The following is a 128,194-nucleotide window of genomic DNA, read 5'->3' on the forward strand; positions in this document are numbered from 1 at the left end:
CCCCAATCCTACACCACTCACAAAAATTAACTTAAAATGGATTACGTATTTAAACATAAAACATAAAATCATTAAGTCCTAAAAGAAATCAGAAGGAAGGCACTCCTTGACATTAGTCTTAGCAATGATTTTTTGGATATGACATCAAAAGCACATGCAACAAAAGCAAAAATCAACAAGCATGACTATATCAAACTAAAAAGCTTCTGCACAACAAAAGAAACAATCAACAGAATGAAGGACAACCAAGTGGGAGAAAATATTTGCAAACTACTTATGTGATAAGAAGTTAATATTAAATATTAGGGGGGACCAAGGAAACCCAGAATTATCTTCTGGAGGGTGGGCCCCTTGGAATACAGGTTTCTCCCACTAGGTAAGTGTTCTAGGAACCCATCTGTATCAGTGTACTAGATGGCATTGTTGTGAGAGGCTGTGTTTGGCTTCAGTAAAATTTTTTTTTAAGATTCTTTCAACACATTTGCCCGTTTCTTAATGGTTGGTTTACAAGTGCACCTGCCCAGACAGCCATTTTTTACCAAAAATGGCATGACCCCCATGCCCCACCCTCCCTATTCCCCCAATCACCCACCCTGAGAATTTTTTTGTTTGTTTCCCCAGATGAAAAAAATCCTCAAAGGGAAACATTCTGCCAATGTAGAAGAGATTAAACAAAAAATGGCAGAAGTTCTAAAGGCATCAGAATCAAAGAGTTCAAAAACTGTTTTGAGTGGTGGAGAAAACATCTCAATAGGTGTATTGCATCAAATGGAGAATACTCTGAAAGTGACTGAAGTTTAAACATGTAAGAATAAATACACAATTTTATACATAAATTCCAGGGGCCTGGGGAGGGGGGTCCCCCTTACATATGTAAAGAACCCATACAACTCAAGAGCAAAAAAAGAAATCCAATTACAAATGGGCAGAGGACTTGAATAGACATTTTTCTAAATGACCAACAAGTAAATGAAAAGGTGCTCAACATCACTAATCAGGGAAATGCAAATTAAAACCACCACAAAATGTTACTTCATACCTGGTAGAATGGCTATTATCAAACAGATAAGAGATAACAAATATTAGGGAGGATATGAAGAAAAGGAAACCCTGATACATTATTGATGGAAATGTAAATGGCTGCAGCCACTATGAAAAACAGTATGTAGTCTTCTCAAAAATTTAAAAATAGGACTACTATATGATCCAGCAAACCCACTTCTGGGTATATATCTAAAGGGAATGAAATCACTATCCTAAAGATATAATCTGCACTCACATTTTCATTGCAGCATTATTCACAATAGTCAAGACATAGAAACAACCTAAGTGTCTACCAATGGATGAATGGATACAGAGATGTGGTATTATATACAATGTAATATTATTCAGCCATAAACAAAGGACATCCTGACATTTGTCACAACATGGATGGACCTTAGCATCATTCTAAGTCAGACAGAGGAAAACAAATAGTGTATGACCTCACTTACGTGTGAAATCTAAAATAAATAAACTCATAGAAACAGAGAATAGAATGTTGGTTGCCAGATGCTAAGGGGTAGGGGAAATAGGGAGATGTTTGTCAAAAAGTACAAGGAATAAGGGACTCTGACCTGCAGCATAGTAACTGTAGTGAATAATACCGTGTGGTATACTTCAAAGTTGCTGTGAGGGTAGTGCTCTAATGTTCTCACCACAGCAACTGAATGGTAATCATGTAAGGTGAGGGGTATGTTAACTAAACTTACTGTGGTAATTTTACAATACACACCAGCATTAAATCATTATATTGTATGCCTTAAATCTACCTATATCATATGTCAATAAAGCTGGACTTAAAAAAAAAGAATTAGTTGAGCAAATAACAGATTCTCCCTTTGAGGATGCAAATAGTAAAAAACAACAACTGTGTAGGATGTAAGAAACAACACAGAGGAAAACATTTACATGGAAATGAGAAAGAGTATTCGATAAGATTAGAGAAAATAATGTGAAACTTGGTTCAAGGAAAGAATCTGTAAAATGACTGGTGATGAGGGAAAGAAGAAGGGAGGGAAAAGAGTAAGGTTGTTATTGGGAAAGAATCGTGGTAGAGCTAATTAACAGAACTGAGTCAAATATGGAATTGAAACCAGAACTGGTTGGGACAAAAGTAGAAGTTTAAAAAGTGAGATCATAAAGCCAATTCTGAATAGGCGCAGTATTTGTACATAAAGGTAGACTAGGTCTTGAAAGACTTCAGAGACCTTTTGTCTATTTTCTAAGTAAGCCACAGTTGTAATACCCAGAAGGCTGTGGACACTGAGAAAGAAGGGTTCCCAGTGGCTAACTGGAGTCAAATTCTAAAAAATAAAAATAAAAAACAAAACAAAACCCAACAACAACAAACACAGAGCCTAGCAACCATTTCTACACAGGGACCTCTCACACAAACTGCACTTTATTGAGAAGCCTGCACTTGACTAACTGCCTCTGCTCTGAACTGCCTACAAGTACTGTGTTTCTGCCAGCAACCCAACCCTTATAAAGGAATTCCTGGAATCCTATTTCAGTCAATAGGACGGAGGCTTTCTTCATCCAGTCAGAGATATGCAGCTATATCCCCATCAACATCTTCACTGTTAGAGCAGCTCATTTCTGACCAATCAAAACAATACCTTTTGGACCAATCAAACTGCAAAGATTTGGAGTCTTTATTTTCATCAGGATGGACCAATTAGGGACTAGGAGCAGGAACTTCTGTCTGTATAAGCCAGCTCCCTTCTGATTCTGAGAGAGCACTTCCCCTTTCCCCTTTCCTCCTAAGACTGAGGTCCCTTTGCTAAGGTGAAAATACTGAAGATGTCTCACTAGAGCAGAGTGGAGCAGAAGAGCACAGGCCAGAGCTCACTGGCACAGAACAGAGCAGAGCAGACCAGCATGGGGCAAAGCAGACCCACACAGAGCACAGCAGAGCAGAGCAGGAGTGGTGTAGCTGAAGGGGAGCCTGGCCCCAGAGCCACCTGACCCTAAGGCCGCCTGACTCCAGGGTTGCCTCACACCTGTGCCATTTTCACATCCATACTGTATCACAATTGAGCTGTTCTGTGCTGAATAAAGTTTCTTTCTTTGCTGCACCCCAAATTGGGGATTCCTGTTAGTGTTGAATTGACACCAAGGACCATTGGTTGACAAGGGACACTTAGAACAATGAGTTAGCCCATTCTCTTTTGAGAGTACTGTTAGGGGGAAAATTCCTGTGTGCTTTTTACATGTTGAAGCTTTCTTTTGAAGTGCAACAATGGAGATGAAATTAAAGTGAGAGACTGAAATTAAAAGTCTTAGAATAGAAACATTAAGTTTGATTTGACTAGGGATTTTGTGTGATTTGTATTTAATTTAAATACTGGTAAAGATGGTCCTCTCATGGACTCGGGGCTTGTCAACTCTTTACAAACTGAACTAAATCTAAATATTCACTGTATTGGTAAATATTCCATTCTTCTTATTCCCTTGACAAATCTTTTTGCCTGCTCGACAGAGTCCACCACTCATTTTAAAGGATACTCTTACTGCTGGTTTTCTAAGTATAATATCATATAAGATGAAAAGAGGAAATAAATTTAAAAATGGTTAAAAAATAAAATTTTAAGACACACATGAAGCGATGTTCAATATCGCTAGCCATCAGAGAGATGCAGATTAAAACCACAATGAGATACCACTTCACACCAGTCAGAATGGCCATCATAAACAAAGCAACAAACAACAAGTGTTGGAGAGGTTGTGGAGAAACGGGGTCCCTAGTGCACTGTTGGTGGGACTGCAGACTGGTACAACCATTATGGAAAGCAGTTTGGAACTTCCTCAGAAAACTAAAAATGGATCTGCCTTTTGACCCAGCAATTCCACTGCTGGGACTCTATCCTAAGAACACTAAAACACCAATACAAAAGAACCTTTGCACCCCGATGTTCATAGCAGCACAATTTACAATAGCTAGGAGCTGGAAGCAACCTAGATGCCCATTAGTAAATGAATGGATCAAAAAACTATGGTACATTTACACAATGGAATTCTATACAGCAGAAAGAAAGAAGGAGCTCATACCCTTTGCAACAGCATGGATGGAGCTGGAAAGCATTATGCTAAGTGAAACAAGCCAGGCAGTGAAAGACAAATACCACATGATATCACCTTTAACAGGAATCTAAACAACAAAACAAAACAAAACAAAAAAACTAGCAAAATATAACCAAAGACACTGAAATAGGGGATAGTCTAACAGTGGCCAGAGGGGAGAGAAGAGGGAATTTCAGGGGGGAATGGGTAGGGATTACAGGAACAAATTTGGAGGACACATGGACAAAAACTAAGGGTGGGGGGTAATGGGGGGAAGGGGGGAGGGTTGGGTGGAGGGGCTGGAACGGGAGTAGGGGGGAGAAAACTGTACTTGAACAATGATTGAAATAAAAAAAAATGTAAATGTTAAAAAAAAAAAATTTTTAACTGAATTTTAAGAATGTAAAATTGGCCCTGGCTGGCATAGCTCAGTGGATTGAGTGTGGGCTGGGAACCAAAGTGTCCCAGGTTCGATTCCCAGCCAGGGTACATTCCTGGGTTGCAGGACATAACCCCCAGCAACCGCACATTGATGTTTCTCTCTATCTCTCTCTCTGTCTCTATCTCTATCTCCCTCCCTTCCCTCCCTAAAAAATAAATAAATAAAATCATAAAAAAAAGAATGTAAAATTGAATAGTCTATGCAAATATTGTGTATTAATTTCTAAAAATACCTTCTGAATATACAGTTTTCAATTATGAATTTCAGGGTCCTTTTCTCTATTTATAGTAACTGAAAAATTAGTATGGTAAATTTAAGTAATTAAATATAAATTAAGAAAATGACCGACTGCCATAATTAGGTCAGAAGGCCTGGTTTTGTTATTTGCTGACCAAAAAATTAATACTCTGTAACACCACTTCCTATCCATATGATTTAACCTCTCTGTTATATCACCTGTAAGATGAAAATAAAAATATCTTTTTTATCTACACACAGGATTTAGGGAAGCACAAGTGAAAGAATATTTGTGAACTGTTCCATGAACTATCAAGTGTGGGTGAACTTTAGGTTTTCAATGCAAGGAAAGCTGCTTTTGGAGCTCAGATCTTCAATTTTTCTTCTTGCTCAGTCCCACTCTAATAATGCCAAGCTCCCCTCTTGCCTTTCGTTAAAGAACAAAATTCAGGTGAAGAAATTTGAAGAGCTAATTGGTTTTATTAAGCAATTCATAAATTGGGCTGCATCCCACCTAGCAACTGGAAGGATGCTTCAAGGGGTTGTACAAATTGAAGGTTTCTGTAGAAAGAAGAATGGGGCAAGGAAAACAAAAGGATTATTTTTATACCAGGACATCATATATTTGTACTTTTATTTCTCAATTACAGTTTATTTTCAAAATTATTTTGTTTTAGTTTCAGGTGTACAGCATAGTGGTTATAGACAATCATACTTTATGAAATGATCCTCCAATATTTCCAGGATCCACCTGGCACCGTATATAGTTGTTACCATACTATTGACTACATGCCCTTATGTCATACTTACTTTACATCCTCATGACTATTTTGTAACTATCAATTTGTACTTTTTAATTTCTTTACCTTTTTTACCTAGTCCCCCAAACCCCCTCCCCTCTGGCAACCATCATTCTGTTCTTTGTATTTATGAATCTGCTTCTGTTATGTTCATTTATATTGTTCTTTAGATTCCACACGTAAGTGAAATCATATGACATTTAGGACATCACCCTTTGGGGGTAAAGTGAACAGAGAAGCATTTGTATCATGAAGATTGCCCCTTTTTTCTATGGGGGGATGGAGAGGGCCCATGTAACAGATTACCTCTTTGGTGCTGACCAGAAAATTCCAGACTGGCTGATTAAGATTTTATTTCTAGGAGAGGCTGAAACAGCAATTAGGTCAAGTATTAAAACTAGGTTTGGTATCACGGGCTTTAGCACAAGTAATACCATTTGGGACCTATGGTTTTCTTTTTAACCTTTCTGAGTCCTTGCATTCTCCCTACCCCTGCTCTCTCTGTGTGAAAAAAAAAATGGGGATTGTATTATATACTTCTTCAAACTGGTATAATGACAACCTGGAAAGCCCCTAGTATAGTACTTAGCACATGATAGATTCAAGAACCCAAGTACAGATGGCCAAGAATCTCTGAGGTCATCTACTTCATTTATTTCTTGTGCACATGAAGAAACTAGAATCCAGAAAAATAAAAAAAAAATTGCCCCAAGTTACTGTTAAGCACTCCTCCCCCAAAAGGTTTCAACTAAATAAAGAATAAAAAGCATTTATTTGAGTTAAAGAGGGATTGCAGTCTGGGGCATAGATTTAGTAGAAACCTCTATTGTACACTGTGCTCCAAAGGGAACAAAGGAAAGCAGGATTCATAAAGGTCAAAACGACAGGAGTTGTTCTCGTTTAGGTTCTCCACGTAAATGGAGGATGTTGGCTAGGTCATTTGGGATTGCTTAGGTCTATTATGTAAATAAAGGATGCTGGTTTTCAAAATGGATTTGTTCCTTTCAAGATGAAGAATGCAGATAATATGATCACTATGATGAGAAGGAAGTAAAGTCCACGTATGTCCATGTAGCAATCATGGATCCAGAATGTTTGATATTCAACCTTGAGCTGAATTGAGCAACCGGCCAGCAACTTAACAGTAGTTCCAAGAAATGGGGCAGGAGGCATGCACAGGCCTCACTTGCTCAACAGGTTCTGAACTCTTTTAAGTGACTCTCTCAGCAATGCTTTTTCCATTTTATTTTCTTCATTACCATCTCGTTGGACTTAGATTCAATCCCAGGTCTAAAGCAGCAAGCACCTGCAGACTGTGGCAGGCTAAAAACAAATAAATGACAAAAGAGCAATCCTCAAGCCAAAGTTTCTGGGAGAGTCTACCAGTAAAACTAGTATGATGATAAATCGGAGTAGGGTAGGAAGGACATAAAATAATCTCCTTTTCCAATGTGTTCAATGAATTATTAAAGCTCCCTCCCACAAAAATCTTCTTTATATTAAGTTTTTATTTTTTGGTAAAATATATTGTAATACCTCCGCACAATAGAATATTATCCAGCCATTAAAAAAAGTGAAGTAGATTGACAAACACTAAGATAGAAAGTTATGTCTGATATATTTAGGGCTCACTCTTGTCTTATGTATATATAAACATAGTCACTACCCTGGAAGGACACCTTATATTATGTCCATATTGTTTAAATTCTCAGGAGTATCTATGCCTTCAATTATTAGGAAAAAATAAAGCTATTTAAAAATTTTTAAATACTATTGAAACAATCAATGGTTTAATAGCATAACAGTAAAACTATCCATGTATACAGGAAGCTAGAATAGAAATGTTTTAAAATGATAAAATGAAAGTACGATGAAAGATTAAGAGTTTTGACAAGAATAATGGAAATATTCAGCCCCTTTCTTTCTTAAAGATGATTACTATCTAATAGCATTTTCTTTAGATGAGCAGAAAAAGTTAAACAACAAATGAAGGCACTTTTAATACTTTTGATGGAACATATTTTTCCTACATCTCTGGCTTAGCAAAACAAGTAAAGCAGCCCTGGCTAGTGTGGCTCAGTGGATTGAGTGCCAGCCTGTGAACCTAAGTGTTGCCTGTTCGATTTCCAGTCAGGGCACCTGCCTGCGTTGCAGGCCAGGTCCCCAGTGTGGGGCATGTGAGAAGCAACCACACATTGATATTTCTCTCCCTTTCTTTCTCCCTCCGTTCCCCTCTGACTAAAAATAAATAAATGAAATCTTTTTTTAAAAAAAGCAAACCAGACTATCGTGGAAGCAGATATGAAAACTCTCCCTGGCTCCAGTCTAAAAAGGAAATAAATCCAAATTATGCCCACAGACAGGCACAAAGTTTTCACTTACTGTTGTTCCATGTTTTAGTGCTAAGGATGCATAGGGGTTCAGAAGAGTCTCCCCAAAAGGTGCCACTTCGGCATGTAAATCATTTTGAACTAAAGGCAACCAAGACCCTACAGGCTCATGAGGAACTTTTACCTCTCCCTTCAAAAAATGTAAATTAGGAACTTTGCCCATAATAGGAGTTATCGCCAGAAATAACTTTTTAAAACTCTCTATATGGCAGGGAAAAATACTAATTACTAAACATCTTTTCTTCTTAGTGTCCTGCAAATGACCTTCCTCCCCTTTGAAGCCCCAAGACATCTTACCTCATCCTTAGCTCAGAATGTTCCATATATCTCATCTTAAGTTTCTGTCTTTGAACCTCTCATGTATGTGGGGGTTTCTGATTCTCTCATGTACATGGAGATCCCATGTATACATTTATAATTAAATTTGGTTATTTTCTCTTATTAGTCTGTCTCATGTCAATTTAATAATTAGACCAGCCAAAAAGACCTAGGATGATAGCAGAAAATTTCTTCCTCCCTCACAGATCTTTAGCTAGTCTGGACATCCCCTGAAGGGATCAACCAAAGACTGTACAAAAGTGTGTGTGTACATTTTTCTGGGGAGAAGAACTGTAACCTTCATGAGACTTGCAAAATGATCTTTATACAAATCTACACCCACAAATATTAAGAACACCTAGCATTCATGTACTCATACATATGCAAATAGAATATATATGCAAATAGTCAACAGACATTTAAGAGTTTTTTTCCTCCATTTCACGGGAATGTTATTGGCCACCTTACAGGCATTATTTCTACAGCAACACTGCAAGTAAAGATTATTCCTATTTTACCAATGAAGAATTTGGAGAATTAATGGTGGTCACAAATTCTTTGACACTCTCCCCATTGAGAGTTGGGAGTCTATGACCCTTCCCCTTGAATCTAAATAGGCTCCGTGACTTCTTTGATTGAAAGTGACACTGTGTCAATTTCCTGACCGGTGCCTTATGACACAGCAGCTTCCGTTTCCTGTCCTTTGAAATATAGTTCTTATAAGCCAGCCCTGATGTTGTGAGGAAGGCACTGCAGCCCCATGGAGATGCCCACAGGGAGAACTGAGCTCCCAATTGACAGTCATTACCAATCTGCCAGCTATGTGAGTGAGCTATCATGGAAGCAGGTCCTTCAGAAACAGTCCATATGCCACAGCCAATGCTGTGTAAACTAGAGATGCTTTACCATCATCTCCATTGAGCTTGTAGTAGGCAGAATAATGTGAAAGGTCCAATCCTAATCCCAGAATCTGTGAATATGGTCGTTTATGTGGCAAAAGAGAATGGAGGTTGCAGATGGAATTAATATTGCTAATCAGCTAGCCTTAAACTAGGGAGATTTATCCTAGATTATCTAGGTAGGTGTAATGTAACCACAAGAATCCTTAAAAATGAGTAAGCAGGCCAACAGGGAAGTTAAGAGTGATTCTGTGACAGAATGACTAGACCTGCTATTGCTGGCTTTGAAGAGGGAGGAAGGGGCCATGAACCAAGGAATGCAGACAGCCTCTAGAAACCTGGAAAAAGCAAGGACACTGATCCTCTCCAAGAGCTTCCAAGAAAGAACAATGCCTCATGACACCTTGATGTCAGCCCATTGAAAATTGTGTTGTTTTTCTAACCTAAAGAGCTGTAGTATGGTAAATCTGTGTTGTTTTAAGCTCCTAAATTTGTTATAATTTGTTAGAACAGCTATAGAAAACTAATACAGAGCCCCCTAAATTATATATTTGTGGGCAAAATAAATTATTTTTGTTTCAAACTACTACATTTTGGACTAATTTGGTCCTCAGCAATAGATCATTGGAACAAGAAAATCAAGGCTAAAGTAATTAAATAATCTCTCCAAGTAACCCAAAAATTGAAATTACCTAGCCCTGTTATTACATTTTTTTGCTATGAAAATTCTCAAACACCTTCACTGCTGAAATTTTACCAGCTATTTCTGCCTCCAGACTCCCTGAACATGACTTCTCTCCTTGCCACTCTCTGAATCTGCTCTCCTTGTGCCAAACCCACTGTGGCCTTTTCATTGGCCCGTTCTTGGAGGTGGCATTGCTGACTACCACTTATCTTTTTTTTTTTCCCCAAGAATCAGTTCTTAAGCCACTACTTCGTGGTCAACATATTTAAATCCAAACATATCATTTCTTCAAAAATGATGACTATTTAAAAGTTAATAGTATGTAAGAGAAAAACTAATGACTTTTTAGTAGACTATTGAACATTTTTATGAATGCCTAGGCTTTTTTTTTTACCTATTTGAAAATTCTTTATAGATTTAATTTTCTATGTTTAAGTATCTTTTTTTTTTCCAGTGGAGCAATAAGTGCCCTTTTAAATTTAAATAGTTATCCTGGAGATAATTATATTTAGTGATTAAGTTTTACAGCTTAAATAACACTCTTTACTGCCTATTATAAGTACCAGCTTGGAAGAGTTACCTTTTCCAGACAGGGATAAGACCACTTAAGTTCTTCAAAATGGAAGTATTAAAAAATAAGATAATTCCCTTCATTTCTCCTCATTTATTGAGGACCATCTCTTGATGTTTTTAAAGATCCCAGACATTTATGGGACAACTGTAATAGCATAATCAAGAAAATATATTTTTTTAAAGATCGCAGTTATTTGTATGATTTAAAGAAAATCAGTTTCTCCAGAGTGAAACTGATGAGGCAGTATCAGATCCTAGAGAAACTCGCTGTGGCCTACCAGTCCAAATACATGACTGGTAGAACATAGACAGCTTCAGGATACAAGGAATCACATCTTCAAATCCCTGTGACACTCCCAAAAGCTTGGCTATGAATCAGAAGGGATAGCAGGTGAAATATAATGTGACACACTGTGCTATTTGTTCAAAAGATAAATTTGGGTTTTAAATGTTTATAATATCACTCAAATATGGAGCAAACATGAACTTATTTCTCTGATCTGAGTCTAGTTGAAGTTTTTTGTTACAATTACAGTTTTCATTGGACAGACATGGTGTCCATTGAAAACCAAACAAAAAGGGAATTTGAAACTAGGTTTCATTAAGAAAGTCAAAAGAAGCCATGACCAGAGTAGCTCAGTTAGTTGGGCATTGTCCCATGAGGCAAAATGTCACTGGTTCAATTCCCAGTCAGGGCACATGCAAGAGGCAACAAATCAATGTTCCTTTCTCACATTGATGTTTCACTCCCTGTCTTTCTCCCTCCCTTCTCCTCTCCCTAAAAATAAATAAATAAAATCTTTTTTTAAAAAAGTCAAAAGAAAAAAGTGCATTTCAAGAACAATTGAATTTATATATTAGGTAGAGCTACTACATCTCCCAGGCTTGATAGAATGGCTTAATATAGTAGGTATCCTATAGAATTAAGGGCACAGCCTCCCCTAATACCCAAGTTGGGTATTCGAGAGGCACCAAATGTGTGAGCTGTGTACTCCTTCCTCTTGTAGTTGAGCCTTGATTGCTGTTGACATGTCCAATGTCAGCCACTGCCTGTGTTCTTCCTGGGGTCACTCAGCATTAGCTACAAAAGTGATCTGCAGATGGCTGCTACTTGTGCTGGGCTTGGAGGTGTCCAGGAGAGGCCAATTTGTAAAGCAAGGCCAGCTATTTCAAGTGCTGAGCCTAGGGCAACTTAGTGAGAGGTACAGGGCTTACTGAAGCCAGATGCAGCTTGTTTGAGAGAATTTAGAAAAATCTGAAACGTGGGCCAAGACAAGCCATTCATATAGAAAAGCCTCTGGAAACTGCATGGGTGGGCATGAAAGTTGTGTGTGGGAGAGCCTCAGGAAATCACTAGGGCAGGGCAAAAGTGTGAGCCAGGTTAATGTAATCTCAGATATGGTGCCTATCTGCTGGCTCTGTTGAGGAGAGAGCTCAGAAAAGGAAAAGTGGCCTTTGTCAGCACTTCTGTTTGGGAGAAAGCTGCCCCCGAGCTCTAACCCTGATGCCAGACAATTCAGCTCCCCACTATGTGTCTCTGATGTCTTTCAATCTACTGCTCTCACACTGGAGCTCAGAGGGAGTGAATCTAAGTAAGTCTGTGCATGGGCCCTTTAAGAGGAACTGCCTGGAATTCCAGAAGTTTCTGTCTTCCACAGCTTCAATCCCCACTGGTTTTTACAGCCAGAAGTTGTGAGGATTTATCTTCCTGGCACTGGAACCTGGGGCTGGAGGGCTGCTGTGGGGCTGGCACCCCTTGTTCCTAAGATATCCCTCCTGATTTTTATCTGCCACATGTGGGTGTGGGAGCAGCTTGTTCCGTGTTACCACCTCTCCTACAAGTCTTAGTATGTTTCTTCTTTAACTCTGTAATTGTAAAACTTCCATTCAGCTCAATTTTTGATGGCTCTGAATGACGGTTGTTCTGTAATCTTGTTGTAGTTTTGACACGGTTGTGAGAGGCAAGCTGTGGTTACCTACACGGCCATTGTGAACAGTGTGGGGATGGCCTGAGGGAATGGGTAGGGGCTGGGTGGAGGGGGACAAAGAGTGAAAACTTGAGACAACTGTAACAGCAAAAACAATAAAATTTAAAAAAAAAAAACAGTTGGAGAAACCTGTTGGAGAAATGTACAAAGATTTAAAAGTCATTGGGTAACAGAATAATTAGTCTCTGTTTCCCTAGAGGCCACCCACCAGGAGTACGTTAATAAAGAAAGAACTTACGGTGAACTCCAAAAAGAACATAAAACCGTGATGATTTAAATTATTCTATAAGTTAGGATTTCTGTTGCTAATGATGGAAAGTCCAAATCAAATTGGTTAATTAATAAAAGGAATTTATTGGTTTATATCGCTACAGGCTCAGGGACTACTTTAGTTTCAGGTACAACTCACTCCAGGGGTTTATGCAATATTCTATGAGCTCAGTTCATCTCCAGATTTCAACCCTCTCCTCTTCTGCTTTGGCTTTATCCAGAGACTATCTCACATTCTGACACCAACATGGCTGCATTAATGTCTAGGTTCACATCCTTACATCACTAAGTTCTGTAAATATGTAAATACCTTTATTCTCATAAACCTAGTCAATGTCTGCATGTCTCTTGGCACTAATTGGGTTAGGTGCCCACCATGACCCAGAGAATTGGAACCTGCTACTTGTTTTCCCCTGGGACAGGGGTAGCCAGTACTCCATTGTAAATGTGTCTGAGCAGAGGTAAGTGCTTTCCCAAAGGAAATTGGGAAATACTCATACTAGAAAGAATCTGTTGGGCAGCAATAACTGTCCACTATGATAGTACTGTTATAATGTTAGTAATAGACATTTTGAGTATTTTTTAAATAAGACATGGAATCACTGAGACTCACAAGAACTGAGGTCTGATATATGTTATATATATAAGATATCAAGCCCAGCCACTTTGATATGTAATGAGATAATGATTTTATTCCTCTTGAAGTCACTTTATGGTCTTTCCAACCTTGTCTCCCACATCCATCTGTGCAGACTTTGCTCCAGCCTCACCTGTTGGCTATTTCTGGGTTGCTTACATCTACACCTTGATCTTCCAGATTGCCATGGCCTAGGGTGTCCCTTGCCCTCCCCAGTCTCTGATGTCTAAATTCTTCTTTTCTAAGGCCTGATTTATAGTTACTTTCTCTATGAAGCAATTGAGAAATGATGATTCTTTCTCCTAAATTTTCTCATCATTTTTCTAGTTAAAATTTGCAATTTTCCCACCAGTTACCACTCTAGACCAAGAAATATATCACTCTGATGGTGGCAGTCTTGCCTGCTGACCTTGAAGGTAGCCCTAGATTTCTTCTCCATGTGGTACTCCCAAGAGTCCCTAATAACAAATCCAAGTTTGTTCATAAAATAGTCATTCACCATTTTGGATGAGCACTGGGCACTATATCCTTATTGTTTCTCATTTGCAACCCTAATAGCTCATATATCATGAGCATAAACTTTGCCTCTAGAAAATACTCAATACATGTTTGGCAAATAGAACTTAACTGAATGGAGGGCAAAACATAAAAATAAGTTAATGACAGAGGTAACTAGTTAAAGCTAATCATGAATCAGGGACACACATTTCTAACATTTAAAATGTGAGAACACAGAGTTTCCTTTCCCCAGAAAATGTGTTCTCACAAAATGTAAAATAAAATCTTACTGTATATAAAAACTTTCCCTGAGGAAATGATTGAAAACTACTTAAAGCAGAATACTGGCATTTGATCCCAAGTAATAAAATATTTTAACAGATACACTTATTTAGAAAACATATGTGGTAGGCGATGTACTTGAAGTGGGAGATGAAATCCATCCTTATAACCTGATCTGGCTAGAGAATAATTTCTGGAATTGCGGACAACTATTATGTATATTTTAAGCCATAATTTTAGATGACCTTATAGCATTGGGAATTATACCATTTTATAACCCAGAAGTGATTACATAAAATCGTGTTAAAGCGATTATAATAAGAAGTACATGGGCAGTAATGTTTGCTGCTTTGCAAACACTTAGCCCAGGAGACTCTTTAAAGCTGAAGAAACAGAGAAGTCTGGTAGTTATATTAGACCTGTCCCTCCAGTAAAAGTCAGCATTCACTGGCAAACACAACCAGCACCATTTGCTCTAAATCTCACATCTCACTCACTACTTGACATCAAAACTGCCAGTTACATCCTTGAAAAACAGAGCAGATTAGTTATTTAGTATCATGTCATAAATGCCCCCTCACCTTACTCTCATGCCATTTTAATTTCAAATGTTCCATTTTCAAGACACTAATTTTTTACTCATTTAGGCCAATCAGTGATGGGGATATAAAAACAGCATAAAAATGGGGACAGACTAATAGGTGGAGAGCAGGATGACAGCTAGTTGTGGGGGAGGTTAGGGGCTGGAGAGATTGAGCAAACAGGAAAAAGGACTCATGGACATTGACAACAGTGTGGGGATTGCTGGGGGTAGGAGGGTCTAAGGGGACTAAATGGTAATGGAAAAAAATATACAATAAAAGAAAAGAAAAAATTAAAAGTGTCTATTCATTTATCTTACATAAAACTTTCAAGCTTTGAGCATATTTTAATATCAAATATTTAGTTCTATGGTAATTTTTCTATATTCATCATTGAGAAAATTTTAAATAGGGTATTTATCATCTTTTCCCTTACAAATGGCATTTCAGTGTATTAAGGCAGTCGATAAGGGAATGTTGTTCTTTATAAAAGAATCCCAATTAACAAATGCAGAAAAAGTTATATATAACCCCCAATAAAAAAATAAACCTAGTCAGTGAACATCAATGGCTATTAATACAATACCATGAGTGAAATGTTCACGGAGAACTTTATGGTGAATAGGTCAGGTTGACCACACCTGACCCCAATGATCAATCTTAATATCATTAAAAGTACATCAGGCAAACAATTTGTAATATACTGGTAATTTTTTCTGCTCTGCCTAACACACTACTCTAAAGCTTAGTGGCTTAAAACAACAGTAAACATTTATCATCTCACAGTTTCTCTGATCAGAAATTGAGTAGTGATTTAGCTGGGGATTTCTAGCTCAAAGAATCTTGAGGTTGCAGTTAAGATGTCGGCTAAGGTAGCAGTCATCTGGGGGCTTGACTGGGACTGGAGGATCCACTGTCAGGATGGCTCACTCATGTGGCTGTGGGCAGGAGGACTCGGTTCTTCTTTGCATGGCTCTCTCCATAGGATAGCTTAGGTTTGCTCCTGCACTGACATCTGGCAGATTTAGTGATCCAAGAAGGAAAGAGAAAGAAGCTGACATAACCTAGCCTCATAAGTCACATCTCATCATTTCTGCTATATCCTGTTGGTTCACAATCAGTCCTTTTATTCATTATGGGAGGGGACTACACCAGGACATGAATATGAGAAAGCAGTAGCCATTGAAGGCTTTCTTGGTGGCCAGCTACCACAAATGGGAAGCAGTCCTACAAAGTTAAAATCATTCCAGAATCTAATCCAACATCTAGATCTAACTATTGATTTATAGGAAACTGTTGAGGGATAAGGACTGGGTAGAGTAATGAACTAAACAACGCAAATGGGAAGCAATCACTCAATTCCAGAATGTAGGACAACTAAAGAACAAGATCTGATTTCTTCAGCCAACAAATGGTATGGGGGAATAGTTACAGAATAAAAGAGATTTAAAAGATGTTAACCAAGTGGTAATGACTCAAACATATCAACTGGAAAAATAATTTTTTCCTACAGTTATGAAAATTTCAAGGACAGAGTACTAGATAATACTAAAGTAATGTTGTTAGGTATATTCAGTAGGATAATGGCATCATGCTTAATCCCCTTATTTCTTGTTTTTAATGATGAAGTATTTACAGTTGAAATGCTTTGGTGTTTGAGATTTGTTTTAAAATAATTTAATGAAAGTAACAAAAAATTGTAGAAAGACATACAACAAGATTGGCAAAAAAAAAAGGTGACAGTTGGTGACACTGGCTGATAAGGGTTGTGGGAGTTCATTTTACCACTTACTCTAGTTATGAATATGTTTGAAAAATCTCCACAGTGTTAAGTCACTGAAAGTTTGGGGTTAGTTACAGCAGCTGGCATTACTTAGAGGAACCCAAAGAGACACTGCAGGATTTTTAGCTGAGTTGGGAGACAAGGGTGGGTATTTATTTGTGGTTCTACACGTCTCTGACCTTGCAGTCTGTGTCAGGACAAGAGATAGATGGGATGCAAGAGAAAGGTCAGGGAGGCTGGGAAGTCAACTTGGAGTCAGTGCAAAAGCCTGCACTTACTGGGGTTAATAATTTCTTCTAGGGAAGTGACGGCAAGACCAGAAAGGAAAGAAGAATCTTGCACTGGTGGCAGGCCACATCCTTTGATAATCTGCAGTTGCTTCCCATCCAATAACCGCTATTTCCTGTGCAGCTTCCCTCCCGGGGTAACCCTTTTTTTTTTTTTTTTTTTTTTTTTTTTTGCCTAGAGTAAATCTCATCATTTACACTCAAATTTCTCTAACCTTTGTAAAAGTTTTTGTTCTGTTTACAGTTTAACACTTGTTTTCAAGGTGAGAAGATATTTGATTTTCCTCCTTCTTTCAACCTATATCTCTCATACAAATATTGTGACACTATTTTAAGTGTTTGATCCATATTGAGAAACTTGGAAAAAACCACTATATAAATATCAAGTGCTAATTATCATGAGGATAAAAAGTGCTAATTATCATGAAGATAAATTGAGTGTCACAAAAGACCAGGAAAGACTTTAATTTCTTATAAGTATTTTTAATGCTCACATTTAAAAAGTATTTGTATTTGACTTGAATGAAAGGGCTTGGTTAGAGCCAGTTTTAGAAAGTTGTTTATATCTTTTCCTGTCTTTCATGGATGAAAACATCAGCAATTAGAACATTCTAAATCCATGAGGAAGAATAAAGCATTGTGCAAGGGAGTGGAAAGCCGCAGACTCAAATAATCAGATATGGTTTTATCAAAACCTTGTTACTAAAAGATGTATTTTTTTAAATCCTACCTTGAGGACATTTTTTTCACTGGTTTCCAAGAGAGAGGAAGGAAGTGGGGGAGAGAAAGAGGGACATCTGTGTGAGAGAGAAACATCGATTGGTGACCTCTCATTAAGCTCCCTGACCAAGGATCAAACCTGCAGCCCAGGTACGTGCCCTGACCAGAATCGAGTTCGTAAGCTTTCAGTGAATGGGACAAAGCTCCAACTGAGCCACACCAACCAGGGCTAAAAGATTGTATTTTATTCCAAAATAGAATGGAGTTCCCTAACTATTTATGGCTCAGAAACAGAATCATCCTGTTGGTGAGTCTCAGATAGGATTTGTCATTGGAAGCGATGGTTAAGAAAGAGGAAAGGTAGCAAGTTTAAATTTCCATAACTGAAATAAAGTTACTTACATGACCAAGTGTTCAGAACATATAAAAGCAGTTCATTGTGTATCAAATGCTTTTGTCTGGGTAATTTGTTTCATTTCTTTCTATACCCCCTACATAGGGATGTCACAATGATTTCAGATAAAGGAGTCAAAACCTGGACCTCTAATACAAAATAAGCACATTAGTTAAGAAATTTAAAACTCCATCAAATGGATCACTTGGGGTTATACAGAATGAAAAAAAAAACCAATTGAACTAAAATATAGTAGTCAATAAAAAAAGTGCAGTGAAAGAACACATTTCCTTACTTAAGGGGCCCTATTTTCTAAGCCATTGGTGAACTTGAATATGTGTTCACGTAAGACCACCATCTTTATCTGAGTTTTCTCCGGGCTCTGGGGTAGAGGCACCGCATGAAACAAATATTGCATCTGCTCTTTTAGTTTCTTGATCCTTCCAGTGTGGTCCCTGGACCAACACCTTTTGTACCAACAGAGCAGCTCGTGAGGTATGCAGACTTTTAGGCCCTATTTCGTATCTACTGAATCAGAAACTATTTTAACAGGATCCCCAGGTGATTCATATGCACAGTATATTTTAAGGATTCTGCTCCAGAATACATAAGAGTGCTTCAGATTTTTATTCTTGCCTTTCACTCCAAATACTACCATTTGTGTTTATTTTTTATTTTTTTTTAATTTATTGTTCAGTTACAGCTGTCCCCATTTTTCCCCCATTGCTATCCCATGCCCTACCCACCCTCCCTCCCACATTCAATCCTGCACCCATCTCCCCATTGTCCTTGCCCATGGGTCCTTTGGTCAAGTCCAGAAATATGTGTTTCTATCTCAGTGTCTAAGATATCTCTTTCCCATGTCTGGTCCAGACTTCCAGGACATCAGATGTAGCATCCTGCCCCAGGCCCTAGCACCACAAGTTGTAAGCTCCTTGAGGATAGGGAACAAGTGATAAGTTATACCTACATCTATTTCAGCTCCTGCTATATAGTAGAAACTCAACTACCATTTAAAGAATGAATAAAATGAATGGCTAACATGGCTCTTGCTGTCAAAAAAAGTTAGGTATGAGGCCTAACGCCTTCACTTACTAGCTATGTTATCTTAAACAGATTACTAATTTATCTGAGCCTCACTGAAATGGAAGGCATGGTGTCACTCAAAGATTTCTTCTGAGGATTAAATGAAACTAAATGTAGCTGACATAATATACACATTCAATTCTAAGGCTAATGAGTGCTTTTTTATATATTAATAAAACAGTACTAGATTTTTTAAAGTTTTTAACTGTTCTGCCCTGTCTTAGTCAGCTTAGGCTGTCATAACAAAATACCTTAGACTGGGTGGCTTAAACAACAGATATTTCATTTCTCACCATTCTGGATGGCTGAAAAGTTCAAGAGCAAGGTTCCAGCAGGGTTTGGTTTCTAATAAGGACTCTCCTCCTGGCTTGCAGACAGCTGCCTTCTCACTGTGTCTTCACATGGTGGAGAGAGAGGGTGCTGTAGTGTCTCTTCCTCCTTTTATAAGAATACCAATCCTATCTGACAAGGTGTCCACCCGTAGGACCTCGTTTAATCTCTCCAAATACAGTCACATTAGGGTTTAGAAATTGAACACGTGAATTTTGGGGTGACACACTTCAGTCTATGGCATCCCTAATACATGGCATTGCATACACACAGTTATAACAAATATTTCCTATTAGACACATCTACATTGATTATAGCAACACTATTTCTACGTATTTGGTCCTGTGATGTCTTAATTTCCCCCTCATTTCAATTTTCGTGTTTCCTTGGTGTTCTCTATCCACCTTACTTATAGAGTCTCCTTTGAATCACTTCTCTAATGCTTTCCATTTTTTTTCTAGGTTCCTCAGAGTTCTAATAACACAATTCAGCTATACTGGTGCTTCTGAAAATTTTAAACCTTGGATAAATAAATAAGCTAGCTAAATACAAGTAATATTTATAAGTACTTACCTATACTACATTAAGATAAAAATAAGTTAAATATATAAATTTAAAAATCTAAAAGTTTACTTTCAAAAAGATTATGCAAATGAGCATCCCTCCTTTACTGTCTGAATTCATCTCTGACTACTGTTCTGCTCCTTACCATTACATACTTTCCACCTGTGACTGATAAGATTTATATTTAAAATGGACAAGCTGTTCTCCTAACCTCTAGATGCTGATGTATATTCTGACTGCTGTGATGATATTGAAAACCATGCCAGCTGAACTCTCCAATATCCCCAAGAACTGTCTAGAAATAGACAAGGCATTTTACTCAGAGAAACACTTAATGAAAGATGGTTATTATTCAATAAACATCTACTTTATGATTGTCCTTGGCAAGAACAGAAAGATGAGAAAAACAAACTCTTCTGCCTAAGAGCTGGTTGGCTAGTTGGTAAGGCACTCACATGAACAAAAATTAAATAAAATGTCATCATTGATTCTGTAATGGGAGTGTCTATAAGATACAAATGATTGGTGGTGTTTTAAGTATACTTTGACTATGGTTATAAATCAATATTGATGACAGAAAAACTCCTCAAGAGCATTGTCTGGGAGCATTTGCTGTCTTCAATTCCTCTTCTCCTATTTTCTCTTGAATATGTGCCAAGCTAAGCTTTGATCTCATGACTTTACTGAAATAGCCCTTGACAGTCACCTGCTCCCTAAGTAATCTCATTTTCCCCATAGTTTAAACTCTGTTGCACATCTCACAGATTTATTTCTTCAGCCTGTATCTTTCCACATTTGAACTCTGAACCATCCACTCGAGTGCAAAATAGATAATTCTAAATTATCATACCTAGAACTGATTCCTCAGTTTTCTCACACTGACTCTCCTCTGTGACCATTCCCTCATCTCACTGTTCGCCTAGTTGCCCAGGCCAACAATACTAAATTATCCTTAATTCTTCTCCTTACTTGACATTCTTTATAAAATTCACCAGCAAATCCTGCTGGCTCCACCTTCAAATAATATCCCACCAATGCTTGCAATGCTACAAACCATTGTTATCTTGTGCCTGAATCCTTCAAAAGCCTTGTAACTGATCTCATTGCTCCCACTCTTTCTCCCTTACAGTTAATTCTCCACACAGTTGCCAGAGACATCCTGCTAAAATTTTAGCCACACCATGTCACCCCTCTGTGCCAAAACCCTCCAACAGTTCCACATCTCACTCAATGCCTTCAATGGCCTGCAAGGTCCTATATAGTATAGCATTGCCTCCCACCTGCAGCTTTAACCTCTCAACTCCTTTCCAATTCCTCTCCCCTACCCTTATTGTGATCCCACCTTACTGGCTTTCTAGCTGTTCCTCAATCACACCAGGCATGTTCCTGCCTTAGTGCCTTGGCCTTTCCTGTTCTCTCTACCCAAAACATTTGGGTAGAGAGAACAGGAAGATAGATACCAAATATCTATCTGCATGGCTTGCTCCCTCACTTCCTTTAGGCGTTTGTTCAGACATCACCTTTTCATTTAAACCTTCTGTTTCAGAGTTCAAGCAAAGGAGAAAAATCACTTGGAACTAGATGGATAGATGGTACACATATTGCATAAAGTCAAATCCTATAACCAACCTATATATAGATATACATCTATACATAGAGATAGATATAAATTGATTTATAAGTAACATAGATTTATATATAATATCTAATTTATATATAAATTTATTTATAAAGAGATATTGAGAGAATACCTCAATATCTCTGATTTTTTACAGAGATGTGACTCTATACCATCATGAGAGCTTATTAAGCAGGCTGTTTCCTTTACACCTTATGCTGGAGCTTGAAGTCCACAGATGAGAAAGTGGGAACGAAAGATGGACATAAAATCAGGGAGAACATGCTGGAATCCAATAGGACAGATGAAAACCCACATCAGTTCTCACTGCCCCCAACCTGTTATTGGGGGAGTCCCACACACGCAGCCTCCCTTGTCATGAGCTAAGCACGCACCTGGCCCAGGAGTCAGAGAAGCTAAAGCAGAATTCCAGGAAAGGTGAAGCAGTTGCAGGCTTGGCCACTGCCCGTGTTAATGAAGCGAGCCAGCAGTTAAACTACAGCGTTCATGAGTTACGATAACATCTGTTCTGATCTTTGAAGCACACACACAAAAAAGCAAACTGATGGCTGCTTTACTTCTTCCCTCCAAATACTACACAAGGAACATACAGGGAAGGGAGACACAATTTAGCCTCATCAAGTTGCACATGACAAATCCACACCCCCTTCCATGATCCCTCAGACTGAAATCATGATCCTGCCTCCAACACTCACTGTCCTCGCCTGAACTGTTTTTCTCCATGGCACTAACATTCTGTATATTCTACTTGGTTGTTTGTTCACTGTCAGTCTTGCCCCACTTAAATATGAGATTCATGACAGGGATTTTTTTTCATTACTCACTATTCTATGTCTAGGGCCCATAAAAGTGTCTGGCACATAGTAGTCCCTGTGTAAATATTCGTTGAATAAATGAACCGAGGAAGCATTCTGATGAACATTTTAGGACAATCACATACAGATTTTTCTAACTGAAGCAAATAGAAGTAGATGTATAGGTGATGAACTCACAGCCTGTGAAATAGTGAGAGAGCTAAAGAACTGATGGGCTGTAATTCACTCATATTCCTTAGGCCTTAGGAACAGGGAACACACATAGAAAAGAGCCAAGGAGCAAGATGTTTTGTAGCATCTTTCAGGTAATACATGCTATAGTGAAGACAGGAGTTTGTTAATGTAAAAGGGAATGTTTATCACCATATTTTGCACATAAATTAGACCTTTGATAAATATACTTGGCTGCTACTGATGACTATCTTTAACCTTTTGTCTTATCTTCCCTCTTTCTTCAAAATGTGCACAGTGGATGGAGACCTGTGCTCAGACATGACGTGAGAAACAGAGGTCAGCGATTTGTTTTCCCTGCACCTTGTTCAAACCCTCCTCCTCCAGGAACACTCCTCCATCACCCCATGGTAGCATGAATTGCTCCCTTTTGTGGAATCTTTTTAGGTGGGTTTACCTGCAATACAATTTATCTCTTTATGAATACCTGCATGTATGTCTTACAAGCCCAATATATTAAAGGTCAGAGTCTCAACACTAAACAGATGTCACATACACGTTGGGAAAACTCACAATGCACTTTTTATATGGGTCTGAGCAAGATGTACAGAAACCATAAGAAAGAGTTTAGAAATCCAGGCTACCTAAGGCACCACCTTAGGCACAAAGGGAGGAAGTGGTTACCAGAAGGAGAGGGAGTTGTGGACAGTGGACCTCCCCGAGAGAAGCTGAGACTTTCAATAACAGCCAAGTAAAGGTGACTTCACAGGGGCGTAGCCAGGGTCATAAATACCCTGTCCTAATTTTCCTCCTTCCTTCTAATTTCTTGTCAAGACATCCCTTTGGTTAACCCCAACCAGAAACCAAGAATCACAGGACCTCACAGATGGAATCCCTACCAGTCAACTTCCTTGGGGCAGATAACAGGTTAGAAAAAAATGTGGAATAAACCTAGAATGACACATGGAAACTATTCTGCTTCCTGTGAAAGCAGGAACTGGGTGCCTCCTTCTCTTTCTATTCTCCAGAGCACCTTTCACAAATTACTTGGTTTGTACATTCTATATTCATAACACATACCTGTGAGGTCTACCAACCTGTCTCAAAACATTGAGGAGAATAACATAAGGTAGATCTCAGTCACATCTGCAGAAGGGATCATTGTTTTACAGTCATGTGCCATTTTATAACAGGGATGTTTTCTGAGGAATGCATTGTTCAGTGATTTTGTCATCATATAAACATCATGGAGTGAGTGCACTTATACAAACCTAGGTGATACAGCCTACTACTACACACCTAGCTATATGGTATAGCCTGTTGCTCATTGGCTACAAGCCTGTACAATATGTTATCATACTGAATACTGTAAGCAATTGTAACACCATGGTAAATATTTATATATATATAAACATATCTAAACAAAGAAAAGGTACAGTAGAATGTGTATAAAAGGTAAAAAGTGGCATACCAGTATGGCAGACTTCCCATGAATGGAGCTTACAGGACTGGGAGTTGATGTGGGTGGTCAGTGTGTGAGTGGTGAGTGACTGTGAAGACCCAGAACTTTAACGTGCACTGCTATAGACTTTATAAACACTGTACACTTCAGCTACACTAAATTTATAAGATGACATGAGATTAAATCAAGCACAAAAGAAAAAGATGCAATCAAGAGATGTAGTAAACAAGAGATGTATGAGGCTGCTGCTGGCAAAACACGGCATACGGCTTTACAGCAATTTTTTTATAAGTAGAAAGAGTACACTCTAAACTAATGATAAAAGTATAGTATAATAAGTACATAAACTAGTTACATAGTTATTTATTATCAAGTATTATGTGCTATACTTTTATATGACTAATAGCACAGTAAGTTTGTTTGCACCAGCATCACCACGAACAGGTGATAATGCATTGCACCACAATGTTACAATGGCTATGAGGTCACTAGGTGATGGGAATTTTTTAATAGATTTTTTAAAAGATTTTATTTATTTATTTCTAGAGAGGGAAGGGAGGGAGAAAGAGAGAGAGAGAGAAACATCAATGTGCGATTGCTGGGGGCTGTGGCCTGCAACCCAGGCATGTGCCCTGACTGGGAATCAAACCTGCAATGCTTTGGTTTGCAGCCTGCGCTCAATCCACTGAGCTATGCCAGCCAGGGCAGTGATGGGAATTTTTCATCTCCATTATAATCTCATGGGACCACTGTCATATGTGTGGTCCACTGTTGACTGCAACATTGTCAGGTAGCATATGACTGTACTGTAATGAATGCAGGGAGTCCTGAGATTATCTCTGAAGGACCAGGAATCAGCTTAAAAAGCAAGAATATTCCATTAAGAGTTATTTGTGACATCATCAGAGGCAGGATTGATGCTTAAGGCCCTGAAAGACCTGAAGTGCTTTTGGTCAGTCCCATAGGAGAGGAGGGACAGGAATGGTGCAATGAACTCCAAGAACAATAAGCCACTCATTCCCTACAACATCATGCATTGTGGGAAAATTCTAGGGGGTGTGAATTCATGGACTGAGCCTCACAGCGTGGCACCGGCCCCTGGAAAACAACTCCCTCCTATAAAAAACATTTTAAGCAGGGTCTTGCAGGTTTATCTTATTACTTGATATATTACTCTTTTAGCCTTATAAATTTATATGTATGATTTATGTGTTGTGTTTAAATGTTGGTCAATGACAGATATAAAGGAAGATCAATAAAGGAGAAAGGTGCCTGAGAACTTTAGAACTTAATTTCTTAGATGTCAAGCTAAGGAAATCAGAGAGGGCAACTAGGAACATGGCATATATCTTAAAAACCAATTAGCATTCTACATGCCTTTTATTAAATAGATACGGCCTTTAACTAGCTTTATTGCTTTCACTCAACATCCTAATAACCTAGAAAGTAGTAAAACTAAATGAACACCTTATTGATTAGCTCTCAAAAATATTATAATATTTCATCTTTCTCATAAAATATGTGCTAAAAATTTATTAGGACATTAATATACAAATTCACCTCTCTAGTGGGATGTGCTATAAATCCAAAACAATATGCTTTCTTTGGTCTTTTCAAAGGTAGCATTCTTGTGCAGAACTGCAGAAAACACACATGGATATAGCAATTTTGAGAAATAAGGGTTTGTCCTTGAGCCTTTCACTTATGTTCTTAGTTCTCTTTACAGAGTTTTAAAATAGCACAATTTCTTTATGTTCACTCTGAAGACCTTGAAAGAAATAAACTATATCAGTATAGACTAAATAAAGCTCATTTCTTCATTCCTGGACACATAATAAAGTACTGGGGAACAAAAAGTACTGGGGAACAACCATGTTTTTCTCTCAAAGAAAAAGGACCTTGTTTTATTTTCCTTTGGGTTCCCAAAGCTGAAGATAATGCCTGGCATATTATAGGACTTTCATAAATGTTTTAACTAACTATATAGCATATATACTAAATATATAGCTGTATTTCTCTATTGTCATTAAAACCCATGCTCTAAGAATTACCAAATGACTGTAAGTACACAACACACATGGCTTACTCCAAAATACTTGGAATGGTGCCTGTGGCATACTTTATTAATTAGAGCACTTTCAGCTTCTGAGAACAAAAAGCCTTGTCTTAATGGTCTGAAACAACAGAAAAAAGGATTCTCATGAGATAAGAAGCCATGGGGAAGGGTAGGCTCATGGCTGGTCAGTCTGGCCGCTCAGGGACCTTCCCAAGGACCCTGATTCTTTCTATCTTCTGTTTTGCCTCTTCAGCACATCAGCCTCATCCCCAGACTGACTCCCCCGATGGATGATTCCAGAAATTAATACAATGTTCAGAGACGGGGAGGGCGTGGTGTGGGGTAGATCATTTTCTTCCTCGAGTCTTCTTTTAAAACAAGAAAAAGTTTCCAAGAATATGTAATGGGTGGTCCTTACATACAGAGACTTCTCCTAGGTCTCATGGGCCAGAAATGTGTGTGTGTGTTTTCAGGAGACTAAATCTTCATTATTTCAGAATAATTGTCCTCCTGCATTCTAATAAAGCAATCAAGAATATTACTAGAAATGTAATTGTAAGTGACCTGTTTATTATAATTCAAGATTTAAGAAAGCCATGTTTTTATTTGTGTAGCAGGCAGTGTTGACTACTTACCCAAGAGCAAGAAGCTATCTCTTTCCCCAAAAGAATACCCTGAAATTGAACAGAATTATACATACAGGAAATAATATATCTTTAAGAAAACTACAGGACAAGATTATTTGCTAGCAATGAAATGTTTAAAATTCTCCATTAAAAAGAGAACAGACAGTTTAAAATTCAAAGTATGTCCAACCAGAAATATGTGCCAAAAAGGATTGCTCAGAAAAATGGAGTTGGCCAATGAGAGACGTCAGCAGTAGGTCAGAGGGCAGGAGGAAAAAGTGGGCATTTTTTCCTTCCCTCCTGCCCAGCTTCAGTGGGTTCCGGAGGAGGCTCTGTGCCTTTACTATTGAGCATCCCCTCTTGCTTGGCTCTAGAACCTTCCAGGCCATTTCCTCTCTTGGGCAGAATACTAGGTGTTCAAGTGGAGTTCTTGCATTTGTGGCCAGTCCCTGAGTACCTTAACATTCTTTGTTGGTTCCTTAGCCCTGCCTACAGCTCTGGAAATCACCCCTCCATTTAATTCTCTTCAAATTCCCAGCTAAGGTTGCCTTCTGTTTCCTGCCAGAATCCTGATGCAAATACACTTGCGGGAGAGTCTTATCTAAAAGTTAATAAGCTACCTCTTTTGTAAGAATAGTATAGGCAAAAAGAATACAGGTAGTGAATTGGCATAGTCTTATAAATAATGAGTTCTATTTGAAATTTATATGAAAAAATGAGGTTGAAGAAAGCATCAAGAGAAAGGTCTTCAGATACAAATCAAAAGTTTGATAGGAATATGAGAAAAAGATAACATTCTACTTATTTTTAAAACTAAAGATATAATTACAAAGCTGGTAAAAATAAATCTAAGAACAGCTTGTATTTATTGGTTTTTATGTTTAACAAATTAACAGGTACTTTTATCCATATAAAGGGCTTCTAAATATGTTCATAGGAAGAAATACAGTGGACCAGCAAAGTTGTTCACTTTAACAAAATGTGTGTTAGCAATTCTCATGTTTGAAATTGTCATGAACAATGATGTCAAGTCGAAATACTATCAGCACAAGTCACTTGATGTACGAACAGCTGATAAATAAATGAGCTTTTAGTAAACACTAGCTATGGCCCAGGCCCAGCACTGACTTGTGCATCTCCATTTATTTTCTTAAAAATTGTGTTGGAATATGTGGTTGTCAACTTGATTTATTTGAGAGTTCTCTTTCTCAGAACCCCCTTCTCTCTATTGTCCGAAGTTAGAATTGAGCAAAGAACCTCATGGAAAGCTGTCAAATACAGTAACAGACAGATGCAAAGGTGCCTGGCGGGTCTCAGCCTGTCCTCACTGTCCTCCATGCTGAGTCCAGAAGTCATGCTGACTCTTGACCAGCTGTGGCCCCAGCATCACAACATGATGCTTGGCTGTGGACTAACATTGCCCATATTTCAGATGAGAAAACAATTCTCCCTTCTTGTACCACCTCACTCCAGAATCAAATTCCCCAGAGGTAGAGGTTGGGGACTCAGCCACTTTGGCTTGGATTACATGCCTATTCACCAAGGCAAGCACCGGGATATTTCTCCCAAGGTTTCTGCACATTGGGAAATAGGTAACTTCTTTTTTTTTTTTGTCATGAATTTACAGGTAACTTCTTGAAAAGGAAATCAAGACTTGGGAAGGGAGAATGGACATTAAACACCCCAAAATAATGAGGACAACAGATGTCCATTCTATGCATTTACCCAAGATGTTCTATCATTGACCAGCTAGTAATAATATGCAACATTGATTCAGCACCTTCTCTGTGCCAATAACTCAGTCTTTTACATGGATTATCTTATTTAATCCTCACAGCAGTCCCAAAAGGCAGATACTTTTCTATATTTTACACTCAAGAAAACATACAAAATTGGCATTTTGCTAGCTTTCACCCTGTAAAGTATAACTGGCTAGAGATGGAGTCAATGAAAGGTTTCAGCTCTAATTTCGGAATTACTAGATTTTCAACCCCGGTTTTGCTGAAATTTTTGTTAATCCATTGCATAGTGATCTCAGTCCTGCTCATTTATATTGTAGTGACTAAATGTATCACATAAATCTCATCCTCTTCATTCCACCAGAGAGTCCTACACATGCACAAGGTATTCTATTTTTACTATTATATAGTTTATTAATATTAAATTTGTAAAACCTACTTTTGCCTTAACCTTCAATTATAAGTTAGAAATATTATTCTATTTAGCAAATTTTAATAATCACTTTTAAGGGAGCTTTTATAATTTAATTACTGTAATGCTTTTAATGATTTATTTATTTATTTATTTTTAGAGAAAGAGTTGGGAAAGGAGGGCGAAAGGAAGAAAAACATCATTTTGAGAGAGAAACATCAATCAGCTGCCACTTGTACTTGCTCAGACCAGGGATCAAGCCCACAATTAGGTATGTGCCTTGACCAAGGATTGAACTCACAATCATTTTGTATGTAGGATGGTGCTCCAACCATCTGAGCCATATGGCTGGGGCATTACTCTAATCCTTACACTGAACTTAAAAGCATACTATATTTTATTTTTTAGTGTCACAATGGACTCATAAACAACCCTTCTCAAGAACTCAAATGATTTTTTACCGGTTTTATTGAAATATGATTTACATTCCATCAATTCACTCATTTAAAGTGTATAATTAAAGTGTACAATTTAACGTGTATATAAATGGTCCCTGACTTACAACTTTTTGAACTTATAATGGTGCAAAAGTGTATATATTCAGTAGAAATTTGACATCAAATTTGGAACTCTGATCTTTTCTGGGGCTAGCAAAATGAAGTACAATACTCTTTTTTTTTTTAAAGATTTTATTTGTTTATTTTTAGAGGGGAAGGGAGGGAGATAGACAGAGAGAGAGAAACATCAATGGGTGGTTGCTGGGGGTTATGGCCTGCAACCCAGGCATGTACCCTGGCTGGGAATGGAACCTGGGGCACTTTGGTTCCCAGTCCGCGCTCAATCCACTGAGCTACGCCACCCAGGGCTATAATACTCCTTTGTGATGCTAGGCAGTGGCAATGAGACAATTTTGTCCAATTGTGGGCTAATGTAAGTGTTCTGAGATGTTTAAAGTAGGCTAGATTAAGCTATGATGTTTGGTAAGTTATGTATATTAAGTGCATTTTTGACTTACAATGTTTTTCAACTTATGAAGGGTTTATTGGGATGTAATCCCATTGTAAATTGAGAAGCATCTGTAATTCAGTGGTTTTAGTATATTCAGAGTTGTGCAGCCATCACCAGAATTAATTTTAGAACATTTGCATTACCCCACAAAGATTCTTATAAATCAAATAAGTTAACTGTATAGATAAGATTAATTTTATGTTTTCTTAATTGTTATAATTGTACTCCTTTTTTAGTTTGTTAGTTTTTTTTAATTTTCAAGGTTTCTAAAAAAGATTTTATTTATTTATTAATAGAGAGAGGGGAAGGGAAGGAGAAAGAGAGGGAGAGAAACATCAATGTGGGGCTGCCTCTCACCGGGCCCTGACTGGGGACCTGGCCTGCAACCCAGACATGTGCTCTGACTATAATTTTACTCTTTATAAACTTAGTAGGATTTTAACTAAAATCACAAATATAAAACAGTTATCCAATTACTCACTTGGATACATGGAATCATGAAGTCCTTCTAACAGGTTACATTATCTGAACATCGTACATATCTAAATCTACATTGTTCCTTAATAAAGAATGCACTAATAATATTTATTATTTACTTCATCATTTCTATATTTAACTCCAAATTTTCCCAGAGCTAAAGAAAAATTTTCATACAAACATATTTTTTCATATTTGCTTTCTAGAACAAGCTTGGGGAAATACTTTTTTCAGCTAGCATAATTTACATATCAGAAGAGACTGGGGTGAGGGTTTGAGATCTAGAAGCAGAGACACCCAAAACAACTTTTCTCATAACCGTGAGTGACAAACAACCTAAGCCTATTTTTATAGACACTTTATGAAAAAAATTGGCTGCTGGCACCTTAGTGGCAGCAGAAGGAGGGGAGTATAGGGTAAGGGCCAGAGAAATATGGTGGCAGGCAGAGGCTGGAGATAAACTAGTCCAAGAAGAGATTTTATGCGGTGAAGGTAGCCGAGGAATTTTAGGACAGAAATGTTTAATATCCTGAGCTGTAATTACTCTCTGCTTCTCCCAGCCTTCAGCAGGAGTCTGACAGACTTATATTGGAAATATTGAAGTGGAGCAATTGGGAAAGCCAAGAGTGATACAAGGAACCAGGAGGCTCTGTAGAAGCAGAGAGCAGTGGGAGCTGCTGTGGAAGCAGCCAGGAGGGCCTATTAGGGGCCTCTGCACTGCAGGGAGTGGGATGGGCTTGGGCCATGTTATTTGGATATTAAAGGAAAAGGTGATTCCAGAAGGACAGAAGGCCAGGGAAGCCTCCGGCAGTAGAGACCTGGGTTAAAGGAGGATATAGCCACATGATTTTGAAGGAAAACTCTACTCAGGAAAAGAGATGATGAGTTATTTCCTATCATTGTTCCTAACAAGGCCAAGTCATGGAGTATCTATCTCATTTGTGCTGATTTAAAGAATTCTGCACAGTTACATTCAGCTACTCAGCACCTCAGCAGCCAGAGAAGACTTCCAACATCCTCTTTTTCAACACATGCTCATGAAAGAAGGTGTCAGCTTCTCACATCATCAAGGAGGAAATGAATCATTTGACTGCTCTGGCACCAAGTGATCTTGAATTATCTCAGTAACTGCAAAAACTTTGAATTTTGGTCTTTCTAAGCAAGTAGAATGTTTGGCAAATTTTTTCATCAAGGTTGCTTATCTTCATAACCCTCTGATTTGACTTTATTTAAAGATGTAAAATTAGGGTTTTATGTGAGACTGGGCTGATTTGTCCCCAAACAACTGATCTGCTTGGTGAAGTTAGTCAAATCATCGGCATATAGAAAAAAAGGAAGCAATTAAACTGGCTACTGTCATCATAAGGCTGAAAAATTGCACCTTATGTCCCACTTTCAATAAGAATTCATTAGCCCTTTGTATTTAAATCAGGCCATTGGTTTTGGCACTTTGAGGCCCCAAGTGTACATAAACAGAGTTTTGAGAATTAGTGTTTCTAAACCACCTTTTGTTTCCTCCTTGCCCAGGTATATAATTAGCAAAGGGATGTGAAGAAAGGGTGTGTCTTGCTTCATGCCATTGTGTCCTGGCTTCTGGGAGCTGTTTCATTCAAACCACCAGGGCCTGTCCTGGCTGTCCCTGGCAAGTGTCCCCACCCAGAAAGGTCCCCACGCCCCCTCACAGAAGTCAGCAAACTGGTAAGGAAGTTGAAAAAAATGTAAATGGCAGCTGGAACTCTTCCATTTAACCTCAGTAAATAGTTAAATTTATCACAACTTAAACTTTCACATTTTATAGCAGGCTCTGTGAGGGGATTCCTATCACTGACAGACTGGACAGCCAATCGAGAGGTGTGGAGCTTCACAACTGGTTAGGGGACAGAGAATGTGGGTGGACAATTACATGAAAGGAAACATTTTTCTGTCTAGGAGAGAAGAGACATTCTCACAAAACTGAGCAGAGCAATAGTAAGTTTACTTATTTCTTTTGTCAAGGTACACAGCATCCTCTCTCTGCATTGCCCCTTCTATTACGAAAAAGCCTTTCCCCACAGAATGGAGAAATCCCTCTGGCCTCAGTGTAGACCATGTCGGGTCAGCTGCACAATGAACACCAAGAACATAGCATTCCTTGCAAAAAAAGAAAATTCATTTTGATGTTGTGTCTTAACTCTCCAGCAAAAAAAATGCCCATTTTTTTCCAAAACAATGGCTACCTTTTTACTTGAAAACATTTGAATTTTTCCTATCTTTATTTCATTGTGAAATGCATGTGAAACCAAGTAATTATAATGTTATGAGTTAAATTTTGTGTGCCCTCAAAATTCATATTGAAATCTTAACTCCCTAGTATCTCAGAATGTGACTTTATTTGGAGATAGGGTCTTTACAGAAATAATCAAGTTAAAGTTGACTCATTAAGACAGGCCCTAATTCAATATGACATGTATCCTTATAAAAGGGAGAAATTTGGTCACAGAGCAACACATACAGGGAAAGCCATGTGAATGTGAAGATGGACATCTACATACCAGGGAGAGGCCTGGAACAGATCTTTCCCTCATAACACTCAGGAGGACCCAGCCCTGCTAACACCTTTGATTCGAGACTTCTAGACTCGTGAACTGTGAGACAATAAACTTCTAAGTCACCCACTTTGAGATGCTTTGTTACAGCAGTGCTAACAAACTAATACATGTGGGCAAAATAATAAGCTTTCCTCCACCCCTGCCAAGACAGGACCTAATTTGGGTTTCTGCTCCAGAATCACAAGCTCAAATGCCAACAAGTAACCCAAAGCAGTGACTCTAGCTGGATAGACTCATTGGGATTGTTAAAAGGGACTGAAGCAAAGTGGAAAGTAGGCAATATCCAGCTTCTGCCAGTTACTACCATACAGAAATAAAGACCCAGCATTGACAGACAATCTGACTTCTGTGAGAGAAACCCAACATGCAGATTTATTTAAATATAAAAGTTCCTCTATTTCTCAATATTGATAATGAATTGAAAAAGATTTAAATATTGTCCTGACCAACACCACATAGGCCAAGTAAACTTCAGCTCATAATCTAATGGCATTTTAAGAGATTCCACAGGATGCTCACAGAATATGAGAGAATCCAGGGACTTCATTTTAGCCATGGGCCTCAGTTCCAAGGCTCCTTATGCATAGGCTCGGTCATGTAACCAGCTCTAACCAGTGGAATGTGACCATTGGAATTGAAGTACGTCATTACTCTACTGAGGTTGGCAAATATCTGAGCTGCCTTTCTTTTATTGTAATCCCCTTCCAGAACCTTGGAGGTAGATACCTACCTTTAAGAGGTCAGATTTAATTTGCCAAGGGTGAGGAATGGGAAGAAAATTACATGTTATCATATATGGGCTACCTCTCTCTAACCCTGACCCTAAAGGAAAGAAAAAAAAGACAGGGAGAAATTTGCTTTGTATTAAGATAGAGAATCAGGGTGCACAGTTTCAACCCTCTTTCCTCAATCTTGAGGTACAAGAAAAAACATAAATTAGGGTCAAATTCCCAGCTCCATCTGTGAATGGTCCCACAGTAAGCAAAGGGTAGGAGGTAGCAATCATCCCTTGCCCAAGAACATCTATGAAGAATTTGCTACCTTTTCTGCATGCATTCCCCACAAGAGGTCCACTCAGAAGCACACAGCACATATATTGATGGCTAAGTATACCTTTGCCTTTTGCCCATTCCTTATCTCCACTAGAGATGGTATGGGACAACAGCTAAGTAAAATAAATATTCAATTCTTTCACTACAAGATTATATCTTCAACATGATGATTGTAAAATTCTGATTGAATAATCTTATCAGATGTAGTTTACTACTAACATCTAGTTGGTTACAGAACTTAACGAAGTGGTGACATTATTAGAAATGTAACATTTTCTAAATACTGAAGAATGCCAAAAAAAAAGGCTGGGTCTCTTCTGTAAGTCTTGCAGTTTGACCTCTAGGTTCTGTCAAAATTCCTATTCTTTCCTAGATATAAACCCTTGAGTCTTGTGACTGGTAGATGAATACATATTAATTTGCTTTTGCCTGCTTATCTAGTAACATTTACTGCTCACATGGGTTTATGTCCGTCATTCATCTCTGTCATCCTAGAGGCTTTTGCTGACTACTCCCTTCCACACCCCACCATTGCTTCCTCCCAAAACCTCCCTGGATAAGTCCTTATCTCATTAAGCGGACTTCCCAGCACTTCCAACCTTTTTATACTTCTGTTTAAGTCTTCACATATTGTAAATTCCTTGAGGGAAGAACCATATATTTTATGTAACTATAATGATTTATGTTACTTTCCACATCTCTACATGTCGTTAGGCAATGCACAAGTTCGTTTAGTTAAGGACTGGCATCTATAAACATAGAAACTGGTTCTACTTTTTGTGTCAGTATCTGTTGGTTGATTTTTATTTTTTTATTGTAACATTTAATAGACCTAATGGCATTAGGGAATTAATATTGTTCAGACCTGTAACTATGTGAATGCTTATCCATGTTTACACTTGAGGATTAGTCTGTTTTAGAGTTAAGTGAATAAGTAATGCAAATGTCATCTACAGAAAGCCTTCACCCAGAGTACAGGTTATAGTAGGAACAGAAGATGAGTACATATTATTGTTGTAGGCTTTCCTCATCTGCTGCAAATTTTCCTTTGTCATTTAAACATTAGCTTGAGTAGACTGAATTTTACATAAATGTAAACATGTTAATTTTCCTCTGATGCAAGTGAAGAACACTGTGTTCCATCATCACTACATTGTTCCCAGTAATTCTGACTAGGTTTGCCGGTCAAAAATTGAACCTGGTAACATGGTAACCTGATGGCTTCTATTTGTTGGGTGATATACTTCACTGATTTTGACATGTCCTGTGTTTTTGCTCTTCTTTGTATTTTTGAGTTTCTAAATAATCCCATTAAGGATTGTTTCCTAATGGTTATTTGTTGGCAGTTTAGGCTCAGTATCTTGATGTATTTAGCAATATATCCTGGAGTGATTTGGGAGTGGTGAGGGAGATCTGAAGGCAAGGAGGTAATGGCGCAGCTATTGAAAGGGTAGGGAGAGGAGTGTCTGATGTAGTATCAGATAAGAGGTACACCTTCAGGGGTTTGCAGTGAGGATGCTGGAAGGTCAAACAGATCCAGGAAAGTCAGTGAAAAAGAATTCACTGAAAGTGAAGCAGATCAATCAAGACTCAGTTCCCAAGAAATGGCTGGCAATAAAGCCGGCTGGCAGGTGCTTCAAGTGAGTTTCCTCTTTGGGGAAGGGAGACGGGGAAACATGAGCCTTAGCATCCTGGGCATTAGGAAGCCAAGCAATCTTCCTTGCCATCTCCCCAGAAGTAATTAAGGGGTCTGACAATGTGGCTGACAGCCAGGAACAGCACGGCCAAAGTGCTCAGGGCTTCAAATCTCTTTTAAGTAGCAACTGGGGCAACTTTTCAAATTCCTTATTAGCAGAGAAAAATGGAATGCCTTATCATTTACTAGAAAGGGACAAAGCAACCCACTAATGACAGTGTACTTAGAGCAAACGGGTAGGATGGAATTAGAAGCAGGAAAGACAACTGGTATTTCTCATACAACTGCTTTCCTGAGTAAAAACGAGTGCTATAGCATGCTTCCCGACTCAGTAAGACTTTAATGCAAATTCCCTGAAATTAGAAAATATTATTTTTAAATGCTACAATGAATACAGCAATAAGAAATTCCTAGATATCATTAAATGCTTCACTTGCTATAACTGTCCTAAGTAAGTGCTTACTTTAAATCTATTTTAATTTCTAGGTTTGAGCAGGACACACTTTAAAACTAAAATGACTCTGAGATTCTTGATTAGGCTTACTCACTAAATGTATTCAAGCTGCTGTCATATTTTTTCTTTTGAACTTCCATCTGGCAAGGGAGATTTGACTATGCTCTGCTTTATAGAAAACTGGTATTAAAATATACTTGGCATATAAATTTAAGATGTACAACATGTTAATTTGATACATTTATATATTGAAATGCCATTGTAACAATAATTAGTACCTCTATCACAGTACATAATTGTCATTTAGAATAATTAAGTTCTAGTCTCTTAGCAAGTTTGATGATTACAATACAATATTGTTGTCTATATTCACTATAGCATGCAATAGCTCTCTAGGGCTTTTTTTTATCTGTTGTAAATTTGTACCCTTAAACAACATCTGCCCTATTCCCATATACCCCCTAATCACCACTTTACTCTTTGTTTTTATGAGCCTGACTTTTTGAGATTCCACATATAAGTGATACATACAGTACTTGTCTTTGTCTGACTTACCTGCCTTAGCATAATGTTCGCAAGGTCCAACCATGTTGTCACAAAAGGGAGGATGTTGAGTGGCAGAATAATATCACACTGTGTGTGTGTATACCATATCTTCTTCATCCATTCATCCACTCCTCAGCACTTAGGTTGCTTCCATAGTTTGGCTGTTGTGATCAATGCTGCAGCACAGGGGAGTGTGGCTCTCTCTCGATAACCCTATTTTCATTTCCTGTGAATATAAACCCAAAGGTAAGATTGCTACATCATATGTTAGGTCTATTTTTTTCTTTTTACTGTTTCTTTTTTTTTTCTATTTTCTATTTTTAATTTTTTGAGGAACCTCTATATTATTTTCCAGTGGCTGGACCAAACTATTTTCTGCTTTCAAGTCACCAAAAGTAGAAAGATCCATTTGCCATATCATATACACTTCTTACCCCATGGAAAAAACAAAATATATATATAATAATGCCATCTGCACATATTCTTTCTTCCTGTTGAAGTGGAAGAAATGTTTCTCCTCCTACATAAATTCAATCCCTTTCCTGTGTATTCCATCCCTCTCCATTTGCTCAGATTTTAAGTAATTGTAGCAGAGCAGTAGGGTGGAAAACTGCATAGGTGATAAATATTTGTTAGTAGAAAACTATTGACCCTGGAAATGTTCATAATATATTTTAATTAAAAACAGCTTTACAACCATATGTATATTTGAATATCTATTTGAATACCATTTAAATTGATAGACAAATGATAGAGAGACTGACAGAAAAGACTGAGAAACCGTATACAGTTGGCCATAAACAACATAAGTTTGAACTACACAGGTCCACTTATAAGTAGATTTTTTCTCAATAAACACTGTCAATATGTCTTATTTCCTTATGATTTTCTTAGTAACATTTTTCCTCTACGTTAATGTATTGTAAGAATACAGTATATATAATACATATAATATACAAAATAGGTATTAATCAATTGTTTCATTATAGATAAGGCTACTGGTCAACAATAGGTTATTAACAGTTAAGCTTTTGAGTCCTGGCTGGTGTGGCTCAGTAGACTGAGTGCCAGCCTGCAAACCAAAGTTTTGCCAGTTGATTCCCAGTCAGGACACATGCCTTGTGGGGCGCATGTGAAAGGCAACCGCACATTGATGTTTCTCTCCCTCCCTACTTCCCTCCCTTCCCTTTTGTCTAAAAAATAAATAAATAAAACCTTTAAAAAATATTTAAGCTTTTGGAGAGTCAAAAGTTTTATGCAAATTTTTAGCTGCATGGGAGTGGGGATGGTGTTACTCAAGTGTCAGCTGTATATTGTAGTGAGTACAACTCCGTGGGTGAGTGGGAGCAATATGTATTCCCTAATTTGTATTCACAAATTTGAATTACATTTATAAATTAATTTTTTAAGTTATTAGTAAGTCTATGGGAAAATGGTACAAAGGAAAATTCAATAATACAGAGAAGATATGCCACAGGATCCAGCACATTTTGTAAAGGGGCCTAGCAATTAATCTCTGAGCTTTCTACAAGCCACCACAGAGGAAACTCAATTGACTACTGATTCATAAAGTCTATAAGATAAAAAGGGCTCAGTTTACTCAAGTATTATTAGTCCCATTTTTCAAGTAGAGAAACAGAGGCATTAATTTGCTCGAAGTTCTATGACTCATGTGTGGCAAAAATGAGAATGATACCCTATCCAAACACATTCATTTCTTCATTGTATGTGACTGTTCAAACAAAGATGAGATGAGAACCAAAAACATGAAGGAAGTGTCACTGAGTGTGAACAGAAGAGAGGTCAGAATTTTAGCTATGCAGGAAAGAAATAGAAAAGGGCCTTAGGCAGAGACAAAAACACAGCAAGATCAAGGAACAATAAACAGGGCACCTACCAGCTTATGTGAAATGTAAACACTCTTTATTTACCCTTTGACATAACACACTGAAATTTTTCATTAAAATGTTATTAAAATCTGGTTCTAATTATGATTCTATATCACTAAAAACATTTTTAATAGTGATAATAGTAGTACCTACTCCAAGGATTTTTATAAAGATTAAATGATATGACATATAAAACATTTAGCAGGTATCTGGCACAAGTAAGCATTCAATAAAAATTAGTCGCTATTAGAATTTTAATTATGATTGAATCAATGCAGTTTTTTCCAGGCATTTTCTAAATGCATCATTTTAAAAACATGCTTTTAAAAGTCATTAAAGCTTTCTTTCCTTCCTCTCTTAGTCTCCCCTTCCTTCCCTCCTTCCTTCCTTCCTTCCTTCCTTCCTTCCTTCCTTCTTTCCTTCCTTCCTTTTCTTCTTTCTTTCTTCCTTTCTTTTTAACCTTATTCTTCTGGAGACAATGCTCTAACATTTATTATTTAAACTAGAAAGTTGCTGTAGAAATTTCAGGTCACACTCCCAGGCAGGCAACCAAATGAGGAACCAATGAAAGAAGAGGTAAATCACGAGGGTGGCTGTGTGCTCTCATGACCCAAAAACTCAAGTCTCTATCCAGAACCATGGGTTTTGAACATTATCAAAGAACACTTATTTGAATAACACAAAGGAATCCATTCGATGTGTATTATGACAACAAACAAAATGATACTTAAATTGCCCCAAATCTGAAAGACATAAAACTGCATATCAGCAGATTAAAGAACTAATTTCTAATTCCAGAGACAGAACCAAAAAAATGGGCTCTTTTTACCTCTGGATCTGTGTTTCTCAAGTGTGATATTCCATCCAATAGCATCAAAATGATGGAAACCTTTCTAGAAAGACAAATTATTAACTCTACCTCAGACCATTTGAATCAGCAATTCTGGGGGTGGGGAGCCCAGAAATCTGAGTTTGGTCAAATCCTCCAGGGGATTCTGGTACACACTGAAGTTAAGAATCACTGTTCACCATAAGTCAATGTTTTCACACTGACACAATCCTGCAGAGTGTGGAAAAAGCATAAACAAATTGATTGTCAACACCACCATGCTTTCATGACCAAATGGGGGAGAGAGGAAAGGATATTTAGCCAAGATGGAGCTAAGGGTTAGTTTCTCTAGCCACTGTAGGCAAGTGAAAGTTGGGTGGGTGGAGGCATACATATAGCTTGAGGCATACATGTAGCCAACAGGTGTTCAGGGAAATTGAGTTTCACCTTGCTCCAAGACTGAGACATTGGCAGCAACAGCTGGGTGTGTGCTCTAATGCATTCTGCTGTTCCAGAAATGTGGTCAGTGATGGGGCCCTCCCTCCCATTGAGCTGGCTGGATGTAGTCCTCTTACTAAAAGGGGAAAGGCTGCGCAGTTATATAAAGGGAAGCCAGGCATTCAGGAAAGTGGCTGCCAGGCAAATGAAACTCTCTGAGATTTAAAAATATATGCAGAAGTCAATCACATGCTAACGTTTTAAACAGAACATTGGTCTCCATACTTAAACTGCTATATTTAATCAAGTTCCATCAGCCTGTTTCATACCTGGAAGGTTTCAAATACTTTGTGAATCTGGCATCAAAGGTAGAAAGCCCGATTGTAATTGGTATTTACCTGGAAGGCTTTGGCTTTATCCAAAGTGATTATCGCAGAGAATTCTCACAAAAAGAAACTGAGGACTACAATCATAAAATGTCCTTACCAACGTGCCTTCACAGAGTTGGAAAATTTGTTGAAAAAATATTATTAGTGTAATCTCTATCAATTACAATATGGGTTCTCAGGTCATTTCTATGGCCATTTTCTGTAATTTACTCCTGAAGCATCATGTCATAATTAAATATAAGGAAGACTTAGGTTTTTTATTTAATTAGGACATTCCTTTAAATCTGAAGGGCAAAAAGGGAATGATATGTAAAGGCTGCCTCTTCATTGGTTAATACATAAAAATACTTCAAATGGCTAACACATAAAAACACTGAAGGATCAAATGTTCTCACTATGGACACTATGAGTAATGAACAAAAAGGTCACAATCGAATTCTATGTAAATAACATTGACTTTATGTATAATATTCTTTTTTCCATATATGCAAATACTTTCCAGTTATACTCTATTTGCCAAGTAAAAACTATTTTTAAATTACTTCCTTAAAATGACACCATCTCCTTTCTTTTTTCTAAGCCCTGTATTTACTTTCAACTAATGATATTTTTAAAGTTTTAGGCTTCACTAAAGATAATTTATAGGAAAGGGTTAGATAGTGACTTCAGGAAGAATTTTTAATGAAAACTACCAAATAATAGAATTTCTTCTGATTCTAATTTGCTGGTACAATCGTTTAAAAAAATATATGGAAGTTATTCTATTACTAGAAGGAGAAATGTCTATATTTTGTAAGTACATTGTCCTTATTTTATGAAAACTATTCTGACTCACTCCAACAGCAGAAATTAAGTTTTTTAATAAACTCAGGGCTCTTTTGAGAATTTATTTGACTAATAATAGTACTTTGAAAGAAAATGTTCAATTGTCATCAGCTTTACTGATTTTAAGGAATGATTTAAGTGTGATATACAAACATTAAGATTTGATATTCCCTTATTAATCTTAACTTTAAATATGACGGCTTGCAGTAATAACACACTGGGCTCTTTCATCTTCTGGTAAAAACTTTTTTCAGCATTACTCCCACACTTTTTTATACTTCTTGATGGGGAAAGAGCAGAAAAATGAAATGAGCCTCTCTTTAATTCCATGGGCCTTCCCACCTCCAGGCCACCATTGTGTCTCATCTGCCTAGAATTTAAGGAATGAGACTTATCTCTGTGGCTACTTGAATTATCTCATCTAAACTTTCCAAGAAGTCATTGAGGAAGTTACTATTTCTGTTATCCTCATCTTACAGATGAGGAAATTGAAGCATAGGGATATTCAGAAACTGTAAAGTGTGCGTGCTTTATTACTGCACAATATTACCAGAGACAGAGGAGGCTCAACCAACTTGTATTCATGGAGTGTACAGCTACCACTGCCAAACTGTGGGATCTACTGCATACATCCTTCTTCCCACAGACTGTGATTTTTCATGGTATTTCCTTTTTAATCATAATAGTCATGATAAACAAGAAAAATGTTGCTTATTAGAGATGATTTGCAGTTTTATTATTTAGCATTATGTTTGGTTCTATGTGACAGAGATTCCCAAACAACAATGGCTTAAACAAGATAGAAATTATTTCTGTCTGATGTAAAAGCCTGGAGTTAGGTATCCCTGGGATGATGTGACAAATTCTCAGAATCAGAGACTCAGGTTCACTCTACTTTATTGCTTTACCAGTTCCAAGTTTACTTTACGGTCCAAGATGGCTGTTGAAGCACCAGCAATTACAGCTGAATTCCAGCCTGCATAAGGAGAAAGTGGGGAAGGGGCATGTCTTCTCCTGTTAAAGACATTCCCCAGAAGTTGAACAGAAAACTAAGTAGGCTGGTAAGTACATAGTCATATAACTACATCTGGTTATATGATAGGAAGAAAAGTTCTCTTTATTCTGATTGCCATGATGTCTGCTAAAACCTGATATTATTTAGGAATAGGGTAGGTGTGGATTTGGAGGACAAATTCACAGTCTTTGCTACAGGGGGTGGAAGTGCATTCATGTGGGGAGGACAACAGTGTAAAGTAGGGACTATGGTGAGCTGGAGACCATATGCTCACATAGTTCTAGACAATATGTAACGAGGCCTTTTAATTTTTTAAAGAGAAGCCAGAAATATGGGTTTTTGTGTGGTATTTACTGATTTTTAGACATTTCCAGGTGATCAAAAATATTTTTTTAAAAAAACAATATGGGGCAAATAAAACCCATCCATGTCAGCCTGCAGACTGACAGTTTACTTCCTTTGATCTAAAATAATTCCTTTTTTAGATTTATTTTCCATCAAACAACTATTGATTGAGGAGTACATGTAAGGTATTGTGTAAAGGGCAATGAAGGCCAAAGAGATGGAATTTCATTGGAACAAGAAAGCCTCTGATGTAAGAGACCGGGTTCATGACTAGAATTTTTTTTTTTAATTTAAATTATTTTATTGTTATTTAATTACAGCTGCCTGCATTTTTTCCCCATCCCAGCCAAAATCACCTCCCTCCCTTGTTTCCACCCTCCCCCTTGATTTTCTCCATGTATCCTTTATAGTGTAGTTCCTGAAAACCCTTCCCCCCACTGTCACCTCGCCACTCCCCTCTGGCTATTGTTAGATTGTTCTTAATTTCAATGACTCTGTCTATATTTTGTTTGCTTTTTTCTTTTGTTGATTATGTTCCAGTTAAAGGTGAGATCATACGGTATTTGTCCCTCACCACCAGGATTATTTCACTTAACATAATGCTCTCCAGTTCCATCCTTGCTGTCACAAAGAGTATAAGCAGCCCTGGCTGGTGTAGCTCAGTGGATTGAGTGTGGGCTGGGACCTAAAGTGTCCCAGGTCCAGCCAGGGTACATTCCTGGGTTGCAGGCCATAACCCCCAGCAACCGCACATTGATGTTTCTCTCTCTCTCTCTCTCCTTCCCTTCCCTCCCTAAAAAATAAATAAATAAATAAAATCTTAAAAAAAAAAAAAAAAAAAGAGTATGAGCACCTTCTTTCTTTCTGCTGCTTAGAATCCTGTTGTGTAAATGTACCATAGGTTTTTGATCCATTCATTTGCTGATGGCCACTTAAGTTGATTCCAGCACTTGGCTATTGTAAATTGTGCTGCTATGAACATTGAGGTGCATAAATTCTTTTGGATTGGTGTTTCAGGGCTCTTAGGGTATAACCCCAGCAGTGGAATTGCTGGGCCAAAAGGCAGTTCCATTTTTAGTTTTCTGAGGAAACTCCATACTGTTTTCCACAGTGACTGCACCGGTCTGAATTCCCACCAACAGTGCACTAGAGTTCCCTTTTCTCCCCATCTTCTCCAATGCTTACTTGTTGATTTTTTTTTTTGATGGTCATTCTGACTGGTGTGAGGTGGTATCTCATTGTGGTTTTAATTTGTATCTCTCTGATGGCTAGTGATGCTGAGCATCTTTTCACTCCAGGAAGACAAAGAACTCAATCATGACTAGAATTTTAAAAAGAGGTTGCTGTAACTTTTTTGTTTTTTTAATTTTGTGTTGGTTTGTGTCCAGTGTTTTTACCTGACCCCTGACACTGCATCTTATTTCCTTAGGTCTTTCCTCAATGTGTAATAGTTTTCACTTCTATCTTCGCCCACCCAAGTGAATAACCCTGTTCCTAGAATTCTGTTTCATAAACATATCTTTTGGAAATATCAAATATTCTTTTCCTTATTTTGTTGCCAATGTTATATTCTGCTAAAAAATTTTCTTTAAGTCTTTCTTTACATGTTCCAGTCCTCATAAAGTTAAGCAAACACACATACATCATAATTTATGTATGAAATTGACCAATTATCCTCTAAAGCATGTATGATAGGACAAAAATTATTAATGTGTAAATGTTGACAACATTCACTACTGCTCCTCTCAGAAGTAGAGAGCTGAGAGCCATGGCGAAGCCACCAAAGCCACTCAGTCCATCCTCTGGGGAAAAGTCTTTCCTCAGAGAGTGGAGCGCAAAGTAGTCTTCCCTGGGGGACATGAGACACATAATCCTCCCACTGTCCTCTGGAGCTATCATAGCTGGCAGACTGGAGTCAGGAGCAGCTACATCATTTGCAGGGACCTTGTTCCAAATTGTTAAGAATTTTAAGACAATGACATCAGAGTATTAAACTAAGCATGGGGCAGGGTCTTATGTTGCTGCACAGGTCTCATGGCCAACCAGCCGGTGGCTGTGGCTATATTAATGGACCCATGGACACTGTGACCAGGGGAATGGGCAGCAGGAAGACAGGGTCCAGAGACAGGGTGAGAGTTTGTGGGGGGGGGCATTTTGGGGTGAGAGGGACACGGGGACAGTTTGCAGTATGAGAAAAAATGGAGGGGAAAGAATAAAGGTTTTTGTTGATTTGTTTAAGTGTTGTGAAGATCTGCACTTCTTCCGTTATGGTCTTTGAGAAATACAAGTGAGGGAACAGTTACATAATTTTTTTTAATTTTTAAAATATATTTTACTGATTATGCTATTACAGTTGTCCCATTCCCCTCCTTTATTCCCCCTAACCCTGCATTCCCCCTTCCATCTGCACCCCCCTCCCTTTAGTTCATGACCATGGGTCATACATATAAGTTCTTGGGCTTCTATATTTCCTATACTATTCTTAACCTCCCCCTGTCTATGTTCTACCTACCATCTATGATACTTATTCCCTTTATCTTCCCCCTCTCTCTCCCTCCCACTCTCCCACTAATAACCCTCCCTGTGATATCCATTTCTGTGATTCTGTTCCTGTTCTAGTTGTTTGCTTAGTTTGTTTGTTTTTCTAGGTTGGGTTGTTAATAGTTTGTGAGTTTGTTGTCATTTTACTGTTCATATATTTGATCTTCTTTTTCTTAGATAAGTCCCTTTAACATTTCATATAATAAGGGCTTGGTGATGATGAACTCCTTTAACCTGACCTTATCTGTGAAGCACTTAATCTGCCCTTCCATTCTAAATGAAAGCTTTGCTGGATAGAGTAATCTTGGATGTAGGTCCTTGCCTTTTCTGACTTTGAATACATCTTTCCAGCCTATAAGGTTTCTTTTGAGAAATCAGCTGATAGTCTTATGGGAAGCCCTTTGTAGGTGACTGTCTCTTTTTCTCTCGCTGCTTTTAGGATTCTCTCCTTATCTTTAATTTTGGGTAATGTAATTATGATGTGCCTTGGTGTGTTCCTCTTTGGGTACAACTTGTTTGGGACTCTCTGAGCTTTCCGGACTTCCTAGAAGTCTATTTCCTTTACCAGATTGGGGAAGCTCTCCATTATTTGTTCAAATAAGTTTTCAATTTCCTGGTCTTCCTCTTCTCCTTCTAGCACCCCTATGATTCAGATGTTGGAATGTTTAAAGTTGTCCTGGAGGTTCCTAAGCCTCTTCTCATTTTTTGAATTCTTGTTTCTTCTTTCTGTTCTGGATGAATGTTTCTTTCTTCCTTCTGCTCCAAACCATTGATTTGAGTCCTGGTTTCCTTCTTGTCACTGTTGGTTCCCTGTACATTTTCCTTTATTTCACTTTTCATAGCCTTCATCTTTTCCTCTGTTTTGCAAACATACCAAACCATTTCTGTGAGCATCCTGACTACCAGTGTTTTGAACTCTGCATCTGATAGATTGGTTATCTTTTTGTTGTTTAGTTGTATTTTTTCTGGAGCTTTGATCTGTTGTTTCATTTGGGCCATTTTCTTTTTCGGTCCAGACGCACCTGTTACATAGTAAGAAATAGAGCCTTAGGTGTTCACCAGGGTGGGGCAACCCACGTTGCTGTGCTGTGATGCTATATGAGGGGGAGGAGTCCAAGACAGACCAGTGCAGCTTGCTCCACTCTCTGCCAGCTTTCAGTCACGTCCCCTGCTACCCATGAGCAAATTGGGCCCTTCTGGTGCTGATTCCTGGTGGGTGGGTTTGTGTATATTCTAGCACCTTGTGGGTCTCTTCAATGAACTCTCCTGTGAGGCTGAGAGTTTCTCCCACTGCCACAACCCCCACAGGTGTTTTCAGTCAAAGGTTTTGAGGCTTTATTTTCCCACGCTGGAATCTTGGGTTGCGCGGTCTGTCTCACTCTCCAGTTGTTCTTCCCAGTTTATCTACACGCAAATGTGGGACAGCCCAGTTTGCAAGCTGCCACCTCGCCTGGTCCTCCATCTGCCACCTTGCCATGAGTCCTCTCCACTCACCTGCCCATCTCCGCCCCTTCTACTGGTCTGGATGAATGTTCCTTCTTTAACTCCTCAGTTGTAGGACTTCCACACAGTTTGATTTTCTGTCATTTCTGGTTGTTTTAGTTTTTAAATTTGTTGTTGTCCTTCTTTTGGTTGTGTGAGGATGCACAGTGTGTCTATGCCTCCATTTTGGCCAGAAGTGTAAGAAATGGTTATTTTAAAAGAACGTAGAACTACAGAATGAAAGTCTGTAGGACTCTGATGCCATTGAAGGGCTGAAGCATGGGAATCATGACTATAAAACCATTTCACAGCTGTTGGTAATGTCACTGTTCTGGGGATCACTGACACTTACAAAGTAGTGGTAGTTTGTTTGCATTTATGACTGACTTCCTTCAACAAATGTTGTCTTTTATTATATTCCAATAACAAGCTTAAATATTTTTACCTAACTATTGTTAAAATTAAGCAAATAAATGATTATTTGGTTAAGCAAATAAGTATTTTCCCAACATAATCGTGAAGAAAATCATCATATGAATCTTTTTTGTTCATAGCTCCTACCCAGTATGTCACTTTATTTGCCAGAAACTACCTTCAGGATTAGGTCTCTTCAGAGCCTTCTTGACCTGTTCCCTTCACCTCCTACATACCCTTTAATTCACAGCTGACTTTCATCTTTGCTGTTTCCACTATGCCTCCTAATGCCCAAATGCCCATGCAAAAAATGTTCTTATATCATAAATTTCCTCCCAGAAAGTCCCTTTGGTCTCTCTGCCTTGTGTAATATGCCACTTCTCACACACACAAAAATATAGCTCCTATTGGATTCTAAATATCACTTTCATACTGTCACTTTTTCATACCTTGGGGGAAAATGTCTCCTTCTTTGAGATATATGCCACCTGCTATCCCTCCCTGTCATTGAAAACCACCTATTTCTGGCCACTCCTCCCTGCTGAGGGGCCTCAAAATCCTTGGCTCCCTTGTCCCTCTAACAATACCATCCTAAAAATGTCTAACCTTGAATCAATCTAACAACACACCTCTTCTTCTACACCTCCAGTGCTAGACTATTGGGGAAAATCACACAAATGTTGAGATTATTGCCACCAGAAACATATGGTCTCCACCTCACTTAGGCTTCCAGTACTATCTGCCAGTTCCTTATATGTCTCTGGTGAATGTTCTCTCCAAACTTTTCATGAGATCTACTGAAAATACTCTTCAGTTTCCTCATGCTACCTGTGCTGACACTGACCTCCTTTTTTTTTCTTGGGAATTAATCTTTGTTACCCCATAGGATAAAAATATATTACTCTTAGCATTGGATTCTTTCCATTTCCTGCCCATATTTATAAAGAAGTCTATAAATGGATCCACCCTTTGGTAAACTGATTGCATTAATGGCTCAAATTAATGGCCTCCAATTTCCATACCTTTTGCTCTGTAATTTTGTAGTATCTTCCCATTCTGCCCCTGGTTTCTGCTGTGAAACTTTCTTTTGTGAAGGCTTGAAAAAGCACTTGTGTGTCTCCACCTTCTTTTTTGGAGCCCTGTTATAGCCTTGGAAAGAATCTCAGTCTAGGAGGATGACGGCACATTCAACAGAGCTGAATTGTGCTAGCCCAGACCAGCCTTGTCTGGCCAGCCCCTAGCCAATCCCTAGCTGACCACAGATAAATGAACAAGCCCTAAGGCAAGATTTGCCTAATCTTGTCCAGGAGAACTGCTTTGCTTACCTGAAGACTCATGAGAGGTAATGTATGGTTGTCATTTTTAACAACTGTTTTGGGATGGTTTATTATGAAAAATAGCTAATACAAACTCTAATCTCCCTCTCTCTATTTTCAGAGGAAGAAATATACCTTTTGTTTTTAAAGGCATTCTCCACTTGCTCTTTATTCCTACTGGTATGCTTTCAGATCTTATCCCTTATGATTACATTTCTGTATATCGTAATTTCAACCTCTCGCTCTCTTTTCACTTCTTGCCCTAAATATACAAACATGTTTAAATCTTTCTAATTAAAATAAAACGAATGTACACACACAAAAATAAACCCATCTCTTCAAGAAATTACTGACCTATTCTAGTGTGTGTGTGTATCAGCAAGGTATATGTAGATGTGTGCACACACACATATGCAGTTTGTCCAGAAAAAGTCCAGCCATTGTAATGAGAACAGTTTGTACAACATATATGTAACCTGGCAGCCAAGGAAAGTAGAATGGAATCACATGAGTGTAAACCACGATGACTTCATTGTACTAGTCAATGGAGGAGTATATGCCATTGAGTCAGTATGTGTACTGTGTGACTGTCACATTCAAAATAACTGAGTAAGTAGAAGAACAAACCTGTGTCAAATTTTGTGTTAGGCTTGAATATTCCTCTGCAGAAATTATTGGGATGATTCAGAAGTCCAAATCTTTGGGCTACTGATGAATGGCAGCTTCATGATGACAATGCACCCACTAATGCATCACATCTTGTGCAGAGATTTTTGACAAACCATCAAATCATTCAGGTGACTTAGACCCCCCAAAGCCCACATTTGGCACCCTGTGACTTCTGGCTTTTCCTAAAATTTAAATCACCTTTGAAAGGGAAGAGATTTCAGACTGTCAATGAGATTCAGGAAAATATGAGAGGGCAACTAATGATAATTGGGAGAACTGTGTGAGGTCCCAAGGTACCTAGTTTGAAGGGGACTGAGGTCTCATAGTCCTATGTACAATATTTCTTTTTTTTTAATTCAGATATTTATACTTTTATTTATAATCACCAAAGGCTAGAAATAATCCAAATGACTATGTACAATATTTCTTGTATCTTCTTCAATAAATGTCTCTATTTTTCATATTAGATGGCTAGATACCTTCTGGACAGACCTTTCTCTGTATATGTAATATATAAATTATATATAATATAAATATATTTTATAATAGACTATAATATTTATCCAAATATTATATATAAATTTTGTACATACAAATTTTATATATAATATATAATATAATTTTTATTTATATTTTACATTATAATGGAATATATCTGTAATAATAGAATATATAACACTTATTTATATAAATTTATATATACATTTTATATATAATATATAAATTATATATATATGAAACAAGTATATATGGAGAGAGAGAGAAAGAGTGATGGAGGTGGGGAGAGAGAAAGTGAGATATTTATTGTGAGAAATTGGCTTACAGAATTGTGGAGGCATGATGAGTCCAAAATCTACTGTAGTAATACCAGCAGGCTGGAGACTCAGACAAAAGTTGCAGTTCAAATCCAAAGGCAGTTTGCTTGCAGAATTTCTTTTTGCTCAGTAGAGAACAGTTTTGGTTCTATTAAGGCCTTCAGTTTATTGGATGAGTTCCTCCCACATTGTGGTGGGTAATCTGCTTTACTAAGAGTCCACTATTTAAATGTTAATCAGATCCCAAGGACACCTTCATGGAAACATCCAGAATAATGTTTGACCCAGTATCTGAGCACCATTATCTAGCCAAGTAGACACACACAAAATTAACCATCACAAGCTGCTGTATACTTTTTTGTACTCAATAATTACTGTAGTCACTGTCTTCAGTTACCATCCTATTAATATACCCAAGGTACTGATAATGCCAAACAGTCTCTTCTTCTTTGTCCTTTTACTTCACTTATAGCCTTTTTTTCTGGATTGCTTCCTATCTCTCTGACTGCTGCTTTTCAGTTTTCTTTCTGGCTCTGCTCCCTTTGCCTACTTCTTAAATGATCCTTAAGGCTGTGCTTCCCAGACTACCTGGATCCTCTCATGTACTAGTGGCTTTAACTACCAAATCTATATCTTCCACTTAGCCTTCTATTCTAAGTGACACACATTCGTTCATTTATTCACTTAAGGCTCTAATAGGATACCTATTTTATGGCATATTAAACACCATGTGGGTTTGTGGTAACATCTAAAGTGGCCCCCAAGATCCCTACTCCTTTTTATTCACACCATTCCCTCCCCTTGAGTATGGCTTTCTAATGAACAGAACACAGCAAAAGTAATGAGATGCCACTTTTGAAATTAGGTTTTGACAAGTCTCTGGCTTTTATCATGCTCACCCTCTGTTGTCTTTTCTTGGTGCTGTCTGATTGCCTTGAGGGTCTTAGAGTCTTCATGTTGAAGTAAGCAAGCTGCCATGTTATGGGACAGCCCAATGGAGAGGCTAATGAGGTAAGGAACTAGTGTCTCCAGTCAACGTTCAGCAAGGACCCGAGGCTCGCCACCAGTCACAGGAGTGAGTTTGGAAGCAAATCTTCCAGTTGAGTCTGGAATTCACGGGAGTTCTGGTAGACACCTTTACTGCAGGCCTTGTAAAGACTCTGAGTCAGGGGCACTGAGGTTGCAGCTGGATTTCTGACCCACAGGAATCATGAAAAAAGAGATATTTGTGTTTTTAAGCTGCTGAATTTCTGGTAACTTGTTTTACAAGAATAGACAACTAATACAGGCTTACTCAGGATCCAAAGCCAAACAGAAAATAGCCCCTGAACACAATAATCCTCTGGACTATTAGGGGTTATAGAAAAATAGCAAAGACTATAGGATGATATAATAAGTATTAAAGAAACATATATAGCAAGTGATAGAAGCACAGAGTGAAGAGAATTTCAATCATACTTGAAGGCTGAAGGATTCATTCAGCAGATTTTATTTTGTCATTGAAAATGAGAGCATGGTGGAATACTTGAGGAGAAAATGACTTTTTAGAACCTCTACTGGAAAAAGTAGTTGCTGGATTTGTAAAAGAAACAATGGTATCTAGGCAGTGTGAATTTGGGTTTGGAAATAATGGACTTATAGGATCTTCAGTTAAAGTTGGGTTTTATTTTTCAAAAGCTCTTTGTAATGTGGGTATAATAGAGAAGTTAATGGTTGAATTTTGAATTTAGAAAACATAAAACAGAAGAGCAAAGGGCCAAGGATATAAAGAACTGAGAAAAAAATATCAAGACATTCTTACAATTCTGGTTCATGGAATTTAGGTTAAATAGGAAAATAAAGACAACGCTGTTGAGAGTCTGGGGAAAATGCAGCTGATTCTGACCTCCCACCAATGAGTAGGGCTGAGTCAGTGCTATGTTTAGCTGAAGCCTGATGGAGGTCATGTACTCTATTCCTGAGTTGGGGGAGACTTCAGGTCAAGTGTGAGAAAGTAATGGTTATTCAGAATAAAATCCAGGTATGCTACTGTGATGAGAATGAATGCTTTAAAACAGAGACTGCTGATTCCCTATAATAGTCTCCATGTCTTCCAGAGTAAGAAACCTCTAATTTTTAGGGGGTGGAATAACAACTGTATTTTTCTAGTCTGCTGTAGCTAGAGATGGCCTTGAAACCAATAAGCTGATCAAGGGGATGTGGACAGAAGTGGTATGTGCAACTTCTGGGCTGTGCCCTTCAAGGAAAGGAGATATCAATCTACTTCTTTTTTATTTCTTTTCTGCCAGCTAGAATGTAGTTGTGGTCCTGAGCCAACTTGGATCATGAAGTAGAGATTACATCCTAGGGATGGCAGAACAACAAAAGGAATCTGTAATCCCTGGATGATCTCACAAAGCCTTTGTGGTACTACATGTGGGATAATTAAACTACATTTTTAAAGCTGCTTTTAATTTGGTTCTCTGTTTTAAGCAGCTGGACCTATATTTTAACTAATTCAAATGTCTACTAAAAAAGATAAGCTAAGAAGAATATAAATGACCATAGCATGAGACAGAAAAATAGAATAAACAAAGGCATGAAAGAAAAAAAAGAAACAAACAAAGGCATGGGTAAAAATTAAGGATACAGAGAGGAATCACCTCAAATCAGGCTACAAGCTTTCAGAAAAGGTTGAAGTTTCTGCTCGGTAATAGACTTCAGACTGTCCATGGTGGTAGAGTGCAGGTCAGGGAATGTGCCTCCGCGGCTCACTTCTCTAGCAGTGGCGCTAGAAAGCAATGGTGATGGTAGCATGGTAGTGACAATTGGCCCATGCATAAAATATACTCAGAGAACATCAGGACCTTGGTATACTTTCTTAAATTAGTTGTGGTTTGGGTTAATGCTTTTTGAAAATTATCATAGAAATTTTAAAATTTAGGAGTAGAAGAAATTTTAGCAACTAGAAAAACTGCTCCAATGCACCTAAAAGAAAAGTAATTCCAGAGATGCTACATCAGTTTTGCACATAGCCAGTGGAAACTAGGGCTACCAGCCCAGTCAGGGCTGAGAGTTTGTACTTTATTTGTAAAGAATCCCTTTTTTTCTCCAGCAAAATTATAAGATCAAGTTGCTGTTTCCAATGTTCCCTTTTATTTTTCCACAAACATACCTTGCGTTGGCAAATCATTGTAGCTTTCAGAATATTTTCACTTGTTTTCTCATTTGATCCCGACAATAAGAATCTTGTGCAATGTGGGGAGTGGAGGATTAAGTAACATTCCCATTTTACTGACAAGGAACTTGAAGTCTCTAAGTGTCTTTCCCATGATGAAGAGCTAGTAATTGGCTGAAGGAATTAAGTATGATGCTTTTACCAATCTCCCACTTATTTCTGTAATTGTCATTTTTCCTGCCTTTCTGACTCTTAATCGAGGAAAAATACAAGGCTGGCAAAAGTAGTGAGTTGTGAGTTCACGAAACAGACTTTATTCTTGTATTATTATTTATTAATTATTGTATTATTTTACATACGAACAACTGTAAATCTACTTTTGCCAAACCCTGTAATGTGTAGTCCATGATGAAATTGTAATAAACTTCAGACAACATATTATTCAGAGTCTTTTTTTTATCTAGAGCTGCATTATTAAGTAGGTAGCCTCTAACCACCTGTGGCTATTTAGATTTAAATTAATTAAAATTAAGTAAAATTAAAGTCACACTAGTCACATTTCAAGTGCTCAGTGGTCACACATGGCCTGTGGCTATTCCATTAGATGGCACTGATACAGAAAATTTCCATGTCATCACAAAGTTCTATAGGACACACTTGAGAGATTTTTGAGATGTCTCTCTTCCATCAATTCTCAATCTTGTCCTCCTTATGGGTATAATAACCCAAGCGGTTCCCCAGCTCTTCCACTTCCTAAAGCAGGTTTTAAAACCAGTAACGCCAACAGAAATCATTTGGCTTACTCCCGCCAAGGAGGTGATGTGGTAACAGAAGTCCCAGTTTCTTCCACGAAACTCAGTACAGCGAGTGGGCGGGAAAAGTGAGCCTAAACCCAGACGCGGAGGTGGGAATAGGCAAACGCTTGGGGAGGTGCATCACGAGGCTGGAGGCGGGGCCACGAGAGGCGGGCAGAAGAGGTGGGGGAGCCAGGCGGCCAGCGCGCCGCCGGCATCCAGCCTTGAGTGCTCACGTGACAGGTCCGCGAGGCCGCTCGCGCAGTCGTCTGGGCCAGCGAAGATGGCGGCTGAGAGGGAACCTCCTCCGCTGGGGGACGGGAAGCCCAGCGACTTCGAAGAGCAGGAGGAGGGAGAAGACCTTTTCACCAGCACTGTTTCCACCCTAGAGGTGAGACCGCGTCACCGTGTGTGCGGCATTCCACCTTGGGTCCTACCTTTTAGGTGGCTTTTCCCTGCCCTGGTTTGCCCCTCCCCATCCCCTTGGGTTTGCAAGGACCTAATCGGGAAGACACCTGTGACACGGACCCCATCTGGGGCACCTGTCAGTGGGCTGGAGTTGACCTGGGTGGCTAGGCCTCCTCAGAGCAGCCGACGGCCTGGGCTCTGACCATATCCCCAGAGGAGCAGGGACCTGACAGAGCTCGCTGTGTCCTTTTCCTGTTACACTGGCCTTCGTAGGTGTCACTTGCACCTCTTGTAGACCAGAGAAGGTCTTGTCCTGGGTCTGAGTAAACCTCATCCCTCTTCCCTGTGCAGCCTGTTTGGAAAGGTGCTTGCTTTTCCCTCCCCTAGGGATGATGTGCCCCTGAAAGGGGAGAGCAGTGAAGTGAGCGCCAAGTGACCCAACGTCTGGAGGGAGTCTGTGGGTGCACTTTCCCCAGTCATGGCCTTTCATGCAGTGCCAGTTCCCCTTGAAGGTGGTGCCTCTTTTTTGAATTATTAAGTAGGTAAATGCATTTGACCGATATTGTTGTCTTCTTTAGTCCTAGATTTTTTTAAAGGATCATAGAATTTGTAAAACATAAAGTTGAAGGGAAGGAGTAGTCCAGGAAACTGTTGTGTGTGTGTGTGTGTGTTTTTAAGTTACCAGGGGAGAAGTAAAAACAGGCCCTCACTCCCTTTTCCTCTTTTCTCGCATGGTCAGCGATCTCTGAAATTGAGAGTTCCTGTTTTTGTCAAAGGAAACACCCTCTATGAACTTAAATGTATTGGGTCTCCTGCATCCAGTTCACGTTTAGTGTCTTTGCATTTGAAGAAAGCACGTACACCTCATTGTCCAGTTTTAAGTGTGTGTGTATGTAGTAAAATGTAAGCATGCTTTCTAGAGGATTGTTTGTTTACCTCAGGCTTTACTTCCTTGTAATTTGCTTGTGAATAAGCTTTCTTGGCTTGTTCAGCTCTGCATCAAATCAGTTGGAAATTACTGTAAAATATCTGTTATTTGAAGTTCAGTTGTCTGCAACTGGGAACTTATGGGAAACATTTTCAGCACTGACCACGTTCTGCTAATTGTATTTGCAGATGTTGGCCAAACCCTGCCTCCCCTCAGATCACGTGCTTGCCTAGGCTGAGGATAGTGCCTTCATCATTGTGTTCTACACAAAACCTTGAACATTTGCATTTAGTAAATGTTTGCTGGGTTGTCAAAACCAGCATCTCCTAAGAATTAGTAAAAATGATCGTACAGAACAAATTACCTTTGGGGGTTAGTATCCTTTTGGCCCTTTATACAACTATTCAGCCACTGTATTGAAAGTTAATGTCTGTGGGATCCTAGGCCCTGTATTGCCTTGGAGGGCAACAGAGGTTTTCCACTATCAAGGTTCAGTAGAAAGTTCAGTGACCTAGTGTAAACTAGAGTACTGTGGACTCATCATTCTGTTTAGTTGACATGGTTTAGAGTTGAGTAAAAGGAATTATAATATGTTTCCATTTGGATGGAACTTTTTAATAAGGTATTTGACTTTTTTCCAGTAAATATCTACAGAATTTGAGTATGAGTACGTTTATCTTAGTGCACTGTGAAAGCTGTAAATAAAATTGGTTTTGATTGTTCATCTAAATCCCTTATTTTGTAGACTGATTCAGGTTATTAATTGTAAGGGAGTATAACTATGAGTTATAGTTATACTATTATAAGGGAGTATAACCGAGTATAAATTCAGATTTTTTTTTTGCGCTCTTCTATTCGGGAAATGCTAGATAACAGTATTTCTTGATATACCAAAATATCCCTAAAGGGATGTTCTTTCAGTACTTCACTTTTCTTGTAAACAGTTCTTATATTTCAGTGTGCAGCAGAAACCATAGGATACTTGTTTGAAATGCACATGCCTTTGCCTCATTGGAATCTGCATGTTTAATAAATGCTCTAAGTCGGTGCTTTTCAAACTTTATACACAAGTTACTTAGGGATCTTATTGAAGTGCAAATTCTGATTCTGTAGGACTGGAATGAGCCCAGTATTCTACATTTTTAACCAACTGTCCTTAATTACATTGCTTCTGGTTTATAGACAACAATGAGTGAGTTAGTGACAAAATTCCTGGTGATTGTGATCCAGATCATCTACTTTGAATAGTTGTTACCTAAGAAAATAGTTATCATCTAGCTGTAAATTGAAAGTAAGACATATAAATTAGTGATTTTCAATTTTAAAAACATAAGTTAGGATTTTTAAAATTATATTCTTCATGTAGAAACTTTTCTGTAAAGGCATTTGAAGGGAAAAAATCAATTGAAATCCATATAAGTGAAAATTAAACTATAGACAACTTTTATGTCATAATTGTTAAATTTGCAGTGACTATACAATTTAGTGTATATGAACCCTATGAGTATATTTTACACCCAATATTAAGCTCCTTTCCTTTCAAAATTTAAGAACAGTCACATAAAGCTGTATTCAGTAAACAAGGCATAATAAAACCCCTAGTGCATGTTTCTGTTGTGGTTATGGAACAAAGTGATAGGAGGCCAACATCGGAGGCATGGAAGGGAATGCGAAGGGTGGGGGACTGACAAAAGCCATTTTCTTCTTTAATACCTGAGAAGCAAAGCTTTACATTGTTTAGAAGTATTCTCTTTTCCTTAAAAGATACAACCCTAAGTTTAAAAGGTACTTATCCTAAGGAGGCATGTAGTGATAAGACAGCACCTGAAAAATAATAAACTCAGGAAATTTATATCAAATGCCTGCACTTTTTTAAAAAAACAGCTTTGTTGATAGCCCTGACCAGTGTGGTTCAGTTGGTTGGGTGTGGTTCTACAAAGTAGAAGGTTGCCAGTTCAATTCCGGTTAGGGTACTTGCCTGGGTTTTGGGTTCATTTCCTGGTCAGGGTATATACAAGTGATCAATGTTTCTCCCTCACATTGATGTTTATTTCCCTCTCTTTCTCCCTCCCTTCCCCTCTCTCTAAATCATAAATAAATATAATCTTTAAAAATAGCTTTGTTGAGATACAATTCACATACCATACAATGTATCCATTTAGTATGTGCAATTTAATGGGTTTTAGTACATTCACAGATATATGCCATCATCATCATAATCGTCTTAGAACATTTTCATCACTAAAGAAAATAAATTTTAAAAACCCATACCCTTAACTATTACCTCCTGCTCCCATTCCTCAAACCCCTCTAATCCCAACCTTAAGCTACCACTAAGTTATTTTCTGTCTCTATAGTCTTCCCTACTCTGGACTTTGTATGAATGAAATCATATAGTATGTGGTCTTTAGTGACTCACTTTTTTCACGGAGCATAATGTTTTCAAAGACTCCTTAATTCTTTTTTATGCCTAAATAATATTCTACTATGTGGCTGTACCACTTTTTGTTTGTTCATTTGTCAGTTGATGGACATTTGGGTTGTTTACACATTTTGGCTATTACAAATAATGCTGCAATAAACATTCATGAACAAAAAGAATTACTGGGTCATGAGGTAACTCCACATTTAATCATTTGAAGAATTGCTGGAGTGGTTTGTCAAAGTGGCCACATCATTTTACATTCCTACCAGCCGTGTGTGAGGGTAGCAGTTTCTCCACATCCTCACCACATTTGTTCTTATGTTTTCGATTCTATTTTAATGAGTATGAAGTGGTTTCTTAGTATGGTTTTGATTACATTTTCCTGATGACTCATGATGTCATACGTCTTTTCATGTGCGTACTGGCCCTATATGTATCTTCTTTGGAGAAATTTCTGTTTAGATCCTTTGCTAATTTTTAACTGGGTTGTTATTGAGTTGTAAGAATTCTTTATATATTCTAGATACACGTTTTTTTTTTAAACAGATAACATGATTTGCAGACATTTTCTCCTATTCTGTGGGTTGTCTTTTATTTATGATGGTCTTTGAAGCACAAAAACTTCGATCAAGTCCACTTTTTTATTTTGTTGCTCATGCTTTCAGTGTCCTATATAAGAATCCTCTGCCAAATCCAAGATCATGTTTTCTTCTAAGAATTTAATAGTTTTGGCTCTTACATTTAGGTCTTTAATCTGTTTTGAGTTAATTTTTATATAAGGTAAGAAGTAAGTATCTAACCTCATTCTTTTGCATGTGGCAATCCAGTTGTCTCAGCACCATTTGTTGAAAAGACTGTTGTTTCCCCATTGAATGGTCCTGGCACCCTTGTCCAAAATCAGTTGACTATAGGTGTTTATACCTGGTTCTTATACTAACACTCAGATCTAAGGGTCAGCTGAAGTTAAGATGAGGACCACGGCTTCCTTTCACATGATAGAGTTTATAGAGCATTTCAAGTGAAATTTACAGTTTGGAGACTCACAGGTCTTAGAATTACCTTCCCATCATGTAACCCCATGCTGTAAATACTCCGAAGATACCATACTTAGTTCACGTCAGTAAATACTTGAGTATTTACTCTCTGCTACTGTTTAGGTGATAATGGGAATGCACATATCAGCAAGATACTTCAAGTCTTTGAGGACAAAAGTCTCCAGTGGAGAAGAAGGAGGCATACATAAGTCTGATATAGATGGACTGGGATTATATGACCTGGAAACACACCAGTTTTCACTGAAAATACCAGTGAAATGCAGAGATTCTTACTGTTACTACCACGGAGTAGGTGAACAGTGAATGTTTTTGTTGGCTGAGAAACACTCAGTGAGGATGTGATATTTAAGAGAGAGCTTGAAGGGTAGAATGAAATTTCAAAGTGGGAGAATGGCAAGGATCACTTAAGGTTTAGTCCATATTCTAGGGAACCATGAATAATTCAGAGTTGCTGACTATAGAATATCACAGGTTTTCTATGTGGTAAGATTTTAAAGGGATTTGGAATTTGTTGTGTGGGTGGGTGAAAGCTGTGTAAGGTTTGTGTGACAGTAACAAAATCACCTGGGAATATTAATATGCCAGAAGTCCAAGGGATAAATTTGAGTGGGAGTTATAATTGTTAGGTTGATTAGATGGAAGATATTTTAGTGTGAGGTTAAAGGCCTCAAGAAGAAAGTAAAAATAAAAAAGAAAAGGAAATTGATGTAATAGCAGAGTAAAAGATAGACATTTTAGGATTTATAGTCCTTCAGGTGATTTTTAGGAGAAGAAATTATGAGTTTATTTCATTTGGGATTATAATACACCATTGAAGATAACATTAGATAGCTAGAAAATGCTGGATGAGCTAGAGAAGTAGATTTGGAGTCTGCCATAAATTTATTGAATAACACTAAACCAGACTCTGTGTGGAAATATAGTCCCTGCCCTCAGTAGGAGCTGATATATAGATGTAGCTGTGTGACCAAAAACCTGCAGTACCAGGTGATACGTGAAGCATGCATAAAGTATGCATAGTATACAGAAATACTAGAGAAGACTGGAGTGACTTAAGTGCATCGAGATGATCTTTGGAACCCTGAAAGTGGATAACATTAAGAGTAAGTAGAGACTCTAGCTTGATAAAGAGGAACTAAAATGTAATATCTGTTGTCCCACTGCAACAGGGTGTAATTTGTTTTCTTTTTTTTTTAAGATTTTATTTATTCATTTTTAGAGAGGGAAGGAAGGGAGAAAGAGAGAGAGAGAGAAACATCAATGTGCGGTTGCTGGGGACCTGGCCTGCAACCCAGACATGTGCCCTGACTGGGAATCGAACCTGTGATGCTTTGATTTGCAGCCCGTGCTCAATCCATTGAGCTACGCTAGCCACATCTGTTTTCTTAATTGTGTTTTCTAATCTTAGATAGGTCTTCAACTTTAAATGTTTTTTTTTTAAATTTTATTGTGAATTACAGATGTTTCAGAGAAAAATAAGCATTTTGTATACAGGTATTTAAAGGCAGCAGCATAGAGATTTATGAAGAGATTTTTTGTTGATCACTTTCTTTTGAAACCATTACATTTAAAAACTTTAGAATGAATTACTTTTAGTGCCTATAAAAATGTTGTTTTGTGAAGTTGCATGAGGCACAGATGTTCAATTCTTTTGCAAATTTTTTTCTTTAAAAGAATAAAATTATTCTTTATTTTTTTAATTGATTTTAAAGAGAGAGGTAAGGAGAGAGAGAAAGAAAAACATTGATTTGTTATTAATTTCTCCATTCATTGGTTGCTTCTTGTATGTGCCCTAACTGGAGAGGAGATCAAACCTGCAACCTTGACGTATCAGAAAGATTCTAACCAACCTGAGCTACCTGGTCAGGGCTGAAATTCTTTAATGTTAATTTTACAAATGCACACATTCCTGTGAAATTGAACTCTTGTGGGTTTTCTCCCCCTGTGATGATAGTTTTTAGCTGAGATGAAATTTACCTTAATTTAGTAAAGTTCACTATCACCTCTGTCAAGATATGGAACACTTCCATATTCCCCCACACCCCCCAAAATTCTCTCATGTAGTTAACCCCTTCCACTCCTAGCATCTGATAACCACTGATCTTTTTTCCCCCTATGGTTTTGACTTTTCCAGAATGTCATGTAAACGGAATAAACATACAGTATGAAACTTCTTGAGTCTAGTTTCTGTAACTTGTCATAAAGCATTTGAGATTTATCAGTGTTATTGCATATATCAATAGTTCATTTATTTTTTTACTGAATAAATTATTGTATATACATATCACAGTTTGTTGTTGAAGGACATTTCTGTTGTTTCCAGTTTTAGGCATTAATGAGTAAAACCAACCAATACGAACATTTATGTACAGGCTTTTTATGAACACAGCTTCCATTTCTTTTGTGTATATACTTAGGGTAGGAGTACTGGGTTGTATGGTTAATATGTATATAACTTATAAAAAACTGCCAATGTTTCTCTCGAAAAGGTTCCATGGAGATAAGGTACAGGGAGGTGAAGTCATTTGCTTTTAGTCCCATGAGTTAATGGCTGTGGTATATTACTCGTATTCAATAGGATAGTGTTTTGAGAATTGATTGTGGTTTCATGAAAAGAAGTGCACGATGCGTTAAGAAAAAAGCATATCACTGTATTTCCTGATGTGATAAAAGTTATTTTTGTATAAGCTACCCCATGAAACCTTGTATGAAGCTAGATATGTCTATTTTAGCCTCTGGTTAGGTTTGCATTCATATGATCTCTGAAATCTTATCATTTTATAATTAAAATTTTATAATTTTTCCACAAACTCTTTTCCACAGCAGCTGTATCATTTTGCAGTCAACAATGAATGAGAAGTCTAATTGTTCCGCATCCTTGTCAGCACTTGTTAGTATAACTTTTTATTTTAAGTAGTGGTGAGCTTGAGGCTAGTTTATACAGACTTAAAAGACGATTGTTTAATTTTCAGTAATTTTGTAAACTGGTTAGTAAATACAGACATTGTTAAAAATTAAAGTATATAAATTTATAATTAAATTACATTAAAAGCAAAGGTAATAAATACTTTAAACTTGTCACTTCCTAATTCCTTTACTACATTTTACTGTTTTCCTGTGCTGTTGAAGATTATGTCTATTGTATCTGGGGGAAAGTATATATTTTCCAAACTTCACAGGTGAGGGGTAATCAGGCACAGTGGACATGTTTACACCACAGAAGTCAGCCAAAGCTAAAAATCAGGATCTTCTCTCCCTGAGACCTGGTTGCTAAACATCTACCAGCACACCACTGATTTTTTAACCATTCTAGTCAGTGTGTAGTGTTTATCTCATTGTAGTTTTAGTATGTGTTCTCTAATGATTAAGCATGCTGAGTATCTTTTTGTGGGATGCCCCATCCCAGCGGAACTCTCCTGGCTGCCAGGGCTGAGAAGTAAGTCATTCTGGACACAATCTGTTGTTCTAGTGGGAAAGGGGGTGGCTGCGATTCCCTCTTGTGGAGAATGCCCTGAGCCCTTCCCTTACCCGGCTTTTATTGGGATCATTATGCCCAGGGGTATACAGTATGTATGCAGAGCTCATCAATCAATGTCTAAAGGCCATAGTTATAGAAAACAGACATTATCTATAGATAACAATTGAGGAAACACAGAGATCTGCCTCAGGTCAGGGTCTGTTAGATATGCTGGCCCCTGAGGGTGGTTAAGAGATTAGGAGTTCACTCCTGCTTTGGATTTAGATACCTGATTAGTGGCAACTAGGATGAGCAAAGCAAGCCTCAAGGGGTATAATGCATTCTTTAGGCCTGAACTCCCATGGGAACCCTCGAGGTTAGTATCAGGTCACGCCTGCCTCCAGCATCCCTGGTGTTCAGGTCAAGACTTACTGGACTTACCTTTACCTTTCAAGGCCTTGCTCATGCAGGGCTACAGTCTTTGATACCACACAGAGTGGTCCCCAACATCTTTTCATGTATATATTCACCCCCTGAAAATTATCTTCTCTGGTGATGTCTTTTCACATCTTTTGCACATTTTAAAAATTGGGTTTCCTCATTGAGTTTTGAGAAATTTTTATGTATTCAAAATACAAATACCATGACAGATATTTTTTCCCCAGCCTGTGGCTTGTCTTTTTATGCTAATAACAGTATCTTTCACAGAACAAAGTTTGTTATTTTGGTGAAGTTCAAGTTATCCTTTCTTTTTGATAGTACTTTATATGTCACATATGAAATCCTCTGCTAACATTAACCCAGGGTCACAAGGGCTTTGCTTATGTTTTCCTCTAGAAGTTTTATAGTTTTAGATTGTACATATAGGCCTGGGATTCATTTTGAGTTAGTTTTCATAAGAGTTGAGATTCATTATTTTTGCAGGTAGATATACAGTTGTTCCACCACCATTTGTTGAGAGGTAATCATGCTTAAGGTTTATTTTATGATTCAGAATATGTTCTGTCATGGAAATACTATATGTGCCTTTGAAAAGAATACATAGTCTGATGTTGGGTGGAATGTTCTATAAATGTCAGATCAAGTTGGTTGATAGTATTTTGGAATACACCCAACAACATTGTTGAATCTCAGGTGCTTTATGCTAAGTTAAAGAAGCACTGAGACTCAGAAAGTTTTTCCTTTGGATTGGTTTTGCCTCTTCATCAAAAATCAATTGAGCATATATGTGTGGGTCTATTTCTGGACTCTATTCTGTGCATTGATCTATTGACCGTCCTTTAGCCAGTTTTAGGCTACCTTGATTACTGTGACTTAGTCTTGAAATCAGGTAGTGTGAATCCACTGACCCTTCTTTTCAAAATTGTCTTGACTATTACAGTTTTTTTGCCTTGCCATATAATTTTATAATCAGTTTATTAATTTCTATCGTTTATTAGTTTAGGGAGAATTAACATTAACAATATCGAGCCTTTAAGCCATAAGAATACTATTTTTCTTCATCTCTATATATCTTACTTGATTTTCATCAGTGTTTATAGTTCTCTGCATACAGATCTAGCACATATGTTCTTAGTTTATACCTCAGTGTTCCATGGGTTTATGGCACTTTTATTTCTTTCTACATTTGCTCATGGGTGGTATATTGACCCCATTTCCTGCAACTGTGCTGAGCACTCATTAGTTCTACTACGTTTTTTATAGAGTCCTTGGGATTTTTCTGGGTAGATAATCATGTTATCCGTGATTAGAGTTTATTCCCTCCCTCCCTCCCTCCCTCCCTTCCTTCCTTCCTTATGCCTTTTTAAAAATCTTGCCTTAAAGCACTAGCTAGGGCCACCAGTATTATATTGAATAGAAGCAGTGAGTCTGGATATCCTTTCACCTTTCTGGTTATAGGAGGAACATATTCATTTTTTCTTGCTTAAATACTAAATTATTCATTAATTGTCTTTGTAGGTGTTAAAGGAGATCCCTTCTATTCCTAGTTTTCTGAAATTTTGTATCCATGAATGGATGTTGATTTTGGCAAATGCTTTTTTGCATCTAGTAAGATGGTCATATACTTTTTTCTTTAGGTATTTTTTTTATCCTCACCCTAGGACATGCATGCTTGCTTTATTTATTTATTTGGGACAGGGATAGAAAAAGAGAGGGAAAGAAACATCAATGTGAGAGAGAAACATCTATCAGTTGCCTCCTGCATGCACACTGACTGGAGACCTAACCTACAGCCTAGGCATGTGCCCTGACTGGGAATTGAACCCACGACCTTTCAGTTTATGGAATGACGTCTAACCAACTGAACCACACTGGAGGACAAGTTTTCTTTAGTTTTTTGATAAAGTGGATTACATCGAATTCAGTTGTTGAATAAACCCACATTCCTAGGATAAACCACGCATAGTCATAATTTTGTTTGTATGTATGTATGTATATATTTATATGTGTGTATATATATATACACACACATCTGGATTCAGTTTGCTGTTTTTTTGTTTAGGCTCTTGTATACATGGTCGTGACAGATATTTGCACTGTTTTCTCCTATTTGTCATGTGTTTTCTTGATATTGGTATCACTAGTGCTGGCCTCATTAAATTAATTCAGTTGTTTTATTCCTCTTATATTCTTGAAGGAGTTGAATGAAGTTAGTTTTATGTCTTCTTTAAATGATAGAGCTCACTAGAGGAGTCATCTTAACATGTAGTTTTGTTTGTTGGAAGACTTTTGATTATAAATTCAGTACCTTTAATAGATAGAGGACTTCTTGGTGAATTTTGGTGTAGTATGTGTCTTTCAAGGAATTTGTCCATTAAAAATTTAGAAATTTGGGGGCATAGATTTTTTCATAATACTCCCTTACCATGTCTGTGGGGTCTGTGGGTGATTCCTGTCCCTTGGCATTACTGGTATTGGTAATTTGTGTCTTTGCTTGCTTCTTTATATATTCATTTATTTTAATCTTGGTAAAGGTTTGTCATTTTATTGGAATCGTTTCAAAGAGTCAGATTTTTTATTTGAGACCATTTTTTTACCACTTTAATTACATCCCAAAATTTTTGATATTTTTCTTTTGATTCAGTTTAAACTATTTTCTAGTTTCCCTGTGACTTCCTATTTGATATATGGTTTAGTTAGAAGTGTATTAACTTCCAAATTTGGAGGGTTTTCTAGGTCACTTTCTGTTACTGATTTTTAGTTGAATTTGATTATGATCATTGTTTTATGATTTCAGTTCTTTTAAATTTATTAAGGCTTGTCTTATGGCCCAGAGTATGGTTTATTATGGTGCCTGTTCTTTGTACACTTGAAAAGAATGTGTATAGTGTGATGTTATTGTTGGAATGTTCTATAACTATTAAGTCAAGTTAGTTGATAGTATTTTACAGGTATCTATCTTTTCTTATTATCTGTTCTGTCATTTACTGAGAGAAGAGAGTTAAAATCTTCAAGTAAAATCATACATTTTAATGTTTTCCTTTTTCTTTTAGTTCAGTTTTAACTTCATGTCTATTGAAGCTCTGTTGTTAAACACATAGACATTTAGCATTGTTACAGTTTTTTGGTAAATTGATCCTTTTATCACATGATGCCCCTTGTTATTGTTGGTAATACCCGTTATTCTGAAGTCTTCTTTACCTGAAGTCAAATGTAGCACTCCAGCTCTCATCTGCATCTGTAAAGTAGGTTATTTATAGGCAGCATATTCTTATGTATTGTTATTTTTTATATCCAGTCTGGCCACATCTAATTGGTATGTTTAGACTGTTTACATTTACTATAATTATTGGTGAGGTGGATGAGATCTACCACTTTATTTGTATATTGTTTTTCTAGTTTCCCTTTTCTCCCTTCTTTTGTATTAGTTTAGTGTTTGTTAGTATTCCATTTTAATGTATCTAGTAGATGTTTTATTTTATCTCCTTTGCCTATCTATAAATATATATTTTAAAGTTATTATTTTAGGCATTACAATATATATCTAACCATTTATAGGCCAATTAGAGTGAATATTGTATTTCTACAAATTAAATGCTGAGCCTTACAATGATATAGGTCCATTTACCTCCCTTCTTTTATGTTATAGTTTGCAGCATTACTAGTAATAGCCAAGTATGGAATCAACCTGTATGCCCATCAATAGATGAATGGATGAAGAAGATGTAATAATATACACACACTGGAATATTATTCAGCAATAAAAAAGAATGCAGTCTTTTCATTTATGACATCATGGATGGACCTAAAGGGTAATTATGCTAAGTAAAATAAGTCAGACAAAGAAAGACAAATACCGTATGGTCTCACTTATATGTGGAATCTAAAAAAAAAACATGAGTGAGTAACAGAACAAAATTGAACAAGCTGATGGTTGCCAAAGGGAAGGGGGTGGTAGTATGAGAATTAAACAAACAAACAAACAAAAAAAGCTCAGCTGAATTGTGATTATGGTAAATGTAAATGACTCCAGGTAGCACCTAAATCCTGTATCTCCTGAAGTGATCTTAAATATCACAAATATATCTCAGAGTTATATGCCTGTCATGTATGATGTTGAAAATGACATCAGTGGGGGAATAAAAATAAAACCCCCAAGAGAACATCTACTATTCTGTCCAACAGAACCAAAAAAAGAAAACCCAGTAGTCTAAAGAATAGATAACAGAAATTCTTATTAGTATTTTTCTCTGCCTTCTTTTATTGCTTTTCTGCAAGGGTGATCCAAGCTGAGCAAAATTGTGTGACAGTACAGGCAGCTAAAACTCTCAAAGAAGCCCGTGTTTCTGGGAAACAGCCTTAGAAGAAAGAACAATGTCTCTTTTCCCAAGCAAGACCAGGTTTGTTTACTATCTAGTATAATAATGTCTCCTTTGGAGCAAAAAATAGGCAGATTTATTGCCTATTATAAGTGATTTGGGTTCTCTAAACTTGGGTTCCTCAGCTGTGACACAACCAAAGCAGTGCAGTATCAGCCTGGGCCCTCCATCTTGCCACCCTGGCAAGTGGCCACCCTGGCAAGGGAAGGGCAAGGGAAATTGTCACAAACATGACACTCATGCTGCTTGTCGTGCTTTGTAGTAAAGTTCTGTATCATGTCTTTTTCCAGCCACCATAAAACAAGTTTTTTTTTTACTAGCTTACAAGAAGGGTGTAATTTTAGGCCCTTTAGGCCTTTAGAACCTTTAGGTTCTTGAGATAAAAGTCAGTGAACTTGAAGATAAATCATTAGAAAATATCCATGTTGCATAACAGAGGCAGAAGAATTGAAGAAAAAGAACAGAATTTAGAGACCTGTGAGGCAATATAAAAAAATTGAACATTCATGTTATTGGTGTCCTAGAAAGAGAGCAGTACAGAAAAATATTTCTAGAAATGATGGCTAAAAGCTTCCCAAATTTAGTGAAAGACAAATTTTAATTCAGGAACAAGCAAATCTAAACAAGACAAGTTCAGAGAGTACCATTTGCAGCCACATCATTAAAAAAAGACTGAAAAACAAAGATTAAAAATTAAGAGACTTGAAGCAGCTAAAGAAAAATAAATTGTATTTAGGGAAACAGAAGGATTGTATATTTCTCACCAGCAATCAGAATTGGTGTTTTTGTTCTGTTTGGATGGAATACCCAGAAGTGGAATTGCTGGGTCATGTGACAGATCTACGAGTACTTCTGATTTTTTGAGGATTCTCCATAGTTGTCCATAGTTGCTTCACAAATTTACAGTCCCATGGACAATTCACAAGTGTTCCCTTTCCTCCACATCCTCACCAGCACTTTTTATTGGTTGATTTATTCTGACAGGTGTGAGATGACATCAAATTGTGGTTTTAATTTGCAATTCCCTGTTAGTAATGTTGAATATCTTTTCATGTCTGTTGGTCATCTGTATGTCCTCTTGGGAGAAATGTCTGTCTAGGTCCTCTGCCGAATTTTTAATTGGACTTTTTGGTTTTTCTTTTCTTTTTTCTTTCCTTTTCTTTCTTTTTTTTTTTTTTTGGTATTTTGTGTGAGTTCCTTATATATTTCAGATATTAACCCTTTATTGGGTATATCATTTATGGATATTTTCCTCCATTCAGTGGGTTGTCTTTTTGTTTTGTTAATGATATCTTTCACTGTGCAAAAACTTCAGTTTGATATAGTCCCATTTGTTTATTTTTTCTTTTGATTCCTTTGCTTGAGGAGATATATCCAAAAAGATATTGCTACGAATTGTGTCAGTTTACTGTCAGTGTTTTCTCTTAGGAGTTTTATAATCTCAGGTCTAACATTCAGATCTTTAATCGGTTTTGAGTTTATTTTTGTACATAGTGTAAGAAAGTGGTCTCATTTTGTTGTTGTTGTTTTATATTGGGTTGGCCAAAAAGTCCATTTAGTTTTTTTTGTAAAAGACACATTTTTCATTTTCACCAGTAACTTGATTGATTTGGATATTTCAGTATGTTGGCTACCTCCCACATGGTATAATGCTGATCATTCTCAATTCATGTCTTGATTGCTTGCTGTCAATCTAACTGGTGTACCTATCCAACCATGGAGCATCATCCAGCAAGAAACCTCCAGCACGAAAGTTCACAAGCCACTTTTGACACATTGGATCACTCACAACACCTTCTCCATACATTGAACAAATCTTTTTTTTTGCATTTCAACAGCGTTTTTACCTTTCTTGAAATAATAATGCATAATATGCTGAAAATGCTGCTTATTTTCTTTCATCTTCAGTATTAAAATGACAACACAAAAATTCACCAATTTTGATAACTTTTTTTAAGTGCACACTCATGACAGCTGTCACAATACAGTCTAACAAATTGTGTTGAATGAAGTTAAAGACAACTAAGCATTACTAGAGCCATTTTGGGAAAAAAACTAAATGAACTTTTTGACCAACCCAATGTGTGTGTGTGTGTATCCCGTTTTGCAACCACCACTTATTGAAGAGGCTTTCTTTACCCTTCACACGTCCTTGCCTCCTTTGTCATAGATTGACTATATAAGTGAGGATTATTTCTGGGCTTTCTACTCTATTTCATTAATCTATGTGTATCTGTTTTTATGCCAGTATCATACTGTAGCTTTGTAGTATAGTTTGATATCAAAGATGATACCTCCCACTTTGTCTTTTCTTATGCTTTCTTTAGCTATTCCGGTTCCTTTGTGGTTCCATATAAATTTGAGGATTAGTAGTTTTAATTCTGATAAGAACGCATTGGTATTTTAATAGGGATTGCATTGAATTTGTATATTGTTTTAGATAGTAAGGACATTTTAACGATATTAGTTCTTCCAATCCATGAGCAAGGTGTATGTTTGACTTATTTGTATCTTGTTCAGTTTCTTTCTTCAGTGTCTTAACAGTTTTCAGAGTACAGATGTTTCACCTCTTTGGTGAAATTTATTCCAAGGTATGTCATAATGTGTGATGCAATTGTAAATTGGATTGCTTTCTTAATTTCTTTTTCTGATTGTTCATTATTGGTGTATAGAAACACTACAGATTTCTGTGTATTTTATGTCTGCAACTTTACTGAGGTCATTTATTCTAATAGTGTTTTGGAGTCTAGAGTGTTCTATGTATACCATCATGTCATCTGCAAATAATGAGTTTTACTTCTTTCTTCCTGATATGACTGCCTTTTGTTTCTTTGCCTTGTCTGAATACTATGGCTAGGACTTGATACCATGTTGAATAGAAGTGTTGTTTAGTGGGCATCTTTGTCTTGTTCCCCATGTTAGAGGAAGGCTTTCAGCTTTTTACTATTGGATATGATATTAGCTGTGGGTTTGTCATAAATGGACTTTATTATGTGTAGATATATTCCTCCTATATTAACTTTGTTGAGAGTTTATGTCATAAAAGGATGTTGAATTTTGTTGTGCTTTTTCTACATAAGTTGAGATGATCATATGGTTTTTATTCTTTGTTTTGTTAATGTATTGCATTAATTGATTTACGGATATTGGACCTTCCTTGCACCCCTGAGATGAATCCCACTTGTTTATAGTATATCATCTATGTAATGTTGATTTAAGTTTGCTAATATTGTTGAGAATTTTTGCATCTATGTTTGCCAAGTGTATTGGCCTGCAATTTTCTTTTTTTTTTTGTAAGGTTTTTATCTAATTTTGGTGTCAAGGTGAAGCTAGCTTTGTAGAATGAGTTTGTAAGTATTCCTTTACAAATTTTTTTTTCACCCTCACCTGAGGACATTTTGTTTTCATTGCTTTTAGGGAGAGAGAAACATTGATGCAAGAAAGAAGCATCAGTTGGTTGCCTCCCATTGGGGATCATGTGCCTGGACTGGGATCATACCTGAAACCTAGATGTATTCCCTGACTGGGAATTGAACCCCCAACCTTTCAGTTAGGGGATAACGTTCCAGCTAACTGAGCCACGCTGTCCAGGAATGCAAATTTTTGAAATAGTTTCAAAAAGGATAGGCATTAGTTGTTTGAATGTTTGGTAGATTTCACTTGTGAAGCCATCTGGTCCTGGAGTTTTATTTGTTGTGCATTTGTTTTTATTACTGCTTCAATTTCATTGCTAGTAATTGGTCCGTTTAGGTTTAGTATTTCTTCTTGGTTCAGTTATATACTTCTAGAAATTTATCCAACTCTTTTAGGTTATTGAATTTGTTCATAGTATTCTTTACTGATGTTTTGTATTTCTGTGGTGTTGGTTGTAAATTCTCTTCCTTTCATTTACAATTTTATGTAACTAGGCACTCTGTTTTTTCCTCAATGAATTTTACTAAAGGTTTATTTTATTTGTCTTTTCAAACAACTAGCTCTTAGTTTTATTGATCTTTTCTATTATTTTTTAAATTTCTACTTTATTTCTGTTTTGATCTTCACTATTTCTCTTTACTTTGAATTTTGTTCGTTTTTTTGCTATAAACTTCTCTTAGAACTAACTGCTCTTGCTGCATCCCATTACTTCTGAAAAGTTGTGTTTTCATTTTTGTTCTTTCAAGATAATTCTTTAAAAATTTGTTTGATTTTTCTCTTTGATCCATTGGTTGCATGCTGTTTAGTCTCCACATGCAGAGTGGGCAAAAGTAGACTTACAGTTCTTTGATGGAAAATAATATAGTAACCAGTAAATAATAATACAAGAATAAACTGTTTTTTGCATACTCATAACTGTAAACCTACTTTTGTCCCACCCTGTACTTGTGTTTTTCCAGTTTTCTTCCTGTAATGATTTCTAGTTTCATGCCATTGTATTTGGAAAAGATGCTTGATACGATTTGTCTTCTTGAATTTATTGAAGCTTGTTTTGTTCTATGCGTACTTGGAAAAAAGTGTATTCTGCAGTTTTAGGATTAAATGTTCTATAAATGTCTACTAAGTCAATCGTGTCTAATGTGATGTTTGAGGCCATTATTTCCTAATTAATTTTCTGAATGATCTGTCCATTGATGTGTGGTATTAAAATCCCTTACTGTTGTATTATTGCGGATTCCTCCTTTTTGTCTATTGCTTTATATATCTCCTATGGGGGTTTTATTAGATGCCAGCTGTCTCAGCACTGCAGCTGTCATGTAGTTAGCACCTACTTCTGGCCTCCGGGCAGGGCCAGGAGAGAGAATTCGGGGGAAGGGGGAAAAATTTCCCTCTACGTTCTGGAGGTTGCAGGGGCCTTGATGTTATAGCCAGAAAGACAGGTTTTTTTGCAGTCATTGTTGCAGAAACACCTAGTGTAGTTCTCAATTGGCACCATCCTCAGACAAAGCTGGAAGAGAAAAGAAGAAAAAAAATTGTAAAATTCACCCTCATAAGGATAATATTTCATATTTTCTACTTTTACTTTCAGATTTTTTTTGTATTCTGTCTAGAGCTTTTAGTATTAATCAGTGGAGAAGCAGGCTCTAGTGGCCTTCATTAATCTTGGTTGGACTCTTAGGCACTACTACTTTTTTATTTAAAAACATTTTTATTGAATTTATTGGGATGACACTGGTTAATAAAATTACATAGGTTTCAAGTATATAATTCTATAATACATCATCTGTATATTGTATTGTGTGTTCATCACTCAAAGTCAAGTCTCCTTCATCATCATTTCCTTGACCCTCTTTTACCTCCCCCCATCCCCTTTTTCCTCTGGTAATTACCATAGTGTTGTAACACTGCTATTTAATTGAAGAGATATTGGCAACGACCCTGGAACTTTTTATAAAAACAATCTCTGGTGTACTACCAGGTGATGATGTAGGGGAAGAAAAGAGCATATATTTTTGAAAAAGTGCAAATATCTCCTCAGTTGCATTTTATCTTGCACAGCTACATAGTTCTGATCATCCAGAGCCTGTGCTCCAGGCAAAGAAGTCAGCAGTGTTCCCTTCTACCATCACTTCTTCATTCAGTGGCCACTGCCTCTATGCTACTTTCTGTCCAGTGGAGAACAGCTCTTGTACTCACTAGTAAACTGAAAGAGACTCAGAGATTCAGGGTCAGAGTCCATGCAGCCTTTAGTGAGTGACTACTCCTTGGTCAGTCTCTGAGCAGTGAGGCAGGGCACTCCAAGCTGCTGGTGGATGGGCACCCAAAGGAAGTATGTGCCTCATAGCCTCCCCATTCATTGTTGGGTGACTATGTTCCCATCATTCCCAGCCTGTCCTCCACCCGTGGGCTTTGAACTATGAGATGAGGGATTGTTTTTCTTTACACAAATACATGCTAGTTTTTCTTTTTTTGATTCTGGTGTCAGAGAACTGTGAATACCTAAGGTATTAGCTAATATGAACATTCAATTATGATAATATAGATTGTAATTTGTATATTATGCTATATGTTGTGTTACAATTTTTACTTTGAACAGTCATATCTATTTCAAAGGATTTAAGACGGAAAAAGTACAGCAGGTCTTCAGATAACATCATTTCATTCATCATCATTTGGTTATGATGTTAGTGAGAAAAAAAATCAGTTCCCAGCTGGGGCCATTGTCTGTGTGGGTTTTCTTCTTCATTCCAAAGATGTGCATCTAAGGTTAATTGGCACATCTATGTTGTCCCAGTCTGCATGAGTGTGGGAGTGTGTGTGAGTTCACCTTGCAATAGAAGGGCTTGCGATAGAAGCCTTGAGGACGGGCTGGTGTCAGTGTAGTTCCCACCTTGAGCCTCGATCTGCTGGGACTGACTCAAGCCATCCACAGTCCTGTTCTGGGTTGGAAAATCAATATCCTCTTTTTAAAATTAATATTTCTTAAATACATATACATAGTTTACATTTACTTCAGTGTTTAATATTAGAAATATTTTGAGTCTTTACCTAGAAGTTTGGTGATGTTTTTACAGCCAGAAATTTGCTGTAGGAACCTAACTCTTGTTTTATCAATTAGCTTTTGCTAAATTTAGTTTCATTATATGTTGCTTCACTTAAAGTTGCAGTTTCCAAGAACTTACTGATTACATTAACTGAGGGCTTAGTGTAGTCTCTTTTAATTATTTAGATATGTACCATTTCTGTTGTTTTTCCTTCATCTAGTGTTCCATCTTGTATCATTTTTCCTTAGCATAAAGAACTTTCTTTAGCATTTTTAAAGAGGTCTGTTGATGATGAATTGTCTTATTTGTACAATGTTTCACCTGCAACTTTATTTCACCTTTATTCTTGAATGATATTTTTGCTGTTTATAGATTTCTAAGTTGATAGTTTTTTCTTTCAGGACTTTGAAAGTTGTTCAGCTGTTTTCTAGACTTAGTGATTTCTGATGAGAAATTTCCAGTCATTTGCATTGGTGTTCCCCCTGTAAAAATGTTGAGTTTTTTTTCCTAAAGATACTTTTATTTTTCCCTGTATCTTTTATTTTCAGCAGTTTGATAATGATATATGTAGGCATATTTTTCTGTTGTTTTATCCTCTTTGGAGTTTGATGAACTTCTTGAATCTGTAAGTTTCTTCACCAGATTAAGGGCTTTTCAGCTGTTATTTCCATAAATATTTCTGTAACAATTTTTCATCTCTCCTTGGACTCCAGTGACATGAATATGAGACTCTTTAATGTTATCCCACAAGCCCCTGAGATTTTGTTCATTTTTTTGAAACCGTGTTTTCATTGTTATTCAGATTCTTTTATCATCTTCATTTTGTTATTGAACTTTTGCTGCAAATTTTTTATTTCAGATCATTTCTTTTTCAGTTCTGAAAATTTTATTTGGTTATTTTTTTGTAGCTTCTGTTTCTTTACTGAGAACCTCTGTCTTTTCATTTCAAATGTTTTTACCCTTACCTTGTGGGGCATGGTCAGAAAAGCTTATTTGTTTTAACTAATACTTCCAGCATCTGGGATATCCTGAGGTTGGCACCTGTTGATTACCTTTTCCTTGAGATTTGATTACAAATTCATTTATATAAGCATGCTAATATAGCAATGAAGTGAGATTTGCTGTTTTTAATATTGCATGTATTTTTTAAAATTTTGCTGTATTGTTTCTCTCAAGATTAATTTCTTTTTCTTTGAAAGTGAATATCAAGTAATGTTGAGAAATACAAAAGGAAATAAAGTTAGGTGACTTTGGATTTGGAAATTATAAAACAATGAAATGGATAGGTTAAAAAAGAGTATGTTGGTATTTATCTGATGTAGTTATGTGTACAAAAAAAAAGTTGTACAAGGGAATTTATTATATAACCATAGACAAGTTAGTATGCAGACAGAACTAGAATTCAGAGCTCCTGATTCCGAGGAAATTTTGAAATTTTACATGTTGAAACCTGTGTTGAAAAGTAAGTTAAGTATACAAGTTATATTTGGTACCTTAGTGCCTGTATTTTATTCAATACAACTATATCTTAATCTCTGAGAGGACAAAGTAAGGGAGCAGGAAATATTTATTTTTAATGAATGTTGTCAAGAAACTGGATCTTACATATAGGTTCCTACTTTTTGTATATCATGTCATATTATAAACAATTCTGTGTCAGTGTATTCCACTCTCCTATATATTTTAAATAGTAGACTCTATTTTTTAGAGCAGTTTCAAGTTCACAACAAAATTGAGTGGAAGGTACAGAACTTTTCCATATACTACCTCTACACATGCATTATTCCTGATTATCAACATCCTGCACTGGAGGGGCACATTTGTTGCAATTTGATGAAACTACAGTAACATATCATAATTACCCAAAGTCCATTGTTTACATTAGGGTTCATTCTTGTTGCACATTCTGTGGGTTTGTACATATGTATTGACAGTTACCCACCATTATAGTATCATGCAGAGTAGTTTCACTCTCCTAAAAATCCCGTGTGCTGTACCTATTCATTTCTATCCTCCCCAACCCACTGATCTTTTTACTGTCTCCATAGTTTTGTTTTTTCCAGAATGTCTTATAGTTGGAATCACACAATGTACAGTGTTTTCATGCTGACTTTATTCACTTAGTGATAGGCATTTAAATTTCTTCTTCGCCCTTTCACAGCTAGATAACTCATTTCCTTTCAGTGCTGAATAATGTTTCACTGCCTGACTGTACCACACTTTACCCATTCACCTACTTACTGAGGGACCTCTTGGTTGCTTCCAAGTTTTGGCAGTTATGAATAAAGCTGCTGTGAACATCATGTACAGGGTTTTTGTATAGACATAAGTTTTCAATTCCCCTGAATAATTAGAAAGCATGACTGCTGGACTATGTGATAAAGAGTATGTTTAGTTTTATATGAAACTGTCAAACTGTCTTCCAAAGTGGCTATATTATTTTGCATTCCCACCAGTGAGTGAAAGTTCCTGTTACTCCATATTCTTGCCAGTATTTGGTGGCCATTCTAATGGGAGTATAGAATATACCACAATGAAATATAGTGGTATCTCGAGGGAAAGACGTAAGACATGTTTCCAGCAGAACAGATCAGACCCCCAGGACTCATCCTTTTGAGTGACCAAGAAATAGCCAATCTATCAGATGCACAGTTCAAAACACTGGTGATCAGGAAGCTCATGGAACTGGTGGATTTTGGATCCAAATTACATGAAAAAATGCAGACTATCATAAAAGGGATGCAGGAAGACACACGGAGGAGAGCCAATTGTGAAAGGAAGGAATCTGAGTCTCAAAACAACACAGTGGACCAGAAGGAAGATAGAATCAACCAAGCAGGAGAGCATGATGAAATAAGAATTAAAAAAATCGAAGAAAAGCTTAAGACCATCGAGGACACCTTTAAACGTTCTAACATCCGAATTATAGGGGTACCAGAAGGGGAAGACCAACAAGTGGAAAAGTTATTTGAACAAATAATAAAGGAGAACTTCCCCAAACTGGCAAAGGGAACAGTCTTCCAAGAAATCCAAGGAGCGCAGAAAGCCCCAAAGAAGTTGGACCCAAGAAGAAACACACCAAGGCACATCATAATTACATTAGCCAAGGTAAAAACGAAGGAGAGAATCCTAGAAGCAGCAAGAGATAAGGGGACAGTAACCTACAAAGGAGTTCCCATCAGACTGTCAGCTGATTTCTCAAAAGAGACCTTACAGGCAAGAAGGGGCTGGAAAGAAATATTCCAAGTCATGAAAGACAAGGACCTACATCCCAGATTGCTCTATCCAGCAAAGCTTTCATTTAGAATGGAAGAGAAGATAAAGTGCTTTTCAGATAAGGTCAAATTAAAGGAGTTCATCATCACCAAGCCCTTACTTTATGAAATGCTAAGGGGACTTATCTAAGAAAAGAAGATAAAGAAAAGACATGTATAGTAAAAGGACAGCAAACTCACAGTTATTAACAACCACACCTAAAGCAAAACCAAAAGAAACTAAGTAAACAACTAGAATAGGAACAGAACCACAGAAATAGAGGGCACAAGGGGGGGCTAGCAGTAGGGGTGGGAGGAGGAGAGAGGGGGAAAAGGTATAGAGAATAAGTAGCATAGAATGTAGGTTGAAAATAGATAGGGGGAGGGCAAGAATAGTATGGGAAATGTAGAAGCTAAAGAACTCATAAGTATGACATATGGACATGGACTAAAGGGGGGAACGTGGGTGGGAGAGGGGGCACAGGGTGGAGGGGAGTGAAGGGGGAAATGGGACAACTGTAATAGCATAATCAATAAAATATATGTAAAAAAAAAAGAAGAAATATAGTGGTATCTCATAGTTGTATAAATTGCATTTTTCTGAGAACAGAGATGTGGGCATCTTTTTATGTGGTTGTTTCCTTGTGTGTATGTTTGATGAGGTGTCTGTTAAGGCCTTTGGCCCATTTTTTGATTAAGCTGTTCATTTTCTTATTGCTGAGTTTTAAGAGTTCTTTGTATATTTTGGATATCAGTGTTTTGTCAGATGTGTCTTTTGTGGATATTTTCTCCTAGTGTATGGCTTATTTTTTTCATTGTCTTGACAGTATCTTTTGCAGAGCAGAATTTTTAATTTTTTAAAAGATTTTATTTATTTTTAGAGAGGGAAGGGAAGGGGGGGGGGAGAGAGAGAAAGAGAGAGATGTGCAGTTGCTGGGGGGCTGTGGCCTGCAACCTAGGCATATGACCTGACTGGGAATCGAACCTGCGATGCCTGGCTCGCAGCCCATGCTCAATCCACTGAGCTACGCCAGCCAGGGCATAATTTTTAATTTTAATGAAGCCTGTCTTACCATTTCTTTATTTTATGGATTGTGCCTTTGTTGTTGTATGTAAAAACTCGTTGCTAAACTGAAGGTGATCTAGATTTTCTCCTGTGTTATCTTCTAAGAATTTTGTACTTTTGTTATTTACATGTAGTCTGATCCATTTTGAGTTGATATACATAAAGAGTATAAAATCTTTGTCCAGGTTTATGTTTTTACGTATGGATGTACAGTTGTTCCAGCACTATTTGTTAAAGAGACACTTTTTTTCCTCCATTGTATTGCCTTTGCTCCTTTGTCAAAGGTAAGTTAGCTATATTAATGTGTGTCAATTTGGGGTGTCTCTATTCTGTTCCATTTATCTATTTACCTAGTCTGAAAAGGCATAGAGGAAACTTAAATGCACATTACTATGTGAAAGAATCCAGTCTGATTACAGTAGCTTTTTAGATAAGTCTTAAAGTCAGTAGCTTCAGTCTTCCACCTTTGTTCTCCTTCAATATTGTGTTGGCTATTCTGGATCTTTTGCCTCTCCATATAAACTTTAGTATAATTTTGTCAATATCTGCAAAATAACTTGCCAGGATTTTGATTGGTATTGCATTGGATCTGGAGATCAAGTTAGGAAGAACTGACATCTTGACCATATTGAGCCTTCCTATTCATGAACGTGGAATATTTCTCCATTTATTTAGCTTTTCTTTGATTTTATTCATCAGAGTTTTGTAGTTTCCCTTATATTAAATTTAAACCTAAGTATTTCATTTTAGGGATGCTAATGTAAATGGTATTGTTTTCTTAATTTCAAGTTCTATTTGCTTATTGATGGTATATAGGAAAGTGATCAACTTTTTTGTATATTAACCTTGTATTATGCAGCTTTGCTTGTTAATTCTGGAGGGTTTTTTTGTCAGTTCTTTTGGATTTTCTACTTGGACGATTATGTCATTTGTGAACAAGGAGTTTTATTCTTCCTTCTCAATCTGTATACATTTAGTTCCTTTCTTATCCTACTACTTTAGGTAGGACTTCCAGTACAGTGTTGAAAAACAGTAGTAAAGGGGACATCTTTCCCTTGTTCGTGATCTTAGTGGGAAAGCTTCAACTTTCTCATCATTAAGTATAATGTTAGCTTTTGTAGCTATTCTTTCTCAGAAAATTGAGGAAGTTCTCCTGTCTTTTTAGTTAACTGAGAATTTCTATCATGAATGAGTGTTGGAGCCATTCTGCTACATTTTTATGTAGCTGTACTATAGGCTGTTTCAAAATTTTCAGTATTATAGGCAATCTGATTGACAAACTTGTAACCAGTTCTTAGGTATATTCATACTTATTTTCTTAGAATTTATTTAACAAGAGTTATTGAGTGTTTGCTGGCAGCAACTGAATAAAAATTATTAAATAACAAAAGATACATATATTTTCCTTTTCTTACAGAGTTTGTAGTCTATGAACAGATGGTAATTATACTATAATGTGGTAAGAGAAATGATGGTGGAAGAAGTAGACAGTCTCTGGGAGTATATAGGCCAGGCCAGTCACCTAGCCAGACTCAGCTAGAGGTGAGGTTGAGGTTGTCAGAACATCTTTCAGAAGTAATGTGTAAGCTTATTTGTTTTTAAATTCCTTCAGTTGAAAGTATTTAGGTAAATGTAGGCCCACCTTTGTGAGAGTTTGGGTGAATGAGCTCAAAGAAAAGAAAGCCTGTCCTTTAAAGTTTCCCATAAAGAACTGATGTTTTTAAAACTACAAAGAAATGTTCTTATGTCATAGAGGAGAAGTTTACTTAAGAAGCTGATGAGAAAAATCGTATGAATTAGGAGTGGGCTCAAAAAATTATTTAGTATATAAAAAGTTTACTAATTACAAGGAAAAAAACCAGATAATTTGCCCTTACTAAAATTAAGAACTTCTATTCATTAAAATCTAGCATTAAGAAAGCCACACATACTGGAAAAATATTTGCAATATGTTTCGGACATGACATAGAGTTTTTATCCCAGAACATATAAAAAATGTCTACAAATCAATAGGAACAATTGAAAAATGGGTAAAATACTTGAAGAGACTATTCAGGAAGATGATATTCAAATGGCCATTAAATATATGAAAAATTGTTGAGCATCATTATTCATCAGGGAAATGAAAATTCAAACCACAATAAGATATACTCTATACTTGCCATAATAGCAAAAATGAAAAAGATAGAATATACTGTATTAGAGTGTTGTCAGGAACTGAAATTTTCATATAGTGCTCATGGGAGTATAATTTATATAACCATGTTAGAAGATTGTTTAGTGATCCAGCTCCTAGGTACATACCAAACAAATTTGTTCACTTGTTTGCTAAGAGACATGTATATTAGAAAGTGTGTTACTGGTAGTGCTAAAAACCGATAACCACCCAAAGGCCCATTAACAGTGGAATGGATTAATTGTATATTCACACAATGAAATATTTGATAGCAACGAGAATGAGTAATTTGTTACTACATCCAGGAGTATAAAAGAAATCTCCTATACAAAACATTAAGAACAAAACCCAAATACAAAAGAACATATTCTGTATAAATTCTGTTTTATAAAGAGAAAAACAGGACAAACCAATCCATGCTGGTAGAATCCCATGTGGGGAAAGGGTAAAAGAATGGAAGGGAACACGTGTAGAGCTTCTGGGTGTGATGATAATGCTCTCTTTCTTGATCTAGGTGTTGGTTACACAGGGATATTGGATTTGTGAAAATATCTAGTTGTGCACTTTTGACAAGTTCAGTTTCCTTTTTATGGTATGTTGTTTTTAAAAAGTATTGGTTTTAAATATTATAAGAAAAATATAATAAAGCTAAAAGCTGTACAATCTAGATTCCATTATTGACGTGGTCACCCGCAAGCAGTGTCCGCTGCATTATGGATGAGACATGAGACAAATTCACATGGACTACCGAGTCTTGTGGAGGAAAAGGGATGACATGGCCACTCTCTCAGGGGGAGAGTGCCTTGGTGCACCTTGGTCAGTCTCTCAAGGGGAGAGCACTCTGACCTTTACCTTGACAAGCTTTTTTTGCTTTTCTGGGCACATTACATTGAGGACAGTCCTCATATACTTTGCATAGGTTGGCTTTAGGTGGTTACCTTTTACAGAAAAGAAAGGAGAGATGCCCATGCTAATCACATCACAGAAGAAGTATATTTGCAAATGCAAAGGGAAAAGTGGTTGAACTGGTTATTACACTCCTCCTTGGAATGTTTAGCATAGATTTTAGGAAATTACTTTAAAGATATGCACTAAACGTTTGCTGCCTCAATTCAGGGTGAGGGAGTTTTAACAAAAGCAAGTCTCAAAGCAGTCTAGGTACAATGTAGGCCTGTTTGCCCACGGGAAACCTATCCATGGACGTGGGTCCTGGGCATCAGATCTCGCTTTCCACTGGCCTTCTGAGTGGGAACTGGGCCTACGCCATGCAGAATGGTCTCTTCTACATTATGTTGCTTATTATACTTTAAGGTTAAGAAATATAATAATAATCCCCTTTCTAAGTTAAAATGTGTTTGGGGTGATCACATATTTTTAGTTTGAAACTATAATTATTTTAGAATAATAGTATTCTTAAGTCAAGTAGTAGTAAACCTTCCTTTTATAATAAAGCAGTACTTTGAACTTCTTACAAATCTAACATGTTTTCAAGATTCGGTTTTGTCTCATATAATCAATCTTACTATATATTCACAGAGCAATACATTTTGTTTTTTGTTAATTATAACACAAAATGACAAATTAGCATCTCAAAAGGGGTGATTAGAAGGATTTCCTTTTTTTTTAAAATCTTAACTGACAGGAAACAGGAAAGATGAGTAAAAATGTGTTTGTTAAAACAGGAAAGATGAGTAAAACAGGAAAGATGAGTAAAAATGTGTTTTTGGTTCACTCTTACCCTCAGGAGGAACTATAAATAGCTGTTCTTGTTCTTTCTCTCCTTCGTATCAAGGGAATGTTCTATTTCTATAATGTATAGAGACATAATTATAACAGGTAAAACATGCCAGCCCATTATCTGTTACTATTTTTTTTTCCACAGTCAATTCCATCATCTCCAGAACCAATTAGTCTTCTTGCAGAAGATGTTAGTACAAACTCCAATGGTCCAAAACCTGCAGAAGTTGTGCTAGATGATGACAGAGAAGATCTTTTTGCAGGTAATTGTAACTATGTATTTTTTAATACTAGCAAATTATAGTATATATCCTGTGAGGAAGTATTCTATAAAGTAAAACTGAAATTTTGTGTATGTTAGTGGCAGTTCTTCTTGTTACCACTTAGAAGGATAAGAAATTTCCAGTTATATAACTATGAGAAAAATTACAGACTGTTGAGAAAAGCAAAATGTGATCCTTTCTGGTTTTAAACATGTAAAAATAAATCATATATTATAATTTGGCTGTTTTGATCAGTACTTAGACTCAAAAAACTGATGGTTGTGTCATTCATACTTTGAGAAATAGGGATTAATACTCTTTATTAATATACATGGTCACAAAGCAAAATGAAACTCTGGATTAAAAAATCACTTAATATATAGTCTATATATATTTGAAATCTGTCTGTTTTAATGGTTCAGTATTTACCACCTGTTACATTTTGATTCATTTTTAGTTGGTTAAATTGATGCTTGAGGAATTTAATTTTGATATGGAGTCAGGGTTTGGTGTAGCCTATACAACCTTTTAAAAATTGGACTTTTCAAAACAATGTTATGCTTAAAAATTAAAATTAAGGTACCATTTAATGTTTGGATATTACAAAGCCAAATATTTCTTAGAATTAATGACCCCCAAATTTTAAAATAGTGATTCTGTGCGTTAAACAGTTTAATTTACCTGAACTGGCTTTCATTGAGTTAAAATTTAATATTATGTCCTCAGCTTTTATAGTGTTTGAATATTCAAACCATTCTGAATTTTTTGTACAAATCACGTTTGAATACATAGTCCTTTATCACAAAGTTCTGTATAATTTACTTGATTAGTGAAAAGTTTTCACTGTAACCAAATGTCAACTATATACACCTCCCCTTTTTATAGCTACCTCTCAACTTAGAATAAAATCATAGTTAACCAAAGTCATATTTTTGTGTGTTTGTGTTCTTTCATGGACTTTTTCCAGGTAGACCTTAAAAGTTTTTTCATAGCATTTATGTTTTGTTCTAAAAGTTGACTCATTTCTCTGCTAACTAGATTGTATTAATCTAAAATTGTGTGTATTCCTCTTACACCATAGGGTCATATGTAGAAGTTTTGGATTGTCTATTTTATTAAAGAGTTTTCACCTTAAAGTCATATAAATAAATTATGTTGAAGCTCTTAGCAACAGAATTGTGTGGGTGTGTGCACCTAAGAACAAGGAAAGGGGATTTTGAATATTTTTAGAGTGTGCAGCTTTCCAAGTGAGGACTAAACAATTATATTGATTTGCTCATTTAGCTTGTTACAAAGAATCTTTTTCATGTTTTAGTGTGGTACCAGTCTATACTAAACATTGTGATTCAAATAGAGTCACCATCCATGTTTGTTTTAAAAGAAAGGAATGGACTAAACATTAAACATAATCATGTTTCTTTAGTTATTTAAAAACACTTTTTATGCTTTATCTTTTTTCTCAAACTCAGCTGCATTTCTTAATGACATCATGAGTTGTCTCTAAGACTTAATCTGATCATTTTTATATCAGTGAGTGAATACTACACTTGCATCTTATGTATAAAGCCTCTAAGTCAGTGTTATCATTTCTCCTCCTGTGGAGGGGTGTGGCTCTAGGAAACCGTAACATAGAGTAGCAGTGTTACTGGGATGGTGAAAACTATTGTTCAGTAATAAGAACATTTACTTAATTTATTTCTCCTTTATCAGAGGAGAGAATATAGATATTCTAGTGATTTAGTGATTTTAATTTTAAAACCATAAAGGGATTTTATTGTATCAGCATGTATGCTAATATGTTTTGTGTAGCATTTCGAGTACTAAGTATGTCAGAAGTGGTACTAGAAAAAGTTCAAGTGTAACATGTTACCATTATTAGCTGAAAGTGTCCACTAAATATGGTTGACTACAGAGTCCTGCTCCACCATTTGTTACATCCTGCACTTAAACTTCACTGAACACACTTTAGGGGAGCTATCCTAGAGGAGTAAGGGTAGTAAGCAAATTGCCAATATTGAAATTTACCCAGACTTTTATAACTTGTTTCTTCCAGGATACTTAGTTTATTTCACTTATATTTTTCATCAGATAATACCAATTGTAAGTTTAAGGAGTGTTTCTTTGTTTAAAAATTCTCTTGTGTATATCATATGAGTGAAATGTTACTTAACTGACATTTGTGCTTGTCCTCTAAGTATCTCTTACAAGGAAAAGTTCATCTTTATACTTAGTACCTATGGGGTAACTTGTTGAACCTTAAGGTCCAGTTTAAATTAAACTTCATTAACTTGTGTTTTGTTACTTTATTTTTTTTTTTTCAAAGATTATTTATTTATTTATTTTTAGAGAGGGAAGGGGGAGAGAGAGAGAGAGAGAGAGAGAGAGAGAGAGAGAGAGAGAGAGAGAGAGAGAGAGAGAGGGAGAGAGAGAGAGAGAGAGAGAGAGACATCAATGTGCGGTTGCTGGGGGTTCTGGCCTGCAACCCAGGAATGTACCCTGGCTGGGAATCGAACCTGGGACACTTTGGTTCCCAGCCCGCGCTCAATCCACTGAGCTACGCCAGCCAGGGCTGTTACTTTATTTTTAATAAAAGAAATCATAAAAGAATTTAAGACAGACTATGTATTAGCATGCTAAACCTAAGTTTGTATCTATTTATATCCATTTTCCCCTCCATGTTAGTTATTTATTTAGGTTTTCTTATTTTGAGGCCTACCACTATATATGAAATAGCCTGTCACAGTCTGTACAAAGAGTACAAAACCTGGTTTTTCAGTGAAGTAAACTGTGATTGAAAAGTCATAATGACTTTGAGTAAACTGTACTGATATCTCAGTAAAGCTACAGTGTCTTTCATAGCTTTTTGTGTGTGGGTCTGCTGCCAACAACAGTACCTCTTTCAGAGAATTTTGGGTTTTGTTTTGTTGGCTGCTTGTTGCTTTACTTGTTTATAGATGAAAAATCTCATCTCTCCTAGGCTTTGATATACTGCTTTCTTACTTTATATTTACTGCTCATTGGTTTCATTTCTTTAATTAAAAAAAAAAAAGAATGAATACTAGCATTCTTATTTAGCCTGAGTTGCATGTAAGATTTAAGTTTGTTATATTGGGGGTCATCTGTAGTCTATTCAACATCTATAGTTTTCTTTATTTTTTGGTTTTTCTGTCCTTCCACTGGTTACCATAGTTTGAAAGATTTTGATTATTATTTTTATTTTTAATGTCAAAAAAAATAGATCAGTGCCAAATAAGGATCTCATCAAAATGAGATAACCAGTAAGAGTAGATTGATAAAATTAAGTTGTTTACATGTATATGTTAATATATTTATCTTATTTCAGGTAAATATGTTATTACTGCTATGCGTTTTGAGGTGTTCAAGTTGAAGTGGCACACTGACTGCCGTTTTACCTCCTCAGACCTCTAGGAATCTAAGAACCTCAGGCTAGAATAGAAACCAGTGGTCTGATCCTATTTCCCTCACAGTCCTGTCTTCCTTTTCCTGGTATCAGTGCTATAAACCAACAGAGCTCTGGGTTTCATTATGGCTGCTGATTGTAATTTTCATTTTTATGGCTTTGCTTTTTGCTTATGTTATTCATTTTCATGGAAGTCTACCCATCCAAATCTTCTCCAGTAGGTTTTGAAAACTTCTTGATTTTCTTTCTCCTAAAGTATTGTCTGCCGTCATAGCTCAAATTAGTGTTTGTTCTGTAGTTCATATGGCAATTAAATGTCTTACAACATTCTTTTTATTGTTCACTTGGCTATTACTTGTCTTTTTATTATTATTTAACATTCCACATGCTTATGTCTTATTTTCCCACTAGATTATAAACTCCCTGAGGGCAGGTATGATATTTTACATTTCTTTGTGTTCATAATTGCATTTAGCACAATGTTACATAGCTTGTAGGTAATTTATTGATTTGGTTTTAAATATCTTTAATTTTAGATTTTTCAAGTGAATGAACATTTTGAATTAAAACCTAAATACCTATTTGCTTTGTGTCATATTTGTGTATTCAACTAATATCCAGTAATCTTTAGCAGTGAATTGCTTTAGATTACTAACTTTGTAAATTTTCTCTTAACAAATTTTTAATCCCAGTTGGGATATTGCTGGGTAGTCTTCGGCCCAGAATTTGTGTTTGTATGTATAAAATAATCAATGTTCGTCTGAATAAAGACTTTGAAAGGTAAGTTACCACAAGTATAAGCTATGTTACAAATCCAAACACAATGTGGAATTTTGCACATCAAAATGTGGAATTTTCCACATCATTGTTTTCCTACTAGCTTCATCCCTACCACTAGATAATTATTATAAATAATTAAGGTGACTTACTGGAATTCTTCCTAAAATCAACACAATCATTGTTGGTTTTAAAGTTTTGATAAAAAACTGAGGAAGGATTCATAAAATTATTTATCACAATTTAAATAACATTATTTTGGTATGTATCTGTGGTTAGTATAAAATTTTTTATAATTAATTAATTTCTCTATAGACTGTTGGGGGTCTGCTACCAGTATCCTTAACTAACTTGTTTAATTTGTTTCTAGAAGCCACAGAAGAAGTTTCACTGGACAGTCCAGAAAGGGAACCTATCCTCTCCTCTGAACCTTCTCCTGCAGTTACTCCTGTGACCCCTACTACACTCATTGCTCCCAGAATTGAATCAAAGAGTATGTCTGCTCCTGTGATCTTTGACAGATCTAGGGAGGAGGTATGGAAAAATGTTTGCATTCTAAATTAATGTGTAAATACTAAGCTTTTTGTTCCCCACCCAACATCACTCTCTTGTTAGATATTTCTAATCAATGATTTTTAGACATTTTGGAAAAAGAGCATTGGACTAAAGAAGTCCAGTGATTTGGCCCTGGCTGGTGTGGCTCAGTGGCTTGAGTGCTGGCCTGCAAACCATGGGGTTGCCGGTTCAATTCCCAGTCAGGGCACACGCCTGGTCCTGAGTTAGGGGCATGTGAGAGGCAACTACACATTTGTGTTTTTCTCCCTCTCTTTCTCCCTGCCTTCCCCTCTCTAAAAATATATATATAATATATATATATATATATATATATATATATATCTTTAAAAAAAGAAAGTCCAGTGATTTGGCTTCTGATTTTATCCCCACCACTTTTTAACTCAGTAATTTGGGCAAATCACTTTCCTTCTTTTTTTTTTTCTTTTTTTTTAGATGGTCTAAATTTTATTTAGGAAACAGATCACCCAAAAGCTGTATACTCAGAATGTACTGTTTTGGTACTTACTAAAATTACATTAGTTGAATTGTTCTTTCATAAGGAATCATTACGGGAACACCATTGATATATTTATTATATTGTATTCCACTACAAAACATGACCCCTCCTTTCAGGGAGGCAAAGGGAAATTTTTCTCAGGCCTCATTATGAGGAAAATTTCCTGATCTTACTTAATACTGAGTTATTGATATTAATTTTCTCTTTACACTGTCAGAAGCCAAATTTTTGACCCACTACTAGATACTATGTAGAATTGTATGGTATGTATTTGATGAGTATGCTTGAAATTTTTTATCTTCTTTTTTTTTGCAATTCTTAAATAGTTTTTTTTAGAAAATGTTTAGGTTCACAGCAAAATTGAGTGGGAAATACAAAGATTCCCCGTGTGTTCTCTCTCCCCATGTACATACAACCAACTCACTATCAAAATCCCACACCAGAATTCTACATGTTATACAATCAATGAACCTACACTTGTATGTCATTATCAGCAGAATTCCACAGTTTACATTAGGGTTCACCCTTGATATTGTACATTCTGTGAGTTTGGACAAATATATAATTCTGTATATCCAGCATTATAGTATGATGCTGAGTACTTTTACCACATTCAGCATCCTCTGTGCTTGTTTTTTTGTCTTTATTATGCATTTTATTTTTTATTTTTTTAATATATTTTATTGATTATGCTATTACAGCTGTCCCATTTCCCCCCTTCACTCACCTCCACCCTGTACATCCTATCCTCTCCCACCCACTTCCCCCCTTTTAGTTCATGTCCATGTGTCATATTTATAAGTTCTTCAGCTTCTACATTTCTCATACTATTCTTACCCTCCCCCTGTCTATTTTCTCCCTACCATCTATGCTACTTATTCTCTGTACCTTTTCCCCCTCTCTCCTCCTCCCACTCCCCTGTTGCTAACCCTCCATGTGATCTCCATTTCTGTGGTTCTGTTCCTGTTCTAGTTGTTTACTTAGTTTCTTTTGCTGTTGCTTTAGGTGTGGTTGTTAATAATTGTGAGTTTGCTGTCATTTTACTATACATGTTTTTTTTAATCTTCTTTTCTTAGGTAAGTCCCTTTAACATTTCATAAAATAAGGGCTTGGTGATGATGAACTCCTTTAACTTGACCTTATCTGAGAAGCACTTTATCTGCCCTTCCATTCTAAATGAAAGCTTTGCTGGATAGAGTAATCTGGGATATAGGTCCTTGCCTTTCATGACTTGAAATACTTCTTTCCAGCCCATTCTTGCCTGTAAGGTCTCTCTTGAGAAATCACCTGACAGTCTGATGGGAATTCCTTTGTAGGTTACTATCTCCTTATCTCTTACTGCTTCTAGGATTCTCTCCTTCATTTTTACCTTGGCTAATGTAATTATGATGTGCCTTGGTGTGTTTCTTCTTGGGTCCAACTTCTTTGGGGCTCTCTGAGCTTCATGGCTCAGAGAGTCAAATACGTTTTCAATCTGTTGCTCTACCTCTTCCCCTTCTGGTACCCCTATAATTCAGATGTTGGAACGTTTAAAGATATCCTGGAGGTTCCTAAGCTTCTTGTTTTTTTGAATTCTTATTTCTTTATTCTTTCCTGTTTGGTTATTTCTTTCTTCCTTCTGGTCCACTCTATTATTTTGAGTCCCAATTTCCTTCCCATCACTGTTGGTTCCCTGTGCATTTTTCTTAATTTCTTTTATGGTAACCTGCATTTTTTTCATTTAATTTGCGACCAAAATCAGCCAATTCTGTGAGCTTCCTGATCACCAGTGTTTTGAACTGTGCATCTGATAGGTTAGCAGTCTCTTAGTCACTCAAAAGGATGAGTTCTGGGGCACTGATTTGTGCTTCTATTTGAGCCATCTCTCTCTCTCTCTCTCTCTTTTTTTTTTTGGACTGGTCACTCCTGTTATGGTGAGGGGCGGAGCCTTAGGTGTTCACCTGGGCCAGGCACCCCAGTCACTAGATTGTGACGTTGTGGGGGGAGGGGGGGGGACAATGGCGGTAGCTCCGTTCTCCTGGGATCTCAGTCCCTTCTCTGGGATCCTGGGTTGCACGCTCTGCCCTGCTCCACAATTGCCACCTCACTGGGTCTGCCAGCTGCCACTTGTGTACTCAGGGTCCACCCGCTGCGATCTTGCGCGCCCCAGATGCCTTATGTGCTCCTGGTTGCCTTACAAGCCCAATTCTCCCTGTTCTCTGCACCACGACCCCGCGCCTGGCTGCTTGTCTCCACCCCTCCTACCGGTCTGGATGAATGGGTCTATTTCAACTTCTTGGCTGTCCGACTTTTATTCAGATAAATTTTCTGTCAGTTCTGGGTGTTATTCTGCCTCTAAATTGTTGTTCCAATCTTGGTTGTGCGTGGAGGTACGGTGTGTCCACCTATGCCTCTATCTTGCAGAAGTGACATCCTCTGTCAAATCACTTTCCTTCTTAAGTCAAGGAGTTTGTCGTTTGTGATCTTAAAATGATGTGTGCCTCTCAGGGTTCCTATGTTGGTCAAATAAGGTAATATATGAAAGTGCTTTGAAAACTTAATACAATAAAGTGATATTTTGAGTAATTTTATTATATAAAAGCATGCAATTAATATTAGTGGTTATGTTGGCAGGTGGAGGATGGGTTCTGACTGGAGAAAAAGCAAAGCATAAGAGAGCCTTCTGCGGTGTAATAATACTGTTTGTTCCTTGATGTAGGTTTTATTTGCAAAGATGTGTTCACTTTGTGAAAGTTATCAAGCTATACTTAGGATTTATATACTTTATGTATGCTACATTTCAAATATGGCTTACTTTTTAAAAATTTGTACAAGAGGACAACATTGAAGTAAAAAGATTATAGTTTTAAAAAGCTAACTTTCCTTTTATATAGTCTTAGACTATCAATATTGCTTTAAAATTTAGCAATATTTAACAATTTCTTTGTTTCTTGAGAATAACAAAACTTTCCTGCAGAGTTGTTATTAGAATTGCTTATTTAAAATGCCATTAAAAAATGCTCCTTTGTAGTCTCATAGGTTATTATTTTTCCTACTTACTGCTTTTTTTAGAGAACTTTATAGTGCTTTCATTGGCTTTAAGAACATGTGTTTACTAGGTAATTAAATCAGATGCTAAAGTTGCTTATTGGTATAATAACTTTTGCAAGTATGTAGTAATCTACTAGCAGAAGTAATTACTCCCTCCTGGTTATTAAAGAATAGAGATACAGCCCTGACCAGTGTGGCTCAGTTGGTTGGATGTTGTCCCACAAAGCAAAGGTTTCTGGTTCAATTCTCTGTCATGACATATGCCTAGGTTGTGGGTTCCATCCCCAGCTGGGGTATGTATGAGAGGCAGCTGATTGATGTTTCTCTCTTGCATCAATGTTTCTCTTCCTCTTTCTTTCTCCCTCCTTTCCCTTTCTCTAAAAATAAAGAAAATCTGTAAAGAAGAGAATAGATATACAACTTTGAAAAATGCTATTATTAAGCATAATTAAGGAGCTATTATTTTAATAATCTGAGTCTGAAGATTTGATACATATTACAAAGATATATACAGTATTTCTACAGAAGACTAAAATGCTTTTTCCACATCTGAGGAGTTGTAAGAACACAAGATTTTGTGTTACTTGTACAAATGATCCTTTTCCTGTTGTCTTTGAGTGTGTCTTTTTACATAGTAAAGAAATATGATAGCTTTTATTTTTTTAGAAATGGAGTACTGAATGGCTTTTTAAATTGATTGATGTGACAGCAACCCTACTAAAAGTTAGATAATGAAAATTATAGTGATTAGTGTTATGACAATAATATAAATTGGAATCTTTAACATCAAAAAATATATTTTTTAGATTGAAGAAGAAACAAATGGAGATGTTTTTGATATAGAGATTGGTGTATCAGATCCAGAGAAAGTTGGTGAGTCAATATTTATTATATTTTGTACTACTTTTTGATAATAAACTTGGTTAATGTGCTGTTTTGTCTTTATTAAATGCATTGTTACTGTATTAAAATGGCACTTGCATTTTTAAGGTCATGGGGGATTTTTGTTTATTTTATTTTGTTTTTTTTCTAGCTTTATTGAGGTACAGTTGACAGATAAAAATTATATATATTTAGGATGTACAATGTGATGATTTAATGTATATATACAGTATGAAATTACCACAGCTTAATCACACATTACCTCACATAGTTACCTTTTGTGTGTGTGTGTGTATAGTTAAGCTTCTGTTTTTTAATAGCATTGTTTGACTTTTCTTATAGGTGATGGCATGAACGCTTACATGGCATATAGAGTAACAACAAAGGTGAGCCTTTCGCTCCTTTAAAAATACTGAGTCCTCACTATGTATAGTACAAGGATGATCAAGTTGTAAGTGATCCCTGCATCTAGCAAGGTGACCATCCAGGAAAGATTGCAAATATGCTGTTACAATGAACTGTGAGGGGTTTGGTAGGTAAAATATTCTTTGAGAGTATGCAGGAAGGGACCTAATATAGACAAAGGTAGGAGCAGTGATTGGGGGAGGTGGTGAGGGGGAGAAAGGTGAATGCATGTTCCAGGCAAGGGAATTTGCTTTGTGTAAAAGCCAGAAGTCATGAAAGCATTGTGCCTTCTAGGAACTGCAAGAAGTGGTACCTGATTGAATTGTTTGGCAGTAAGCCTCCTATATTATGAACATCAACCTTAAGGAATTTGAACTTCATCCTGAGGAGAGCCATTGAAGAGGTTCAAACAAAAGTGTGGGAGAATTAGATTTTTGTTTTAGCAAAATCTCTCTGACTCAGTATGAATTGGAAGTATCAAAGTAGTGGTCAGGATTTCTAGTTAAGAGTCCACTGCAGTTGTTTTTTAGTATTTTTTTAATTGTAGAATTTTTTTTTATTTCATTTATTTATTTTTTAGAGAGGGAAGGGAGGGAGAAAGACAGAGAGAGAGAAACATCAATGTGCGGTTGCTGGGGGTCATGGCCTGCAACCCAGGCATGTACCTTGACTGGGAATCAAACCTGTGACACTTTGGTTCACAGCCCGTGCACAATCCACTGAGCTACGCCAGCCAGGGCTCCATTGCAATTCTTAAAAGGATTGTAGGCCTTCAAATTTTAAATGGGAGAGTGAGGGTCTGTATCAATATTAGCTGTGAGAAATAATACTTTATATTGTGAAATTTGTTCTGAGGGTGAGAAATAAATGGCTTCTTGAGTTGTGTAGGAGGTAGAATCAATAAGGCTTGGGTATAAGGAATGAGAAAGGAATGACTGCCTAAGTTACCGAGTAGAGGAATTTTGTGGTGCTTGGGGTGGTCCTGGAGAAAAGGCAACACAAGTGGAGAAATGCAGTGTGGACAAGGAGGAGATTTGTTAATTCATTGAACAGATATTTATTAAACACTAACTGTGAAGTCAGGCTCTTTTCCAAGCACTAGGGTAAGATAGTAATCAAGATAACCAGGTGTCCTTCCCTTACGGAACTGTGTGCCAGCAGAGGGAAATATGGTGAATTGACGTGGCAGTGAGATTTGAGTGGAGGTATTTCTTGAACATCTCGAGATGTTGGACTGAAGCTCTGAGGAGACCTGGATCAGAGATAAAGATTTAAGAGTCATTACCATAAATATATGCAGAGACAATGAGATGAGTCAGGGATGGCATAAAGTAAATGTTTCCTGTCCTCTTAAGTTTCCGTAAAAATACCTATGATTCAGGTACTTTCATTTGTTAGCAATTTGTATACCACTTTAGTTAACTATTCTGGATTTTTTTGTAAGGTATACCAATGTGTGTACATCCATTTATGTTTACAGTTATATATGACATTAACTTCGGAATAATTGCTTAGTATTCAGAATTTGAAATACCTCTTTTTCACTTGTAGACTTCTCTTTCGATGTTCAGTAAGAGTGAATTTTCGGTAAAAAGAAGATTTAGTGACTTTCTTGGTTTGCATAGCAAGTTAGCAAGCAAGTATTTACATGTCGGTTATATTGTGCCACCAGCTCCAGAAAAGAGTATAGTAGGTAAGTGTGAATAAAAAAAGACAAAACAACTTGGTTACTGTTACTGTATAGCTTTGTAGATTCCATGATCATAATGACATAGTATCTAGAGATAAGGAATTTAAATATTCCATTTATGACAGTTATTTATCAACCAAAGACTGTATAGCCTTTTAGTTTTATTTTCTAACACCTGAGGATTTTGATTTATATAAAACAATGATGTTAAATATTGGGTCAGAATTTGCCAAGTTGAAAACCCTAACTTTTTAACATCATGAGAGTGCCATATTATTGAGTAACACTCAGAGGATATTTAATATTAGCATATTAATAATGTTTTCTAAGGCATAGAGGCATTTGGCTCTCAACTATATGTCATCCAAAAAGAAGATATGATCTAGCCTCACTCAGGAGCTATTTAAACTATTTATTTTGTACCTCAATTTAATATTTAAAAACATTGCTACTTTTACAAGTAATAAATAAAGGCTTAAAGTATGCAGAAAATTACAATAGAGACCCTCCATTGTCTCACCATTAAGACATCTGTCATTTCTTAAAATTCTGTAATATATTTTTTCCAATCTTTTCAGTCACAGGTTTTTGTTTACCTCACTTTATATTCCTAAAGTGAATTTTTTGATCTTTAAATTATTTTACTTTTAACATTTTGTTTGAAGAACAATTTTTATCCTCTCCATCATGATTTTGAAACTTGATATATTTGAATGGATTTGTTACTTTTTTTTTAAATTCAAAAACCTAGTTGTCAATTCTTTAGCTTCCTGATCGCAAGACTTACATTCTTTAGATTTATTGAGAATTATAAAGAACTTTTGCTTTTGTGGGCTATGTCAATATTTATTATATGAGAATGTTTTAAAATTGTATTTATTCTTTTAAAAATAAACTCACTACCTGTTAACAAATAAAATTTTGTGAAAAATAAAAATCAATAAGAGTACCTTGCTCTTTTGTTTTTGTTTTACACTTTTGCAAATTTCTTTCATTTCTGGCTTAACAGAAGATAGCTCTATTCTCATATCTGCTTTTGCATTCAATTTGTTATGATATAACACATCATATAATCTTTGTAAAACTTTACTGAGCTTTTATGAAAGAATGAGAGTAAAAAAGACAAATAATTGCCTAAAGCTATTATGAAAATAAAACTTGTGCACTACCCTCCTTTCCTCCAAAAAGAGTCTCTGAAACCTTCCAGGTTTTCTTGACCATACTTTGAGAACTGCTGATCTGGTTAGTATTCTTATTTCTCTCTTTAAACTACCACAGTGGTATCTTTTGGCATCCTGTTACCTATGTAGGGAACTTAAGTTTTATCTATTATAAATTTATTATTGATATCCTTTTCTCTTTGACTTTAAGTTGTGCAATTACTTTTATATATCAAAAGAGGAAAAACACATTATATCTCTTATTTTGCTGGCTAGATATGATAGTTTAGTATTTAAACATTAGCCAAAAAGAAAAGATTTAAAAACTAAATTTTCATGCTCAAGTTCATTGTATTTCAAACTCATATTTTGCCTCAAATATCTTCAACTTTCCACTACAGGCTAATAAATAGCACATAGAAATTCAAAATAGAAGAAACTAAGTCATTAGGGGTGTCCAACCTGTGGCCCATGGGCCACATGTCACCTAGGATGACTGTGAATGCAGCCCAACACAAAAATCATAAATTTACTTAAAACACTCCGAGTTTTTTTGTGTGATTATGTGCCACAAAGTATTTAATGTGTGACCCAAAACAACTCTTCAGTGTGGTGCAGAGACTCCAAAAGGTTGGATACCCCTGTGTGAGAGAATTCTTTTCTGATACTGATTCTCACAGCCTTCAAAGGTTAGTAGGGGACAGTGACACAGTTACATCCATACTATTCATAGATATAGCCAGGATAGACCATTAAATTGTAAGACTCACTTAAATTATAGGCATAATTAACATTCATTGACTGTTTACTGTGCTAAAGTGCTATGCTACATAATTTATGTGCATTCTCATTTAATCCTCATAACGACTTTAGGAAGTCAGCTTACTATTGTCTGTATTTCATGATAAGGAAGCTAAAGTTCATCAAGGTGCTCCATATCATACTCCATATCATACTGCTACTAAAAGGCAGAACTGAGCTCTAAATGCTGACCAGCCATCTTACTCTAGAACTTCTACTCTTAATCACTATTCTAGTCTGCTTTTAATTTTTGTATTTTTTATGATTATGATTTATTTTTATTTTTTACATAAAACAGAAAACCTTTCGGTTTTTAAAAACAATCTAATTCACTTCTGGACAAGATGTAGGCATGGGTAGATACACTTCACCTCCTTGCACAACCAAAAGAAGGATAACAACAAATTTTAAAACAAAGACCAACGAGAACTGCCAGAAAATCAAACTGTATGGAGGTCTGACAACTAAGGAACTTCCTGACAAGAAGAAACATTCGTCCAGATTGGTAGGAGGGTTGGAGTCAGGCAGCTGGAGTGGAGAGGACACCTAGCAAGGCGGCGCCTGGCGGTCGCACATTTGTGTTCAGATAAACCAGGAACAATAACTGGGGAGCGAGATAGACCACACAACTCAGAGTTCCAGTGCGGGAGAAGAAAGTCTCAAAAACCGCTGGCTGTAAAAATCTGTGGGAGTTGCGGTGGTGGGAGAAACTTTCAGCCTCACAGGAGAGTTTGTTGGAGAAAGACACAGGATCCTAGAGTGCACACAAGCCCACCCACCCGGGAATCAGCATCAGAGGGGCCCAATTTGCTTGGTTGGTTGTGAGTAATGGGGGAAGTGACTGAAAGTAGGGCAAGAGCAAGTGGCACCATTCCCTCTTTGACCCCTCCCAATACCTAAGGTTCTGCCCCTTACTACGTAACAGGCACTCCAAGACAAATATGGCCCAAATGAAAGAACAGATCAAAACTCCAAAAAAACAACTAAGTAACAAAGACATAGCAGATCTATCAGATGCAGAGTTCAAAACACTGGTAATCAGGCTGCTCACAGAAATGGTTGAGTACGGTCACAAAATAGAGGAAGAAGTGAAGTCTATGCAAAGTGAAGTAAATGAAATTGTACAGGGAACCAACAGTGAAGGGAAGGAAACTGGGACTCAAATCAATGGAGTGGACCAGAAGGAAGGAAGAAACATCCAATCAGAAAAGAATGAAGAAACAAGAATTCAAAAAAAAAAAAATGAGAGTCTTAGGAACCTCCGGGACAACTTTAAATGTTCCAACATCTGAATTATAGGGATACCAGAAGGAGAATAGGGAGAGCGAGAAATTGAAAACTTACTTGAACAAATAATGAAGGAGAACTTCCCCGATCTGGGAAAAGAAATAAAATTCCAGGAAGTCCAGGAAACTCAGAGAATCCCAAAGAAGTTGGACCCAAGGAAGCACATACCAAGGCTCATCATAATTACATTACCCAAGATTAGAGAGAAGGAGAGCATCCTAAAAGCAGCAAGAGAAAAGGAGTTCCCATCAGACTGTCAGCTGATTTCTCAAAAAGAGACCTTACAGGCAAGAAGGGGCTAGAAAGAAGTATTCAAAGTCATGAAAGGCAAGGACCTACTTCCAAGATTATTCTATCCAGCAAAGCTTTCATTTAGAATGGAAGGGCAGATAAAGTGCTTCCCAGGTAAGGTCAAATTAAAGGAGTTCATCATCACCAAGCCCTTATTTTATGAAATGTTGAAGGGACTTACTGAAGAAAAAGATAAAAAATATGAGCAGTAAAATGAGAACAAACACAACTATTAACAACTGAACTAAAAAAAAAAAAAAAACAAAGCAAAAACAAACTAAGCAAACAACTAGAACAGGAACAGAATCACAGAAATGGAGATCACATGGAGAGGTATCAGTGGGGAGGGGGGAGAATGGGGAAGAAGGTACAGGGAATGAGAAGCATAAATGGTAGAAGCACAAAATAGACAGGGGAAGGTTAAGAATAGTATAGAAAATTGAGAAGCCAAAGAACTTATATGTATGGTTGTATCCAAGGATATGGACTAAGGGAGGTAATGCTGGTAGGAGGGGAGGTGCATAGTGGAGGGGAATAAAGGGGAGAAATGGACAACTGTAAGAGCATAAGCAGTAAAATATACTTAAAAACAGTCTAATATTATGTGATTGTATAATTTTCTAATATACACTTGAGGATTAAATTGTTTTAAAATTATTTATGTACCACTTTATTCCAGAAAGGATTTGAAGCAACTACATATAATGCAACTTGATTTTAAAAATACAAAGAAATTGTTAGGAAAAATAATTAGAGTCAAATAGTAAGATGAAGCCAGTGTAAGTTTTTTTCAAAATGTGTACATGAAGTCTGAACAATTACTAAAGGTGGGTAACAAACTGATCTCTGAGCTTCCCTAGTAGCCAACCAAGTAGATATTTTAAAATTTTGTTCATATTGTTCATCAATTTTTTAAAAATAAAAATGAACACATTTTCTAAAAAAATTGAAATATGGAGGCTCTTTTCAAATGACAAACACTGATAATGGGGTGGTGGAATAAGAGTAGTGACTTCTTTGCTGGAAAGCTATAACTAGCACTGAAGGAAGAGGAGTCTTTTCATTAGCTCGTAACGGTTACTATTCTTTTATAGAACCTTAGTTGACTTAAAAACACTGTTTCACTAAGCTTTTAGAAAAGAGCAACATAGTTGAAAATTTAAGAGATAACTGGTTACTGTAAGGCTTTTAAAAAATTTGTTACAATGGCCTATACAGTTACTTCTAGGAAATAGCATGAACAGAAAAATCTTGAAATAAAAGCAAAAAATATATCTCAGTAGGGTTTTGTTTTGTTTTGTTTTCAGGAAAACAGAATATGTGCAATAATTAATATCTGAGACTTTGTAGTCCATTCAGGGTAGATGTTTGAGTTTTGTTTTTCAAACTATTGTATTTCAGAGGAATTAAGTTAAATGGGTTGTTCATAGGTATTATACACTTACGTGTTTATTCATCAGATATACCAACCTGAATTAGAATTATATGGTTTTACATAGCCCATTTTAATTACTTTATTGGGATGTAATCACGTGCTATACAGTTCATCCATTTAAGTGTGTAGTTCAATGGCTTTTAGTATATCAAAGTTGTCTGTACATCACCACATCATTTTGGAATATTATATTACCTCTTCACTATCTTTCTCCTAATTTCCCCAGGCCCCAGCCATAGGCAATCACAAATTTAATTTCTCTATAAACTGCCTATTCTGGACATTTCATAGGAAGGCAATCATGTAACATAAGGTGGTTTGTGACAAGCTTCTTTTACTTAGTATAATGTTTTCAAGGTTCATGCATGTTATAGCATATAGCCAGTACTTTATTTCTACAGAATCAATTTTTGAAAGGAAAAAGAAGAAAAGAAAGGAAAATCTTCGGTCTTCTGTATTAGTGTGAAAATTGAAATTGCCAGTACAGAAATTATTTACATGACTTTTATCTTTTAAGTTTGAAGAGTTCTAGATATCTCTTTGAAAGAAATTGTTTCAATTATTATAAAAGCTATGATAAACAGTAAGAACATGTTCTTAGAATCTGCAAGAGATAATGTTTAGAAAATTAATGGATTATACTTTTTATTTTTCTTGTCCCCAAGAAAAAGTACCTTAATTATTGCTAATAAGAATTGAAAATATTAATTGAGCTTAAGTTTACTAATTTGAATTCCATTGAAATATAAACACATTTTAATTTATCAGGAGTATAATATATAACAGATAAGGAGCCCAAAAGTTGTAGATTAGAAAACTACACACAGTTCAACCTCTGCTTAATTTATAAGTACTTACCAAGTAAAGTTATATATAGTGAGTTTTAATTTCTCAAAAGTATGATACTAATTATAAATTGAGAAGCTTTTTGTCAAGTTCAGATTTAAAGTATATTTTATATTAGAAGTGATGATAAAAGACTTTCATAATAATATAAAATCATCATGAGTCTCATTCATTTTTTTCAAAGGCATGACCAAGGTCAAAGTGGGCAAAGAAGATTTGTCATCCACTGAATTTGTGGAAAAACGGAGAGCGGCTCTTGAAAGGTAATTGTAGACAGTTCTGCTTTATTACTTTCATGTTTGTACTTAAGTAATATAAGTCTAATTCCATTAAATGATACATCTGTATATTGGTGATTAATTTCTTTCAAAATATCACTTGATGACTTATATCAAGAGTGCTTTAAACTTTATTAAGAAGATTCCTTCTTTAAACAACACAATACTGTATGTTTGTTCTGCTTGTATTCTTGCATTCACAGTCTGCCAGCATACCACCTGTTGTATCATTGTTACAAGCAGCAGTATAAAGGCATGTGTTAATTGAGAATAGAATTATGTCATAGTTGTAGTCAACAAGAGAAGTAAGAAAAAAGAAAACACGAATCTTGTGAATTGGGGGAAGGGTTAATAAAAAAATATTTGGATAAAAATAATACCTCTTTAGTATTGTTTAGGTTCTTAGGAAGTCATACATTGATGTACTTACTGTGTTAGATTATTTGGCTAATTCTACTTCATCTAAATTAAATTTTTCTTTGAATTATTACTGGGTAATATTATTAAATACACGGAAAAATTAGGTTTGTGCTCCCATCATTAATTTCATAGAGTTGATTTTGACTTGAGTGTACAAAAGCGTTAGTGACTGAGTTGACCATATGTTTAAAGACTGATATATATGCTCTACTTATCTCCCTTTAACTTCTTGATTCAACACATTTCCTGTAGCTTTTAAGACTCGTCTGCATTGTGGCTGACTTTTAAAAGTAGATTGGATGGGAGGATTCCCATTTCCAGAATCTTAACATTTATTCTTTCCTTGCTATGCTGAAAATGTGAGAAAATAATTTTGAAACTATCCAGCTTTTAGAACATACATACATAACATTACCTAAAGTTAAAATATTTTCTAATTTCATAGATTTTTAAATTTTCATTGAATTTTGTTTATTTTAATTAATATTTTGGCTTACAGTTTGGCTTTATTTTGGCTTAAAACCAGTGGTTGGGGTAGGAGGGAGTAGGGGAGATCTAGTGAGTAGTATCATCTCCAGGGTACAAATTAATTTTAATACTATTTTTAAGGCAACTTATTTCTCAGTTTTAATAGCAAATCATTTAAATTATAAGAAAATGCTACAGTAAAGTCAGGTTTGAACAATTGCAGCAAGAAAAGCTAAAGGATATGCAGTTTAAAATCTTAAATTAGAGAAGACTTAAAAGATGAGATTGTGTCTGTGAGAATCAGCAATTACTCGTGAAAAGGATTTAAATTCCATCAAGAGATGTTTAGGTTTAGTATTAGAATTGCCTTTGTTGTAAAAGAGGTTATAAACTGAATATTTTCAAGAATGAAAGTAGATAATGCTCTGTCTTGATTTTGTTTAGTCCTTCCTGAAAGTATAACCATGACCCTTCGAGAAACCTTTCAAGTCCTATTTTTCTATGAGTAAATTTGAAATATTTCGGATGGCATGCTTGATAAGGAACTTAATGAAGATTTATTGTACCGAGCACATATAATTTGGTTCTACATTCACCTTTCTTGTAACTTGAATGCATTGCATTGTACTTACCATACCTTCATGCAGTATGAAACATTGAGGAGGGTTTTAAGAAAATATTGAAACCTAACCTAGTGTATATGTGAAGACAATTTTCTTTACTGATAAATGTTATTTTTAAATACTAGTTTAGTGCACTTTGCAATAGTGAAAGAAAAGAAACAGTGTACTACTGAGGGGAAAGTTTATTTTCCATTAGAAAAGATGACTGAAGAAAATATAGGTGTTAAGGTATAGAAACAAAGGAACTGGAATGAATTTTCTAAAGTGATTTTTCTGTGGCATTTCTTAAAATTGAAATGTTAGAACAGGTATATTTGTGGAATACCCAACCTCATTGAATCTGGTGGGTCAGGGTGGTACTTCTTTTTGTGTATACCATGATATTCATTTACACATTTGTTTGTTCAATTTAGAGAATCCAGATGACTATCTTTTAAAAAAGGATAAACTTCTGGTATTACATTATAGGAAGAGTGGTTAAGAACCCAAGTATTTCCCTGTGTCACACTCAATGATTTAAGCAGAAACTACTTCTATTAAGAGTATCTCTAAGATCGCTCACTTGATTTTCTTAAGAGTGCTTCACATCTCACTTTAAGAGTATATTGAGTCTATTTTATAGGTAAGGATACAGTTCTGCAAATGGAAACAGAGTAATGCAGAGTAGCATGATACAGTGTGCACATTTACAATCCTGTCTGTTGAAGTCTGCACTGCACTATACATGCACACTTTGTGCGACAGGCAAGTTATTTAACTTCATTCTTTATCTCTAAGATGTAAGTATCAGTTTGGAATGTCTTTATTCCAAGTACGTAAAAACCCACTGGAAAGGTCTGAACAGTTCATGTAGATTGATTAATCCACTCTTTCATATCAGGAAGTTTGGAGAGTGGGCACAGGTTTAGGATTATCTAATTCATCAGGAAATCCTATTGCTTCCTTCTAGTATCTGGAATACAGCTATTTCTCACCAGTCCTCTTCTAGTCCGAATGGTTCAATTTACTGGTGTAGGTTCCTAATTCTCCATTTCCATCCTTGAACTTCTACATTTGTACTCTTTTTTAAAAATACTTCTTTATTTTTCAATTACAGTTGACATACAGTATTATATTAGTTTCAAAAGTACTGTTTTTCAATATAACAGCCAAAGTCATACTTTTAAATCATAAATCAGATTATATCAATACTCACCCCCATTTCACTCAGTAAAAGCCATAGTCTTTAAAATGGCCTGCAGTATTTTACCTGATGTGCACTGCTCACTCTGTTACCTATTCCATCTCATAGCCCCCTTGATCACTCTGCTTAGGCCACACTGACTTTTTTGCTGCCCTTCAGAGGTCTCAGGCAGTCTTTCACCTTAGGGTTTTTTCACTGTCCTCTCCCATTGCCTAGACAGCTGTTGTTCCCAGGTACCTGCATGGCTAATTCCCTTACCTCTTTCACGTTAAAATGTTCAAATATCACCTTTCCACTGAAGCCTGTTCTGATCATTGCCTTCATTTAGACCTATTCTATTTAACTTGCCTCCAACCACGCCTTACACACTTGATTCTGTTTGCTCCACTGCTCTCCCCTTTTCCCCATGGCGTTTGCCACCTTGTTAAATACTACATAATTTACATACTTAGTACACTTAAAGTTTATTGTCCATCTTCTCTGATTAAAATACAGTCTCCACTAGGGAAGGGTCTTCCCCACTGACACATTCTGAGTCCTCAGAACAATGACTGATATGTGGTAAATGCTCAATGAATATTTGGTGAATGAACAGTTCTGTCATCAAACAATGAGGTTCTTTTTTGCCTGTTTTATTCTATTATTATCATGGTGCTTGAGTTTCAAGCAAGGAAATATTTTTTAACTATGTACCTGTCAAGCATTTTGTATAACCTGATGTATTTTGTTTTGTTTTTGGTAAATAATAGGAACTTGAAAGTCCTAAGTAAATTCTTCTAAATTTAACAGCATCCTTTTGTTAGAGCAAATCTGAAAAATAACTGCTGACCTACCTCTTGTTGAGTCTGATACTTACTTTTCATTAATTTCATTTGAGTCTGTCATTTCTGCCCTCCTTCGGTGTTCCTGTTTCTTCCCATACTCCTTTCCACGTGTTATTCTACATGCTTTTCCTCCTTTTGTTCTGTATCCTTCCTTTATATATTGGAAACCCTCTGTCACCTTAATTCTGAATTGGTGTATGTTTACCAATATTAATTTTAAAATTCATTTTATGTTTCTGTTCTTAATTTTAACATTCAGCATAAATCTTAATACTTCTGTTTTTTAATGGTTAGTCGCTCTTTCATGTAACAAGAGGAAGAAAAATGTTACTGTTTATTTCTAGAATATCATTTGCTAAGATTGACTCCTTAGAATGCTAGTGTGTGGTAGGGTGAAAAAAGGAAATCTATAGTCAATTGAATTTTCTTAACATAGAGTTTAACAAAGTTAAATCAGGTTTATTTTCTGCAGGACTTCTCACAACACCTAGTTTTTTGCTGTTCATTATGAATCTTAAAGGAATATGTACATAATATGAACTCCCTTTGGAAAGCTGTTTTAAAATATAAATAATATTAGGTGTTTTCATTTAGGTTTGAAACACTGGAACATTTATTAAAATTTGTGGACTACATGTTTTGCTTTCCTTCTTGTTCATTTCACAAATGTCTGTGTGCTGGCTATTTACCAGCTGTTTGCATTCAGATGAACAACATATGCAAACTGCTATAAGCAGCAAGCTGTCTAAACAACGAAATAACTTACCTAATAGTACTGGAAAACCTTGGTATTAAATATGTAAGTAAAATTCCAATGGGAAAATACCAACATTTCTGAAATGTACTACTGGATTAGTGTTCCTGCTGCATCTCTTTTTTAGCTTGATAATATAGGCAGCAAATATTTTAAATCCAGTGTAGATTGTATTGCACGTATCTGTGATAATGACTTCTTATGTGGGCTAATGATTTAAAATGAAGTTTAATATGGTATATATTTCATTTAAATATACAAAAAATAAAATAATTTTAACCATTGATTAGAATTTGACTTTAGAGAAAGTATTCGCTTTTTTGTCCCAGAAACTTTATTTTAGCATATTTTATAATCTTGCAAAAAGTAGGAGCGATTGTTGACTACATTTATTCCACAGAAGTAGAATAAAGTTATATTAAATGTGAGGTAAAATTTAATTGAGATATTACTTCATGTAATCTCTAATCTGGGAAAGTGATTTTTTTAAAAAATGGGATTAGATAAGTAATCGAGAATCATCAATAGTGGACTTTAATTCTTTTTATGAAAGAATGGTAATTATGGATGATGGGAATGTGGGGTTTTCTAGTAAGGAAAATGACTAAAATTTGGGCTGATAGTGATTTATTTAATAATGCTGTTTTCCTTTTATTTTTGTGTTATGTGGTGTCCCATAAGACATTTATCAATAATAGCAAAACCTTAAAAATAGAAATATTGAAGAAAATTTATTCCTTGTCAAATACGGGCCAAAGCTGATTTGATCATTTAAATCTGCTGATAAGGAAAAAAACTGTAGGCTGTTCTCCATTTTGGTAATACGTAATAGTAATAAAAAATAGTTGATGAATATACAGAGTGATGTATTTCTTAGGACTCTGAAGTAGTAACTCCACCCAAAGATTAAATTATTTGACAAACTCATATGCCCTTTTATACTTTTCAGTGAGCAGTTTGGTAAATTATTTAACCTCTTCCCACTCCCTCCCTCATTCCTTTCCATACCTCTTTTAAAGCAAATGAATATTCAAATGATGAACAAAAAGCTTTTTAATTCATTAAATTGCTGTAAGATTCTAAATAATCATAGTGAGGCTGACTGATAGGAGGCAGACTGAAGATGTCTTTTTATGTATCTGACCTTTTGTTGAAATAAGATGCTACTGATAAATAAAGGAGCAAATTTATTCTTAAATCCAGGTACCTTCAAAGAACAGTAAAGCATCCCACTTTACTCCAGGATCCTGATTTAAGGCAGTTCTTGGAAAGCTCAGAGGTATTATTTCTACTTTAAAATTTTGTGTATAAATGTTCTTGCTATTTATATTTTTCTGTGTAATAAGTTATAGGAAATAACTCAGGAAATAAATGGATTAATAAATGGAATAAAGCAATGATTTTTTTTTTGCTTAGTGATTTAATTAGTTTTAATTCTTAACTAAATTACTAGCATAATGTCTTCTTTGCATTGATAATTATAGGATTATCAGTCTTTTTCTGGAAAATTTAAAACCAGATTTAAAAGAATGGCTTATGTAGTCTGATTTTCAGTGCCTTAATTGTTGCTTAGGCATCATACTGAAATAAATTTATTCAGACTACATTTTAGAGACAGCTGAATACATTTCTGTCTACATTTGAATGTACTTATTTAGGTTTTGAAATGCAAATATGTAACTTGAAAGAGCCTAAATTATTAAATATGCTGTTCTTTATATTTGAGTTGTTTGGCACATTTTTGGGCTCTTAAACAGTTTAGAGTTCTGATTGTTACCTTTTGAGATCTTCTAAAAATTTATTGAATCCCAGAATATTTAAAAAATTCAAAATCACAGTCTTAACTGAGCATGAGGAGATTTTTCTTAAGACTTTCTTCTTCCCTTATAAACAGTTTATTTCTGCTACCAAACAGGTGGCCAGTGTTAAGGTGCTTGGCAATTACTTAATATATTTTGACAAACAGAGGGTTGTTCCATCTAAATGTAAACGTGCAGAAGAAAAACAAATGGAAAGTCAATTTTTTAAGTTTTCCTTTGAGAATGTACAACTAGTATATTTGAGAAATTAGATCTCAACTATAGAAATGTATGAGAGTGAAGAAAATACAACCTCCTTTTTTTTTCTTTTCTTTTTTTGGGGAGGCGGGGGACAGTCCCTTTTGTGCCCAGTTAAACCTCCAGGCTTTTAACCGGTTTGTTTGCCCTTATTTGTCATTCAATTCCAGCTGCCTAGAGCAGTTAATACACAGGCTCTGAGTGGAGCAGGAATATTGAGGATGGTGAACAAGGCTGCCGACGCTGTCAACAAAATGACAATCAAGATGAATGAATCGGATGCAGTAAGAGCTGATTTTTCGACTTGAATAATGAGATGAATTAATGAGCCCAACAATTGCATTTTAAAGCTGTACAAGTAGAAAATAGGATATTAATTTGCTTATTGAGTTTAGTTCTCAACCACATCAGTTGACCACCATGGTTATCCATGGTTAATTTGTTGCTTTAAAACAAGGAATGTAGCTTGCTATTGGTAACCTAATTTAAAGTAGTTTGTTCTGGCTAAATAAGCTCCATTTTTCATTTTTTTTGTTAGTGGTTTGAAGAAAAGCAGCAGCAATTTGAAAATCTGGATCAGCAACTTAGGAAACTTCATGCCCATGTTGAAGCCTTGGTCTGTCATAGAAAAGGTTTGTTTACCTTATTATTTATTTGTTTAATAACATGAATTAACTGAAACATTTTATAAAAATTATTAAAATGAGTATTTTGAAGTTGTTATAGAAGGGAAAAACATAGTTTAAGAGAATGTTTTCTGTCTCAACTTTGTTGTTTAATATTTTTTGTTCTATTTTAACCTCCAGTTTAGAAGTAGAAACATGAGCTTATAAAAATATATTTTAGATTATGGTTTAAAATTGTTCACTTGGTTAACTCTTTGTTAATCTTTGTCATTTTCCTTAAAATATGTGTTTTGTGCCTGTATTTTCTTGAAAACTCTGAAATATTTTCTTCATTTCTGAACCATTGTATTTAAAAATCTGGGTGTTTTGTTAAAAATATATAGAAAATTTGAGTTGTAATTTTTAAATTTCATGGTGAGTTTTCTTTTTTGGTTTTATTTTTAAAGAAGGCTTTTGATACAGATTTTTAAAATTCTTGATAAGTAAGTTAGTATGTGCCATTATCAGCAATACATTTAAATACAATAATTACAAAAATCTAATTTGTTGAAAGCAGTTTATAACAGCTTTTGCTATTTGTATTATAGCTCTTAGCAAATGGGCTTTAAGGTTCTTTTAGATCACTTTGCACAATGCAGGGCTGCAGAGCAGTTTCCAGGCAGTGTGATTGTTAGTCACACACCAGCCTGTCGACATCTGTTTTTATTTGTAGTATCTAAAGTGGTCATGTTCAAAAGTCTCTTTAGAAATTCTCAATATTTCACTAAGCATTGTCGCATAAAAAGAGGAAAAGAATAAGATCTATGAGAGTTGTATGTACAGTTTTACCTTGCTTTCCTCCTGTTGGTTAAATAATATTATCATTAAAAATTATACATATTTTTTAATGATAAGTAAATGTTTAAAGGCAAAGTATTATAAATCAATTGTGTGTACTCTATGCTTTTCATATTAAATATACATATATTTACATATCTTTTAAGGAACAGATACAGTAAGCACTTTAGGAGAGAAAGGGGGGCAGATTGTTGCATTGTTAAATAGTTCATCTTCTGGGGATACAGGCAGTGGTTCTGACCCTCAGTAGAGCTTTGAGCAGTGGGCATTTATGCCCAAGGCATTTTAGTGGCTGGTGGTTTTATGTAAATATTTTAAAATACAATTTGGGCAATTTGTGAACAGATAAAATTTAGAGAAAAGGTGAAAAAATCAAAACAATATTTAAAAACTTTACTAGTGAACATTAAAAGTGAATACTTTTCTATTTCAGAACTTTCAGCCAACACAGCTGCCTTTGCTAAAAGTGCTGCCATGTTAGGTAATTCTGAGGATCATACTGCTTTATCTAGAGCTTTGTCTCAGCTTGCAGAGGTTGAGGAGAAGATAGACCAGTTACATCAAGAACAAGCTTTTGCTGACTTTTATTTGTTTTCCGAACTACTTAGTGACTACATTCGTCTTATTGCTGCAGTGAAAGTAAGCCTTGTTTTGCAATCTTCCTTGAATTCTTCTCACTTCAGTGGTTTGCTTACAAGAGAATTTGATTATTCATAGCTTAAATTTTTATCCTATGAGTTGTACAATGCAATAGACAAAATTGATGTTTTTAAGAGGTCTGAGGAATGCCTTATTTGGCATATACCTATTTACATGTACAAGTTTGCAGCTAATTGGTAGCATTTGTTTGTTCATTGTAGCACAAACTGAAACTACCTACTGGATTGTAATATCATTAGTAAAACAATAATGAGAAGCAGGATAAAACCAGAATTGATTGTTGTATGAATGTGTTTAATGATGACTTTAGCATGGATTTGGTCTGTAAACATTCTGCGTGTATTCCAAAATGTGTAGTTACCTGTATTTATAGATGACATGGGATTAAATTAGTTACTAAGTATGAACAGTATTCAATTTCTAAATAGTTGGAAAAGTGATCATTCTAATGGAATTCAATATTACATAGTTATATCCAATATTCAAATAATTAAATTGAACTATTATTTTATCTTATGTTTCAGAAGATACCTTAAGATCTTACCTTGTTTTTGAATTATTGTTATGAACATTAGTTGTAGAATGAAGGAACTGGGTATTTACCTTGAATTCAAGCATCTAGAAAGTTCCTTGCTTTCTAATGCAAAATTTTTTCAGATGATATCTGTGATGAAATTAGTATTTATCTACAATCACAACATAGATGCATTGTATGTTTATTGATTTGTTTTCAAGCTAATGGTAACAGTGTACTAGAAGCTTCTTAGCACCTCAAGAATGATGCTTTCTTAGGTTTGGTAAAAGTACCAATTTTGCTTGTATTTACTCTAATATGTACTTTTATATTTCTGGTGGTTAATTTTTCTTTATAGTTACTTAAAGATGTTAATATAAATAGCAGTTACCTGAATATACTTCATGTTTATATAGGTAACTTAAGATACAAAGAAATCCAGTTTACAGATAATGATTCCTTTTTATCTCTCACCTACCCTCACCTCATTCCAGAGCTCCCACTAACATAAGAGCTGTAGTTAAAAAGTATAGCACCTGCAAAAAACCTGTGGGTCCAGAAAGGGCAGCTAGGCAGAGTCTGTGAGAAGGGGTAGCTGCTGAGAAGGCCTACCCTGGGAAAGTACTCCCTGGCACAGGTGGCCTGTCTGTGTAATGGATGTTGATCCCTTAGAAACAACTTTCCTTGTACTGCCTAAATCTTGCTTTACTTTTACCTTTTGTGAAATTAGTTATATTCATGTTTCCTAGAATATGTTCTATAGAACAGAGACATCAAAAAATATACCACTGTCATCTGAGTTTGGGAGATAATGTATACAATGCCCTTGTCTTGTATACTCAGCAAGCATGGAAAAAGCTCTAAAGTGTCTAGGAGTAAAAAAAAAAAACAATAGACATTTAACTTTGTTTAATCTAGACTTCCAAATTCATATGAATAGGAATTTTCCATTTAATAATTTTTACATATATAGAACACATTTGGGAAATACTGAATTAGTGATTTATTGACTAAAGAGCTATGGTCAACTTATACCATGAGGTAAATTAATGTCTTTCAGATTGGTTTTGTGCTGAAACCTAGTCTAGGTCAACTGCACCAAGGAGTTGAGAAATTATGGAATAGGGTGATTGATGGAATATTTTTGGTCTTTTTTTGTTTCTTTGTCTTAAAATAATTCATTTTTATTTGAAAAAACAATACATGCCCATATAATTCTAACAGCCCTAAAATGTAAACTTCTTTTCTACCTAAGACCTCTTCCCTCAATCAGATATTAGATTCTTGTGTATTTTTATAGAATTAGCTATGCATGCATAGGAAGCTAATTTATTTTCTTTCTTTCTTTCTGTCTCTCTTCCTCCCTCCCTCACTCCCTCCTTTTCTTCCTTCTTCAAAAAGGAGCACACTATTTTATATACACAGTTCTTTGCCTGCTTTTTTTCACTCTATTTTAGAGCAGTCTCTATATCAGCATGTTACGTTTTTAATAGTTGCATAGTGTTCCATCATATAGCACATAGGTGTACTTGGAGTTATTTACTCAGCCCAATATTAAAGTATTCTAATAATAACTCTGGGCACAAAATTTGTAGAATTGCTTGGCCAAAGGGTATATGCATTTCAGTAAGTATTGTCATAACAGCTCAAAGAGGTTATATTTCTCTTATTCCCATCAACATATATGTTCCTTCTTCTACCCAGCAATGAAGGTATTTTTTGTATATGTTTTAATTTTTTTAGTTAGCGTGAATTTAAGCATCTTTACAAATGATAAGCCATTGCATTTCTTTTTTCATATATGCTCCTTGTTCAATTTTTTTGTTTGATTTTTCTTATTTCTAATAGCTGTTTAATACTCCTTAACCCTTTTTTTTTCATAGTATGACTGTTTGGATGATAATTTTGAAACTAGGAGTACTTTGGGAATTAGAATATAGAGCCCAAATGGCAAACTAAAGAAAGATAAATTTTACCCATTCAAAATACTGCCTGGACCTGACCTTGTACCAGGGAACTCTTGTTTTCCTCTTTTTTTCTGCTATAAGGTCTCTTGATCTAAGACTTTATGTTTTTACTAGTACTGTTATCTAGCATATATTAATTAGTAAACTCATTGCATTGCATTCTTATGTATTCATCTTCTGTGAACAACTAGAGTAGTGTCAGGGACTGAGAGTAAAGGTTATGCATGTTTTTAGCACTAGAACTCTTTATTAAGAATTCTTACAGGGAATTCAAATTTATAAAAACATTTTTCTAAACACCCAATAGATGTGTTCCACAAGGAGTTTAAAAGCATCACTGTTTGGCTATAAGTAATCAGAATCCTTTCAGGATTCCAGGAAGGGCAACATACTTTCAGATTCACTGAATTAGAATATGGTATTAATTAAATTAAAATTGCAGCATCAAATTGCCTGGTGGGCCAGGAAAACCACTCATAACTGCAGCCTTGTTTAACCTAGATCAACCTGGATGCAAACGTGTAGCCTAAATTGGCAGGGGGATGGGGATCCAGAGTGGATCATCAGTGTACATCCATCCCTCTTATAGAAAAGGCTGGTTCTAGAGTGGATTATTTTCACATACAAAGACAAATGTTATTATGGTTTAATTGCTTTTTAAGAGATAGCATTTTTAGAAGAGCAAGTAGGGTTCTGGTTTATTTTCCAGTGTTACAAGAATAGGAAAAAAATGAAGAGAAGTTTTAATTCTTATACAGTTAAGATTAATTTATTTTTCTAAAATAACTTGACTTGAGTAGTTTTACTATTAACATAGCTCCTACACCTGTATCACAATAAAGATGTGATGGTTTGGGGATATTATGAGATAATAAATTGGTCAGCAATCAAATTAGTCTAAATTAGTATATCACTTAAAAAAACAGTTGATATATACAGGGTAGGGCAAAAGTAGGTTTATGGTTGTGCATTTGTGAAACAGTTTATTCTTGAATTACTATTTATTGATTATTATTTTCCATGTGAACAACTGTAACCCTACATTTGCCCACCCTATATTTAGAACTTAAGCAAATACTGAAATTTAAGGGCATTTTGGTTAGCTTCTGCCCTGTATTTGTACAGATTTTAAGTAATCAAATTGTTCTTGAACAGAGAAATTCATAAATGAAGAGCTGATATGGCCCCATTCCCCTAGCAGGGGTATCCAACCATTTGGCGTCCCTGGGCCACACTGGAAGAAGAGTTGTCTTGGGCCACACATTAATTACACAAACACTAATGAAAACAAAAAAATCTCAATGTTTTAAGTAAATTTACGATTTACTTAAATGTTGGGCAGTATTCATAGCCATCCTGGGCCTCATGTGGCCTGTGGGCCACAGATTGGGCAACCCTGCAAGACCAGGCCTAAAATTTTACATTACGTTTTGGTTCTGTGTGTGTGTACACATAGAGGGTGAGCATCAGGAATTGTTTGTTTTAAATGGTAGTGACTGAATCTGTTTGTTAGATGTATTACTTTGGTGCTTTTGGCCCAATTTGGCTGAAGCTAAATTAATTCATAATAAACATTTTTATTTGGGTCTTTTAAATATAAGAAAAGCAGACATTAAGGACAGTAAGATTCACTTACTGTGAGAAGAAAAATGATAAGATATGACAAATTAAATCTGGCAAAATGGACTTAAATGCCTATAGATAGGGTGCTTTGACTCAGCGGTTTGCCCAGGATGTCTGTTGTCCTGGTTAGTTTAAATGTGCTCAGTCTTTAAGAACTCTCTGGGAAAACTACTTAGGTTTCATGTTGATTTGGAGTTTTTAATGTTCTTGGTCACATTTTAAAACTATGCTATATGATGATATAAATGCAGTCTTATTTTTTCATATTGCTAAGTTTTTACTATTTGTACTTTTAGTAAAAATTGAGTTAATCGGCTACATTTATATGTGTATGTTATTTAGAAGTGACTCATAATATTACCTACTAATTATTAAATGTTCACTAGGTTAAGACACTCCGCTACATACTTTTCATTTTATTTCTAATCCAAAAGTATAGATCTTATTTTCCTCCTTTTATATTTGGGAGACTAAGGCTTATAGAAATTAAATGAATTTACCCAAGATCATACAGTAACAAAGCTGGATTTCAAAGCCAACTTTGTTCTAAAGCTTAAATTTTTTAAGTGTACTACATACTTTCTTTTCAGCAGGTTCCTTTAAGAATATACATTTATTGTTTCTTGATAGATAAAGCTTTTTATTTGGAATAAATGAAAATAATTCTTGGTTTCATGCTTTCTGGCTTACCCAGTTTTATTAATGCTCCAATTAGTAAACACTAAAGTAATATGACTTATCCATAACATCAAGCTAGAGGGATTATTCTATTCTCTCATACTAGCCATCATTTTTTTTCATGAGACTTTTACTTACTCTCTTATGGTCATATTTTATTTCTTTCCTCCAGTCATTTGCTCCTTCTCTGACAAACCCATTGAAAAGAAATAATGGACTTGGTTAACTTGTTCTATTACAGTCTTTTGTCTATTTTTTTGGTTCTGCATTATACACACACCCACTGTGTGTGTGTATATATATATTTGTTTGACCTCTTCATCATGTATAAGACATCATGTATTTTTTTTGTTATACTTAATTTCTTTGCTTTTCTTTTGCTATTGGTAATCTCTTCGTCACATTTTTACTTGACTTTCTGTTATCTTACAGGTTTTTCCTATTTTCTTTTTTCAGTTTCTGGCACATTTCCAACACTTAAATCTACTTCTGATGTTATTTAGTAGGAAAACTTCCAGTGTAGCTATGACACTGGCATTTTTCTACTGAAGAAATCTTTCTTGAAAGTATAAAACTCTGTTAAATATCTTATTATGAGTCACATTTAAAACTCTAAAGGCTATTTAAATGGATTTTGTATATTTTTTAAATTTCTGAGCTCTTATATTTCATCCAGTCACCAGGATTTCTGTTTTTAAGCAAATAAATACAGAAATAAATTTATTTACTTATTTATTTTTATATTGACATGTTTATTTTTAGTATGTCAGTGTATTAGAATTTAAATACTGGGTTTTACTGTTTTTAGTACTACAGTATTTCTAGTATAAAATATTTTAGTATTTACTGTCACTTAATAGCATTATGTCATTCACTTGTAGGGTGTGTTTGACCATCGAATGAAGTGCTGGCAGAAATGGGAAGATGCTCAAATTACTTTGCTCAAAAAACGTGAAACTGAGGCAAAAATGATGGTTGCTAACAAACCAGATAAAATACAGCAAGCTAAAAATGAAATAAGAGAGGTGATTAATGCAAAATGCTTTATTTATCTCTTTGCTCAAATTTTCCATGAGTCATTCATATATATATAATTTTTCACAAATTTTTTTCTAACCATTCAACACCTAGCTGTTTTTCCATAATTTTATAAACTGTGTTAGAATTATCTTAACATTTTGATTTTCATTAAAATCTTCAGAGCCGTTTGTTACTTGCACATGATCATGGAATAAATAAAGACACAAGAAAATGGTTTAAATTTATATTTAATTAATAATTACACATTTGTTCTGAGATAACTAATTTGATTTCACATAATTACTTGTTTTGTGTCTAAAAATAGTTTTAGAGGTGGACTTGTCCCTCATTTAACTGTATGGGCAACATTATCCCCCATATATATGTATTATATATGGTATTTTAGTAAGTTTGTATAAGTTTATTATAATTTATACACTTTTTTTGCCATGCTTCAATAAGGAAATTGAAGAGGTAGGACAACCTTTATGTTACTCAAATGTACCTGCTCTTGGAAGAGTATGTACCAGTGTTTTGGTTACGTAGTGGGAAAATATCATTTCATAGCTTAAGTCTTTAGTTATTTTATTTTAGCTGTTTCATTGGTCACTAATCACATTTTGTTGTTTCTTTACTGAATTTAATGTTTCCTAAAGGTCGTCAATAGAACATAATTCCACAGTTTTTAAAAAATCTAGACATTTTACTATTACAAAAACTGTTTTTTAAATATTTGTCATACAGTTTTCCTAATTTAAAGAATTTTTATGGGTAAATAAATTGTGATGAATGTGTAGTCTTGAAATTAGCAGAATGTAGTTGATTTTTTTGAAATAATGATATAAAAAGATGAGAAAATTAAAATCTAACACTGCTAAATGATTTGATAGTAAATTTTATAATCTATGAGGGTGTCCAACCTTTGGGTGTCTCTGGGCCACATTAGAAGAAGAGTTGTCTTGGGCTACACAATAAATACATTGCAACACATAATCACAAAAAAATCTTAACAGTGTTTTTAGTACATTTATGATTTTGTGTTGGGCCGCATTCATAGCCATCCCGAGCCGCATATGGCCTGTGGGCCGCAGGTTGGACACCCCTGCTCATCCTGTGGTTAATTCAGCAATGGAGATTGTAGTTAAGTAAGTACTAGAATATTCTAATCTTAAGTAAACCTGACAATGAAATATTAATGGAAATTAAGCTGATAACACATCTCTACTGCTGGAAAGTTGGATACAAGTTTGGATGATGCTAAGTTGGGCTTTGCCAATATTGAGCTTTCTCAAGATTTTTAGGCTTACGTTAAATTGAGTGGTCATAACAGCTAGTTCTATAAACTTTTTCCAGACCAAAAAAAATATGTGTATGTTTTTGCTTGTATTTTATTAGTGGGAGGCAAAAGTACAACAAGGAGAAAGAGATTTTGAACAGATCTCTAAAACAATTCGAAAAGAAGTGGGAAGATTTGAGGCAAGTATGATTTATACTTTTCTCATCAATATGATCACATTTGCTGTGACTTTATGGTAAAATCAAATTTAGTTGTGTACTAATGGAGCTTTTCTCTTGTACTTGAACAGAAAGAACGAGTGAAAGATTTTAAAACTGTTATTATCAAGTACTTAGAATCATTAGTTCAAACACAACAACAGGTAAGCTGATTTGTTTATAACTTATAAACTTCCAGGTTTTATTTTTAGAATGCTTTTTCATTTTGAAGATAATTACTGTAAGGAACTTTTATAGTTAAAGAGGAATAAGTAGTGGAATAGAGAAAACCAGTAACAGCAAAGGAAAAAATGGCAGTTAAAAGAATTGGAAACTCTCACTTCCTTTTTGCTTCTACTCTTTCGAACTACTAGGTGAGATACTTTTCCCAATGTTAGGCTATGAAAAATAGGACAGGTTTTCCCTTTCCCTGTCTTCTGAGTTTTATTTCCCTATCAATCATACTGTGTATAAATTCTTACAAGAAGTTCTTCTTTCATAAAAGACAAAACTTAAACTAAAAATATTTTTAAGGTTTTAAAAAATAATTGTTTTGATTTTTGTTTTATGTTGGGTTTGTGGTGATGATATGCCACCAGTAGTGGCATTTGTTTCCCTCAACTAGACAAGACAATGGTGTTTGTGTTACATTAAGTAAAAGTCTTTAACAAGATAATAGAGTTTTTTCCTTTGTATTTTAATATAAATTTGAGTAATCAAATTATTTAATGTCTTGAATAAAAGGATTTCTTTCTTCAGTTAGTTTTAAGACATGTGGATTAGAAACTTGCCTATATAATTTTTGAGTTAAGTGATGATATTATATCTTCAAATTACATTTTTTAATCATAAGTACTTAATTCATAAGATCAGATTTTTAATATATGATAATAAATAAGTCATATTAATTTGTTTTTAAAGGAATTGGTTTAAACTTTAGTTTATACTTCAGTCTATTTTTTTTGGACTGTCCATGAACGACTGGTAGCTAATTCTTTCCAGACTCATTCTCCCGTTCTTCCCCAGCGTCTTTTCTTACTCCTTTGTTCTCGTTCTTTTGGCTAACAGTAACATGCAATATGAATACTCTCTGATTTAGATGTTATTACTTTATATTGGAAAAGTTCATTGCAGTTGTATTATTTAAGGTAACCTTATATATACTAACATCTTATTTATAAAACTGTGTATTGTTTCTATATACAGTTTTGCATAAATCAAAAAATCCTGTTTTGGGATATTTTTAAAATTATATTATTTACATCAAAAACAAATTACCCAGAAGTAATTAATAAAGTTAAATTGTTTGTACATGAATTATATTGACAAACTTCAGATAAGGGAATTAAAATGATTTTAACCAGACTTTAGTAAATGTTAATCACTACTAGCTATTTGAGTAGATTTTTTTTTTTAATGCTGTACAGGACATACATGCATATAAATGACAAAAAGGTAATGAGAATATCTTTTATTTTTGTTATCATTTACAGCTGATAAAATACTGGGAGGCATTCCTACCTGAAGCCAAAGCCATCGCTTAGAAGATTACTCCTGTTAGGAAGATCTCAGATGTTTGTTCCAGTTACGCTAATTCCACAGTGAAATCATTTAAAACCATCTAAATAAACCACTATATATTTTATGAAGTACATGTGGTTTTTATATATATATAAATATATATACACACACACATACACACTCTTGACATTTTATTACAAGCTGCATGTCCTGACCCTCTTTGAATTAACTGGACTGTGGCATGACATTCTGCAATACTTTGCTGAATTGAACACTATTGTGTCTTAAATACTTGCACTAAAAAGTGCACTGCAAGATCAGAAAATTTTACAATATTTTTTCTTTACAATATGTTCTGTAGTATGTTCACCCTCTTTATGAAGTGAATTATCAGTGGATTGATTAATGTTCACTTATACATTCCTGTACAGAAATTATGACTTTGTGATTACAGTAATAAAATTATATTCCTTGTGATGTATTAGTAACAAATTATTTGGGTGTATAAACATATTAGGGATCTTTTAAAAGCATTTTTAATAGGAAGAGACTTTTCCTTGTAGATACATATTTTTTTATTGACAGAAAGAGCTGAACTCCGTTATCATTAAATGACTAAATGAAGCTTAAGTTGTCTTATGCAATTATCACAAACCAAAGAACATTTATCTTTTGATTCAGCTCTGGGTAATGCTCTTGTCTTCAGTAAGGAAGAGAATAATTGTCTTTGCTTGTTATTATCCACCCCTAGTATAAGTGCCCAGTTTAAGAATTAGGAAGAAATGTATTTATGTGCCTCTATTACAAGTCTTAACGAATTTTGCTCGTCTACTACTATCTTCAAAATCCAAGACTTTGCATATATTTAATTTATTCCCTTGCCTTTCTGTGTTTTTGTTTTAAACTAAAAGTTGATTGTTTATGGTTATAATTGACAAAAAATGATACCATGCTAAAATACCTCGTGATTTGATGACTAACCAAGAATGACACAAAGCAAATTCATGAAACTTGTAATTGGCAACCTTCTCACCTAATTCTCTATCCTGTTTGGATGGCTATTGCCTAATCCTTAATACTGGTGAAAGTTTAACTTGTGGTGGGCATTAGAGTTATTTTTATTTTTTAAAAAGTACTCCTAAAGATGTCTCAGTTCTTGAGCTCACCAGCTAAATCTCCCAGCGGAGTGCAGTATGGTATGTCCTGTCTAGCAGCTTACTGGATACAATTAGTGTATCAGGGTAGAGTATCCCCAGGATCTGTTTCCTTTCACCACTTATTTTAGTTGAAATTTTAAGCATACTGTAGGAATTCATATTTATATTCCTAGAACCCAGAAGAGTGCCTGACACATAATAGGTTAATAATAAAGACTTGAACAGGGGGAAAAAGTTCTGGAAGATGCAAAATAAAGTTTACTCTTAAGAAGAAGAAACTGAAACAGAAGTAGTATAACCTATTGCTTCTGTTGGAGACAACTTAGAAACTTTTGAGAAAGGAGTAATTCATATATATACATGAGATGTTATCTTGTTTGCCTATTGAACAAAGTATAGGCTTACTGGGAATAGTTTCACTATAATGATGTCCTAGTGTGATATCCATAGTTATATTACTTCCCAAGATACAGTTTAAATTGGGGTCAATAACTTAGTTATTTAAGCCAAAATCTTTCATTCCATAGTGGTATATGTTTATTAGAACATTCAGTACCTTCTAATAAATATTTTCAATTTTGATCAAGTTGAAAAGAATAACAGACCCACACTCCATTCCAGACCATATTCCTCTTAACAGCCTTTGCTAAACAAAAAGGAGTCTGCTGGAAATTTAAAGGAAATTATATAAGCCTCTGATACCTACCAACATTTTAACAGGATTTAATTTCCGTATGCACTTATCTCCACCCATCAATCTTCATATTTCCTATTCATATTACTAAAATACTTCATTCCAAATAAATAGAATAACAAAAGCATTAATAGTTCTGACAACTTTTTAGTTGTATAGGTTTGAATTTGAGTATTTCCTTTTTTCTTTAACCGGACGAAAGCTAAAGAAGGCCTAGGGCAGCATAGTACTAGGGAGAAGCGGAACTTGATGTCAACAGACACGTTGCTTCTGTCACACAGTAGGGATGGACTTTGGGCGTATCACCTAAATCTCATCTGTAACACAGGAGTGTAATACTCTGATTCTGAAGTGCCTTCTACTTTAAAGTATTTTGTTTAAAATACCAAACTTCAATATAAATATTATGTCAGAAAATCAAGTTCTAATCAAAGCTACCTTCTACTAATAAAGAAAACAAAGCTAGAGAAAAATGTATTTACAAGTATGATTTCTAAAACAAAAATAAGTTTTGATTGTATTTTTGATGAGCTATTTTAAACCATTTAGCTTGTTTTATACATATATGTATATATATTTATACTAGCTTCAAAATACCCTTGTTTCATTTTTCCTGTTCTTTGAAGCTTTTAAATTGTATCATGAAGATCTAGTAAAGTTTTACAAGTCCCTTTTACAAATTGTTCCATAAGTGGTTTTTAAATATAAATTAGCCTCTTAAATCAGGTTTTTTAAAAGGAAGTTTACATTCCTTTAAAAATGCTTCTTTTATATTCCTTTAAAAATTGCTTCTTGGTATCAAAGACTTCCATTTTTCTGTCTTAAATAAAGCATGTGACTAGTAATAAAGCTAAATGGCTACTTTACTTTTCTTGTTGCTCCTGCATGGGCAGATGTGATTAAAACAAGAGACAGCAGAAATTCAGGAACAGTAATTACAGATAGGCTGCACAAACATCATCCTGGGTTTTTTTTTATAGGAAATACTTTTTTAATTTAATCTTTTAAAAATGTTATTTATTCTTAGAGAAGGGGAGGGAGAAAGGGAGAGAAACATCAATATGTGGTTGCCTCTTGCACGCCCCCTACTGGGGACCTAGTCTGCAACCCAGGCATGTGCTCTAGACTGGGAATGGAACCAGCGACCCTTCGATTTGCAGGCCAGCACTCAATTCACTGAGCCACACCAGCCAGTGCAACATCCTGTTGTTAAGGAAAGGAGGCCATGTGGTGAGGAGGAAAGATAAACCTGAGAAAAGTAAGTCCAGCTTCACTGGCTTGGGAACTTTGGAGGCATTTCCATATCATACTCACTAGTGAGGGAATTTATGTTATACTGTCTCTCTGTGTGACATAGTGTGTGTTTCAAAGTATTGGGGAAGAAAAAGACTTTGAGTAGAATCATATCCTCTTCCTTATCCAAAATCCAGAATTACTCCTAACCCTCACAGTGAAGGATATGGTTTGAAGTAATAAAGAACGTAGATGGTTGGCCAGACACAAATACTAAGATGAGGAGAATCAAAGAACGATGTGAATAATTGCTGATTAGTCGTTGTAATCAGGGCCATGAAGAGAAGGCCTGGTAATCTCTGGATGACGTCCTTAGCGTTTAGGCCAATAGAAACATAATGTGAACCACAGATATAATTTTAGTTTTCTACAGACAAATTTTATTTTTATTTGTTTTTTGTTGAATTTATTGGGGTGACATTGGTTAGTAAAATTAGATAGGTTTCAGACGTACAATTCGGTATAATACACATCATCTCTTTCTGTATTGTGAGTTCACCACCCCAAGTCTCCTTCCATCACACTTTATCCCCCCATACCCTCTTCATCATCCCCTACTATAACCAAGTTTTAATGAGTAAAAGAAGCAGGTAAAATTAATTCTAATTTAACTCAGTAAACTCTAAAATATTTTAATATGTAATCCAATATATTAAAAATTATTGCGGTATTTTACATTCTGTTTTTCACATTGGCTCCAATATCCAGTGTGTGTTTTACATGTTCACCGCATCTCCACTCGGACTAGCCACCTTTTAAGTGATCAGTTGTCATACCTGCCTAGTGCCTATGATACTGGGCAGCACAGGTTTAGACAGTGCCTGTGGGAGTGGAAATGGAGAGTAAGTCCAACAGCTGGTTTGTTATTTACTATCTCAAGTTCGGCGAAGAATCAGGAGCTAAATAAGGACGAGTTGGTTTTGCTTTCAAGGGCAGGTACAATTTATGTGCAAGACTTTGTAGCATAGTGCTTTGCAAGTACTGGGTACTCAGTATGTACTATGAATACATTGCCAGTAAGAAACTTGATAGTTTCGTACAACTTCTTCACTTTACAGATAGGCAGATCCAGAGTTTTAAATCATTATGATGAAACTGATTTTACCTCTTAAATCTGTGTGTTAACTGTGAGCATTCTTTCTTGAAAGTGTATTGGTAAGCTTTTCAAGATTCTTGTTCTGATCATTAACTTACAGAATTCTAGAAAGTCCCCTGGGATACAGAGAATTTATTTCTTCAAACTATTTTCTTCAGAAGTGGCTAAGAATAGAAGATGGTACAAGACAAGAAAGTTGTGACTTGCTGCCTAATCCTTTAATGCACATATGAAGAAATTAAAAATGTTCATCTTCCTCTCTCTTTTTACATACTTTTACAAAATTTTCTAAAGACTGAATAAGTTTAAGTATTTTTCTTAACTGGGTAAAATGGAAACTTTGTAATTAAAGGCAATTAAGATAAAGCTGACCACTTGTTAATACACAGAAAATTATTATTTTTATTAAGGCCAGTTAATAGAATAAACTGCTTTAAGGGAGTACGGCAAGAAAAAGGGTTCTATTTTAAAATTGTTTATGTGTAACTTTAATAACTAAAATCAGACAAAATTAACAAAACTAAACAATAAATTGCCTTCTTATTGTTTCCATAGTCAAGTCTCGAGTTATCTTGATTTTTACTTTTATTCCCTAGATATTTATTTCAAATGTTCTTACTACATGTGTGTAAGTATGTGTGGATTTGTATGTGTACATAAATGTGTGTGCATGCAGGACAGTAGACTTGTCAACCAAAATGAATTTCTAAATTTCATTGAAAAATGTTTCCCAGCCTTTTGTAACTGAGACATGAAGCAAAATACTTACATTTTCAGTTACATTGTTTAGGTATCATTGTTTTCTCAAGACCAACTTGAGTTAATTTTGTTTCTGAAATTGATTCCCTTCTCATTTCTACTGTTGTTCTTTCAGAGTTAAGATCTTGTGTCCATGTTCCAGAACTATCCTAAGTCTCCCATGAAATAAATACACATTCTTTCAGTTTCCCTACTCTGCCATTCCTACCACCTGCTGGTAAAATGACCTTCCTAAAGAAGAAATCTTATTGCAATGCTATGCACAATAATCTTCAATAGATCCCTAAAGACCAGCGTTGTCAAACTCATTTTCACCTGGGGCCACATTGGCCTTGCAGTTGCCTTCAAAGGGCTGAATGTGATTTTAGGACTGTATAAATGTAACTACTCCTTAACTAGGGGCAAGGAGCTCTACATCCAGCCCTTTGAAGGCAACCTTGAGGCTGATGTGGCCCCTGGTGAAAATGAGTTTGACACGCCTGCTATAGACTACAAAGTCCAAATTATCTAGAATCTTGTCTCAAATTACTGTTTCTGTTTTGCTCTTACATCCTTATCTTCACCCACCTTTTTCTTTAATCAAAAATGCCCGTGTCTTGTGAGCATGTTGTATGCCTTCCCAGCTCAATGCTGCTACTGATGTTACCATGTCTGAGTTACCTTCTTGCCCTTACCAGCAATTGTTTAAGCCTTATCTTCCCTTTTTACTTGAAGTCCACATCTTTGTATCCTTTTTAGCCTCCTAACTGGATGAAAGCCAGGAACCTCTGCTGATGTCTAGTAACTAGATCTCTGTTAATAGGACTCTAGTAACACTTTGCACCTTTCAGATTGTACTTATGGGTGGCTGTTTTGCATTATAGTTGCCGGGCCTTACTGCCTTGACTAGTCTGTATGCTTCTTCAGGAATGACTATATCCTTATTTATTGTAGAGCCTAGCATGGTACAGCCAAGAGAGTGTAATGGAATGATTAAGAATAGTCATGCGTTTAGCCTGCTAGTTTGAACCTGGCTTAAGAATCTACATCACTGACTTGGAGCAAGCTATTTTACTCAAAATTTAGTTTCCTTATCTGTAAAATGGAAAATAATAATAGTACCTGTTCAGGCACTCTTTAAGGGGCTTAAGATAATTAATGTGAATTTCTCAGCAGTAGCAAGTACTTGATACACATTAGCTATCATGCATCCAATAAGTGTTTACCTGCATTTTGATTATTTCACCAGTCTTTAGGGATTCTTCAAAACAGTGGATGTGTGCTTGACTGGGGTCTAAATGGGCTTACCAGAAGGTTTTCCTCTCAGAACAGTTTGTCCCTGAGATCTGCACACTTGGAGTGCAGGGGGCTGAGGATCCTTGGTGGATGGGGAAGGATGCTTGCAGTCAAAACTTTGTATTTAGCCAATGGTAGTTTAGAGCTACCCCCACTACAAGGATACTCTATGAGTCTTGACAGGAAATGAGCTAGAGACCTTTAAAGATGACTGGGGACAAAGGCAAAAAAAGCGAGAGAGAAATGTGGCAGATGCTCAGGGAAAGTAGTTTATTTGCTCCCAGAAACACATACAAGAACCTAGAATATGTTGTAAACTAAGGGAGGTAGTAATCAATGAAGGAAAAAACACGGAAAATTAAAGGATCACAATAAAGTCTAATGGAGTGGCAATCATCCAGCCAAGTGATGGTGAGGGCCTGGCCACTGCAGTGGACGTAAGAAAGGAAAGAACCTAGGAAAATGGAAATCAAAATGGGCAAATTTTGTTCATCCAATAAATATTGTTCATCCCTATGTGTCAGACACTGAAGCAATGGTTTAGGTATCAAGGAAGGACAAGATAGCTGTCTAGGATGGTGCTCAGACTTCTGGCTTCGATGACATGGGATACTGATGCTTTGATTAACTGACATAGGAGCTATAGGTTTGGGGAAGCATTGCTCTTTACAGCATGTTGTTTCTGAGGTACATTTGGACATCCAACATGAACATGTATGAGAACAAAAGCCAGGACTAGGTATTTCATCATCAGCTTAGAAATAGGAGCATGCTCTGTCCCTTAAACCCATCATTGTTAATGAAGGAACCCTCAGAGAACAAATAGAATGAAGTTGGCTTGCTGAGGTCAAAATACTGGGTAGCGCTAATGTTTAAAGGAATAATGGAGGTGACATCAGGTAGATGGATAGAGCCTCAGAAAGAAGTAGGGATGTTTTCTTTAAACAAAAAGAAGGGAAGGATGAGTATATTAGGAAATAAAGCCTGACTGCTTTTCTTGGTGAAACAGGAAGTTGAGCCATCATCAGGGGGTGATGTCAGCAGGAAGCAAAAGCAAGAGGCCTGAGAACAAGGGTGCATGTTTGGGACACAGGAGATGAGGAAGCCACTGATGAGTACTGACTTTCAAGTGAGTTTGGAAATCATCAATTCGCAAAAAGCCAACCAAAGAAAATATCCATTTCTTCAGCCACAAGAAAGTGGGACTAAAACAGGGATTGTGGGTGAGGGCGGGGAAAAGTCAAGGCGGGGAGGATTTTGAAACAATTTTAAAAACCAAACCGATGAAGACAAGAGCAGTGGCAGGCATAAACGGGGACAGGGATGTGGTGATGAGGTGAAAGGTGTTCTGGTCATGAGGGAGTCGGAGGGAAGGACGTGGTCAGAGGAGGAAACCTAAATTTCAGAAGTGACGTGGATTTTTAGTGTACTGGTGCTCTTAAAAAAAAAACTTCAATATGCAAACAACTGTTTGGGCTCTTCAGTAGTGCAAGTAGGGTTAATGCTTTGGATCCTCAAATTTACTTTTCGATATACCAAAGTATTAAAAGTGTTGGCATGTCACTAAATAAAAATTGACTTCAGTTTTCTGATTTTTAGATTAACATTTATTTCATCAAGTTAATATGTGCACATAGCTTGAAAACTAAATTTTCATTGGAAAGGCGTGGTTCCAGGCCTTCTGTGGACCCTGTTTGCCCAGGCCTTTTCGTCAATGACAAACTCTTTTTACTTGTAGCTATTTCCTCTGCCATTTATATACCTTCAACTTTCTAAATAAAATGCAAAATATTAAATATGCATATATTGCTATATTCTGGATCAGTTTTAGACATTATCTACTTGTCTTTTTTTACGATGATGAGACTTTTAGTTCCCCTACTTTGCCATTTGTCTGGCTCACACACTCCCACCCCCTACTTCCAATGTCATCATTACAATTTTTAGTTACATGCCCTTACTGGGCTAGTCAACTTCCAATGCAACATCAGTATTTCCATTATTATGCCTATACAAATATTGTTCACCATTGAAAGTTGTATATTTAACCATTATTCTCATTTTTTTAAGAAAAATAAGCTTTAATTTTTAGAACAGTGTGGTGATCTTGAAGACTCCCTTTGCTTCTCCTTGGGTTGTGTCCCCTGTTCTCTATACTCCATGTTTTCTTCTTTCTTGATTTATTCCCTCACTTCGGTGGCTATACAGAGTTCTGGAAATGGATACACAAAAATTATGCTTTTGAAACTGTTTTACCTTAATGCTTATAGGTAATTTAGCTAAGCATATGTTGAAAATAATTTTCTTTATAATTCTGAAGACAATGCTCTATTGTCTTCTAGATTCCAGTGTCACTGATGAAAATTCCAAAGCTATTCTTATCTTTTTTATATGACTGCTCCCCCACCCCCACAAGACTAGAGGATCTTTTATCACTAGGGTTCTGAAGCCTCACAGAGATTTGCTAGAGTGTACACCTGCTTTCATCCTCTGTGGGTGTTTTCAGTCTGAAGACACGACATTGAGTTCTGGAAATTTTCTTGACTTATTTCACTCAGGATTTCCTCACTTTTGTCTTCTCTTTCTGGAAGACCTAATTTTTTTTGATAATGGACATCCTGAACTGCTGCTGTTACTTTCCTCTCTTTCTCTCTCTCTTGAGATATAAGTGATAGTTTGCTTTTTCCAAGTTATTTTCCTCTCTGTTTCCTCCAAATTTTCTGTTTTGGTCATTCTTTCGTGTTAGATGCTTTCCTGAGATACCTGTTAATCCTTGGATGTCTCCTCAGGATTAGCAGTGGGAATTGCAAGCTGAGTAGAAGCTCTGGGTGCAGTCATGGGGCCTGGCGGATTTGAGTGTTACTGAAGAGTGATCTCATTGGGCTGTTTGTAGGGAATTTCCACTGTTGTTATCTCTAGATTTTTCCTCTTGGGCTGGTCAGATTTCCCAGAGGATACTTCTCCTGTTTCCTTCCTGGAAGGTAGAGTGGTATCTTCCAGCCTCTACAAGGTTTCAGCATCGGTCATACAATATGTATATGACAACACCCCCAGATTCCAACAATTTTTCGGTAAGTTCCCATGCCCTTACTGGGCTAGTCAACTTCCAATGCAAAGACTCTTTTCCCCCTCCCAAGGATATGTCTTCCAGAGTTGCACAGAGGTAGAGGAGGGAATTAAGGGAACTTCCTGATCCTCAGTTTTACTTAGTCTTCCTTATTTTAGCCAGCTACATCCCATTCTAGAGGTACCTGCTGTTCCTGGTCTCTGAGCTTCTTGGGTGTTGTACTGTGTAAATCAGATTGATTTTCAGCTGTGCCACTGCTGACTTAAATTTAGCTTTTTCTTGTTCACTAAAATTGTTACTAATCTATCTGCCCTCTAGCTTACAGAAATATTGTTACTGTTCTCTCTTCTCCCATTTTCCTACCTCCGTGGGTTTAAAAAAAGAAGGAAAAAAAATCCCTTGTTACAGTTTTATGGGGCTGGAAGGAGCGAAACTAGTTATGTATGTTCAATTTGCTTTCTTAACCCAGAAATTCTCTGCATCAACTTTTTAAACTGCAACATAGCATTCATAGTATAGATACACCAACAATTTTGATCCACAATATGATAGAATTTGTTTCCCAAGTTTTGCCATCACAAACAATGCTGTACTCTTCTTGTACACACCTTCTCTGCCCTGCACATATGGAACTGCCTCTAGAAGTGAAATTTCTGGACTGAATGCGTACCTGTGAAACCACAGTAGCTACTGTTAATTTGTCACTCAAAAAGACGGTCCTAGTTTACCGTCTTACCAAAAGTATTCACTTCTCCACTTCCTTGTCAGCACTGGAATAATCTTTGAAATTTTTGCCTATTGAGTTGAAAATGGTACCTCATTATTTTAGTTTTTATTTCTTTGATTACTACTAGACTTAAGTAAGCATTTCTGCTCATGGTTATGTGGTAGTTAGCTTCCACCATGGCCCCAAATAATGCTTGTCTCCTGAGGCTTAAGCCATTGTGCGATTCCCTCCCATACTGAGTCAGCCTAACCTGTATAATCAGTGAGATACTGTGGAAATGAAGAATGTCTTTTGAGGGTAGGTGATAAAGTCATTGTGGCTTCTGCCCTGAGCTCTTTTGGATCTTGCTTTAGGGAAAGCCAGCCTTGATGTCTTCAGGACATTCAAGAAGCCCTAGGGAGGTGTCAGAGTGGCTAGCAATTAAGGCCTTCTGCCAACAACCAACATTAACTTGCTAGGCCTGTGAGTGCACCACTTTGAGTGGATCCTGCAGCCCAGTAGAGTCTTGAGGTGACTGGACGTCTTCACAGCAACCTAAGCTGCTCTGAGATTCCTGACCCACAGGAACTGTGGACGATAATAACTGTTTATTGCTGTCAGCTAAATTTTGTTATGTGGCCATAGATAAATAACATGGTTTGGGGGTGGGGAGGTTTGGTAGATGTAAAGTCTTCTGGAAATTGCCTATGTACACTGTGTCCATTTCCTCTTGTGCCACTAAAAAAATTTATGTACTTACTCTTTACATATGAAATATGCATTAATCCTGTTATACATGTTGCAGGTACTTTCCTCAGTTTATTGAAAGCTTTTACACTTTACGGTTTTGAGTTTAGATTAATTTTAAATCTTCATCTAGTCTAAAAATCTTTCTCTTAATGTCTTTTACATTTTGTATATTGTAATAAAAAAGACTCTGTCTACCTTAAGGTTTTATAACTTTGTTTTTTTCATAGAGCTTTTTACTATACATGGAGTTCATTTAAAAAATCTATTTTTCTCCCAGATGGATATTTACTTGCCATAAACTATTTATTATACCATTTATTTAAAGTATTTTTAAAATTAAATAAACTAAATTAAATTAAATTAATTAAAATTAAGTATTTTAAAAATTAATAAAACTTTCCTGTTTATAAACATTTATTAAAACTCTATAAACACTATTTATTGAATGGTTCATTTTTCTTCCCATGGGTTTGAAATGCCATTGTTTTTTCATATCATGTTCCCCCATATCCAAAGATGTAGTTCTGGACTATTTGAGACCCTTGGTCATTGTCCAGTTCTGTCCAGGATCATACAAGGTTTAATTACTATGGCTTTATAGTATGCTTTGATATTCTATAGATTAACTTATCCCCTTGTTCATTTTCTTTTTGCTCAGACTTGCCCTGGCTATTCATTTTTCTTTTTCTTTTAAGATTTTATTTATTTATTTTTAGAGAGGGAAGGGAAGGAGAGAGAGAGAGAGAAACATCCATGTGCGGTTGCTAGGGGTCATGGCCTGCAACCCAGGCATGTACCCTGACTGGGATTTGAACCTGCTACACTTTGGTTCTCAGCCCACGCTCAATCCCCTGAGCTACGCCAGCCAGGGCGTCATTTTTCAAGTGAATATTAAAACCAGTTTGTCACTTTTCTGAGCTTGTCAGTGCTTTGATTGTATTAACTTTTTAAAGCATTTTGATGAAAGCTTACATCTTTAAAATTTTGATTCTCCCATCCAGGAACATGATATAGTTATTTTCAGATCTCTTATGTCCTTTATTAAAGTGTTCTGCTTTTTAGTTTTTAGTTTTGTTCATATAGGTCTTGCACATTTACTGTTAAGTTTATCTTTAGACATTGAAGTTTTTAAACCTGTTATTGATGAAATCTTTTGGTCTTCCCTGTTATTTTCTAATT

The 128,194-nt window shown here is 36.0% G+C and overlaps 1 protein-coding gene across 4 annotated transcripts; it reads left to right on the forward strand.

The window, feature by feature from the left end:
• The first annotated feature begins 53,709 nt into the window (after nucleotides 1-53,709).
• On the forward strand, nucleotides 53,710-117,602 carry SNX2 (sorting nexin 2). 4 transcript variants are annotated; one of them, XM_036020694.1, is made up of 17 exons: nucleotides 53,790-53,918; nucleotides 81,457-81,574; nucleotides 85,407-85,428; nucleotides 86,143-86,306; nucleotides 90,681-90,747; nucleotides 91,099-91,142; nucleotides 92,713-92,854; nucleotides 98,856-98,934; nucleotides 104,425-104,500; nucleotides 105,449-105,562; nucleotides 105,817-105,910; nucleotides 107,175-107,380; nucleotides 113,065-113,208; nucleotides 113,666-113,677; nucleotides 114,599-114,679; nucleotides 114,790-114,861; nucleotides 116,191-117,602. In XM_036020694.1, exons 2-17 carry the CDS (start codon nucleotides 81,548-81,550, stop codon nucleotides 116,239-116,241), a joined length of 1,395 nt encoding a protein of 464 aa, XP_035876587.1. In that variant the 5' UTR covers nucleotides 53,790-53,918; nucleotides 81,457-81,547; the 3' UTR covers nucleotides 116,242-117,602. The 4 variants fall into 4 exon arrangements, with proteins under 4 accessions (XP_028364720.1, XP_028364716.1, XP_035876587.1 ...); XM_028508915.2 differs by lacking the exon at nucleotides 85,407-85,428 and having other exon boundaries at nucleotides 53,760-53,918; XM_028508922.1 differs by lacking the exon at nucleotides 113,666-113,677 and having other exon boundaries at nucleotides 116,191-116,349.
• The last annotated feature ends 10,592 nt before the right edge of the window (nucleotides 117,603-128,194 follow it).

The sequence above is a fragment of the Phyllostomus discolor genome, chromosome 3 (genome assembly GCF_004126475.2).
Source record: "Phyllostomus discolor isolate MPI-MPIP mPhyDis1 chromosome 3, mPhyDis1.pri.v3, whole genome shotgun sequence".
NCBI lineage: Eukaryota > Metazoa > Chordata > Mammalia > Chiroptera > Phyllostomidae > Phyllostomus > Phyllostomus discolor.

Excerpts from the sequence above, each read along its gene's own strand:
- SNX2 (XM_028508915.2), top strand. The coding sequence starts at position 53,811 with ATGGCGGCTGAGAGGGAACCTCCTCCGCTGGGGGACGGGAAGCCCAGC. Across the intron at positions 105,563-105,816 it reads AGATGAATGAATCGGATGCA|TGGTTTGAAGAAAAGCAGCA; the intron begins GTAAGAGCTGAT and ends TTTTTTTGTTAG. Across the intron at positions 114,680-114,789 it reads AAGAAGTGGGAAGATTTGAG|AAAGAACGAGTGAAAGATTT; the intron begins GCAAGTATGATT and ends GTACTTGAACAG.